Raw genomic sequence first — 144,179 nt, 5'->3', positions numbered from 1 at the left:
ACATCTTCATTTGCATACAACACATTACACTACAAACCACTATAGTAATATGTAACACTGAATACATCCTCTTCTACATTGGGTTGGCGTCAGGAAAGACATCCGGACGTAAAGTTAGGCTAATTCCATACAAATTGCTGACCCCTCCTAATTAATAGCAGGCCAGGAAGAATAAGTTATTTGATTACTTCCAAAGAGAACTCGCCAAGCAACAGCTGCCTCGGGAGAGAATACTGACCCGCAAAACAAGGACCACGAAGGGCGATAATTATTCTCTCGATTCCTTGGCGTTTGAGGGAATCGAAAGTGCTAGAACTGTAGGTCGTTGGCTTCTAGCACCTACCGTAGTGCGCATCAATGTTTTGAGAAGGACATGTACCCGGCACGATCCTCGCACTGCTCATCATCCCTCTCCTACTCCTACCAATGCTTTGCCTCAGCCAGATACACACCAGCTGCCTCAGATCTGTAAAATAAATCAAATTATTTTTTCTGGACTAGTTCAAGGAAAATGGGCCTAGAAAGAAAGTTGCTATTTTCATTTGATGTTCAACCCAGTACACATTATTTTCACCGGCTTTCCTCGTGGTCCAGAGTGGCGTGTTTTTAAACATATTTTCCCTAAGTATGCTTAATATGTCCAAAGAAATATTCCTTCCAACTCATTTAAAAATTCACAGTACTGTACTTGGTGAGACGCTCGCTACCTATGTTCAAGATTCTCTCACCGGGCGAGTTGGCCGTGCGCGTAGAGGCGCGCGGCTGTGAGCTTGCATCCGGGAGATAGTAGGTTCGAATCCCACTATCGGCAGCCCTGAAGATGGTTTTCCGTGGTTTCCCATTTTCACACCAGGCAAATGCTGGGGCTGTACCTTAATTAAGGCCACGGCCGCTTCCTTCCAACTCCTAGGCCTTTCCCATCCCATCGTCGCCATAAGACCTACCTGTGTCGGTGCGACGTAAAGCCCCTAGCAAAAAAAAAAAAAAAAAAAAAGATCCTCTCATCGAATCCGGAAATTCTCAGAGATTTAAAAGGCGATGTGAGAACAATTGAGTAGAGGTGGGCTGCAAACCTCGAGCATCCTCTCAGTGATTTTGCATCATTTTAAACTTTAAATGCAGTTAAATGCTAACTTAAGACTCGGCCCCACCCTTTCCATATTGAAACGATATAATAATAATGTTATTTGTTTTACGTCCCACTAACTACTTTTTAAGGTCTTCGGAGACGCCGAGGTACCGGAATTTAGTCCCGCAGGAGTTCTTTTACGTGCCAGTAAATCTACCGACACGGGGCTGTCGTATTTGAGCACCTTCAAATACCACCGGACTGAGCCAGGATCGAACCTGCCAAGTTGGGGTTAGAAGGCCAGCGCCTTAACCGTCTGAGCCACTCAGCCCGGCCATATTGAAACGGCAGACAAAGTTTTCTATAGTGGAAAGGTGATACTGTTGTCGTGGTGATGTCCGGACCTGAGCCTACGTGCGACATTAAGGAAGACGCTTGGTAATTTAAGAGTCATTAAATACATCAAAGTGCCCTGTGTGGGTGGAACAACAAGACTGACATTAACATGATGTCTTCCCCACCATACGATAACATAGGTTTCGTGAATCAAGTCGTAGTTTTATGGAGCGTTAACGTAGCATACCGAAAACATGATAAAGAGATTATGTTTAAACATTTATATTATGATATATTATCTTCACCATAGTGACATTCACGTTTATTTCGCACATTATTATTTGCGTAACTGGCAACAGACCATGATAATGCCCGCTCCTTTTGAAAGCTAACACATAGTAGAAGTATAATAGTCTAGTATGCTTGACCAAACGACCCAATCCATGGAGGCTCAAGAGGTTAGAAACAAGGAATTGGAGAAATACAGAGAAGAGTATTCCTTGGAGGAGTCCAGTATTCGGGAGAAAGTGGGTTCGAACACCACTGTCGACAGCCCTGAAGATGGTTTTCCGTGGTTTCCCATTTTCACACCAGGCAAATGCTGGGGCTGTACCTTAATTAAGGCCACGCCCGCTTCCTTCCCACCCCTAACCTCTTCCTGTTCCACCATCGCCATAAGATCTATCTGTGTCGGTGCGACGTAAAGCAACTTGTAAAAAAAAAAAAAAAATGAGTCCCGAACAAATACGAATGAAAATGTCCTCGGCGATATCCTGTGATCCGCTTACATATTTACGCTTTTCCTTTCATTGCAAGCGTCCAAAGATGTGGCGGAGGAAGAACTGCTTGTTGCTACACGATAACGCTCGTGCACTTCACTCTATGCCTGTCCAAAACGAACTAATACGGGAATAAGTCAGGATTTTGCCACATCTTCCATACTCGCCTGATCTTACACCATGCGATTTCCTTTTCATTCCGCACTTCAAAGCAAGGCTTAGTGAGTGTGAATTTCATTCCGCGAAGATCATCACTGCACAAGAGCTGCCTTACAGGATCTTCCTGCTAATATTTGTCAGTAGTACTTCCAACTGCTATACCAACGCTGCAAGACGTGAATAGCAGCCAAGGACAACTATTTTAAGGGATCATGTGGAGTTGTGAAAGTGTACTCCGAGTTGCATGGCTGCCTATACTGTAGGAGCCATTGACGAACTTCTGACTGTGGTAGTATTCCACATGTATGCAACACTATCAGTTTTAAGAGACTCTGGAGAATCAAATAGAATATCTGAAGAGTTATTCCTTAATGTGCTAGTAAATTTACTCACGGTAGTCTTGTAAGCCAACTGACTGTGTCTGGAGATGGTTTCCTGCTTGTAATCCCTCCTAATTGGTTTCATACACTAATATATCTTCACGTGTTTTTTTAAATTTCATCCGATAGATCACATCCTTCTTAATTACTTTACCAATTTTCGTTTAAAAATTCCCAGAATTATCTTGTTGAAATTTTCATTTTTAGAGAAGAGGAGTATGTTCTATCTAGAATAAAGAAACTGGAATATGAGTGTACCTCATGTGACATTTTCAGTTTCATTTTCTAATATCTTTTTTAATAATTCTGATCTCACATTTCATAATGTAACTGGTTCATAAATGTTTCGGAATTACTCGGATGTAGGTATTCTGTAGGATGAACCAAAATCTTCATATCTGATTACTGACTGAAGAGAATACAGTCAAAAATCCACCAGAATTTTTAAAATTAAATTCTGAATTCTTTAAAATGTGTACAAAGAAGTACCTGTTAATCTCATAGTGGTCCACTCTTCAAGAAGAGTGAACAAATAGCCCATTTTGGGGATATTACGTTCTTCAAAATATCGAAACAACATTTTGAAAAGCCGTTATTAAGTACTGTATCAGACAGTACGAACTCAGTAATAATGTACGTACGAGTCAAATTTCCAGGGAAACCCTCCTGCAGTTGCAGAGATTTTGACATTTTTCGGATAAGTACGTTTGCTAGTGTATGAAATCTCCTAAAGTTAAACATACCGGGCGAGTTGACCGTGCGGTTAGGGGTACGCAGCAGTGAGCTTGAATCCGGGAGACAGTGGGTTCGAACCCCACTGTCGGCAGCCCTGAAGATGGTTTCCGTGGTTTCCAATTTTCACACCAGGCAAATGCTGGAGCTGTGCCTCCGAAGAGGCCTGGTGCAGGTCTGTCGAGCTGACACCGTATAGATGACCTGCGCGTCTATGACAATGGGGTCCTACCTGTGATGAATTCTAATGCCGAAGACGTCACACACAACCAGCCCCCAAGCCATTGGAATTGACCAATGAAGGTTAAAATCCCCGACCCAGCTGGGAATCGAACCCGGGACCCTCTGCACCAAAGGCCAGCACGCTAACCATTTAGCCATGGAGCCGGACAAAATTTCGTCTCCTCATAGCGACATGGTGCAGCTCTTTTCAGGCATATCCCCAATGGAGGTGAGCTGCATGTAGGCTACGACTTCAACCACATTCCAGCCCTCCTGCCATTCTTAAATTTCTGGCAGTACCGGGAATCGAACCCGGTCCCCCGAGGACGGTAGCTAACAACACTAACCGTTACGCTACGGAGGCGTCTTTAGTAATAATCAGATGTAAGTACGAAGTCTGGCTGCTGTCATTCCTTGATGGATACAGTACTTTTGCATCCATCTCTTGGCACAGGCCAGAGCAGTGTACCTTCCACTGAAGTCAAAGTCTCATCCATGGCTGTGACAATATGGAAGTTGCTGGGGTATGGGTGGTGCTGAGTAATGCTATTCACTGTACTGAGTGTAATGAAATGTTGCACATAGGGTTAGTCGTGCTACAGTAGCACTGTGTGGCCCAGTGACAAACCACCTTACTCCTCATTTTGGTACTGCCGTTGGTTTCTGTGATTTTCCTATAACTTCATAGTCTTTGGTGGTGCTATTTGAGAATCCAACCAGCCGCTGGGCTTATGACCTAACAGACAGAGAAGTACGAAGTACACCACTTTCCACTGATTGTGTAACAATATGAAATAAGGAAATTAAATACGAAATAAACACGGGAAACGGGTATAACCTTGTCCACATTATTAGTAACGTTTTGGTCGGGTTGTCAACAGATTATAAAGTTTACTCCTTACAATGCAGTTTGGTTTTGAAGAGGTGATTGGGACTGAGTATATCAGTTCCATCTAGGGCATTTGCTGTTGTTGGAAGTTAGTAGGATATGGAACGTTGTTGAAGCGTACACGAAGAACATGGGTTAGTGGTCTATTTTGAGGATGAGATAACAAGGATGTGCTGTTAGCAATTCTGTGAAGAAAGCAGAGATCTCTGTATTACAGACGTTTGGCCATCACTGACTGTGCCAGGATTTGATCCCATAGCCTTGAGGTACAAATGACTACGGTACACAGTCCGTCATTTGTTGATGAATCATGGACCCTGGGGGCAGTAGTTACCGTACTTGCAGTGGGACCAGGAGCAGTAACACGCGACACAGTGGTCTCATTCTCCGCGGAACTTTCTCCTATCTCATCCGCGGCTCGATAATAGGATGCACATAATATCTGTCAGACAGTTGCAGAGCATGTAATCGACTCTGCTCCATCGTGACTAGATCAGTATTTGTCACTGACTCTCGATGACTCATACTGCCCAGGTGGTCTGACAATGTAGAGGCTTATTTGAAATTAGTATAAGACAATGATGCAAACACGTGCAATGGATGATTTTTATGCAGTTTCTCAGTGAGTCAATAGGTCGAGGTGGTTAATGTGGAAAGTGGCATGAAATGTAGACAGAGTGAAAGTACATCGCTGTGAGCAAACCTTGTCTTTCTTCTACAATTTGTTCTACGTAGCACCGGCACAGATAGATCTTATGGCGACGATGTGTTGTGTGTGGAGAAGAAGTGACCGAGGCCCTACTTATAGTACAGCGTAAAGTTTTCCTGGTGTGAAAATAAGAAATCAGAGAAAACAATCTTCAGGGCTACCAACAATCTCCCGAATGCAAGCCGTGGCCCACACCACATAGTCACTCGCTCGGTAGACTTATAGTTTATACCAGGGCCTCTCAAACGCCCAAAATCTCACGCGTGCAGATAGAGGCGCAAGAGCTCCGTGCACTGTGCATCGCTGCCGCTCGGCATGGCTCGGATCAACGCTTCGTCTCTGGGCTACTCGGCTAAGCTCGGCTCAACTCGCCTATGCTCGGCTCAAGTCAGCTTGGATTTGGAGCGCTACGGCGCAAGTGGGGCAGAGGGAGACAGGCGGAGCGAGCGAGACAGGCGTGAGGAAAGAGAGAGTAAGCGCTATTGCTCCAAATCGAGGAGTGGGGGGTCTGCACTCTGGTCAACCAAGCCAAGTCGTCTCTTGCACCGTGCACAGTGCATGCACCACGCGCATGCACCCTGAGAGGCCCTGGTTTATACGGTACTCTAAAGTTAAACTTAACAATAGTTTCTATACGCATGTGCCGTACGGCTGTCCGTGTGTCGCTTTTGATCAAGTATATCCTCCCAGAAACGTATTCGAAGATAAAATTTTACCAATCCACTGGTCAGATTCTAATTGATTTATAGATACAAAACAATACATACGTTTGTTTGGGCCGGCAGTTGCCTTCGAGGATCAGTGACAGTGTGTCCGACTCGTTATAGCAGATTCGCGAGTTTAATGTGGAATGAGGTAGTCGAATCTGAACAGCGGTCAAAAGTCTTGTGCTCCATTTTAATGCTGGTGGCACACTCAGTGTCACCTGATAAAATTAAATTAACTCATCCGTAGAATCCGACCAGCAGAATTCCGCTTTCGTTGCTAGACATCAGCTCAATTGGAATGTCGAAATTGGTAGGCAGGCCGTCTTGATGGTAGCATCTCAGAACTTGGTAGCTCAAGCACATTATTATTCCTTCCTTCTTTCTTTCTTTCTTTCTTTCTTTCTTAATTTCCAGAGTTGGCTCTTTCCCTCAGACTCAGCGGGGGATCCCACTTCTAGAGCCTTAAGGGCAGTGTCCAGGGAGTTGAGAGATACGATGACCAGGCGGCCTCATCAGCTGTGCTGAGCAGGGGCCTCGTGGGGGTATGGGAAGACCGGGAGGTATAGGCAAGTGGCAGGAAGCGGCCGGCATTTACCAGGAGGAGAAGTGGGAAACCACGGAAAACCACTTTGAGGATGGCTGAGTTGGGAATCGAAACCCCCTCTACTCAGATTGACTTTCCGAGGCTGAGTAGACCCCGTTCCAGCCCTCATACCACTTTTCAAATTCCATGGCAGAGCTGGAATACGCCCGGGCCTACGGCGGTGGCAGCTAATCACACTAACCACTACACCACAGAGGCGGACCATATTATATAATAATAATAATAATAATAATAATAATAATAATAATAATAATAATAATAATAATAATAATAATAATAATAATAATAGTAGTAATAGACGAGCTCAGTTATTCGTTGGACTCGTGTTTCCGAAACACCATGTTCTATCCCAGCTGAGATCGGGGGCATTTAAGTGTGCTTAACAACTCTGTGTTCTTGACATCCAACACGTTCAGGAATTCTTGTGGGACAAAATTCCCCCAACCAGGTATCAGTTAACATTTAGTCTAAGTACGGAACAATAATAACAAGAAGGAAAGGAAGAAGAAGAACAAATTATTGTTTGAATTTTTTTGTTTTTTGTTCGGGGCGTCGACACATGCCACTTTGTTTGAAAGTTGCTATCACTTTAACTGCCCTCATTTTAAATAATTAACGCCGATCTGAGATGGTAGAGCGCTGGCTTTTTGGGTCCAAGTACAGCTGCCAACATTTCATTTTTAACCCCGACTGAGATAGGATGTCCCTGAGATCACTGGGCGACGAATTCCATAATTGAAATTGTACAACAAAAGAGTTATGTAAATGATCAATTTTTCATATTACCCAACATTTTTGTTTCCGTTATAAAAAATACAGAATTAATAAAACTCGACTATTTTGATATATTTACATACTGTGCGTAGTTTGTTATTCTACGTCATCATCAGCTAACTGGTCCAAGTCACCCTGCTGTTTTCAGTAATTAATTATAACACTACAGTTGATTTTACGACAAAATGGTTATCTCCATTAAATTTAGGATAGGCTAATTAATCATAGACACAGGTTCATTCAAATGTCTATGGTCCAATCTAAACAGTTCTCCCTTGAGCTGGGATCGAATTCGGCAACTTAAGCAGCGTTCTGCCGTCCGAACGCTACGACCGAGCTACAGCAAAGTGTCATTGTTTATGGTACAAGAGGCCTCAGTCTCCACCACCCGTGAGTTGCAGAACTCAGCTACAGCATTGCGGTCAAGCACAGTGTGGTAAGCATAATCAGCCGACACATTCCGGTTATTACTTGATCTGATCTGAACGCCGGCTCAGAGCACTGCAGTCTATGTCGATAAAACTAGTTCCAAGGCAGATCAGCGGAGGAGAAAGTAGGTTATTATCAACTACATTCTCGCTGTCTCTGTAGATCAGTGATAAAGTGGCGGCCTCCGGATCACAAGATCACAGGTTCAAGCCTAGCAGATATTGTGGAGGGCACTATGTCAGGATGTGGTGACACATTCGGTATTCACCCGACAAAAGTAATGAAAACATTTCTCGAACGAAACGTCAGAATTGTCATACAGCCTTATTCTTCTTCTTCTTTCTTTCTTCGTTTCGGCCTGCTGTGGACCACGTTATTTCAACCGTTTTCATCCTTGAGCTTTAATTCTTCCCCAGTACTCACGCATTCTCGTTCTGTGAGCCTCCTTTCTTTCATCAGTCCACTTCTTGCCTGTTTTCAACTTTGGCCTTTCTTGGAACCTCTTGTATCCCTGGAGCTTTTTCTGGAGAGGAGCACGTTTCTGGATGTATTCGAGTGTGATTCCTATTTCCTGAAGGTCTTTTTCAACTTCGATAAACCAGGGTCCCTTGGATTTCTTGTTAAGAAAGTAGGAAAAGATCCTATTGGTCTGTCTCGGTGTGCTCATGCGTGCTATATGGCCATAAAAATGAATCCTCCTTTTCCGAATCGTGTCCGTTATCCTCTCCATATGCTGGTACAGATCGCTGTTGTGTCGTCTCCTGTACTCACCATTTTCTTTGATTGGTCCAAGAATCTTTCTCAGGATTTTTCTTTCTTTAGCTTCTAGCTTCTCCATCAGACCTTTTCTGTTCATTGCAAGGCATTCTGCTGCGTACAGTGCTTCCGGGCGTACAACCGAACAATAATGCCTAAGCTTGGCGTTGATGGGCATTGATCTTTTGTTGTAGACATTCCTAGTCAGCTGATATGCCATCTCCATCTTGTTGATTCTGCACATGATTGCTTCTTTCTCAGAGTTGTTAGGTACTATCCACTCACCTAAATACTTAAACTTTTCCACCTGCTTGATTTTTCCATGTTCCACAGTGAGCTCTCTGGGAGCTGGCTTGATGTTGGTTATAAAATCTGTTTTTTGGAAAGAGATCTGGAGGCCAGCTTTTGCTGCTTGGATTCTCAGTTGGTTAATTTGTTTTTCAGCAGTATCTAGGGAATCAGAAAAGATCGCTAGGTCATCTGCAAAAGCTAGGCAGTCTATGATAAGATCATTTTTCTTATATCCTATTCTAAGGCCATTCTCAACCTCTTCCTTGCACATCTCCTTATTATTATTATTATTATTATTATTATTATTATTATTATTATTATTATTATCAGAGTTCGGAAGTTTATGACCTAAAGAAGTGCAAAATATGCCCTAAATCTAGATAAATATACTTGAAAAGGTAAAATATGACTTAAACATTTTAGGGATATGCAGCAAGTATTAGAGTATTGCTAACATTAAACGTGCCCAAAAGTGATTAGCGATAATACAGCAGACACATTTAAATCATGCAAACTGACATTAGGTGAATTAAAACTGTATACATTCGTTCAGTATTATAACCCCAAAGCGAGTTCTCATTCTTTTTTTCTAAAAAATATAACCAAATTGAAGTATTAGTATTATTTTTGGTATCTGTCGGCGTACGTTTATAGAGCATCCCTTTCCCGGAATCATGTCTACTATTTGGAAATCCTGTGTTTCAAAATCTACGCAGGTAACATATACCTTGTACAAAACAATACTTGAAATTGAAAAAAATTTCAAAATATAACCAAATATTAACTTGTATCAATAAAACGAGCAACATATTATCAAAGCAATAAAAATGACCGAAATATGAAATTATATGCAAAATAAATTTACTTCTTTAAACGTGGTCAGGACCCATCATTCACAGTTATTTCTCAGATTTCATGTAAATTGACATCAAGAATGAAATATAACTATTCTGTAACATCGGAAACAGAATTTTTTTTAGAGTTCGATATCAAATTCCATTAAAAGCCGTCAAAGGGGCTTTGTCAGGCCCATTTAACCACTTTCTGCTAACCCTTGTTACGGACTTTCCGTGGAGCAAAGAGGCGTAAGAAAGTGCGGGCATAAATGGGTGGACAAGAAAATATCAAATTATGATTTTAAACTCTAAAATTTGAAATGTTATTTCTTTCCCTTTTTTTGAATTGATTTAGAGGTTCGATTCCCGACTCTGCCAAGAAAATTGAAAAGTGATACGAAGGCTGGAACGGCGTCTCATCAGCTTCGGTAGGTCAAATTAGTATAGGGGGGTTCGATTCCAACCTCAGCCATCCTCGAAGTGGTTTTCCGTGGTTTCCAACTTCTCCAGGAAAATGCCGGGATGGCACCTAACTTACGGCCATGTCTGCTTCCTTCCCTCTTCCTTGTGTATCCCCTCCAAACTCCCCACCCCCACAGGCCCCCTGTTCAGCATAGCAGTTGAGGCCGCCTAGACGAGGATCATGATTTAGAGTTCTCACTCTCACATTCTCAAATTCTACAAATCATTTACCCATTTTCTGTTGGTGTCCTTTCTGACAATATTGTAAAGGCAATAGCTGATAGAAGCTCTATAGAAATTTTCCATGCACATCTTGTAGCTAATTTCATTCCTGCAAGAACAATGTACAGTAATTTCTCATACAAGAGTTCTACTTCCGAGTTCAAAAGCTAGACGAGAACCGAGTAGATTTTATTCAAGATATCAGTTTCTATACAAGGGTGTTCAACCTTCATTACTCAGAAGGTCAGATTGTACAGAATATTGACGAAGGGATTTCTCTATCCTACAGGTCTTATTTGTGCTTCGCTTCTCGACCTCGAACATTTTCTGAACTCGAGGCTATGGCAGTGTCCGGGGAAGGAGTTAAGTACGCAGACACTTTAAGAATCGCTAGGGAGCCTCCCCCTTCAGCTAATAGTTCTCGGCCACCACTTCGCCGAACCATCTCTCCCCGCAAGTGTTATGCGTGCGGATCGGTAGCACATCTTCGAAATAAGTGCCTTTTGTGAAATCTACTGGAACTAGGAGTGGGGCAGGGTCATCCCAAGAATGTTTTAAGTGTGTATCATTTTCACATCTTTCAAAAAACTGTATTTCACCTAACAGTACACCTTCCTGTTCTACTTTTGGTGCTGCCCCCACCGACTCAGGCGATAGGAAGTGAATAGTGCGCCCGGCTGAGTCACCCAGTTCAGCTTCTCGAGGCTCAGCCCAGGTTAAGTCGAGCACCAAACACTCTCCGCACGGGCAAGGCTGTTCTTACTAGTCTGTCAGATATGGTCTTCTCCGACATCAAATTCGAATAACTGTACCATTACCTAGATGATGTCATGATTTTTCTAATATATCTTTCGAAGGTCCAAAGGAATGTCTTAAAATCACCTCTGAAACCCCAGGATTTGTGCCCTTCTTCAAAATTGAGATTAATAATGAACCAGTCACGGCTCTGTTAGGAAGTGTTAGCTATATCATATCTGAGGATTGGTATGCTAAATTTAAAGTATGTTGTAAGTTTCCTGATTATAGATTTTCCTCTGTAAAATATGTTTCGACGAATTCTTCACCTTTAGAAATGTTAGTATTTATCCATGCCATTTCTAAATTTACATGGAAATTTAAGTTGTTTGTTGCCAAACAGTTGTCATGCCCTGTGATATTAGGGACAGATTTCATGTCTCGTGCTGGTCTTGTGCTCGATTTTCAAAGCAAGTCTTGCACATTCAGATTTGAAAGTCATTTCAAAATTCCCCTTTTAAAATGTAACTCTACTTCATCGTCGTCAATTTCACCTACCCAGAGTGAGACGTCGTTAAACCTTAGGCGTCTTCCTGAGGACCAGGCTGATAGTATTCGTAAGTTATGTCAGTCTTTTCCCGATGTATTTTCGGAAATCGTCGATGTTACTGACCTAAATGAATATAAGATTCAATCCCTGTAGGTTTCCCCCATATAGGCTATCTCCACCTAAAATGAAGTCTCTTAAGGAGATCATAGATCAAACGTTGAAGGATGGCATTATTCGACCTTCAAAGTCGGCGTATTCATCGCCCATCTTCCTGGTACCGAAACACCCAAGGCGGCTTCAGGCCTGTCATTGATTACAGGGCGTTAAACTGGAAGGTCGTATTGCAATCAGTGCCCCTTCCTGACTTGCATTCATGTTTCTCTTGGTTTCGTAAGACTAAATTCTTCACCAAGCGTATAACCTCTAGCGGAAGAATCGAAATATTTGACGGCTTTCGCTACCGATTGGAATTTGTACGAATACAACCACGTGCCTTTCGTGCTCCGGACGGGCACGGCTGATTTTACTAGACTGTCATATATGGTCTTCTCCGACTTAAAATTCGAATAACTGTAACATTACCTAGACGATGTCATGATTTTTTCGGATACTTTTGAAGAAAGATCATCTTAAGGAAGTCTTGAGTCGCCTTCGTAAGGCCGGATTGACAGTAAAGTTATCTAGGGCAGCTTTTGGTAAGTCTTCTATGTTCTTCTTAGGGCATATTAAGTAATCGACCATTCCCGAACGCAGGCAATTCGTGACTTTAAGCCTCCGAAAGACGTTAAAGGAATTGCTACATCCATCGGCATGGTGCATTTATTCAGGAAATGTATTCCCAACTTTGCTAGTAGGGCGGCGCCCCTAAACCTACTTCGTAGGAAAAGTGTCAACTTCGAATGGGGGCCTTCTCAACAAGCTGCTTTCGAAGACCTGAAGTTAGCCCTTTGTAACGCTCCAGTCTTAGCTATGCCAGATTTCTCTTGGAAATTCATCATTCAGGCAGACGCCTCATCAACTGCGGTCGCTACGGTTCTTCTCCAAGGAACTGAACTCGGAAGGCGGCCAATTACCTATGTGTCTAGACCTTATCGGCTCAAGAAGGTAAGTACTCCATTTAAGAGTTAGACTGACTGGATTTTCTGTTCGCCTTGGAAACATTTCGCCTGTATCCTGAACATGTTAAGTTAGAATTAGAAACCGACAATCAGGCTTTGAGCTGGGTTCTGGCTACACCCCGTCGTACAGGACGTTTCGCCTGTTGAGCTACTCGCATTTCGGCGTTTCAGTTTGACGTACGACACATACGGGGATCAGAGAATGTGGTCGCAGATGGTTTAAGCCGCATGCTTTCTGGTGAGGTTGATTCCATCGAGTCGGAGGAAGCTTCTTCTCCTTCCATTTCTATACCTTTGTGTTAATGCCATTTTGACTGATACCCCAATTAATCCGTGACATTGAAAAATATCAACGGGAAGATCTAGTACTGGCTCCAATTATGGAAACCCTCTCTTCAGGGAAACCTGTTGTACCTTATGTTCTGAGAAATGGGGTTCTGTGTTGCCCTTCGAGGCATGATGAAAGTAGTAGTTCCAGCATTTCTTGTGCCTATGATCTTCAAGTACTACGATGAGACCCCAATTAGGTGGACATTTAGGTTCATCTGGAAGGTAATGTACGGCGTAATTAGGGAAATGATTAAAACTTGTAATTCTTGCTTGTTTAGAAAGCCCACATTGTCTACTAAGCTAGGGCTATTGTCATCTCATCAAGCATTTCGCCCTATGGAGGTCTTATATATAGATTACGTTGGACCCTTCCCTGAATCTAAGGGGAACGGGAACAAATTCATCCTTGTGTGTATAGATGGTTTCACAAGGTCTTCATGGCTATTTCCGACTAAGCTGGCCACCGCTCAGTCTACCATTTCTTGCCTTAACACTATTTTTGCTTCTTTTGGTCCGTGTCAATATATAGTCTCTGATAATGCCAAGGCATTCACTTATAATTTATTCCGCAAATTCTGTTTTGACCTATCCATCTCACATGAAACAACATCTGCCTATTACCCACAACCATCTCTTGCTGAGCGTGTTAACCGTAATCTTCGATTTGCTTTGATCGCCTTCCATTATGAAGACCATTCTAGATGGGATACTTCACTGCACTGGCTATCTTTTGCATTCAAATCAGCAGTTCACGAGTCACAAAAGATTTCACCCAGTTGTCCAATTTATGTTCAATCAATGAGATTTTGCCAGAGACGATAGACCCCTATAATATCAAGGATTTGAGGAGAAAGGCCAAAAGTAACCTTAAAGCTTCTCATGAGAAAGTGAAAGACAGACATGATCGTGGACGGAGATCCACCAATTTAAAGGTTGGAGACCAAGTGTTGGTAAAAAGTTTCGTTCCTGCAGGCACGTTTGCTCCCAGATTTCATGGACAGTGCATTATTCTGGAGTTCCTAACACCGGTGAGCAATCCAGACACCGAAAGAATTTTTAGGGTTCACCTGTACCAAATAAAGCCAGTTTAAATCTAGGTTCAGCATTGGCCACCAAGTGATGGCATTGCGAAGTTAATTCAGTTTCTTTCCTTATCAGCTTAGAATCTTAAGTTTGACAGAGGAAGCCTTCTGCCCCCGTTAACAGTGAAAATTATCTAATGTAATTTTTAATTTTACTTTTCCAACCTTTGTACAAACCTTCCATTCAGTAAGATTTTTTCTTCCCTTTCTTTTCCCGTCTGCCATTACCTTGTCCCTGCCTCCAAGCTTGAGCCTGGATTCCACGCACTCGTCCTCTATACCGCCCGCCTTAACTACGCCACCAACCAAAAACAAACTCTCTCCATAAAAACAGTCACACCGGGCGAGTTGCCCATGCAGTTAGAGGCGCCCAGCTATGACTTTGCATCCACGAGATAGTGGGTTCGAACCCCACTGTCGACAGCCCCTGAAAATGGTTTTCCGTGGTTTGCAAATGACTAATCTCATGTTTTAATCAGTATTGAAATATGTTGATATAAAATAACAAAATTTTATTATGAATCCACCTGTTCAATACATTGTAATAATACATACAATACATATAATACATTACATATAATACATTATAATGTATTGAACAGGTGGATTCATAACAAAACTTTGTTATTGTATATTTCCGTGGTTTCCCATTTTCCCACCAGACAAATGCTGGGGATGTACCTTAATTAAGGACACGGCCGCTTCCTTCCCACTCCTAGACCTTTCATATCCCATCGTCGCCATAAAGCAACTAGAAAATAAAAAACACAGTCACTGTTGCCCAGGAATTTATTGTTGCGTTGCCCTTATTTCATCTGAAGTTGTGTCGTAACAACGGGCGAGAGGTGCCGGCGAGGGGAACGGGCACGCCTCGCTCTGCCCAGTTTCCTTCTCAACGGCAAACTTGGGCACCATCATTAGTGGCAGTGGCTGGGATACGGTTCCACAACCTCTCACTTCATCAGTGGGCAGAACTTCAATATTTGGTCCGTAGCGACCATCACAATGGGTACCCCTCTCAAGATAGCGGGAGAGACGTATCTGAGGGAGTTTGCGGGTGTCCGGAGGACCCCACCCTGGCATCGGCAATGGAGGCTGCTCTTGCTGTCAACCTTGGGCATAACTAGCCGGACTTCTATGACTTCATAAATTACTTCAAGAATTATTTTCTTCAAAATACCTTGTAAATGAACCTTCCACCAAGAAATTTTCTGACTTCAACCTCTATAATTAAAAATGTTCTAAAATGATATATTTCAAAACTGTGTCAACCATGGACAATTTTTAGGGGGTGGATGTCTGCACCGGAGGGGCACCTAGTCCGTTAATTTAAATTGAACGCCTTTCAGAAGGCCATCTGTAATGTGAACATTGAACTGTCTAACTGAAAAGTTACAAACTTTATCTTAAGGTGTCTCTACTGTCGACTTATGTGCATCCTCTGGTGAGAGGATGGACAAGTAATTTTCAAGAGAATTTTGGTATTTATCAGTTGGCTAAACTGTAATGTTTGTATATTCTTCCTTGTGTTGTTATGTTACTAGCACTGCTATCCCTTCCTTCTTCATGTAAATTTTCCTCAAATCAGGAATTTTGGATATTTATTCAATTAACCAATTAGAATCGAGGGTGTGTAACAGGGCTTCGACCCAGAGAGTTCTGGAACCTTCCTCTCCGCTATAAAAGCTGGGACCTTTTGGGCCATGTTGTCTTTCCATCGCTCAACTCAAGAAGTTTAGAGTGTGTTCGTAGAGGTGGCAGGGGGCTAGCCTTGCCCATCTCTGGAAGGCCCACCAGCTCAATGTAATGACAGACATATTTTAATCATATAATAGTTCCATAAAGCTGGTTTGAGGGGAGGGTTTCAGAATGCTTTCTTAATGTAAAACTCAATCTTTCAATTTAAAGTTTCAAACAAGTCTATCGGCTTTTCCTAACATAGGGAATAAAGAGTGCGAACCCTCTTTTAATTCCTATTCAACTTGATATTGGGGTGACTATGATTGCGTAAACTTTAAAATATATCTCTTCTTTTTGGAATTTAAATTTTTCTCTCCATCCAGTCACCTCTCTAGTATAGACTTAGCCTCTGTAACTTCAGGCCATAAGCCCACATAGGGTTTTTAAGAATTTTCAAGTGGATTTCACAGGATTGTAAGTGTTTGTCTCCTAGCATTTTGGTTAATGGCCGATAACTTTAACCTTTTTTGTCGATCACTAATGCCATGTAGAATGGGCACTTATTGCCTCTGTTAAACTTTAACTTCCTATTTAAATGTAACTTAGGCTGTCAAGTAAGACAATGAAAACTGTTTACATTTTATCTAATGTATAAATTTAGATCGCGCCTTGGAGAGGCTTGATTGTAATAAGTTTTGGAGAGTACTCTCCTAGAGAGTTAATTGTGTGGAGCGAAGAAGCTCTTTTGAAATTTGTAGCTTGGGAGCTTCAAGCTCATTCTGTGCCTGATTGTTCTATAGTTTTCTAATACTGTTACTAGAGATGACAAGGTAATGTTTATCTACCCAATTGTTATTTGGTGTTGTTCATCTAAGTGTATTTAAAAAAAAAGGAAAGAAATAACATTTCAAATTTTATAGTTTTGAATTATACTGTGATCTTTTCTCTGTCCATCCATTCATGCTCGCACCGTCTTACGCCTCTATGCTCCACGGAAAGTCCGTAATAATAATAATAATAATAATAATAATAATAATAATAATAATAATAATAATAATAATAATAATAATAATTTATGACCTTTTCCCAACTATTTGGGGGTCAGCACTATGCATGGACTAAGGCCAGTTTTACTACTGGAAGCTCTTCCCGGCGCCAACCCAATGTGAAAGGATGTATTCACCATTGCATATTTCTGTGATAGTTTGTGTGGTGATGTAATGTATATAAATGGAGGTGTGTGTTCATTGAACACAAAAATTCAATCCCCGAGCTAAAGAAATCAACTCGACGCATTGAAACCGCTGGCCCGTCCGGGAATCGAATACAGGGCCTTCTCAAACGAAGGCCACTACGCTAACCATTCAGCCAAGGAGCTGGATAATAATAATAATAATAATAATAATAATAATAATAATAATAATAATAATAATAAAGAGTATGATGAATAACAAGAACGAGAAGAAGACAACCACCCCTTGTTCGTTGGCAATGGGAATATATTCGAGAGATGAAATAGTTCCGGCGGTTGAGGCGCGGGTTTTCTGAGCCCAACTTGGCAGGTTCGATTATGGCTCAGACCGGTGGTATTGGAAGGTGCTCAAATACGTCAGCCTCGTTTCGGTAATTTTACTGGCACGTAAATGAACTCCTGCGAGATTAAATTCCGGCACCTCAGCGTCTTCGAAAACCGCCAATAACTAGTTAGTGGGTCGTATAAATAATAACATTATTATTATTAGATGGAACTGTCTTTATTCTGACCATTCGTACGAGATACATGTCCCTGAGAAAATAGTTAAGATGGATTTCGGGGAGAGCCAACTATAGTGACACAATCTGTTGGTCGTATTCACTCTCTTCCCAAAACTGCAGGTTTGTTCTCGGATCCGGTCGGCGGCAAATGAGATTGATTAAATGCGTCAACTCTGTGTCGCGGGCTTGCAGGACGTTAAATAACTCCTACGGAGCAATATCCTGACACCTGAATGTCTCTCAATGTGTAAAGGATAAGACATTTTCTTTCCCCTTTCATCCTTGTCGATCACAGCCATAAGTCTTCTCGTACCGAATGCGAGCACCACGGTACACTTTCAGTTCCGCACCTGTCAGAAGCTTCACTCTCCCTTCAGAGAAAACTGGCGGAATTATCAGCAGTTTCTCTTCTGGAACAATGAGGTTGCGTAATTGGTAACAAGTGAAACGCGAACTGTGTTGGCAATCAAGTTACCAGAGCGATTTTTATTGCACTCAGGAAATTAAACCGCGCGAGGCTCAACAGGTGAATTTAACAAGATTTGTTTTATTGATTAGGTTAATGAGAACCATCTGAATCTATCTGCCACGTCTCTAAAACAGAGGGGGCCTTAGTTGCAGTTGAAATGTTACTCTTAGCTAAATTAATTAATGAGGAATGACAGGGACACTGCACCACGGACGCCGATGTATAAATGAACGAAATAAGAAGGAAAGAAAGACAGAAATAACACGTTTAACTAAGTACTTGTAATGGTATGTAGCGAACGAATGCCACAGAAAATTCTCTCTCTATGTGACACAACAGGTGAGCGACAAACTTGCTCAAGCACGAGAAATGCGATTTTGTTAGACAAAGGGCATAGTGAAAAACAAGCGATAAAGCAGTGTGCTGTGGACTTCACACACGTGTTATCTGGCCACAGTGGACCGAGAACCTTGGGGCGGTGAATGCTAAGGTCATTAGCTCAGGGGGCCATGATTACAAAGAGCGCGGAGGATGATGTCATCTGCCATGCTCTTGTCTTGACCGAGGAGTGCCCATAACTCTTAATTACAATATTTTGTTCATAGCGGAAGAGAGGGTCGTGTAGTAAACCTCGATTGACTAGGTTCAAGATATTGCACTGGATCAGGGGTCCTTAACCTGAAGTCCATGGACCGCTTGAGACCTTGGACGCGTTTAACCACCTTTATGTAACTACCCAGAGGAATCGGTGTTTGAAGAAAATTGATTTCTGCACTCACTTATGCATCTAATATTCATACGTCCCAAAAATGTTTGTGGTTTGTTACAATGCAATAATAATAATAATAATAATAATAATAATAATAATAATAATAATAATAATAATAATAATAATAATAATAATAATAATAATATGTGATGTATTCAGTACCGAGCGAGTTGGTGTCTGCTACAGATCGTGTTGCTGTAAACTTCGATTCGAGAGACAGCGTGTTCGAACCTTACCGCCGAACCCGAAGATGGTTTTCCATTGTTTCACATTTTTGTATTAGCAAAAGTCGATGGTGACCTTATTTAGGACTATGATCGCTACATTCTCAGTCCCATAATTTCCCCATACCAGTGTCGCCGGAAATCGTACATCAGTGCACAACTGTTCAGTCCTTGTGTTTGGTGTTAAAAAGGGTGTATTCTGCCCGAAGGCAGGTCCGAACCTCCGCAGAGGTGTTCCCGAGCCGGAGTTTACGTGCGGTAGGGTGGCCAATTCCTTTCCGCTCCTCCACTCCCTTACCCACCACCAACACCGCGTGGCAACCCATCCAACTCCTGACCATGCCCAATGTTGCTTAACTTCGGAGATCTCTCGGGATCCGGTGTTTCAACACGACTACGGCCGTTGGCTGTTTGGTGTTAGGCTATGGAATTCTCTTCTACTGAGGACATTTTTTATATTAGCCTCTTTTAAAAGATCTTGCCCTGATTTCTTCCCAAGTCAACCTGTATGTACTCTTGGGTGAATGTGAGAATGAATGACGTAGTACAGTCGTACTTCGATATCTCGAGCCTCCATTAGTCGAATTTTCAGTATGTCGAAGTAACTTTAATTTCCCGGCCGTTCGTCCTATTATTCTTCACTTGTATTTATGTCTCTATTACTCGAAATTGGTTACACGAATATCTCGATTCTCGAAGTAAACGTTTCCTCTCTTGAAGCAAGAAATGCTCTGGAACTCTATAATAATTTTGCACAACATTAACTGTGCAATACAGAATTTGTAGTTTGTGAGGAACAGTTAACAAGTAAAGAAAGGGTTACGGTGAAGATGGGAGCTAATGTGACGGGAACCGAAAAATTAAAACTTCCAGTGATCAGAAAATCGGTGAAGCCTTGTTGTTTCTCGGGTGCGAGTCTCCTTTGCATTCAGTCAGTGCTGCTGGCGAGCAAGAAAAAGACGAAGAAGAAGAAGATTCCCAACGAGAAGATTTGGAGCTACGTTAAGTGCAGTGGCTATTCCTCGAACCTACATACATAGTCAGTCGAATGTAAACGACAGTGTTTTTTACAGCAATACATGTTTTTGAAAAGTATGTGGAAGAAAAGAAAGTTAACAGTAAAAACAGGGAGGATACTAACGGATTTTTTCCAAAGGTGTTAACAGACGTATATTTCTTGTTTCACTGAAGTATGCACTCTATTCTGTCTTCTAAAAGTTACTATAATAAGGGTTATAATTCAAGTGTTGCCATAAAACACTAGTTGTTAGTATATTTTTAAATACTGTTAAAATACTGTATTCAATATAACCCCGTATATACATATGATTCAATTATGCCCTATACATGCTCAAAAAGCGGTATTCTCTATATCTCGAAATTTCGATAACTCGAAATAAAATTTAGCTCTCGAAGTGATTCGATATATCGAGGTTCCACTGTATTTAAGTATTTCCATTAAATATATAATTTATTTTAATACGACGCAACAAGACAAGGAATGATTCATGTTATGTAATAGGTACTGGTTTTTATTGTAGTTAGTATCACCATTAGTACTAATCTAGTCACACGCAGAATTGTGGTTAGTTTATAAGTTACCATATTCCTGTTTCCCGATTTTCACTGGAAACTGAATGTTAAAATCGCCAGCCCATAATCACCATCATCGCCTTATTTATTTAATCCAACCAGTAATCAAGGACGTCTTTAAGTGTAAGGAAAGGCCCAGAACGCTAACTTCGCCACATATAAATAAATAAATTAATTAATTAAATAAATAAATAAATAAATAAATAAATAAATAAATAAATAAATAAATAAATAAATAAATAAATAAATAAATAAATAAATAGATTAAATAAATAAATACATTTAAGTTCTTTAGGCTTTCTCAATCGTGAAATTACCAGCGTTTCGCCCCAGTGTAGCAGTGGGCTCATCGGTTAGAATACTGCACCTTTCCAAGAGGCTGGCGGCTAATGCGCCGTTGACACACCACTGCAAGGACAAGGCAGTGACGCTGCACTAGGGGAAGAATGTGCCTATGGTCTTTATATCAAAAAGAAGGTTCCTGGAAGGAAACCATAATTTAATTCCATCGACTGCAAATTTTAAAAACATTTAAGTTCTTGTAGGCTTTTTCAATCGTGAAAAGTCTTGCAGTGGTGTCTTGACGGCTACTAGTCGCCAGCGTCTTGGAAACGCGTAGCAATCCAACTGATGAGCCCACTGCCACACTGGGGCGAAACGCTGGTAATTTCACGATTGAGAAGGTCTAACGACCTAAATGTTTTTAACATTTGCAATCGATAAAATTAAATTGTGGTTTCCTTCCAGAAACGTTATTTTTTGAAATAAATAAATAAATAAATAAATAAATAAATAAATAAATAAATAAATAAATAAATAACGTGTATGACTTAGGATACGAAGAAAACATCGAGTTTATCGTACAGATGCTGTCTTTCGGAGATGTCAAAACGCCTGTACTTTGCTACTTAGAGAGCATTGAAATGGTGTCACATTAAAGTAAGAGACATCATATATCCACTGAGACTTTCTTCTTCTTCTTCTTCTTCTTCTTCTTCTTCTTCTTCTTCTTCTTCTTCTTCTTCATATTCTCTTCCACCTCTTCTTCTCAAGATTTTCCCTGCTGGTGCTTAGTCTGCCTAGTCACTTACGATCAACTGTATCAGCTGATCGTAGACATTGTTTTCAGATCTTGATTTCTGTATCCTATCATCTTCGTTTGTGTCGTCCACAATGGTGTTAGGTGTTATGTGAAGCGTTCTGGTTATGCCCATACAGGCGAAGTCTGCTTTTGTAGGACCTCCTCAACAATTGATGCTACACCAATAGGCTACCTGATGGTGTCGTTTTTAATGTAGTAAAATAGTGAAATGCCCGTCATCCACAGAGTAATCCTAATTTTAATGATGTGGAGAGAGTGTTCTGCGCTCCCAGTGGTAGCCCAGTACTGGATACTGTGTAGGACAACTAATATTAAAACAGATACAAACTCTTAAATTTCTTGTTATATGTTATAAAATGTATTTACTTTCACAATCTCATGTTATTTACAATGTGTATTTAAAAGAATGTTTCATAATCAATTAAAATGTCTCAATAATTAGCCAGGTACTTATATTATTTAAACCTGTCATTTTTTCGTAGGGTAAATTGAATCTTCAGCCATGAGTGAGGGGTACAATCTCATAATAGGTTGAGAACCTCTGGTGTAAGCCATGGAAACTGGTATCTCTATTGGTCTAAGAGAGCTTGGAGGGCACATATCTGGGTGAACACGTGAGCAGTGCTTACTGTATTTTCTGTGGGCTAAGACAAGTGCAGGCTACCTTATATGCGAAGCACCGTTAAGCTTCCGTCTTCCCCGCCCACAGTGCAAGGAACGGGCCGTTCACCCGGGTACCGTCAGCTTCATTTGATAAGAAACTTGCACAAACACTCCGTGAGATCGTATCTGGAAATATTAAACCGTCCATTAGTATGATGGATATTCTTCGTAAGGTCCATATCAGCTGAAAGAACTATCCTCCGCGCATCAAGGTCTAACTCTAGTCTACCTTTTCGAAACACTGTGATAATTATGTAACGCACACTCTACAATGACACTGAGAAGGTACGCCATTCGAATGTCCCCGGATCTAATTTCCAGTCTCACTTCAGACAGATATTTGGTTAGTGCTGTATTATTTTGGATTTATGAATTTGTATATTCTTTAGTAAGGGTAACCGGTTTTTTTTGTTAGTTGTTTAACGTCGCACTAACAGATCAACAGTTTTCGATGACGTAAGCACGATAAAGGGCTAGGATATGAAAGGTATTGACCGTGGCCTTAATTGAGGTACAGCCCCAGCATTTACCTGGTGCGAAACTGGGAAACCACTGAAAACCATCTTCAGAGGTGGTATTCCAATCCACCTTCTTCCGAATGCAAGCTCACAGCTACTCCATCCTAGCCGCATGGCCAACTTGCTCGGGAAGGGGAATTAGTGACCTGAATAATTTACGAAGGGAAATGTTTAATACATTTCAAAATTCTCTGAAATAATTTAATTCATAGAGAATCTGCCTCCTGGGCGACAGCTCTAAATGCAGATCATTGATTGATTGATTGATTGATTGATTGATTGATTGATTGATTGATTGATTGATTGATTGATTGATTGATTGATTGATTGATTGATTGATTGATTGATTGATTGATTGATTGATTGATTGATTGATTGATTGATTGATTGATTGATTGATTGATTGGGCCCTCGTAAAGTTCAGTGTAATCAATATAATAATAATAATAATAATAATAATAATAATAATAATAATAATAATAATAATAATAATAATAATAATAATTGTTACGGAGTTATCCGTGGTAGTTAGAGGTGAAAGAAGGTGCTGGGATGAACAGGTCTCAACTTACGAAATTAAAGTTAATTTAAAATTTTACAAAGGTTATATTTTCTTCTCAAGTTCAAGAAATAACAAGTATTACAGGAAATCATTTGAATATCAGCAAGTTAAGAAAGTACAATTACAGTTTATTAATGGATTTTGGGCTTCGAGCCCCAGATTCACAATTCTTGAGCAATTAGCCCAACTTTACTTATACACCAGGTTCAACAAAGGGGCAGAAAACCCCAATCATACCAAGGAGCCTTTGCTCCCAATTACCCAGTTAAGCCTGCTTGAGGCACACAGAAAATACCATTTCAGAAAGAGCAACCCGCTCTCAAAGTTCAAGCCAATTCAAAGGCCACTCCAAACTCCACTTTCAAGCTGCCCTACGGGCACACAAGAACAGGGGTAAAAATATCCAACCTACTGAGGCCTATTCCATAAAGAAACAGGACAATTACATGGCCCCAAAATACCAACTTGAGTGGAGGAGTAACTTGCACTCCTAATACACCTTATTAAAACCTAATTTGGCCCTAGGCCGCTTATGCAAGGGCTAATCCCATACTACGGAGGTGACACGAAATAAAACTTAATTACATTACGAAGAGATGGGAAACTGTTGTAAAAATGTAGTCACCTCAAAACAATATGAGTGGGAGCTCTAGAGGGTTAGGCACTCTCTATCCCAATTTTGTAGTTAAAGTTACAGAATTTATACCAAGTGTCGTTTACATTATAAAGGAAAGTTACATGATAAAAGTTTCGAACCTGCCCCGAGGGTTAAACTGCTGAGCTAGCAAGCAAAGAAGTTATTAAAAGGCCATTACCTGATGGATGAACTGCTGCCCGAAGAAAGAGACGCTTCCCGCCCCCTGCTACATAATCACACTAGGAAAGATGTTACTGAAGTGGCCAGGAGACAAGAAAATCAGCAGTTTATATATCCTCGCGGAAAATTCGAGACGTTTCAAGAATGAGAACCCACACCCCCCTCAACTTTATTGGCTAGGGTCAAGCAACATATCCATATCGGAGAAGACACACATTATTGGTTAAAAATTAATTAAAGAAATTCGGGATTGGCTAAATTCAAAACAAGCGGAAAGAGAAGGGTTATACTGCCAACCCAAAAAAAAAAAATGACTGAAAGAAATTTAACAAAGAACAAACTTATGAACACAAAATTTCTCAAAAAGCAGTTCCTTCACTTCGCACCAGAGTGCACAATTGTAGTTCTTCAGTAGTGCCATCCAGAAGAGAATGTTCACACTTCTCACTACAGAGAAAACAAATATAAATCGAAAAAGACACAGTTCAGAACTCTTCAAAATTTACAATAGCGACATCTTCTGAGAAACTTTAGAATTAACATGGTTGTTAAATTTCAGGCCTCCTCCAGTAGAGGAGTTCCAACTGGCGCAATGTTTGAATTGGAGGTGTACCGCCCGGTGCAATAATAATAATAATAATAATAATAATAATAATAATAATAATAATAATAATAATAATAACAATAATAATAATAGCAAGGCAGGGACATAAATTTGATTAATGATGATTATGCTGGTGTTTCGAAATGTGTGTATTATATAAGAATCTAAACTTTGGACTTTTCATTTTATACTTACTTACTTACTCTGTTTACTCTCCAGGATTGGTTTTTCCCTCGGACTCAGCGAGGGATCCCACCTCTACCGCCTCAAAGGCAGTGTCCTGGAGCGTGAGACTTTGAGTCGGGGGATACAACTGGGGAGAATGACGAGTACCTCGCACAGGCCGCCTCACCTGCAATGCTGAACAGGGGCTGTGTTGGGGGATGGGACGATGGGAAGGGATAGACAAGGAAGAGGGAAGGAAGTGGCCGTGGCCTTGAGTTAGGTACCATCCCGGCATTTGCCTGGAGGAAAAGTGGGAAACCACGGAAAACCACTTCCATCATGGCTGAGGAGGGAATCGAACGCCCCTCTACTCAGTTGACCTCCCGAGGCTGAGTGGACCCCGTTCGAGCTCTCGTACCACTTTTCAAATTTCGTGGCAGAGCCGGGAATCGAACCCGGGCCTCTGGGGGTGGCAGCTAATCACACTAACCACTACACCACAGAGGCGGACTTTTTCATTTTATATAAAGGAATATCAGAATTATGAAAAGATTTGCATGGATCTGTATAATCTTCAGCAATTCTTGAAAATGGGGAATATCAAGTGGAAGTTGCTTTACTTAATAGAACTTGTCTAGAGCTTGCTCGCGAAGTCGGAAGTTTCAGCTAAACCATGTTTACTATCTGCTAAATGTTGCAAAACTTCGAGATCGCAGATCCGCATTTACAGATTTTCCAAATTTTTTGGCAGAATATAATTTTTCTGTCACTTGTAAAAATTCCACTAAATTCAGCAACCTATCGCTGCGGATGGGAATCAACACTTGCCTTCACTTTCGACATAATAATTACCAATGACTTTATTTATGTACCGGTACTGTATAAGTAGTCCGAGCTGGCGAACATTCGAGTCAGATGCATTGCTTCATATTTTAGATAAGTGTTTCCCTTTCGAAAGGAGAGAGAGAGACCAAGGTCACGTTGCAATATATTTGAGAAATAAATTGATTTAAATTGTATTTTCATTAATATGTAGCCTACAGCATTTGAAGCGAGTGTTACCTCTCGAGCTACTCGCGTTATCTCTAACCATCGTACTACTGAGCGTCAGGAAGTGCTGCCAATTTCAATTGCATACTTATTTTTTACAGACAACGTGAAAAATAGGATACATTATGTGCGCACAAATTCAATTCATTAAAATATAATTTTTCTTTCTATTAAAAGTTGCAGAGGACTTTTATTTAACTATCATAAACTTAAAAGTACTTTTTCAAACTTTATATAACATGTCAACTTCAGCAAATTCCCATTGAAGTTATAAGTTCAGATAAAAACCACATGCCCTTGATAATCAATCAAATTCATATTCAGGCCCACCTTTGTTTATTATTGCTTTTTTCAGATTTAATTTGCTTTACGTTGCACTGACACATACAAGTCTTATGGCGACAATGGGAGAGGAAGGAGTTAGGAGTGGGAAGGAGGTGGCCGTGGCCTTAATTAAGATACTGCCCCAGCATTTGCCTGGTGTGAAAATGGGAAACCACGGAAAATCATCTTCAGATTTCAATTGTAGCGCTGCTTATTAACATCCAAATATCGTGCTGTGCTTTCCTCAGTTTGGCAGCTGTTTCAGGTAAGCCGCTTGTATAAACAGGGGCTGTAGGCATATTTTTGAAATTAATATTTGATTTTAACATCGTCATAAGAGATCAGTGTATGCAACGTCGCATGTAACTTATCAGAAACTGAACACACCCACAATGGAGATATTCTATCTGTGACAGTATTTAAGTGCTTCATGAAATTTCTTATTATTTCCCTTTACACTCCTCCAACAGAATATATCTCTTCTATTAATGCCTTCCACTCCAATCGATTTCTGAGAATAGTAAATTATGTGATCGAGCGAGTTGACTGCACAGTTTGGGTCAGTATCCGTGAGATACATTCGGCAGAGAGTGGGTTCAAACCCCCACTCTCGACAGCCCTGACGATGGTTGTCCGTGGTTTCCCATTTTCACACCAGGCAATTGCTGGGGCTGTACCCTAAGGCTGCGGTCGCTTCCTTCCCAGTCCTACCCCTTTCATATTTCAAAGTCGCCATATACCGAGTTCGATAGCTGCAGTCACTTAAGTGCGGCCAGTATCCAGTATTCGGGAGATAGTAGGTTCGAATCCCACTGTCGGCAGCCCTGAAAATGGTTTTTCGTGGTTTCCCATTTCCAAACCAGGCAAATGCTGGGGCTGTACCTTAATTAAGGCCACGGCCGCTTCCTTCCCAGTCCTAGCCCTTTCCTGCCCCATCGTCGCCATAAGACCTATCTGTGTCGGTGCGACGTAAAGCAACTAGCATATATACACTGACTGACAGAGCAAATGCAACACCAAGAAGGAGTGGTTCGAAAGGGATGAAAGTTGGGGAAAAAACAGAGACGGCACGGACGAATAATTGATGTTTATTTCAAACCGATATGCAGGTTACACAATGCGCACGGCATCGACTCAGTAGGATGTAGGACCACCGCGAGCGGCGATGCACGCAGAAACACGTCGAGGTACAGAGTCAATAAGAGTGCGGATGGTGTCCTGAGGGATGGTTCTCCATACTCTGTCAACCATTTGCCACAGTTGGTCGTCCGTACGAGGCTGGGGCAGAGTTTGCAAACGGCGTCCAATGAGATCCCACAAGTGTTCGATTGGTGAGAGATCCGGAGAGTACGCTGGCCACGGAAGCATCTGTACACCTCGTAGAGCCTGTTGGGAGATGCGAACAGTGTGTGGGCGGGCATTATCCTGCTGAAACAGAGCATTGGGCAGCCCCTGAAGGTACGGGAGTGCCACCGGCCGCAGCACATGCTGCACGTAGCGGTGGGCATTTAATGTGCCTTGAATACGCACTAGAGGTGACGTGGAATCATACGCAATAGCGCCCCAAACCATGATGCCGCGTTGTCTAGCGGTAGGGCGCTCCACAGTTACTGCCGGATTTGACCTTTCTCCACGCCGACGCCACACTCGTCTGCGGTGACTATCACTGACAGAACAGAAGCGTGACTCATCGGAGAACACGACGTTCCGCCATTCCCTCATCCAAGTCGCTCTAGCCCGGCACCATGCCAGGCGTGCACGTCTATGCTGTGGAGTCAATGGTAGTCTTCTGAGCGGACGCCGGGAGTGCAGGCCTCCTTCAACCAATCGACGGGAAATTGTTCTGGTCGATATTGGAACAGCCAGGGTGTCTTGCACATGCTGAAGAATGGCGGTTGACGTGGCGTGCGGGGCTGCCACCGCTTGGCGGCGGATGCGCCGATCCTCGCGTGCTGACGTCACTCGGGCTGCGCCTGGACCCCTCGCACGTGCCACATGTCCCTGCGCCAACAATCTTCGCCACAGGCGCTGCACCGTGGACACATCCCTATGGGTATCGGCTGCGATTTGACGAAGCGACCAACCTGCCCTTCTCAGCCCGATCACCATACCCCTCGTAAAGTCGTCTGTCTGCTGGAAATGCCTCCGTTGACGGCGGCCTGGCATTCTTAGCTATACACGTGTCCTGTGGCACACGACAACACGTTCTACAATGACTGTCGGCTGAGAAATCACGGTACGAATGGGCCATTCGCCAACGCCATGTCCCATTTATCGTTCGCTACGTGCGCAGCACAGCGGCGCATTTCACATCATGAGCATACCTCAGTGACGTCAGTCTACCCTGCAATTGGCATAAAGTTCTGACCACTCCTTCTTGGTGTTGCATTTGCTCTGTCAGTCAGTGTATATAAAGTCGCCATAAGGTCTTTCTGTGTCGGCTTGAGTAAAGGAAATAGCAGAAAAGTAAAACGAAAAAGTGGACTGACGGTTCAGATATATCAGTCCAGTGAAACTGTAGCACTCGTTGTTGGGTTTACGAACAAAGTTATGTAGTTCAGTAGTGGCCCTCTTACGGTAATGGAACCCTTCATGAAAAATCTGGAATTTTTAGACTCAATTTGTGTTATGTTCCACGCGAAATATTCGGTTATTCTTCCTATACACAGGTGCCTTTCCAACAGGACGTGAAAATCGAAAGTTATATCAGTTTCCCCTATTCAATTGCTTAATATGAAAGTCTTCTTCTTAATCCGCTTATTCTCCAGAGTTGGTTTTTCCCTCGGACTCAGCGAGGGATCCCACCTCTACCGCCGCAAGGGCAGTGTCCTGGAACTTCAGACTTTGGGTCGGGAGATACAACTGGGGAGGATGACCAGTAACTCGTCCAGGCGGCCTCACCTGCTATGCAGAACAGAGGCCTTGGTGGGGGATGGGAAGACTGGAAGGGATAGACAAGGAAGAGGGAAGGAAGTGGCCGTGGCCTTAAGTTAGGTACCATCCCGCCATTTATCTGGAGGAGAAGTAGGAAACGACGGAAAACCACTTCCAGGATGGCTGAGGTGGGAATCGAACCCACCTCTACTCAGTTGACGTCCCGAGGCTGAGTGGACCCCGTTCCAGCCCTCGTACTAATTTTTAAATTTCGTGCCAGAGCCGGGAATCGAACCCGGGCCTCCGGGGTGGCAGCTAATCACACTAACCACTGCACCACAGAGGCGGACAATATGAAAGTCACATTCTTATTTCGACCGGTTGCTCACTATTGGAGACATAAACTGCCGGTCAGGTCATGATATTGGAAATAATGAAACACTTTCACACAAGCAATATAGCCTATAGATATATTCTGCTGCCCTGGAAGACCAGAACATTTAATAACAGAAACCAGATCTGAATATAAAACAGACAGTAACTGCCTTGAAAAAATTAATCATCGTGCTACCTATTAGTCAATTAATCATGTGGAACATGCATAGCCTTTAAAACGCAGAACAAAATAATAATTGTAATTCACTGAATATCCTTACAATTGCTGTAGATTGTAAAAGACGTCGGACAGGCGACATTTCTTCTTTAACATATTGGAAGCCAAGTACAGGAAACTGTCAGAATCTAACGCCGTTAAATACTACCAATCCCAGCTGGAATCGAACCCGTGACAACGAATTATCTACTCTGCCCCTGAGATTAGCATGGAGACACTGAATAGAAACTTTCTAGGGTTTAATATGTTACCGCTTGTCCTACAAGCTGTACTATTGTTTGTCAAGAAAGGATTTAGCACATTCTTTGGCACCGGCTACGTCAGCCACCGGGTGAGTTGGCCGTGCGGTTAGGGGCGCGCAGCTGTGGGCTTGCATCCGGGAGATAGTGGGGTTCGAACCCCACTGTCGGCAGGCCTAAAGTGATTTCCCATGTTCACACCAGGAAAATGCTGGGGTTGTACCTTAGTTATGGCCATGGCCGCTTCCTTCCCACTCCTAAGTCTTTCCTATCCCATCGTCGCCATAAGACCTACCTGCGTCGATGCGACGTGAAGCAATATGTTAAACAAGCTACGTCAGTCCAGTTTGCTACATTAAAATCTGTCCACAACAGAATCACAAATAAGTATTTAATTTCCGTTGTGCCTAACATTCTGTTAAGTATAGTTAATGGGAAAATAAGACACAACATGCCTATTCTGTTCTGTAGTTTCCTTGATTACTGGAAGATCTCCAGGTTTGGTGAATCTTGTACCTGTATTGGGACTACCAAGCATCGTAACATTAATTACACTTTGTAGCCTCATTGCGAAATACGCTGTACAAACAATTAACTTAAAAATGAAGTTCCCAACAAGGTCACGTAATTTAGTTTCATCGAGTGAAAATATTTAAGTGTAGAATCTCTTTAGGCATTTTCAGTCGTGAAATTACGAACGTGCGCTGGCCGCTAAAGTCTTGGAAAGGTGTGGTAATTCAACTGGCAAGCATGCTGTCACACTTGGGCGAAAAGCTTTTTTCATACCCTAGCCCTAGCCATCGCAGTCTTCGCACCTTCATACCTATCAGTACAGTAGAACAGTCACACAAATCTTCCAAGCTGATGTTTGCTCTTACTCCAGATATCGTGCTCCATATGTTGTATTTTATGCGAGATTTCTCTCCCAAACGTTCACACGATATTAATCTTTTTTAAATTGCTCATGTGTCAGCACCTTATAGTATTGCATACCAATAGTTTCACCTATAAGCCAAAATAGTTATAGCTTTAAGCTAACGGTATTGAGATGGGACCTGAGACGCGGAAATTTCTCGCTAATTTCCCTTTCCTAAGATTTCAAAATTGGGAAGCAGTATTGGACAGTAAGAATTTCTAAAAGGAGAAACAGCATCAAGTTATTCAGTATATTCTTTACACAGTAAAGCACTATTTCCATTTCCTTATTTGACAGATCCAGGTAATTTCAGGTAATTTTATACATATTATTTTAACGTAATCTTCACGGAGCTATGGAATGTTTTCGTACGAAGGTCGCTAACGAATGATATGACAATTCAAAGTTGAAGGTGGTTGTGGTGGTGGTGGTGATTTCTATTTAAGGGGAAGTACAAATAAGCAACCATACGCTCAATTTAATGTTCAGTTGTCCGGTTCCATGGCTAAATGGTTAGCGTGCTGGCCTTTGGTCACAGGGGTCCGGGCTCGATTCCCGGCAGGATCGGGAATTTCAACCATAATTGGTTAATTTCGCTGGCACGGGGGCTGAGTGTATGTGTTCTCTTCATCATTTCATCCTCATCACGACGCGCAGGTCGCCTAGGGGGGTCAAGTCGAAAGACCCGCACCTGGTGAGCCGAACACTCCCGGCACTAAAAGCCATACGCCATTTCATTTCATTTCAATGTTCAGTTCAAAATAGCTGGACCAAGTTAAGCGCACAATAACCCAAAATTCCTAATTGTGTACTGAACTTAGAGATATTTTTACAATTCTTTCTTTAATAATTAATTATTGTAGGTACTTATCATATTTTATAACAGATGAATCCAAACCAACCCCATGGCGCTACAGCCTCGAAGGGACATGGCCTACCAAGCGACCGCTGCTCAGCCCGAAAGCCTGCCGATTACAAGGTGTCGGTGGTCAGCACGACGAATACTCTCGGCAGTTTTTCTTGGCTTTCTAGACCATCTCACCGTCAGACAGCTCCTCATTTTTAATCACGTAGGTTGATTGGACTTCGAACCAGCCTTCATTTCCAGGTAAAGGTCCTTTACCTGGCCGGGAATCGAACCCTGAGCCTCCGCGTAAGGGACAGGCGTAACCCTACACCACGGAACCGGCTTATACCATATGAAGTCACGTGATAATATAATCTTTATTTAAAACTGGAATGCAAAGGAAGGAAGGTGAAATCGATCTCGATACCAGAAATGAAGGAAAACCTGGAAAAACTTGCTCATACCTTAAATAGAATACCTTCAAATATTTAATAAATTTCCTTTCCAAGGCAACCTTGTTAATCAGTTTTAAGTTTATTACTCTTGCAATTTTACCCACCAAAAATTGATTAAATGACCTGATACCCTCCGTGTAGCCGACCTGTATGGAGAAATGTACGGTATTGACAACCACGCGTTTGTGTGTGTGCTAACTTCAGTCACCAAACCGGAGGAATTAACCATACACAGTTAAAATCCCCAACATAATCGGAAATCGAACTGAGGCCCTATAAACGACCAAACATATGAATTTACTTTATCTCCGGGGATTTTCTATATACTTACGAGATGGAATTGCTTATTTAGGTGAGTTATGCCAATATTGCACTACACATTTCAAAATTTGAGTAAAATATATTAATTTAAATTGTAATTAATCTTAGGGAAACTAGGGGCTGCCTGGCCGAGGCGGTAAAGGCGTGCTCGGTTCGCCCGGAGGGACGTGGGTTCGAATCCCCGTCAGGAAGTCGTAAAATTTAAGAAACGAGATTTCCACTTCCGGAGGTGCATATGGCCCTGAGGTTCACTCAGCCTACACCAAAAATGAGTACCAGGTTAATTCCTGGGGGCAAAGGTGGCCGGGCGTAAAGCTAACCACTCTACCCCATCACGTGCCGAGGTTAACAATGGTAGAAGCCTTTACCTTCCACTCCTCCAGGGGCCTTCATGGCCGTGACTTTGCTTTGCTTTGCTTAGGGAAACTAAGTAGACTTACATGAAAAGGAAATTCTCTGGAAGATCGGAATGCCCTTCATGCCATGACTTATAATATTCTCTTTGTAGGTTCCATTACATGGTCAGAAAGAACAGAAACTAATCAAATAAGGGATGACAGAGCGAGTGAAGCCTTGCCACGAATATGACTTGTGTCAGAGATCGATAATGACCTATATTCCCCTGAATGGGATGGTATATAGTGCACTCACAAAAACGGGCGACGTCAAGCCAGAATAGGTTAACTCCAACCGCGCATCAATAAAATAAGGAGGTATAGCACTCTGGGACCCTGTGACAAGAGTCTTCATTATTTTAGAAAGAACTTCAGTGTTTTGCAAGTATGACGTTCTTCCGTGGAATACTAAGTGAGATATTATTATTATTATTATTATTATTATTATTATTATTATTATTATTATTATTATTATTATTGTTGTTGTTGTTGTTGTTGTTGTTACGGTTTTTGGGTGGATTTGCAGAGGTGAAAGAAGGTGCGGGTTGGAATAGGTATCAACTACAGAAGCACGAAAGATGAATTACAATTTTAACAAGGTTATATTTTCAAAACTTAACAATGGTAGCATGGAATTTTGAGCATACAACAAATAACAACAAGTTAAATCAGGTACACAATTTAGAGAATATTTAACCGGTTCCCACTAGGGGGAATAACAAAGACAATCTGGTATACAGCCGCTGTACCAAAAACCAGTTAAGTGATTTTTACATATATTGGGCTACGGCCCGAATTCATTAACTCTTGAGCTCTCAGCTCACAATCACAAAAGCTACAGGGCAGAAAACCCCTAAGTACAAGGAGCACTTCCTCCTAATTACAATGTTAAAGAAAAGAGCAGAACCGCTCTCAATATTACCAGCCTATCAAAGGCTACAACCTTCATTTCAGACTGCCCTCAAGGCACACTAAGAAACAGGGGTATTTGATACCCAACCTACAGGGCCTTTACATTGAGGAAAACAAAACATCAGGTTAAATTACTGGCTCATAATACAAGATTGAATGGAGGCGATAACTTGCACTCCTACACAAAGTTTTTGTCTCAAACCTATGTGGCGCTAGGCCGATGATACAGGGGCTAATCCCAATCTAATGAGGTGACTAGTTGGCAAATAAGTTTAAGACTTTAAGAAGAGAGAGGAAAATGGTTACGAAAACATAGTCACCTCAAATTCAAAATGAAGGGGAGTTCGAGAGGGTGAAGCACTCTCTATCCCCGCTTTACAGATTTGTAATTTGTAGATAGACAGAAAAGAATTTACATTTTAAAAGGGTAGGTTACACACTAAAGGTTTCGAGCCCTCCCCGAGAGTTAAACTGCTGAGCTAGCAAGAAATGAAGATGTTAACAGGCCATTACATTGTAGATGAACTGCTGCTTGGAGAAAGAGGCGCTTCCCGCCCCCTGCTACATATCCATACACTAAGAAAGAAGTTACAGAAGTGGCCCCGAGACCGGAAAATCAGCAGTTTATATACCCTCGTGGAACATTCGAGACCTTTCATGAATGACAACACCCCGCCCACAAACTTTTATTGGTCGGCTAAAGATTACAAGTCAAAACTGAAGAAGAAATCTAGGATTGGAGGAAAATTAATTTAGAAAATTTAGCATTAGCTAAATTTAAACCTGGCGGAAACAGAGATCAATATTGCCAACCTAAATAATGAAAGAAAGAAATTTAACAAAGAACAAACTTATAGATACAAAATTTCTTCAAAAACAGTTCGTCCACTTCGCACCAGGGTGCACGGTTATAGTTTTTAAGTAGTGACATCTAGAAGAGAATGTCCACTCTTCTTGCTACAGAGCAAACAAACACAAATCCAAATAGACATAGTTCAGAACACTTCCAAGAAACCTTTGATTTAATACAGATTTTAAAGTTCAGAATTTCTCCTGCAGAGAGGTTTCAACTGGCGCAATATTTGAATTCGCGGCGTGGAGGTGTACCGCCCGGTACAATTATTATTATTATTATTATTATTATTATTATTATTATTATTATTATTATTATTATTATTATTGTTACCGTGTTTTGGTGGTAGGTAGAGGTGAAAGAAGGTGCGGGCGTGAACGGGTCTCAAGCTACGGAAGAGAAACTAAGTAAAATTTAACCAGGTTATATTTTCTTTTCAAAATTAAGTAACAACACATAGAACCGGTACTTAGTAGCCGAAACACAATTTGAAATGTACAATTACAGGGATTACAGAATTTGGGCTCCGAGAGCCGCCCATACGATTCTTGAGCTAGAAGTCCAACCTTACAATATACAGAACTCAACAAAGGGGCAGAAAACCCCATTCATGCTCAGGAGCACTTGCTCCACATTACACAGGAAAAGCCTCCTCGAGGCATACAACACTCAAAGAGCCACACGCTCTTAAACATTCACCAAACTCCACCTTCAAGTTGTCCTCTCAGGACATAGACACAGGGGTAACATACCCAACCTACTGAGGTCTATTAAATGAAAAGGTTAATTACATGACCTTTAAAGTAACAAATTGAGAGGAGGCGAACTGCACTCCTAATACATTTGCTTAAGACCTACTTGGCACTAGGCCGTTAATACAAGGGCTACTCCCATACTACAGAGGTGACTTAAAAAGAACCAATTTACATTACGTTAACGAAGAATAGGTAGGGAAAAATAAGTTCACCTCAAAACAAATGTGAGTGGGAGCTCGAGAGGGTTAGCACTCTCTATCCCAATATGTAGTTTTACAAGAAAAAGATGAAAAGAGTAATTACATTTTAGGAAAAGGTTACATGATGGAAATGCTTCGAACCCGCCGCGAGTGTTAAACTGCCGACCTAGCCAGAAAAGAAGTTATTAATAGGCCATTACCTGGTGTTGAACGGCTGAAGAAGAAAGAGGCGCTTCCCGCCTCCTGCTATGTACTTAATACACTGAAAGATGGAACAGAAGTGGCCCGGAGAGCCTAAAATCAGCAGTTTAAATACTCTCGCAGAAAGTTCTAGGCGTTAGGGGAAAGAAAACACCCTCCCACAAAGATTTTATTGGCTAGGGTACAGAAATATATTCAAGTTGGGAGAAGATACCCATGATAGGTCAGAAATTAATAGAAGAAATTCGTGATTGGATACATTCAAAACAAGGGGAAGAAAGGGGTAATTATTGCCAACTTAAACAATGACAGAAAGAAATTTAACAAAGAACAAACTCTTGAAATTAAATTTTCTCCAACAAAATAGTTCTTTGACTCCGCACTAGGTTGCACTATTGTAGATCTTCAGTAGTGTCCTCTAGAAGAGAAAGTTCACACTTCTTACTTCAAGCGAAACAAAAACACATCAAAAGTGACACAGTTCAAAAACTCAAAATTTTCCATGTGGTGACATCTTCTGAGAAAGTAGAGAATTAATAGAGTAGATAAGTTCAGACTTCCTCCAGCAGAGGAGTTTCAACTGGCGCACATTTTAAATTAGCGGCGTGGAGGTGTACCGCCCGGTACAGACCTCCCCCCCCCCCAAAAATTCCTCCAGGGATGACGCATGAAGTGAGTTTGAAACAAAGTCCAAGTAATGATGTTGATATGAAGATAGATAGCCGAAGCGTTTACAAGATTTCTTAATTCAGTTTCAAAATGTTGTTGTTGCAGGTGAATGAAAGTCTTTATGTTTGTAGAATTTGAATTTCTGAAGATAAACTTTTAATACTTAAAGGTGAAGAAAAATTTTGCAATGTCCACCAAAAATTGTTGTTGAATTCCCAAGTGTAGTTATTGCTTATGGTGACGGTCCATGTAGTTGATGTAGATTGAGTCGGATGGCCAGACCGGCCGTTGCAGCTTGCGTCCAACGGAGGCCGCTCGGACCCCTCAAGTACCCTGAGATACCGCTCGCCCGCACTATGAGGGGAGCAGAGTGTTGAAACACGCCGCGCCCGCGGTGAACATATACAGGCTGCGGGCCAGTAGCAGGTCGTGCGCCGCACATCAGCCTTGGCCGGGAGGAGAGCTCCGGCTCGCCGTGCACATGTCGTCCTCGCTGGAGAGGAGGGGGCCCATCCCCCTCCCCAGTCGCTGCACGGCGCTGCGCGGCTGCGGGGGCGCTGAAACATTAAAGCTAGGCGGCAGAATTGTGTTGGACTATCATCTTCTTTGAGGGTACAGGCTTGTGGAGAGGTTGAGGGGCCAGCGGCGTGTAGATATCCATGGCATTTACTATTATGAAGCCACAGTGTAAGGTGGAGCAGGAGACGGGAGCGTGGTAATGGCCGTGTCAAGAACAGGATGGCAGTTTAACGGGTCGGGGCAGATTTTACACAAGGCTTACATCTAAAACCAAAATATTACAGAAGGGGCAGAATGCCTTAAAAGTGAAACTCAAAAAAAAATATAATATGAAGCAAGTTAACACAGAAATTACACCGGTTTCACCTGGGACAGGTGAACTCTAAATATCCTCTCGGTGGCTGGATTACTTAGCAATAAGGTAACCGGCGTAAGGAAATCGAGAATGATACAGGGCCCATGAAATCTGGGGGCAAGCTTGCCCGCGGGAACAAAATTTTTGACCATAACCTGGTCACCTACCTTCAAAGTGGTGGGTCTCCGTCCACGATCATACCTTTCCCTAACCTTTTCATGAGATACTTTAAGATTAGCTTTAGCCTTCTTCCAAAGATCTTTAATGTTGTCCGGATCTATTGTCTCGGGCAGAATGTCATTCAGAGACCAGAGGTTAGAGAGCGGCGTGTTGGGAACGAACTTAAACATCAAAGAAGCTGGAGTAAATTTGTGTGATTCATGAACCGCCGAATTCAAAGCAAAAGCTAACCAATGCAGGGACGTGTCCCACCTAGAATGATCTTCATGATGATAGGCAATAAGTGCGGACCTGAGATTACGGTTAACCCGTTCAGCCAGAGATGGTTGAGGGTAATAAGCGGAAGTAGTTACATGAGAGATGGACAAGTCAAAACAGAATTTACGAAATAAATTAGATGTAAAAGCCTTAGCATTATCAGATACAATGTATTGGCACGGACCAAAAGAAGCAAAAATAGAATTTAGGCAAGTAATAGTTGACTGAGCGGTAGCCAGCTTAGTCGGAAATAACCAGGAAAATCTTGTAAAACCATCTACACACACAAAGATGAACTTGTTGGCATTACCCTTTGACTGGGGGAAGGGTCCTACATAATAAATATACAGGCGTTCCATGGGGCGCGACGCTTGATGCGAAGACAAAAGGCCTACCTTGGTGGACATGGTGGGTTTACTGAGCAAACAAGATTTACAAACTTTTACAAGTTCCCGAATGTCACCGTCCATACCTTTCCAGATGAACCTTTCACGAATCTTTTCACGGGTTTTAAAGATTCCAAGATGCCCTCCCAATGGGGTCTCATGATAGTATTTGAAGATCATAGGCACAAGAACAGCTGGAACGACAACTTTCATCATCTTGTCATGCCTCGAAGGGCAACATAAAACACCATTCCTCAGAACATAAGGGACGACATGTTCCCCAGAAGAAAGGGTTTCCATTATCGGAGCCAGCGTAGGATCTTCACGTTGGTATTTCTCGATATCCCTAAAGAGCATGGGAGCATCGGTTAGGATGGCATTAACCTCGGATAGTATGGACTCGGAAGGTGATGAACTGTCGACCGGTTCATGGGTCTCGACCTCGTTTGAAAACATACGGCTGAGTCCATCAGCCACAACATTTTCGGTACCTCTGATATGCCTGATATCGAATTGGAAGGCGGAAATACGGATGGCCCAACGGGCTATACGACCAGTACGACGCGGTCTACCTAAGACCCAGCTTAAGGCTTGGTTATCTGTCTCCAGGTCGAATTTGACATGTTCCAGATAGAGACGGAACTTTTCTAAGGCGAATAAGACTGCCAACCCTTCGAGCTCATAGATGGAATACTTGGCTTCTTGAGCCGATAGAGTCCTAGATGCATAGGCGATGGGACGCCTCCCTAGTTCAGTCTCTTGAAGAAGGACTGCAGCTACAGCTGACGACGACGCGTCCGTTTGGACGATGAATTTCTTCGAGAAATCAGGCATAGCAAGTACAGGGGCATTACAGAGAGCTAATTTCAGATCTTCGAAAGCGGCTTGTTGAGAAGGTCCCCACTCGAATTTGATGCCTTTCCTACGAAGAAGGTTTAAGGGCGCCGTTCTATTAGCAAAGTTAGGAATGAACTTTCTGAAGAAATTCACCATACCAATAAACCTGGCGATGCCTTTAATGTCCTTGGGAGGTTTAAAATCACGGATGGCCTGTGTTCTAGAATGATCGACTGCTACACCATCGGGTGACACAATATGCCCTAGGAATGACATTGAGGGCTTAGCAAAGGCAACCTTGGACAACTTAACAGTTAACCCAGCCTTACGAAGGCGATCGAGAACTTCTCGCAGATGATCTAGATGTTCTTCAAAAGTCTCTGAAAATACGACGACATCATCCAAATAGTGATATAAGTACTCAAATTTGATGTCGGAGAAGACCCTATCTAGTAGCCTAGTGAGTACAGCTGCTCCCGTGGGGAGCCCGAAAGGCACGCGGTTGTATTCGTATAAATTCCAGTCCGTGGCAAACGCTGTAAGGTGTTTAGACTCTTCGGCAAGGGGAATTTGATTATAGGCCTGATTCAAGTCCAAGATGGTAAAGAACTTGGCCTTACGAAACCATGAAAAGCAAGAATGAAGGTCGGGAAGTGGCACAGATTGCAACACCACCTTCCGATTGAGAGCCCTGTAATCAATGACAGGCCTGAAGCCTCCTTGGGGTTTCGGGACTAGAAAAATAGGCGAAGAATACGCTGACTTAGAGGGCCTAATAATACCATCCTTCAACATCTGATCGATGATTTCTTTCAGAGCCTTCATTTTAGGTGGAGATAGCCTATACGGTGGAAAACGGACAGGAATCGAATCCGTGACCTCAATTTTGTATTCAATAAGGTCAGTTACACCAAGAGTATCAGAGAACACCTCGGGAAACGACTGACATAATTTACGAATACTATCAGCCTGCTCCTCAGGTAGATGTCTAAGGTCTAACAACATCTCATCCTGGGTAGGCGAAATAGATGAACATGACACAGAATTACGCTTTAATAGTGGGATTTTATAACTAGAAGCAAATTTGAATGTGCACGACCTAGACTGGAGATCGAGCACAAGACCAGTGTGAGAAATAAAGTCCGCTCCCAGTATGATGGGGCAAGACAAGTGCTTAGCCACAAACAGTTTAATTTTCCATGTAAATTTGAAAATCCGAATTTTGACCAGTACGGAACCTAGAATTTCTAATGGAGATGAATTAGCCGAGACATATTGAATAGGAGATGAGACATAGTCAGGTAGTTTACAAACAGATTTCAATTTCGAGTACCATTCAGCCGAAATAATGGAACAAACACTGCCTGAATCTAATAGAGCCGTTATAGGCTCGTTATTTACCTCAATCTTAAGAAAAGGAACAGGTGCGGGGGTATCCGCCGCAATCCTAAGACACTCTTTGGGGCATTCAAAGGACAGATTGGCAGATTGAACGTTCCCTGAATTTTCGATCTGCTTACCAGGGGCTGAGTCTCGGGAAGAGGGATTAGTCGACTCAGCCGAAGCCACTAGTCACTTTTTATTATTGGCATAGGTGGAATTTGCACCAGAAGTTGAGCAGGAGGGGGTGCTATTTGAGTTTGGGCAATTTTTGGCGATATGTGAGAAGGCCCCACACTTAAAACAGCCTTGTGATGAACCAGCTCCATTATTTGCCCTACTAGACTTGATCAGAGGACACTTATTGCGCAGATGGTCAGGCGACCCGCAAGCATAACATTTACGAGGGGTGACTGATCGGCGAGGTGGAGGCCGAGTGTTACTAAAAGAAGGCGGGGCTTCTTTTGCCACGCGCAAGGAATCCGCATACCTAACTCCTTCCGCAGAGACGGCTAATGCTTCCAGTTCAGAGAAGGTTTGCGGGCACGCCGCGAAACACAAATATGACCTGTAGGGTGGTGAAATCCCTTCGACAATAGCTTGCACGATCTGATCCTCAGGGAAGTGGAGAGCAAACACCCTAGTATAAAACTTAATATCTTGGATAAAGTCTGCCAGGTTTTCATCCAAGCGCTGTACCCGATAATAGTATTTCTGAATAAGAGATGACCTCGCGCGGGCAGGAATAAAATTTGCAAGCAGATGTGCATGGAAATCTTCGATAGATGACTGTTCAGCTATGGCTCTTACTATTTTATCTGAGAGAACACCAATAGCATAAGGATAGATTATTTGTAAAATTTGACAAGGGGAAAGCGAAAATACGAGGGCATGATCCTGAAATTCAACTAAAAACCTTAAGAAAGAAATAACTTCACTGGTGGTGTTGACCGAAAACTTAGAGATACCTCTTAGCAACATTGCCAATGGATGAGGCAAGCTGCTAAACCCGGGTGACATAGTAGGTAAAGGTTTCAATGGCAAGGAAGATAATTCAGCACGTACATTGTTCAACGATGTGCGGCTTTCAGACTCGTTGTCCAATGGGGCAGAGATAGTTTGAGCAGCAACGGTTATTCTATTAACTTCTCCCTTGGGAGGCGCTTCGTCACTACCTGTATTTACTATGGTGGGTTGATCAGATTTGGGAGGAACTTCCCCAGTTAACAATTGAGTGACCTTATTAGATAATTCGGAAATATTTTCCAGGAGCGTACTAGCTTCCTTCCTCTGAACATCATTCAGTTTTAGAGACAACAGATCGTTAACCCTATTCGAAAAATGATATAGCCTGCCTTGCACACGCTTAATTTGATTAGGAGACGGATCATTTTCATCAAAAAAACTAACTACGGAAGCTAGCCCAGTAATATTCTCCGTGATCGTGGAAAGAGATTCGTCAATTTCTTTCTCTCCCAAATTGGGGATGGAAATGGGCAAATCAAGGGACTCTCTAAGCTTGTTAGTGTCTATTGCAACCGTGCCTCCAGATTGAACGTTTCTGATAGTTAACTCATATATCAACTCCTCTTTGCGCAAATAGTTAAGGAGGAGAACATCGCGAGGGCCGGGCATGATGACAGAACAATTTTGGAAAACTCAAAAATGCCAGCAACTGAGAAAATGGTTAGAGTTCGGATCAAAACAATGTCTCGCCGTCAAAAGGGGCTAAATTGAGACCCATTCAACCACGCTCTGCTACCACTTGTTACCGTGTTTTGGTGGTAGGTAGAGGTGAAAGAAGGTGCGGGCGTGAACGGGTCTCAAGCTACGGAAGAGAAACTAAGTAAAATTTAACCAGGTTATATTTTCTTTTCAAAATTAAGTAACAACACATAGAACCGGTACTTAGTAGCCGAAACACAATTTGAAATGTACAATTACAGGGATTACAGAATTTGGGCTCCGAGAGCCGCCCATACGATTCTTGAGCTAGAAGTCCAACCTTACAATATACAGAACTCAACAAAGGGGCAGAAAACCCCATTCATGCTCAGGAGCACTTGCTCCACATTACACAGGAAAAGCCTCCTCGAGGCTTACAACACTCAAAGAGCCACACGCTCTTAAACATTCACCAAACTCCACCTTCAAGTTGTCCTCTCAGGACATAGACACAGGGGTAACATACCCAACCTACTGAGGTCTATTAAATGAAAAGGTTAATTACATGACCTTTAAAGTAACAAATTGAGAGGAGGCGAACTGCACTCCTAATACATTTGCTTAAGACCTACTTGGCACTAGGCCGTTAATACAAGGGCTACTCCCATACTACAGAGGTGACTTAAAAAGAACCAATTTACATTACGTTAACGAAGAATAGGTAGGGAAAAATAAGTTCACCTCAAAACAAATGTGAGTGGGAGCTCGAGAGGGTTAGCACTCTCTATCCCAATATGTAGTTTTACAAGAAAAAGATGAAAAGAGTAATTACATTTTAGGAAAAGGTTACATGATGGAAATGCTTCGAACCCGCCGCGAGTATTAAACTGCCGACCTAGCCAGAAAAGAAGTTATTAATAGGCCATTACCTGGTGTTGAACGGCTGAAGAAGAAAGAGGCGCTTCCCGCCTCCTGCTATGTACTTAATACACTGAAAGATGGAACAGAAGTGGCCCGGAGAGCCTAAAATCAGCAGTTTAAATACTCTCGCAGAAAGTTCTAGGCGTTAGGGGAAAGAAAACACCCTCCCACAAAGATTTTATTGGCTAGGGTACAGAAATATATTCAAGTTGGGAGAAGATACCCATGATAGGTCAGAAATTAATAGAAGAAATTCGTGATTGGATACATTCAAAACAAGGGGAAGAAAGGGGTAATTATTGCCAACTTAAACAATGACAGAAAGAAATTTAACAAAGAACAAACTCTTGAAATTAAATTTTCTCCAACAAAATAGTTCTTTGACTCCGCACTAGGTTGCACTATTGTAGATCTTCAGTAGTGTCCTCTAGAAGAGAAAGTTCACACTTCTTACTTCAAGCGAAACAAAAACACATCAAAAGTGACACAGTTCAAAAACTCAAAATTTTCCATGTGGTGACATCTTCTGAGAAAGTAGAGAATTAATAGAGTAGATAAGTTCAGACTTCCTCCAGCAGAGGAGTTTCAACTGGCGCACATTTTAAATTAGCGGCGTGGAGGTGTACCGCCCGGTACAATTATTATTATTATTATTATTATTATTATTGTACCTATACGCCGCACATTTGAATTTTCCGCCTTAAAGTACTCCTCTACAGCTGAAACTCTGAACTTTAAAACTGAATTAATTCAACCGTTTATCTGAAGATGTCACTGTGTTAATTTCGAATCGTTTTTGTTTACTAATTATCAAGAAGTGTGGACATTCTCTCACAGATGTCTCTACCAAAAACTATGATCATGCACCCTGGTGCGAAGTGAAGGAACTTTTCTTGAAGATATTTTGTATTCATAAGTTGTTGTTTTTACTCAATTTCGTTCTTTCTTTGGTGGGTTGGCAATATTAATCCTTTCTTTCCGCCTGTATTGAATTTACCCAATCAGTAATTTCTGTAATTAATTTCCCTCCAATCACAGGTTTCTTCTTCATTTTGACTTGTAAATTTTAGCCGACCAATAAACGCATGTGGGCGTGTCTTAATTATTCATGAAAGGTCTCGCATCTTCCGCGAGGGTATAAAAGCTGCTGATTTTCGTACAACATTAGGCTTAGTGTATGGAAGTATAGCAGGAGGAGGGAAGCGTCTCTTTCATCCGCCAGCAGCTCTTCTACAAGGTAATGGCCTTTTAACGTCTTGCTAGCTCAGCAGTTTTGCCCTCGGGGAAGGTCCGAATCCTTTTCATGTAAACCTACCTTTCTAAAAATGTAACTTAGTGCCGGCTTATGTATCTTATCACTATTAACTGTAAACCGGGGATAGAGAGTGCTTTACCCTCTCGAGCTCCCCTTCATCTTGAGTTGAGGTGACTACGTTTTCATAACCGATTTTCTACTCTTAATGTCTTAATATTTTCTTACAAAGGTTCAGAGGCAGAAAATCCCAAGTTCACGGAGCACTTGCTCCCACCAACAACATACCTAGCCTCCAAGAAGCACACCTTGTAAGTACAAAATTTTAAGGAAAGAGCTATCAGGCTCTCAAATTCTCAACATCAAAAATTTACAACACTCTGGCCTTCTGTGACCCAATTTTACAATTTGAAACAGGGGTATCTCGTACCCAACCTACAAGGGCATTTATGAAAAGGAACAGGTTAATAAAATGGCCCAAAATAATAAGATGTCTGGAGGCGAGTACTTGCACTCCTACATGAACACTTGTTAAAACCTAAGGGGCACTAGGCCGATTAAACAGGGGAGGTGACTCGTATAAGAAAATTTTAATAGAAAATTGGTTATGAAAACGTAGTCACCTCCAATCAAAAATGAAGGGGAACTCGAGAGGGTAAAGCACTCTCTGTCCCCGATTTACAATTAAAGACTTTTGAAGTTTTAACATTAGACAGAAGAAGGTTACATTTAGAAACTAAAATTATTAAATGTTTAAAGATTCGGATCTTCCCCTCGGGCTAAACTGGCGAAGAAAGCAATAAAGAAAGATGTTATGTGGCCATTACCTTGACGGAGAACTGCTGCCTGATGAAAGAGGCGCCTACCCGCCTCCTACTTTACTCCCGCACTCTCAGAAATACGACGTTGAAGTGGCCAAGAGGCGTGAAAAGCTACGGTATTTAAACCCTCAGGGAAGATTCGAGATCTTTCATGAATCCTCAGAACACGCCCACATACATTTTATTGGTTGATACAAAAATGGAGAAGTAACACAGGATAGGTTAGAAATTAATTACAAAAATTCGGGATTGGCTAAATTCAAAACTGGCGAAAAGGAGGGAAATATTGCCAACCCAGAAATAAATGAACATAACTTAGTTACCAGAAACCTAGAGATACAAAACTTCTTCAGAAAAGTTCTTTCACTTCGCACCAGGGTGCAGGATCCTTGGTTTTAGTAGTGACACCTTGAAACAAAAGTTCAAATTTATTACATTATCAGTTGCACATTTTTATCAGTAGGAGAGTACTATTAGGCGCAGAATTAGAATGCGTGGGATAGGGGTGTACCTCCCGGTACAGACCTCCCCCCCAAAAGTTCGTCCTTGGGGTGACACATAAGATTTAGAGAACTCATTTCCATAGTAAAAAAATTTCAAAGTCTTTACTTTGGTTATTGATTTAAATTCCAGTTTCGAGATAGATGAATACACTACACGCTGTTAATGCTTGACGGCCAGACCTGCCGCCGCAGCCGATGTACATACGAGTCGTCCGGACTCCTCCCGTACCCTGAGATACCGCTCTCCCGCACTATGGGCGGGGTAGAGGTGAAGGACGCCGCAGATTAGAAGATTATGTACAGGCCCCAGATGAGGTGGCGGTAGGGACACCGCACTTCAGCCTTTCCCGGGAGCTGAACTCCGGCTCGCCGTTCTTAGAGAGTCTTCACGGGAACGAAGGGGGCCCAGTTTCCGTTCAAGTTGCTGCGCGGCGGTTGAGGGCTGAGGGGGCACTGAAACAGTAAGATCTTCGCGACAGATTTTGTGTGCTTGAGAATATAGGGTACGATCTTTATTGGAGATGCAGGGGGACTGGCGGCATGGAGAGTGCTTAAGTACTTCGGGTGTGTGGATGCAGGAGACGGGGGCTTGGTAATGGCCACGGGGAATAGACAGCAGGAAAACCAGAGGGGAAGATCGTACATTCAATTTCTAAAAATAACAAAATACACTAATTTAGGGCTGAAGGCCTACCAGAATATATAACCTTCGCACTGCAGCAAAACGTTATAGACTAAGTTAGTAAAGACATTACACAGGCTTTATCTGCGATATGTGAACCCTAAAGATCCTCTCCGTGGCTGGATTTCTCACTAAGAATGTAACAAGTGTCCAAAAAACTAAAATGACACACGGCCCATGAAATCTGGGGGCAAGCTTGCCCGCGGGAACAAACCTTTTAAACATGAATTGATCTCCGACATTTAAATGGGTGGACATCCGTCCATGCTCATATCTAGTTCATTACCAGGGTACAAAAAAGAAGAAAGAGCAACTCACTTTACGATATGAAAACACTGAATCCAAAAATAGGGGGACACGGAAATTCAGTAACATTCTATGAGGGAAGACTGTTATGATACACTCCCGAAAGAATTTAACGGAAGATAATGGCACCTACTTCCCAGGAGGAATTCTTGAGAAGGTAGAATAAAAAAATATAAAAAAGGATCGAGAACTTTGTAGGGATGAACCTCAAATTAAAGATCCAGATGGTTTACTACCGTATAAGAGCCTGCCCCAACGAAAAAGCTCAACTCCCAGGAGTAATTAATGTGTAGAACCTCATCGATAAATCCAAAGGCTGAAACACGCCTCATACCGATATAAACGTCCTACCGGGGATAATCACTCTGGGGTGACTTCGTTACACCCATGCTAAAAGACAAATTACCCTGTACAAATTACACATGAAAAGAGCTAATACCATGACCTCACAATACAGACAAGAAATACCACGAGAAGATGCATCAATACCCAAAAGGAGCAACATACTCCCAATACATCCTCCCATTCTCTTACATAATAAATACCCTAATTCACAAAAGAGAAAATGTATATCCAAAAGGAGCCTATAACTTCCATACAAGATCCCCTACTACACAAAAATATGACCCTACAAAGCATCAAAATACAAAAGACATCATGGATGAACTTGAGCAGGAGGACCGGATAGCGGGTCGAAAGAGTAGAAACACATCTCAAATGAAAGCAAAATTCCTCAACTGAGTAGGCACTGTCAAAAATAGAGAAGTGAGACCGAGAAATGTGTATGTCGTGAGGACAAAAACTGGGAAGATCAAAAATCATGACGGGGAACACTTTAAGTATGTAGGAAGCTTTACCCCATCTGACCCATCACCGATGGGAGGGACATCTAAAGTTAAGAAACAACAGAATGTTGGCCGAAAGGAACACATACTTCATTAGCACCTCTTGCAATCCAGCAAATTTTACCAACCAATACGTGCCGCAAAACTAGAGTACCCTACGATCAAGCCTAGGGAATAGACGATATACAGATCCTGCCTAGAGAAGGCTACAGGTCCCGAGGAACTTAGATTCCACACAACATAGAGGGCTTCCATTACAGAGAACTAGGACGTAAGCGACACCTGAACGCCACAAAGCTCATTAGATACACGGGAAGAATTGGGCAGAGAAATGCCCGACCCAGGAAGAAAAATAAGACGTGCAAATAAAATATACACATTTTATCATAGCAGACAACCATCCGAAGTGACATCCAGCAAGGCTTAACAGGAGAGATAAGGAGAGGTTGGCCTGAAGGCACAATGCCTATACAATGAGAGTAGGTCTATCGCAAAGAATTTAGCCCATGAACATACCCAACGACCTCGCCCAAAAACTAAATCTAAAACGGGCAACCGATAGGAAAAGTGCAGTTAAGAAGCACTCGAAACGAATGACAAGGTTGTTCTCACACAACCAAAACAATGATCATCACTCAAAAGAAACCACTTGAAAGGGGCAACCAGACGGAACCTTAAGTTTCACAATCCCTTGAACAAGCATGCCACCAGATTCGACCTTCGTAATAGGGAGTTTATAGAAAAATTCCTCCTTGCGGAAGTGGCCAGGAAAGGGACTTCGCTAGGGCCAGACATGATAGAAAAGATTTTACAAATTTAGAAAAAAAAATTCCAGCAACTGAGAAAAAACTTAGAGTTCGATACACTATTTAGCCGTCAAAAGGGGCATAATTGAGACCCATTCAACAACGCTCTGCTACCACTTGTTAAGGGGTTACCCGTGGACAAGCAGAGGTGAAAGAAGGTGCGGGCTGAAATGGGTCCAACTACAAGTCCGAAACATAAATTAAAATTTCAATAAAGGTTATATTTTCGAACATAGCAAGATTTAACAATTAACAACCCCAAAACATTAACAATCTTTCACTAGGTGCGATCGTCATAACATATCAGGTACCATGACAAAGTTTTTACAAGGTCAGTACATCCAAAATTTAGTAATCCGGGCTTCCAGCCCCTCGCTTAGCATTTCTTGAGCTCACGGCTCCCAGTTACAAGAAGGTACAAAGGTTCAGGGGCAGAAAAACCCAACTTCACGGAGCACTTGCTCCCACCAACAACATACCTAGCCTCCAAGAGGCACACCTTGTAAGTACAAAATTTTAAGGAAAGAGCTATCAGGCTCTCAAATTCTCAACATCAAAAATTTACAACACTCTGGCCTTCTGTGACCCAATTTTACAATCTGAAACAGGGGTATCTCGTACCCAACCTACAAGGGCATTTATGAAAAGGAACAGGTTAATAAAATGGCCCAAAATAATAAGATGTCTGGAGGCGAGTACTTGCACTCCTACATGAACACTTGTTAAAACCTAAGGGGCACTAGGCCGATTAAACAGGGGAGGTGACTCGTATAAGAAAATTTTAATAGAAAATCGGTTATGAAAACGTAGTCACCTCCAATCAAAAATGAAGGGGAACTCGAGAGGGTAAAGCACTCTCTATCGCCGATTTACAGTTAAAGACTTTTGAAGTTTTAACATTAGACAGAAGAAGGTTACATTTAGAAACTAAAATTATTAAATGTTTAAAGATTCGGATCTTCCCCTCGGGCTAAACTGGCGAAGAAAGCAATAAAGAAAGATGTTATGTGGCCATTACCTTCACGGAGAACAGCTGCCTGATGAAAGAGGCGCCTACCCGCCTCCTGCTTTACTCCCGCACTCTCAGAAATACGACGATGAAGTGGCCAAGAGGCGTGAAAAGCCACGGTATTTAAACCCTCAGGGAAGATTCGAGATCTTTCATGAATCCTCAGAACACGCCCACATACATTTTATTGGCTGATACAAAAATGGAGAAGAAACAGAGGATAGGTTAGAAATTAATAACAAAAATTCGGGATTGGCTAAATTCAAAACTGGCGAAAAGGAGGGAAATATTGCCAACCCAGAAATAAATGAACATCACTTAGTTACCAGAAACCTAGAGATACAAAACTTCTTCAGAAAAGTTCTTTCACTTCGCACCAGGGTGCAGGATCCTTGGTTTTAGTAGTGACACCTTGAAACAAAAGTTCAAATTTATTACATTATCAGTTGCACATTTTTATCAGTAGGAGAGTACTATTAGGCGCAGAATTAGAATGCGTGGGATAGGGGTGTACCTCCAGGTGTTATTATTATTATTATTATTATTATTATTATTATTATTATTATTATTATTATTATTATTATTATTATTATTATTATTATTATTATTATAGCTGCCTCTGTGGATCCGTGGTAGAGTGTCGGCCTCCGGATCCCAAGATAGCGGGTTCAAACCCGGCAGAGGTAGTCCGATTTTTGAAGGGCGGAAAAAAGTCCATTCGACACTCCATGTCGTACGATGTCGGCATGTAAAAGAACTCTGGTGATACATTTGGTATTTACCCGACAAAATTAATTAAATCTCAGCCATAGACGCCCAAGAGAGATCCGGTTTACTCTAGGTCCGCTAGATGGCAGACAGAGTAAACCGGAACGTCGAAATTGACGAGCAGACAGCCAGATGGCGTCAAATCGAAATGTCTGCAAACGGTAGCTGAGGCCATACGATTATTATTATTATTATTATTATTATTATTATTATTATTATTATTATTATTATTATTATTATTATTATTATTATTATTATTATTATATAATTCGCTGGGGCCATCAAGGACCACCTTAAGTCTTGTTGCATTTGACACTGAACTTGGCCTTCTTTAGAGCCCAGATTTCCCTCATTCTTTGTGAGTGGGCCTGCTTACGCTCCTCTGTCCAATGGGCACCGTGTCTTCTCTTCGGTTGCTCGTCTCGGTTTAGCCCGTTCGTCAATATTTTCTTGCGGAAGAGATCTCTGTTAAGGGCGTCTTCAGCTGAGATATGTAGCATTTGCAGGTCTTCTTTGGTTTTTCTAAACCAGGGAATTGTGGTTTTGGGGTTTGAATCAAAAAAGGGAAAGATTTCTTTAGTTAACTTTCTTCCGTCCATTCTTTTCAGATGACCGTAAAATCTTGCCCGTCTTTTTCTGATTGTGTCGGTAATTTTCTCTATTTTGCTGTAGACTTCCTTGTTGGATCTCTTTTGATGGATTCCATTTCTGTACTTTGATCCCAAGATTCCTCTCACAATTTTGCGTTCTCTTTTCTCCAGTTCTTCAAGGAGTCCTTTGTTGGCATTTAGAGACAGGGTTTCGGCTGCATGTAGAACTACTGGCTTCAGAACTGTTTCATAGTGACGAATCTTGGTGTTTTGGGAAAGGAATTTTTTGTTGTGGATTGTGCGGGATGTTTGGTAGGCTATTTCCAGTTTGCGTACTCGCTCCTGAAGTGCTTCTTTGTCCAGTCCATTTTTCATGATGATCTCACCCAGGTATTTGAATTTGTCTACTCGGGTGATGTCCCCGTATTTTGTATGGAGTTTTAGTGGAGCCTCTTTGATGTTAGTCATTACTTCTGCTTTCTCAAACGATATCTACAAACCAGTTTGTTCGGCAATGTCCTTTAAAATTTCAACTTGAGCTCTAGCGGTTTCTATGTCGTTTGAGAGAATAGCAATATCATCGGCAAATGCTAAGCAGTCTGTTGCGATCCCCTTGGATTTGGTTCCTATTCTTAATGGACAGTAGTTGGTTTCCTGTAATCTCACCCGCCAGGTTCTGATGATCTTTTCAAGAACACAGTTGAAGAGTATCGGGGATAGCCCATCACCTTGTCGGACTCCTGTTTTGATGTCAAAGGAATGCGAGAGACATCCGTGGAACTTCACCTTGGATTTTGTATCGGTCAGGGTGGCTCTAATTAATGCCAGCAGTTTCAAATCAACTCCAAATTCATTTAAGATGTTTAACAGGACTTCCCGGTCAATGGAGTCGTACGCTTTCTTAAAGTCCACAAAGACAGACACATACTGCTTGGACCTTAGAGTATAATATCTGATGATCGTTTTGAGATTTTGGATCTGTTCAGCTGTTGAGCGACCTTTTCTGAACCCTCCTTGGTATTCACCTATTTGATGTTCGATTTGTGCTTCCAAACGCTCCAGGATGGCAAGTGATAGAATTTTGTAAGTCAGGGTAGCAAAGATATTCCTCTGTAGTTGTTGATGATCTTCATGCTGCCTTTTTTGTGTATGGATGGATCAAAGCTATTTTCCAATATTCGGGTAGGGTCTTCTTGTTCCAGATTTCTTCTATTTGCTTTTGCAAGATATCAAGTGATTCTTCTGGGGCATATTTCCATAGTTCTGCTACTACTGAGTCTTCCCCCGGCGCTTTGTTATTTTTGAGACGGGCAATGTGGCGCTTGATTTCTTCTCTATCGGGTGGTCTGGAATCTGGGTACCTGAGTAAGGGTTCCTTGGTCTCAATGGCGCTTTGCGGTTTAGAGCAATTAAGTAAATTCTTGAAGTAATCTGCAAGAATGCTGCAATTTTCTTCATTTGACGTCGCCAATGTGCCGTCATTTCACTCAAAGCATAGAGATGGTGGTTTATAGCCAGTGAGTTTGCGTTTGAAGGCTCTGTAGTACTCTCTGCTTTCATTCTTCCTAAAGTTTTGTTCTATCTTTTCAATGAGAGATTTTTCGTATTTACGTTTCTCAGTTCTGAACACCCTAGCTGCTTGGGCACGTTGGGTTTTGTAGGTTTCCCAATCATTTTCTGATTTCGTAGAGTAGTACTGTTTCCACGCATTGAGCCTTTCTTGGAGGACTGATTCGCAGGTACTATTCCACCAGGCATGCTTTTTGCTTCTCTTTATTTCTGCAACGTCTTTGACGGCCTCAACAAGGAGACTTTTGGCGTTGTTATAGTCACAGTCATTTGGTCTAGCCTTCTCCTGGAACTCCTCGACCCTTTGTCGAAGTTTATCATTGTCGAAGCGTGTGATCTGTTTGGTTGTCTTCCTTGTGTTTGCGGGAATTGGTTTGAATTTGATAAGAGGCATATAATGATCTGAGGCCACATTGATGCCTTTCTTTACCTTGTCATTCATAATCTCAGGGCTGTTTCTCCTGGAGATTGCAACATGATCAATTTGGAACTCTCCGAGAGCTTGGACGGGAGAACGCCAAGTCATTTGCTTTCTGGGTAGATGGCGAAAGTGGGTCAACATTACCTGCAGGTTGTGATTTTCGCAAATGGACACCAGTCTTTTGCCGTTGGGATTGGTTCTTTTGTGAGCAGGGTAATTTCCTATAACTTTCTTGTACTTCTGTTCACGACCTAGTTGAGCATTAAAGTCACCCAAAAGAAGCTTGACATGGTGTTTGGGGATTTTGTTTAATTTTTCATCCAGTAGGTCCCAGAAATTATCAACTTCGTCTGGATCAGACTTGTTCTTATCGTTTGTCAGAGCATGTGTGTTAACTAGGGCGTAGGTTTTGTTCGCGCATTTAATTGTGAGTATAGACAATCTGTCATTCACAGGTTCGAAATTTGCAACAGATTTAAGGATCTTGGTTCTAACAGCAAACGCGGTTCCAAGCATCACAGCTCCATTGAGGATTCCTCTTTGCGCTTTGCTCTTGAAAAATCGGTAGCCTTCGGATTCAAAAATCTCTTCATCTGGGTACCTTGTTTCCTGTAGGGCCATTATGGATATCTGATTTTCGTGAAGAGCTTTGGTGAGGGTTTTCAGCTTGCCAGATTGTGTAAGTGAATTTATGTTGAAAGTTGCTAGAAAGGTTTTAGATTTTGGCCTGAGTTTTTGACTCTTCGGGGTACACCGAGACGCTCCGACTCGTCTCTTGCATGATGTCGAGTCTCCCCCAGAATCCGAACGAGACTCGTGCGCCGTGGCGTTCACGACGAGGGATTTATCGGAAGATTTACCCCCTGGGGTATGTTTCTTGAAATGTTGTGCCATCATGCTTTTTGACTTGACTTTGCTTTGGACGGGTACCCATCCTTTTACAACAAGGGTTGTTAGCCCTAGAGGTTGCCTCAAGATGTTTTCTGGCTTCTGGTCATTTACCAGTCTTCGCCGTAACCCTGGCAAGGGACCAGTTTTTTTTCACGGTGGTATTTTATTTCCCTACTACCCTATGACTCTGCTGGTGGTAGAGCCAGCGAGCTTCCCCAATTCCAATGGGACGCTCCCGATGGAGGTAACCCGTAAATCCCCACTATTATTATTATTATTATTAATGCCATTTGGATCATCAATTCATAGACTGGTTTGATGCAGATTTCCAAGTCACCCTATCCTTGCTAACCTTTTCATTTCTACATAACTACTACATCTATTCTCTAATATTTGTCATATTCATACCTTGGTCTACACCTTCCATTCTCCACACCTATACTTCCATCAAAACCGGGCGTGTTGGCTGTGCGGTTAGGGGCGCGCCGCTGTGAGCTTGCATCCGGGACATAGTGGGTTCGAATCCCACTGTCGGCAGCCCTGAAGATGGTTTTCTGTGGTTTCCCACTTTCTCAGCAGGCAAATGCTGGGGCTGTACCTTAATTAAGGCCACGGCCGCTTCCTTCCAACTCCTAGGCCTTTCCTATTCCATCGTCGCCATATGACCTATCTGTGTCAGTGCGACGTAAACCAACTAGCAAAGAAAAGCTTCCATAAAAAACTATCTGAGCAAGTTCTGAGTGTCTTAACATGTGTCCTATCTCTCTGCCTCTACTTCTGGTCAAATTTAACCAAATCGATCTCCTCTCACCAATTCGATTCAGTCTCTCTTCATTCATGATTCTGTCCATCCATATCACCTTCAGCATTCTTCTGTAACACCACATTTCAAAAGCTCTTATTCTCTTTCTTTCTGAGCTAGTTATCGTCCATGTTTCACTTCCGTACAATGCCACTTTCCAGACTATACTCTTCAAAAATATATTTCTAATTCTTATATCGATATTCTTTTCTTGCTTATGCTAGTCGTTTGCTATTCTGCTATCCGAGTAACAATATTCATCTACTTCCTTTAAGACTGCATTTCCTAATCTTTTATTTCCTGCATAACCTGACTTCGTTCGACTGCACTCCATTACTTTTATTTTAGAAAAATATATTTATTTTCGTCTTGTACTTCGCCTGAAGACTGTTTCCATACCATTTCAGCAATTTCTCCAGATCTTTTGCAGACTAAATCAATATCATCGGCAAATCTCAAGGTTTTGATTTCATCTCCTTGGATTGTGATTCCTTTTGGGAATTCATCTTTGATTTCCTTTACCGCTTGCTCTATACACAAACATTAAAACGGAGAGTGGATATGCTGCAGCCTTGCCTCTCTCCTTTATGGATTGGATTCTTTATCATAGCCCTAATATTTCCTTTTTTTTCTGCCATCTTTCTCTCTAGTGTTATTTTCCTAGTTGTTTTCCATCTGAGCTCTTATTATTCACGCACCTAACTTTCATTTCCCTAAATATTTCCTTGATTTTCCCATATGCAGCATCTACAATTCCCACAGCCATGCAAACTGCGACATCTTTGCACTTTTCTTTCAGCCATTCTTCCTTGCCCGTCCCACATTTTCAGTCTACTTCGTACTTTGACCGCTTGTATTTTATCTGCCCTTCTAATTTTTTGCTCTCTTGTACTTTCACCGTTTGTCGATCAGGTCTAATATCTCCTGACTTCTCCACTGAGTCTTATTTTATTTTGCCTTTCTTCCTAACATTTCTTCAGCAGACCTACTAATCTAATTCTTCACAACTGTCCACTCTTCACCTATTGTTCTTCCGTCAGCATTTTCATTAAGTTCTTGTGCATGAAACTCTACCGGAAGTATACCAACTCTGTGGTCCGGCTTCATGGCTATATGGTTAGCGTGCTGGCGTTTGGTCACAGGGGTGCCGGGTTCGATTCCCGGCAGGATCGGGAATTTTAACTATCATTGGTTAATTTCGGTGGCACGGGGGCTGTGTGATGTATCGTCTCCATCATCATTTCATCCTCATCACGACGCGCAAGTCGCATACGGGCGTCAAATAAAAAGACCTGCACCTTGGCGAGCCGAACCTGTCCTCGGACACTCCCGGCACTAATAGCCATACGCCATTGCATTGCATTACCAACTCCTTGCATTTAAACTAAGCGCCTTTTAAAAGACCATCTGTAATACGAACGGTGAAAGTCATTTCGGAAGAAGTTTGAACGTTTATCGTCACATGTTTCTACTGTCGATTTAGGCGCTCCCTCTGCTGGGAAGATGAACAAGTAATTTTCTAAGAAATTTGTAATTTCCAGGTTTTTAGCACTGAAGTGTTGTCAATTATTTTTGTATTCTTAGGTTATTAGCACTGCTATCCCTTCCTTCTTCTTCTAAATGTTCGACCAATGAAGCATTTTTGGAATTTACTTAATCAACCAATCAAATTTGGAGGTGTATTTAGGGCTTTGGCCCAGGGAATTCTGGAACCTTCCACTCCACTATAAAAGCTGGGACCTTTCGGGCCATGTTGTCTTTTCAATCGCTCCAGTCCAGCAGTAGTGTGTGCTCATAGAGGAGGCAGGGGACGCGCCTCGCCCTTCTCCGGAAGGCCCTCCAGTTCAAGGTAATGGCAGACATCTTGTAATCATGTAATAATCTCAGTGAGGGAAAGGTTTCAAAATTCTTTCGTAAGGTAATCTTGCAATGTAAATTTTCAATCTGGTTTATGACCCTAACCTAACTTAGGGAATAAAGAGTGGGAACATTCTTTTGTCCCCCATCAGCTTGGTATTGAGGTGACTTTGATTTTGTAAACCTTAAAATTTTCGTCTTGTATTTTAATATTTTTCTCCATCTAACCACCTCCGTAGTTTAGGCTTAGCCTCTGTAACTTCGGGCCATAAGCCCACATAGGGTCTTAAGTATTTTCAAGTGTATTTCAAGGAGTGCAAGTGTTCGACACCTAACATTTTAATTTGCGGCCAATAATTTTAACTTTTCTTACTAAGGCCAGGTAGAATGGGCACTTATTGCCTCTGTTAACTATTCTTATTCTATTTCCTATTTAATGCAATGTAGACTGTCGAGCGAGTAAGACAGTGTAAACTGGTGGTTGCTTACCTAATGTAAAAGTTGAATTGTACCTTAGAAGGCTGGAAGCTTGTAAATTTTGGAGCCCAGTCTCCTGACTTGTAATTGAGTAGAGCAATTGGTAATTTTGTCACGTTTGAGCTACCTAATTCATCTACGTATTGTACCTGATTTCAAATAATTACTGTTTCTAGATCTGTAGAGCTCGTCTTATATGTTTCCAACTATTATGTGTTATTGTTTAACAAAGTTTGAGGTCTGGAAAGAAACCAAAAAAAAACAAGAAAGTAATAAAATTTCGAATTTCAGAGTTTTAAATTAAAATTTGATCTTTTATCTATTCACCCATTCATACCGCACCTTCTTACACCTCTGTAAACTACGGTATACCCGTAAGAGAAACAATCCCTCACTCTCTTTTCCTTCAACTTGTCTAGATCCCATCTCCTTGCATCCATTTCTTCAATTTCTTCTTCTTCAGATGGCATTTCATGACCACCAAGTTATGGTCTGAGTGCTCATAGGAAGATATTGTAATCCAGCACCTGGTTTCTGAATCTCTGCCTTATCATAATTAAGTCCATTTTATACCTTCCAGTTTCTCCAGGTCTTGTTTACTTATAGCCTATAGCCAGTGGCGTTGAGCAGTAGACGAGAATACTGACAGCCCCTAGTTCCGGATCACCTGAAACGGGGAACAGAGTAATCATCCAAATTGTATTTTGATACATGCATGATTGTCCTTATTGTAATTCGTTCATCTATCACTACATTAAACATTATCATTAAGCCTAGCTACTCAGCGACGTAAAACAAATAGCAAAAAATCTATTCATACCCAATCTCTAACTTGTCGTGTTTTAAATGTATTCATTTTCGTGCCGAGTGAAGTGGCCGCGCTTGTTGAAGTGCTACGGCTACGGAGCAAAGCTGTGCATTCGGAGAAGCGTTGGTTCGAACCCCAACGTCGGCTGTCCTGAGCATGGTTTTCTGTGATTTCCCATTTTCACTTCTAGGCGAATGTCACGATTGTCCCTAGTCATAGGCCACAGCCGATTCTTTTCACCTCATTACCCAATTTTAGTCAGAGCTCCTCAACTGAGGTCGGCGTCAGAACTGGCATTCGGTCGTAACAACGTGCCGTGTAAATTAATCTCACCTCTTCCCCGACCCTGCATCAAGAAACGGGACTAAGTTACAGTTATACATAGATTTATCTATTTTTGTCCTAGATATTAACAAAAAGTAATACAGGGTGGTCGGAAACAACGTGAACTCGATACATGAGCGTGTGAATTCAAACGGGCTTTGCGAGGCGGTGTTGCTAAATCTGCACGTGGCTTAAGAGCGGCTTGAGGGCACCAATCGAGGAAAGAAACGTCGCCAGGCGAGTTATTTGCATATGGACCTTCGAACTGACTGGGTCGCGCCATAGCATTGGGAAGAAGTGGCCATGGCATTCATTAAGGTACAGCCCCAGCATTTGCCTAGTGTGAAGATGCCGACTGCCGACAGTGGGGTTCGAACACACTGTAGCAAGTTCGCTACCGTGACACCGGCTGAAAGTCATGGTGTCTTTGTGCTTGAGGCTGATTTGTCGGCATAGCTCTCAAGCTGCTCACGTACAGATTTAGGGGATGTACCGTCTTATAGTGCACGTGTCTGGACTGAACAAGTTATAGCCAGCATTAGGGGAACTCATAATTAACCAAATGAGGATATTCTCAGACAATAGTGACCAAGTCAGTTGAACGGAGTATCAATTTAGGTAGACAAGACTACCCCCAGTCAAGCTGTAAAAGGCATCATACCAATATACGACACAGTTCTCGTCATATAGGTTCAAACTTCAAAGAACAAAGTCAATATACTGTAGGTGAGGCAACTGCTGACAAGAGAGGATTCATTAAAAGAGTTTTACGACGAACTTCAACAAGCAATTAAGATTGCTAAATTTCGATACATTGCGATATTTACAGGTGACTTCAACTCAAAAATGGGCAAGGGAAGTGATCCAACTTCACTCTAGAATTCGGATTAAGAACTCGATACGATAGAGGGGAAAAGTTAGCACAGTTCTGTCAGTCATTACAACACCTATTTTAAGTTACCTGTGAGAAAGATGTATGGTTGGAACTGACAGAATTGTGAGCAATCAAATATCTTATATTCTATCGTAAACTCGTTGTAGCAATAAGAACGTTTTATTGGTGCAGACGTAAGGTCAGATCACAATCCGTTCGTCACTAAGTTTCGGGCAAATTTATGAAAATAATTCGAAGAAAACAAACGGATATAATGGAAGTTTGTAAATTAAACGATCCAACAGCGAAATAAACAATTAGCAGAATAAATTAATGAGCAATTTATAACAATACATAATTAACCTAATTATGATGTTAATGAGAAACGGAAGACAGTGAAGAACGTGCTATTGTCCACAAGATATGATGGATATAGAGAGACAGGTAAATGGGTTGGATGAATGGTGACATATGAAAAGTAATTGATATGAGTAGGCTGTATAAAAACAGACTAAAAATACATATAAGAACTTAACACGCTGAAAGAAGAAGGAAAGTAAGGGGCAAAAGATCTTTATAGGTTGACGCCCCGAACAAATGGCATTTTAAAGTAAGAGCTAAGGAGGAATGGTACAGTGAGAAATTTGAAGACACGGAAAGATTAACCTTGAAACATTGCATTTTCAGTCTAGACAAACAGTGGAAAAAAGGCTGGTACAAATAAAACTAGAAAGATGAAGACAATGCTGGACAAAAATGGCCACTTTATTCATGACGTCTAAGAAAAGGAAACCTATGTAAGGAGTACATCCAGAAATTGTTTGCGTATGAAGAACAACGAAATGACTGTGGCCCAGAAGTTACAAAAGAGGAAGTATTCATCCTTTCGAAACTGCAAGAAAATATCAAAGAGCGCGTTCCAGATACACTAACATAGGAAATAGTAAAACGCATTGATTAGGAAAATGTAGATATATATACACTTTATAACATTGGCATTATACTTAGAGAATGATTTCATTCTACATTCATGGCTTTACAGAGAAAGGCCAACACTGTTCATCGGAAAATTAGTCCTGAATATCATCCATAAAATAGTAGACAGAAAACTAGAGGTAGTTAATTGAAGGGACCCAGTTTGGCTTAAAAGATATCTTTGGAAAAAGTGAAGCTTTATTTCTCTTCATTGTATTTGTTCAAAGATGCCTGTTGATGGATCAGCCTATCTACATTTGTTTTCTTGACTATAACGAGGCCTTGATAAAATTCGTCTGATTCAGCTACTCAGAAGGAAGGAAGGAAGGAAGAATCTAGTCCAAAGGGACCCGAAAATTATAGTCCAACGCTAGTACAATCAAACTGCTGTAATAATAGATGACAATATGGTTCCAGAATAAATAGGCATTAAAAGAACTGTGAGACAAGGTTGTGCATTATATTCACTACTGATCAATATTTATTCTGAGGAAGTCGTTAAAACTGTCCTGTCCGGGGAAGCAACATGGATTAAGGTGAATTTCAGGTTTGTGAACACCTTCAGATTTGCTGACGGCACTCGTTTATTCGCTGGATGCCTTAAAAGATCTACAACAGCTAACTGATAGGGTGGTTACTTATTTAGCGTATAGTGCAAGTTAAGCCGTGCACAAATTGACTAACATTATACAGTAAAAGCACCAAATAATTTACATAAAGTGGAAATCGAGAGATATGTACAATACAGAAAAATAGAAAGAAGAAATGTAAGAATACAAAAACACAGACATGATTTAAAATATAAGTAGGTAGGTAAGGGTTATTCTGCCCGAAGCCAGGTCCGAACCTCCGCAGAGGTGTTCCTGAGCCGGAGTTTACGTGCGGTAGGGTGGCCAGTTCCTTTCCGCTCCTCCATTTCCTTACCCCCCACCAACAGCGCGTGGCAACCCATCCAACTCCTGACCACGCCCAATGTTGCTTAACTTCGGAGATCTTACGGGATCCGGTGTTTCAACACGGTTACAAAATATAAGTAAATGCAGAAATTAACAAATGAAAAATGAAAACTAAACTAAGATGTCCAGTTGTTACAGCCAGTGAATAACCATTGTTGAAGCTGTCGGAAGGTCGTCGATAGTTCCGTGGAAGGCTCTGTATGGGCATCTGAAGGTGATGTGTCGCATTGTCTGGAATTCTTCACCACAGCCACAGCTTGGAGAAGGTCGAAGGTCCCAGGAATGCATCGCAGAGCCACTTCTTCCACATCCAGTGCACACTCTGTTCAGTGGGCCCCATACACTCCGCAGGAGATGAAATCAGGGTGGGAGCGCGTAGGGTCAAATATTGAATTCCAGTCGTCGAAGGCCTTAGCAATAATTCTTCATTCCAAGTTCACAGTCCACAGTAGTTTTATCAGTTGTTGAGCCAGCAGCATGGGAGGGTGTGTGGATTTCAGTCGGGTTGAAGCGATTCTTTGGATGTCTTGGTGAATTGGAAGTTATTTATTGGCCTCTCGAACGAGATTTTTTATGGGCGTAGATCTGAAGGAAGGATGTGGCTAAGGATTAGAAGCCAGTGAAGTGGGGTTGTTTTGATGACACCGCTGATAATCCGCATTGTCTGGACCTGGACGGTGTCAATTTTCTCTGTGTGGGTGCTCTTCAGCCAGATGAAGAACAGTATTCAGCTGTTGTATACACCAGATTTAAGGAAGAAGTAGGTAAAGTTGCCGCCGTAGATCCCCAATGCTGCCAGGTAGATTAGATAAGATGTTGTTTCTTGTACTTAGTTTGAGTACAACGTTGGAGATATGTTTACTCTATGACAGTGTCCCGTCCAGTATTACACCAAGATATTTTGGGTTTCGGTTGTACGGTAAAATGCTGTCATGGAGAGTCACTTTCAAAGTGGTATGAGCCCGTTCGTTACTCAGATGTTTGCGTTTTGGTTGTGGCTGGTGTCAGGCACCACTTTTGAAAGAAATTTGTCAGTAAGCAGAGATCTTTCGTCAGCGTATCCTCAAGGCTGTGGAATATTACGTGTTGCGTGGATGTGTAAATATTATCGGCATAAGCAAATTGTCTTGAAACCGTTTCTGGGATGTCTGCGAGATAAACATTGAGTAATAAAGGGGCTAATATGGAACGTGAGAACTTCACCTCCCCCGCCCGGAACTGAACCCCAGTATTGCTGATCTAGGTTCGCACCTTGATATGGCAAAACTGCTCCGGAACTGTCTGACGGAGCACTACAGATACCGGCTCCTACGCAAGCCTGACCAAGGCAAGGTCTTCCTCGCCTCCTTCCGGAATGTACCGTCAAATCACTCTCTTCAGTCTGGGAGATACACCAGGTTTGCTGATTGGCGGTTAATACACCGAGCACGTCTGGAAGTGACATGAGCGACGCGAGTATGTATCTGGTGTTCAGATTGAAGAAGAGAAGGCATCTGGGGGTGATCCAACGTTCACCCGACTCTCCCCGCTTCCCCCGTGATACCCTTACAGGCCTAAGTGGGAAAGAGGTAGGAGGAGGATCCTGCCTACTTGAAATACCTAAGAAACAGGTTGGTTGAACCCTTCCAGAGCACTGGACAGTCGGCCGGAACTGATTAGTCTAATCCACGACACTGGTGGCTTCATTCACTAGCACATTCATGCATACAGTCCGCACTATGGAACCTTGCGGGAGTCCATTACAAGGTGATAATAGCCAGCGAGGAAAGTGGTCAATCAATCTCTACTAATCTGCATTTAGGGCAGTTGCTCAGGTGGCAGATTCCCTATCTGTTATTTGCCTACCCCTTTCTTAAATGATTGCAAAGAAACTGGAAATTTATTGAACATCTACCTTGGTAAGATATACCAATCTCTAACTCATCTTCCTATAAACGAATATTTCCCCCAATTCGCCCTCCTGAATTCCAACTTTATCTTCATATTGTGATCTTTCCTACTTTTAAAGACACCACTCAAACTTACTCGTCTACTGATGTCCTCCCATGCCAACTCTCCATTGACAGCTCAGAACATACCACTTAGTCGAGCAGTTCGTCTCCTTTCTCCCAAGTCTTCCCAGCCCAAACTTTGCAACATTTTTGTTACGCTACTCTTTTGTCGGAAATCGCCCAGAACAAATCGAACTGCTTTTCTTTGGATTTTTTCCAGTTCTTGAATCAAGTAATCCTGGTGAAGTTCCCTTACACTGGAACCATACTCTAGTTGGGGTCTTACCAGAGACAAATATGCTCTTTCCTTTACATCCTTACTACAACCCCTAAATACCCTCATAACCATGTGCAGAGATCTATACCCTTTATTTACAATCATATTTATGTGATAACCCAATGAAGCTCTTTTCCTATATTAAGACCTAGGTACTTACAATGATTCCCAAAAGGAACTTTCACCCCATCAACGCAGTAATTAAAACTGAGAGGACTTTTCCTATTTGTGAAACTCACAACCTGACTTTTATCCCCGTTTATCATCATACCATTGCCTACTGTCCATCTCGCAACGTTATCGAGGTCATTTTGCAGTTGTTCACAATGTTGTAACTTGTTTATTACTATGTACAGAATAACATCATCTCCAAAAAGCCTTTTCTCTGATTCCATTTATTTACACATATCATTGATATATATATAAAAGAAAACATAAATGTCCAATAATACTGCCTTGAGGAACACCCTCTTAATTATTATAGGGTCAGATAAAGCTTCACCTACTCTAATTCTGTGAGTTCTATTTTCTAGAAGCAGAGCCACCCATTCAGTCACTCTTTTGTCAAGTCCTAAACAGCTAAATAATAAAACAACCTGCTTCACAGTAATTTCAAAAGCAAATTATCAAAGAAACTTGATAGTAAATTGAGAAATAGTACAAAGATCCAGAAATTTAGATGTTTAAGGACCATAGCCAATGACAGCAGTGACTGCTCTGAAGAAATTAAAGTAAGATTGGGGAAAGTCAGAAGTACATTCAATCGAATGAGAAATGTCTTATGCATCACAGTCCTAAGTCTGGCTTTAAAAATTGGTCTCTTATGATGCTATGTGTTCTCAGTATTCAAGCTTGGACGCTCAAGCAAGCTAGGATCATCCGAATGGAGGAGTTCGAAACGTGAACGCGGCGAGGGATTCTAGGAGTGAGCTGCGTGCACAGAGTCAATGCAGAGATATAGTCAAGGAGAGAAATATCGTCTTCTGCAAGGAATCATTCAAGAGTAGTAAACGACCTTCTTGGTTGGACAACTTTAAAATGTAGTTTAATTGTAGTTCCAGTGAAGTATTCAGCGTTGCTAGATATAAGTACCGGATTGCTGTGATGATTCGGGAAGCCTTCGCTGTTTATCACATTTTATGATTTAGCTGTTTGGGATCCAACCAGTATTTGTGCTGAGGACTCAACATACATGTATATGTGAGTTACGAGCAAACTATAACGAGAGCAACATTTGCTAAACCCCGTAATCACTTCACTTGTGTTGCGGGATACATCTGGTAATTGTGTCCAGTACGGATTAGATTATATATAATTATGCCCCCTGAAACCGACAATAATCTAAGTATCTTGTGTGAATAATCAATGCAGACATAAATTACTTGTTTTTAAACATATCCAGAAAATAAACGCTTTATGTCTGGTCGTAATTTTAATTTTTTTTGAGAGCCTGGACGATTGAAAACCCTACGAATGAAAGAAACCTCGTTTCTTTAGGTACAAGGTAAGTTCCTTCACTAGTGCAATATGTACGCAGAGTGAGTTGCTAGCTTTGTCATAGTCAAGGAGAGAGACTCGCCACGCGTTCTCCAGCCGTCGCACTGCGCCAAAAATAGACGTTGCAGTTTATGACCGACTGTAAGAGGGATCGTAGTCCTTCCTAGAGACAGCACCAATCTATTAATTACTGGGCCCCTATTTCATCGAGCAATCCGTGAACTTACAGAACTGACAAAATAATTCGATAAGGCAACGGAAATGTTTATATAAACCATAAAGGGAATGTGAAAAATTAAACAGTCCAGGTTTTCGAATACATTTTGTACTCATTTCCACGTACATGGAGGTTTCCTAGATTGCCAAAACATACAATAAAATTAAGATATAAAATTATAACACATCCGAGTTGTCCAAATTCCTCTTGTCGACTATGGTCGATTAATGTATTAGATTTGTGGCTAAAGAAACTATAAGAAACGTCTATGAACGCACTCTCATTACGTTTTCATGAACGAGTCTGACAGACATCACTTGAATCTTGAATTACTGCATCGGGTTTCTTAATTAACAGGAATACGGCGAAAAAATTCTCCTCTGTCCATTCCTAGAAATCTTGTGCATTTCGGTGCATATGTTAAGAGTCGACGTGCAGCCGAAGCAAAAATCTCAGACTTTTTCGAGAAAGAAGCTTAAATAAAGAATTAAGTGATCTGTTGGTTTAACCGGATTCAGAATGTGGGCTAATTCCATCGGATATGAAAAGTTAAAGGGGCAATGAAGATACAATAAATACACACGACACAAGCCGTACCCAATTTACTACCCCGCGTCTCTGCCTTTCTCTCGAAATCCAGGAGTAAATTCTGAAGTTCATTTTCATGAAGGTATCATGGCATTTGTGGCCTTATTTATTGCTCCTGAGTTTTTATCAGCATGTTGTTGATCAAACTAACCTATACGCAAATCAGGCGATAAACACAGCGCCACACCCCTTCACAAAGCATTGCAGACTATCAGTGGGATTAATCGGAAACCTAATCTGAAAATGTTATGGGCTAAGGACACCTTTTTTCGAATCACCGGTGTTTCCTGCAGTAATGTTCCGACATTGCTGGGCCAGCAGTGTAACGAGACAGTCTGTCGCTGGGAGTCAACGTGTGAAAAAGTCAAAATAACCTCAAACATTAACCACACCACGTTCAACAAGCCAATGGACTCAAGAAAGGACATGTGGCTGGACGAAACAAGACTGGGCTCCTAGAAAAGCACAAGAGAATTAAAGCCACGTGATCCGCAGGTGGCTTAAACGATGCGAAAAAATAGAACATTTAGAACTTAAGATAACATTGATTAAGATTTTTTTAGATAATATTGAGATTATATTAAATGCCAATACAATATATTTCTTTTGGTATTGGTTTTACGTCGCACCGACACACATAGGTCTTATGGGATATGAAAGGCCTAGGAGTTGGAAGGAAGCAGCCGTGGCCTTAATAAGTTACAGCCTCTAACCGCACGGCCAACTCGCCCGGTTTCTTTTAATTTAGTTTCTAGACTATGATGTTAATGAATTCTACATCTATATATATATATATATATATAAAATAGCTTGTCCTGACTGACTGACTGATTCATCATCGCCAAGCCAAAACTACTGGACATAACGAAATAAAATTCTGGGGATACATTCATATAAAGATGTAGGTGCTCGCTAAGAGAGGATTTTTGGATATTCCGTTACTAAGGGGGTGAAAAGGGGGGGCGAAGTTTTAAAATGAGTGCACCTATATCTCAAAACTTTAAAAGTTTACAAATGTAAAAATTGGTATTTAGAATCTTCTTTGAAAATAAGGAAACACGTATTTTTTTGTTTTCAGAAAATCCCAATAGGAGGGGTGAAAAAGGGTGAAAATGGGGGAAAATGTGTTGAATGCCTTTAATCAGGATACCGATACTTATATCTCAGAAACTGAAGGTATTACAGATCTGAAAATTGGTACTTTTGATCTCTTTTAAAAATAAAGAAACACGTATTTTTTTGTTTTTGGAAAATCTAATTAATGGGAGGGTGAAAAGGGGGTGAATTTTTAAAATTAGTGAATCTATATCTCCAAACTTTTAAAGTTTGCAGATGTAAAAATTGGTATTTAGAATCTTCATTAAAAATAAAGAAACACGTATTTTTTTTGTTTTCGGAAAATCGCAATAGGAGGTGTGAAAAGGGGTGAAAAAGGGGTTGAATGCCTTTAATGAGGCTACTTATATCTCAGAAACTGAAGATATTATAGACCTGAAAATTGGTGTTTGGGATCTCCTTTAAAAATGAAGAAACACGTATTTTTTTTTGTTTCTGGAAAACCCAATTAAGGGGGGGTAAAAAAGGGGTAATATTTTAAAATGAGTGTATCTATATCTCAAAACTTTTAAAGGTTATAGGTGTAAAAACAGGTATTTAGAATCTCCATTAAAGATAAAGAAACACGTATATTTTGTTTTCGGAAAATCCTAATAGGAAGGGTGGAAAAGGTTGAAAAAGGGGTCGAATGCATTTCATGAGTCTACTTATATTTCAGAACCTGAAGATATTACAGACCTGAAAATTGGTGTTTGGGATCTCCTTTAAAAATAAATAAACACGTATTTTTTGTTTGTGGAAAATACAATTAATGGGGGGTGGTGAAAAGGGGGTGATTTTTAAAATGAGTGTATCTATATCTCAAAACTTTTAAAGTTTATAGATGTAAAAATTGGTATTTAGAATCTCCTTTAAAAATAAAGAAACACGTATTCTTTTGTTTTCGGAAAATCCCAATAGGAAGGGTGTAAAAGGGTGAATAATGGGTTGAATGCCTTTCATGAGGATACTTATATTTCAGAACCTGAAGATATTACAGACCTGAAAATTGGTATTTTGGATCTACTTTAAAAGTTAAGAAACAGGTATTTTTTCGTTTTTGGAAAATCCAAATATTGGGGGGTGAAAACGGGGGTGAATTTTTTAAAATGAGTGTGTCTACATCTTAAAACTTTAAAATTTACAGATGTAAAAATTGGTGGTTAGAATCTCCTCTAAAAATAAAGGAACACGTATTTTTTTGTTTCCAGTAAGTCCTAATAGGAGGGGTGTAAAAGGGTGAAAAATGGGTTGAATGCCTTTAATGAGGATACACATATCTCAGAAACGAAAGATATTACAGAACGGATAATTCGCATATGGGATCTCCTTTAAAAATAAAGAAACACGTATTTTTTAGTTTTTGGAAAAGCCAATTAATGGCGGTTAAACAGGAGTGACAAATTGGGGTGAATTTTTTGAAAGACTATATCTACAGAATATCTTGGAATCGTAAAATGTTACAGACGTAAACAGTGGGTGTAAATCTCCTGTAAATGTAAAGAAATATAGGTTATTTGTTTTTGGAAACTCTACTTAAGGGGAACCCAAAAGGGGTGAAATTTTAAAATGAGAATTTTTACGGATATCTAAAAAACTTAACATGTTACAGAAGTGAAAAATGGTATTTTTTATCTCTATTAAACATAAAGAAAAGTGTATTTTTAGTTTTCGTAAATACCACTTGGGTGGAGGGCGGGGGTAAAAGTGACTGAAAATGGTGATGAATTCTTTTAATTAGGCTACTGATATCTCAAAAATGAAGATGTTACAGACGTGAAATTTGATATTTGCAATCTGCTTTAAAAGTAAAGAAACACGTATTCTCGGAAAATCCAATGAAGGGGGGGGGGGGGTGAAAGAATTGAAACATTAGTTGACTTAATTGTATGAGAATACATGCATCTAATACTAAAGTTGTTACAGACGTGAAAATTCGTATTTGGATCTCCTTTAAAAACAAAGAAAAAGGCGTTTTGGTGGGGAAACCATCTTGGAGGGCGGGAGTGTAAAGGAGTTGAATTCCTTTCATGAGGACACATAAATCAAAAACTGAAGAAGTTAGAGTCGTGATAATTGGTATTTAGAAGATCCTTTACTATTAAAGTAACAAGTATTTTTTTGCGGGAAAATTCATTTAGGGGGAGGAGAGATTATTGTGAGATGAAGTGAAAAAAAGTAAATTATTTTTATGTGGATACTTATATCTCAAAACTGAAGGTAATAGACGTGAACATTGGTGTTTGGAATCTCCCTTAAACATAAAGAAACAAGCATCCTTTTAATTTTTTTTCGGGGGGGGGGGTGGCTGTAAATAAACTTAACGGCGGTGGGGTGTAGAAGGAGGTGAGACCAATTGATTTTACTGTTATTAATGTACTTATAAGGATCCTTCGTTGCTCAGGCGGCAGCGCGCCGGCCTCTCACAGCTGGGTTCCGTGGTTCAAATCCCGGTCACTCCATGTGGCATTCGTGCTGGACAAAACGGAGGCGGGACAGGTTTTTCTCCGGATACTCCGGTTTTCCCTGTCATCAGCCATTCCAGCAACACATAATAATAATAATAATAATAATAATAATAATAATAATATTCCGGACCATCGTCAAATTGCGGACCGCGATGGAAACGGCTCCTGGACGGGTAATGACTAAGAATGCAGTCCGGTCGCGGGTTCAGTGCCGCCAAGGCACCCAGTATGACAGCACGCTGGATCTCCTGAAGGATTATATCCGTATTAAAAATATTATAGGAAAAGATGGCAAAGATTTACGGACTCAACTGACCTGGAGGAATACCTGAGCCTAACCCGGGAAGTACGAAATCGATTGCTGGAAAGGAAGATTTAAAAAGGGAGGAAACGTGCCGTAAAATAATAGATCGGGAATTTTGGCGGATTCTCGCAGAGAACGAGTCAGATCGCGAATTTCGGCGGATTATATATCTAAAACAATAAGCATTCAATTATAAATTTCAGTGTAATACCGTAGCGAAGCACGGGTATCTTGCTAGTTAACTATATAAATGGTTGCTGATGGTACTTAGTGCCGACCCCGTGGTGTAGGGGTACCGTGCCTGCCTCTTAACCGGAGACCCCGGGTTCGATTCTCGGACAGGCCAGGGATTTTTATCTGGACCTGAGGGCGGGTTCCGGGTCCACTCAGCCTACGTGATTAGAATTGAGGAACTATCTGACGGTGAGATAGCGGCCCCGGTCTAGAAAGCCAAGAATAACGGCCGACAGGATTCGTCGTGCTAACCACACGACACCTCGTAATCTGCAGGCCTTCGGGCTGAGCAGCGGTGGCTTGGTAGGCCAAGGCCCTTCAAGGGCTGTAGTGCCATTGGGTTTTGGAAACCCACAACAGGCAAATGCTGGGGCTGTACCTTAATTAAGGCCATGATCGCTTCCTTCCAACTCCTAGGCCTTTCCTATCCCATCGTAGCCATAAGACCTATCTGTGTCGGTGCGACGTAAAGCCCCTAGCAAAAAAAAAAGGTACTTGGAAAACTTTCTATGACTTCTTAGAAACTTCTTAGGCCAAACAGTTTGCGAAAATTGACAAATCTCATGGATATTGTCCCACAATCACTAAGCATGCGATTTTAATACATGTCAGTTTATACTTTTCTGGGCTGGTGGAGTTGTACGTTTCACACTTCTCGTCACGTATTTCTGCGGGCTGCTGCTCACTCCTTTCACTTTCTTCAAAGGGGTGATTTTTTTTTTTTTTTTTTTTTTTTTTTTTTTTTTTTTTTTGCAAATGTCACAGATTATACGCGTATTTATTTCGAATCTATTACTTCTGTTTCCCACCGCGGTCTAGGTACAAAATCCTAAGGTTGTTTTTCTTAGAAAGATTCAAGTGTATTGTGAAATGTTATCAAGAATTAATTCAGTATAATTTCAATTTTCAGTTAATTTATATAGGCTACACTTCCTGAAAAAATCCATGCAACATCCTCAAGGACAGGTTATTTTATTAATAAGTGACGTGACAGGTATTTCATTATTGCAAGAGTATATGATTACAAATTCAGACCATATGAAACACACATGCCAGAGTAAAGGGTGCCCGAACGGTCACATAAGTTCACATAAGCCCTTCTGGCAGCAATGCGTGTATTCGCGCATGCAAATGATCATAAAGGTGCAGGATGGCATCCTGAGATAGATTGTCGCAAGTATCTTACACTTTTTGATGCAATTCGGCAATGGTTCTTGCAGGCTCTGGAGAACGCGTAAGTTCCCCCTTGTTTACTTCTGAGAATTTTAAAATCTAATGCTCCCTCATATTTGACCAAGTCCTTTGTCCAGATGAGTCAAGTGCACGACCGGGACAATAGGTTTACAGCTAACACCCTTCAGGTTCCACAGCATCGTACGGTAAAGTGCAGTAAGTCGTTCATTGTCACTGCCTCTCAATTATACAACGATCTTAAACTATATGAAATTCAGCAAAGTAGTGTTGGAACTCAGAAAAAATATCTTAAATACCGCTACCTTTCCACTTATTAAGCCATGTAAATGAATTTTCACCAAATTAATTAAATAGTACGAAATATCATAATCCCCTAGATACATTTTAGATGCTCAGTTTTACTCTTAAAATTCTTAGGTTTCTGTTTCGTCTTCTGTTCCTTGTTAGTATAGTGTATGTTTATGAAATGTTAAAGTATTATTGTAACCTCCTAGATGTTTAGTTTTTAATCTTATTCTTATATCCTCAGTAGGAAAATGTATCTTACGCTTTTTATGTATTCTTTCATTAGATTTTGTATGTTAGGTGATACATTTAAGTTAAAGTGGCAGTTAGTTACAGCCAAAGGGACCTCTGGTCCTACTTGTAATTAACTTTAAATAAATATATTTCTATTTCTATTTCTATCATGCCCCATACGTATTCTACTGGCAAGAGATCTGGTGGTCTTGCTGGCCAGGGCAGTTGCTGCACACCACGCAGAGCACGTTGCATCGCGGCAGCTGTATGTGGATGTGGATGTGCATTGTACTGCTGAAAACGCATATCACCTTCCTGTGGAAGAAATGGCAGTTGCACGGGGACAAGAACCCGTGCAATGTTGCGGGCACTGGTTACGTGACTCTGCAGAAATACCAACTGTGACCGCGTGTTGTAACTGATGGTCCCCACACCATGAAGGCTGGGGTCGAATGCACTCTGGAATAGACCGCTCACCAGGTCTACGTCCATCGCTTGCATACTGACAGGACCTACTCTCGTCACTGAAGACAACAGAATGCCCTTCCCCTCTCCAGTCGACTATCTCACAACACCAGAGTAGCCCTGCTTGGCAGTGTCGTGCTGTCAGTGCAGGCCTCGCCAGAGACACACCTGATCGTAATCCTGCTGCAAGCTGACTGTTCCCAATGGTCCTTGGTGACACAGTAGGTGCAACATGTGATCGGACTGCGTTGATGTCAGCCACCGCTGCTCGCACAATGCGTTGATCTTGACGTGCGTCTGCACTACGTGGACGTCCGGAGCCTGGTCTATGTGTGTGGGAATGTTCCACAGACGACTGCTAAAAGCAGCGACACACCACCGAAACATTGTGGCCAACATGTGCAGCAATCCGTCCATCCGGCTTCCCGCATGCCCACAATGCGACCCCGTTCAAATAGCTGCAGTTGTTCAACAGCAGCACGCACTCGTCGGCGGGGCATGGTTGAACCCTATAATGAATGTTGCAGACACCGTTCACCTCTAACCTCAGCCTGCAGAGTCAAAATGGAGTGCGCACGGACAGGCCTCCTGAGCGCCATCTGATCGCCGATGTTCGTGACATCCATGAGGATGTTGCATGTTCTTTTTCGGCAGTCTAGTAGATAAAATAGACCTTTCTCCGAATAACAAAGATATCACAGTTGCAACAGTGGTTGTACCCTTAATTGTAGTGATCTCAGCTGTATGAGGTATGAAATGGCGTATGGCTTTTAGTGCCGGGAGTGTCCGAGGGCATATTCGGCTCGTCAGGTGCAGGTCTTTTGATTTGACACCCGTAGGCGACCTGCGTGTCGTGATGAGGATGAAATTATGATGGAGACGGCACATACACCCAGTCCCCGTGTCAGAGAAATGAACCAATGATCGTTAAAATTCTCGACCCTGCCGGGAATTGAACCCGGGTCCCCTGTCACCAAAGGCCAGTACGCTAACAATTTACCCATAGAGCTGGACGGAGCTGTAGGAGGTATGCAGGATCATCAGGCAAATACTCGTGGTTGCGTGGAAATAACTTTTCGCCATTATTATTATTATTATTATTATTATTATTATTATTATTATTGTTATTATTATTATTCATTTAAGCCTGCGATGGACCACGTGGTTCTTAACTCTGGTGAGCTTTTTTCTTCCTCTTAGCCCAGTATTCCTCCATTCTAGCGCTATGGATGTCTTTTCTTTCTTGAGTCCATTTCACTCCTATTCCTGGACGCAGTGATTTTGCTGTTAGTGACTGCAGAGAGTCAGATGTCTTGACTGACTTTCTGAACCTATCTCGCTTGTAAATGCCAGTGGTAGCTGGAAGATAAAGGTACTAACTGAGATAAAGCGATTAATGCTATGTCCCTCCCGGACTGATGACTTCGATATGTCTCCTTAAAACAATATTCATCATTAATGCAGGACCTAGAGATTTGGGTTCGATTTCTGGCATGTCGACGGAGTTCAATGCTGCATTGAGGGCTGGAAGGGGGATGATACAGTCTCGAGGGAGCAACTGAGAACCTGGATCTGTTGGTGTGAGGGACAGTGGACCCAAATGAGAAAAGCCCAGCAATGCCATCACACTGACCACAAGTCATTGGAATATGTGCTGGTCAACCGGTAGCAGCCGTCTTGGCAGGCCAATATCCTTAATGACCTATGTATACTGCACCCTTGCTTGCCGATTGTCAACGACTACCTCTAGCTCTTCTACATGTAGACTTTTCTGTCCTCAGGTGTTTCAGGTTCTTCTATCACTTGTCAACATAGATCGGTGGGTGGCACAAGGAAATCTAATGGTTATTTGAAATAAAATTCAAAAAGTGGGCTAGGTTGGATTTATTGTCTCAAAAAAGGAACTTATGAATCGATATAAGTGATATGTAATATATTCGTTTCTTACCACAGTGATGATAATTGTTACGGAGATTATCCGTGCAGCAGAATGATGCGAAAGAAGGTGCGGGTGTTGAAAGGGTCTGACTATGGTAGCAGAAATTGAATTAAAATTTTAGAAGGTTATGTTTCTTTCAGAATTTCAAACTTAACAAATTTTTCACTCAGTGAAATAATGAGGTTACAGGTATTATGACATTTTCAAAAATTGGAAAATCCAAGATTCAGAACTTTAACAATTCTGAGCTTCAAAACCCTAGTTTACAAATTTAAAATTTCAAGGTGGTATAATTTAGGCAAGGGCAGAAATCCCCCAATTCAAGAGCACTTTGCTCCAACAAATTTACAGCCTTCCAGAGACACTCCTCAATGTTATAGTAAACTTAGAAAAGAGCTTACAGGCCCTCCAATATTCATCCAATTTTAAACCGTCCGCTTATGGCAACATTACCCAAAACTCTTAAACTTCTGGCTTCTCTAGGAACAATTTACAATTGAAATTACTTTTACAGGGGCATCTATTACTCAACCTACTGGGCCTTCATGGAAAAGAACAGGTTAGATTACTGGCCCAAACACAAAATGAATGGAGGCGTACATTTGCACTCCTAGATAATGAAGAATAAAATCCTAACGGGGCTCTTGGCCCAGTGATACAGGGGCTAATCCCAAGCTACGGAGGTGACTCGAATGAAAATTACTTTAAGGCATTACAGAAAAGAAGAAAAACAGTTACAAAATCGTAGTCACCTCGAACCAAGTTGAAGGGGAACTCGAGAGGGTAACGCATTCTCTATCCCCAATTTACAGTTAAAGATTTTATGAAGTTTTACATTAACTGAACAGAAATTTACATTTTAGAAAAGGTTGGTTACATAGTTAGAAATTCGGACCTTGCCCTCGGATAAGTCTGCGGATATAGCTACAGAAAAATAAGTCTGGTGGACATTACCTTTGGCTGCTGGTCTGCCAGGCGACGAATGAGGCGCCCCACTCCTGTCTTAACACACACACTCAGAAAGACGACGATCAAGAGACAAGGTAGCCAGAGCAGCCGCAGATTATATACCCGAAAGGGGAGGTTCGAGACGATTCTGGACTAGTCCGGACACACCCTCTCAATTTTATTGGACAATTCAAAAAGCGACAAGAAGCCTGTGGTAGGCTGAAAAATAATTACAAAAATTTCTGATTGGCCAGATTTAAAACTGGCGGAATGAAAAGGAAGTGTTGCCAACCCAAAAATAAATGAACATTGATTCAGTTATGAAAACCTAGGACCACAAAACTTCTTTAAATTATAAGTTCTTCCACCTTGCACCAGAGTGCATGACCAGAGTTTTGAAATGGCATCTATGGAGGAAATTTTAAACTTCATGTAAACAAACACAAAGCAAATAAATTCAGTTAGTTTAGGCAACTTCACAATAACACAATTACTTAATACTGCCGTAGTGACATCTTCCGATTAAAGTTCTAACTTAATGTAGTAGCAGTTTCACATTTGTTTAGATAGATAGAGTTCTTTAATGCGCATCTTTCGAATGTGCGGAGTTGAGGTGTACCTCCCGGTACAATAATGATTATTGAAATCAAATGTCAATAATTAACTCCCAAATTAATGTATACACCGAAGTGGTCTCTATAATATAATCAAGATTATATCCCAATAAGCTCATAGAGAAGGCAAACACTGCAGGAAAACCTGGGGACCTTTTTGAGACAGCTATTGGAAGAACCTCATTTCTTCTCACGAGGGCTATTTAAATATAGTAAGTACCCGTTCTTATGCAAATTCCAGTTGTGGCTTGTTGGGGGTTTCCTCGTTTTCCTTGTACGTAATAAAATTGTTGCAACCGCTTCCAGATTTCCTTTCACTGTATGAACTTCTAACTGAAACGATCTTTCCTGGAGAAGAGAAGTTACGATTGATGGGGCATTCCAGTCTTCTTCAGATATTCAGCGGTCGGAGTCTACTTAATTACAGACCTCGTTGAATGCGTGACGTCACAGTGGGTATAAGCATCAGAGATCCAAAATGGTCATGCAGATATTTCTGCTTGCTAGGTGTTCCACCGCTGGACGAACACGTCGGATGGATATAAGCACTGACTCGCTCTTGATCTCTAGTGGCTATTGTGAGGCTATATCTCTGAGTGACCGTCGGTTTCTATTTCTCGACCGATGCAGTACTTTTGTATCTGTCTCTTGATATGGACCAGAGCAAAATGCACCTTCCACTGAAGTCTCAACCTCATTAATGGTTGTCATAGTATGCAAGTTACTGAGGTATGGTTGTGCTGCTAACATTTAGAACAAATCTGTGCATCTGGGTATTATGAAATTAATGGTTATCCGCAGATATTGTAAATATTTCAGTGCAGTATATTACAGCCAAAGTATTGAAACGGATAGATCTGGTAACATAATACAATAGCTCTGATACCTGGCCCCTACAATCACAGGTTTATGAAGGATTACCTTATACAACTTCCGACGTATTGACCTTTGTTCCTTCTTTTCATTAATTGCGGACAGGAGCCAGTTAGGCTTAGGTCACATTTACGGCGTTATGGTCTCAAGGGTCTTTATATATCACTATTCCCCATACCAATGTCAAGGGTCACCTAACCACAATCACAAACAAAAGTATACCTAAGTGAAAAGAAGTAAACGTCATTATTTAGAAATTATCCGCATCGCCATACAGTTGGTATCCGCCAAGACACTAACTTCGCGGATATCCTGGGATTTCCACATCCGTGTAGGGCTCTAGTGATAGGGCCGACTGTGCTGCAATACCACTTTCTGGATCAGTGCGGAAAGCAGTTGCAAACTACCTCACGCCTCACTATGTTTTGCACGCCTCATTGTTGTGCCTCTATTGGTTTTCTTATAACGGCATTATCTTTCATGGTGCTATTTCAGGATGCAACCAGTATCCAAGCTGAAGACTTAGCAGACCCCTCTATATATATATAATAATTTCGTATGGCTATTTCTAGCCGAGTGCAGGCCTTGTAAGGCAGACCCTCCGATGAGGGTGGGCGGCATCTGCAATGTGTAGGTAACTGCGTGTTATTGTGGTGGAGGATAGTGTTATGTGTGGTGTGTGAGATGCAGGGATGTTGGGGACAGCACAAACACCCAGCTCTCGGGCCATTGGAATTAACCAATGAAGGTTAAAATCCCCGACCCGGCCAGGAATCGAACCCGGGACCCTCTGAACCGAAGGCCAATACGCTGACCATTGAGCCAACGAGTCGGACAGACACCTCTGTGAGAAAGCGATAATACTTCGACGATTTTCAAGCACAAATCTCTTTAAAGGGTAAGTTTACCATCACTTTGCTGCTGATGAAATGGCGTATGGCTTTTGGTGTCGGGAGTGTCCGAGGACAAGTTGGGCTCGCCAGATGCAGCTCTTTTCATTTGTCTCCCGTAGGTGACCTGCGCGTCGTGATGAGGATGAAATGATGATAAAGACGACACATAAACCCAGCCCCCGTGCCAGCGAAATTAACCAATAATGGTTAAAATTCCCGCCCTGCCGGGAATCGAACCCGGGACCCCTGTGAACAAAGGCCAGCACGCTAACCATTTAGCCATGAAGCCGGACACCATCACTTTGCTGCTGACGATGCGTCTAAACGTCGTGGCACAGTGGAAACGTCAGTCCTGGCATAACAAAGTTAGTCCCCTTCCTTTGTCAACAGAGAGCTCATTATGTGTTCGCATGGTCACTGCTTCTTTCGGCCTAAATTAAGAGGTGTTTCTTGTTTTTGAACTTAAAACAAACGTCCATCTTATTAAGTCGTGGTCAGTACATGCCGATGAGTTGTTGAGTACAGAACAAAAATGGCCAACTGTGTCCCAGTGGGAATGGAACACACAACCTTCTAATTCTTTTCAACAGGACAAATGCAACCTAGGACAGCATAGCTCAATCGGTACAGCGTCCAACGCAAAATCAGAATACTGTAGGTTTGGTTCGCACTAGTGTTTCGTTGGTCTTTTAATATATATAATTATATTAGGCCATAAAGTATAATTTGCTTTACGTCGCACCGACAGAGATAGGTCTTATGGCGATGATGGGATAGGGAAGGGTTAGCAGTGGGAAGGAAGTGGCCGTGGCCTTAATTAAGGTACAGCCCCAGCATTTGCCTGATATGAAAATGGGAAATCATCTTCAGAGCTCCTGACAGTGGGATTCGAACTCACCATTTCCCGAATGCAAGCTCACAGCTGTTCGAACCTAACCACACAGCCAACTCGCTCGTTTTCGCCATTTATTCTTCCATACCTTATTTACCTTCAGTATGTACTCAACACGACCTATTAAGCTGAAAGTTAATTTCAAGAACAATACGGTCGTGAAAGAGATCTTTTCACTTGATTTTTCTTGTTTGCCATTTTCGCCACGCTTTAACACATGCTTCATGATCGCCTTACGTAAACGAACAAATCTTAACTCTAGTATGAATATTGGAGCGAAGAGCCAACGATTCCGCGTCGTCAATTGAATAATAATATGGGCTGCCTGGCCAAGGCAGTAATGGCGTGCTTGGTACACCCGGCAGGACGTGGGTTCGATTCCGCGCCATGAAATGGTAATTAATAATCACTTTCCAGGTAACATTACTCTCAGAAACCGTAGTTACTGAGTACCTTGTTTCCTGATTTGTTACCAGCAGTCACCGTATTCTAGGAACTATTGTCTACGTGTACAAAGTCATATAATTTGATTCTTCCTTCCGAGTTCTCAGTAATTTCATCTCATTTTGAGACTAAAGCCCGGACTGAGGAATCCTGTGCCACAAGCTCTGTTAAGGTCGTATGATTTTTCTACGGAGGTAATTACTGAGGTCAGTATAAACTACATGCATCATGATTACGTCATCAACTTAGGACGAGATAGTCGAGGCGCTGCAGTACTTTATAGGAAAGCCATATCTATATCCGACGTAGTTATGCATCCTTCAGGCAGAGCATTATCTCCTACCGTTAATGACATCATTATAACAAATGTGTTCAATCAGTCGGGTTCCAAAAATAAAAATGAAAGAAGTCACCTCTTCACTTACCACGACATCTCTTCCAATACTCCTCGCTGCAGACTTAGACTGCACTCTAAATGAGCAGTATCAAGTTGGGAATTTTAATTTCTCTCCTGGAGTCGATGGACTTGGATTTATGGAGCACGCTACATCCTCTTCAAGTATAATACACTTTCTGCAGAGGAACGCTGAAGTCCAGAATTGGCAGGGCATACATTTCACATACAATTAAACACAGAATAAGTAATTTCAATGTCATAACAGTCGTAGAGATAAAATGAGTTAATCGGTTTTTGTTCAGTACACTTATTCTTACCCATATTATTCGGTTCACAGTCGACCTCCTATTCGACGTTGTCACGAAAGCCTAGCAAGACACACTCCCTGGATTGTACCCAACGGTACTCTTTCATTCATCAATCCTTTATAGTATATGACTTCCATAAAATTATTCTTTAATTAACGCCTTCTATGGTGTCTCAACGCAGAAATGGCAATTGAACATTCCAGACTCATTTCACGCAGAAAAAAATCGTATGTTTTATTATGTTTAATTTTTTCCTTCCTCAAGTGAAACAGCTAGAGATTCAAAATATTCATTGCAAAATTTGCACTAAACCACCATCTTCAAGATTACTTCCGTGATTTTGAACATTTTGAAATGATTTTTCTTTTTTAATTTCAAATTCAGGAGTCAGTTTAACGGTCTGAACCCCAATGATCAAGATGTTGGCAGAGTGAGAGGAAGAAGGTAGGAATATTTTATAACTTTTTTTTTTTTGCTAGGGGCTTTACGTCGCACCGACACAGATAGGTCTTATGGCGACGATGGGATAGGAAAGGCCTAGGAGTTGGAAGGAAGCGGCCGTGGCCTTAATTAAGGCACAGCCCCAGCATTTGCCTGGTGTGAAAATGGGAAACCACGGAAAACCATCTTCAGGGCTGCCGATAGTGGGATTCGAACCTACTATCTCCCGGATGAAAGCTCACAGCCGCGCGCCTCTACGCGCACGGCCAACTCGCCCGGTTTTTATAACTTTGAAAGTATACATTATTATTAGAAAATAATGTTTAACAAACTTTACGTTTAAGGCTATTGATAGTGGTTCAGATTATTGACAGTACTAGGAAGGACAGTCGTACCAAATTCCAGCCAATTATCTTGAAGACTGTAGTAGTCATTATGCAAATGGTTTTAAGAGAATATGGCTTGTTTTTTTGTAGGAAAAAAGCGATACACTTGAAAGCACTTGCAGGCTGTCCACCAAATCTAATCACAAGGGGTTCCTTTTAATTCGGTCAGTTTTAGACATATCTGAAGTGTTCACAAATATGAAAGTAAAATTTCATTTCTATTGAATACGGTAAACAAAACTAAAGACTTGATTTACCCCAGAATGTGCCCGGCTCCATGGCTAAATGGTTAGCGTGCTGACCTTTGGTTACAGGGGTCCAGGGTTCGATTCCGGCAGGGTCGGGAATTTTAACCATAATTGGTGAATTCCGCTAACGCGGGGGATGGATGTGTGTATCGTCTTCATTTCATCGTCATCAAGACGCGCAGGTTGCCTACGGGAGTCAAATCGAAAGACATGCACCTGGCGAGCCGAACGTGTCTTCGGACACTACCGGCACTAAAAAAGCCATATGCCATTTCATTTACCCCAGAATGTTTGCCCCCTTAGAAGAAGGTTATAGACGTGTTTTCCACCAAGAGAGAACGGCGTATGCATTTTAATTGGCTTGTCGATACCTATTAAGCACGGGCATGTTGGTAAATAATGTAAATTCAAAGACAGTATATCGTTCCTTTTAGTTCAATATACAGAATATGCGTGTGTACAGTAAGTATACAGTGTGTCCGGTAAGCTGTTCACCTCAAATAACTTGTAAACCACTGAAGATAGTAATGTCACCAAGAGGCTCGTGGAACAACATTCCGAAAACCGTAAAAGTAGTTAGGGAGACGTTAATCCAATGATATCATTGTTGTTGTTGTTGTTGTAAAACTTATAAAACTGTGTTGCGAGCACTAGTCCTCCACACCATGGAGATACAAATGCTGCGAAGGTCCTTCGGATTGACCTGCCATTACCATGCGACGAATGACAGCGTATGTCAGAGAATTCGTGTAACCCCAATTGCGGAGAAAGAGAGTGGGAGCCGATTGCAGTGAAATGGCAACGTCACGACATGGGAATAGAAGACGATACCACTGGCAGAACAGCACGCCAACTCGAACTGGAGGACGTCGACCCAGTGGTAGAGCACTGAAGCAGTGAATGGCGTGAACTGCGGGCTGTAGATATGTTTTTTCCTAGTGGTTTAACGTGACCTTAATTAAGGTACAACCCCAACTTGGTGGGATTCGAAACCACCACCTCCCGAATGCAAGCTCACATGACCTTAACCGCGCGGCTAACTCACTCCATGCTGCAGATATGAAGCCAAAAATCGTCTATGACAGAACCTGTGTAGAAGACACAGATATGTGAACCTTGCAGCCTGAACTTAACGAAGAAAGCTAATTTGCATTTTCTACGCTGGTGCGAGTTTTCTTCGGAACAGGGCTATTACGTCGTGTTTTCTCTCCTTCTCTGGTAACCTATATTACAAAATCTGCCAAGAGGTATTTATTTTTGGTCGTACTGACGATAGCGACGAGGCCTGGGTGGACAGGCAACAAGCTGGTGGGCAGATAATGTTCAAACAATACGCGACTGAGATCTTGGCCTCACCAGTCAGGAGATATTGTTTTACCCGTTTCATCACGTAACTTATGGGTTGTAATCTACTACTTCAAAATCTTTAACTTCTTGAAGTATCGTTTAAATTCTGAATGGGGCCAGTGAGTTAGGATTCTTCTTTCCTATTCATGTTTTGTGGAGATACTTCGAGATTATTTCCTTCGAAACACCCTTCTTGAATCACTGTGACTTATTTTCTCTATATTTCGGCCCTGTATTGTGTATTTCCCTGCCGGAAGGAAATCTCTTTTATTACCGGACATTCATGTCCCCTCTGGATTTTGTTTTGTAATGTATTTAATTCGTATTTCTTTTTGTTCTGCCGTTGATATGCCCTTCCCTTTGGTTGATTACGACATTTGATTTAATTCTTCTGTCATGTTATATTTCTAATTGCTTTGCTTTGTTGGTCACACTAGTGGAATGGGATTGATTCTTGTATTATTGGGTAGCTATGATCCTTTAGGTTTTATTGAGCTGTGTATCGAGGTTGGGATTTCGGTGTGTTTACTCTGTAAATATTCTTCGTCTTGATTTTAGTGACAGTCACTTCCACATGTCCTTTGTCTGCAACATTGTAATAGAGGACTAGCCCCAGTCTAAGAGGGCATCTTCCATGTCTAAAATAGGACTTGTTTTCTTTTGAGACTGATACCATAAATTAGGTTATCTAATTAATATATAAGTAATAATAATAATAACGTAAATGTTTCCACCTTTTCAATACAATATATTCACAAAATTACAAAATTATACGGTACTAGTTTCGACCCATCTAGGGGTCATCATCAGCCGTATTGGAGCAAAGATCATTTGTGGCGAAATCCTAAGACAATATTATTTTAAAGAATAACAAGTGAAATAATATTGTCTTAGGATTTCGCCACAAATGATCTTTGCTCCAATACGGCTGATGATGACCCCTAGATGGGTCGAAACTAGTACCGTATAATTTTGTAATTTTGTGAATATATTGTATTGAAAAGGTGGAAACATTTACGTTATTATTATTACTTATATATTATTCTCAGTTCAATACGGACCAAAAACATGAAATTCATAACCATCAATATCTAATTAATGTCTGGTTTATACATGACATATAATTAATTTCCTCTGCTCTTGTATCTAGAGGCTGCCTGGCCGACGCGGTAAGGGCGTGCTCGGTTCGCCCGGAAGGACGTGGGTTCGAATCCCCGTCAGGCAGTCGTAAAATTTAAGAAACGAGATTTCCATTTCCGGAGGTGCATATGGCCTTGAGGTTCAGTCAGCCTACACCAAAAATGAGTACCAGGTTAATTCCTTGGGGCAAAGGCGGCTGAGCGTAACGCTAACCTCTCTACCACATCACGTACCGAGGTTAACAATGGTGGAAGCCTTTACCTTCCACTCCTCCAAGGGCCCTCATGGCCTGTACGGAGGTAACTTTGCTTTCCTCTGCTCTTGTATCTGTCGTTGTACTGAAACATTCAAGTTCTTCATTATCTGAATTTGTATTCAAGTACCGCGTGGTGGCCATGATCGTTGAACGTCAAGTCTGACATCGTGGTTGGCAGGTTCGAGTCCTTCTAGTCGAAAATAATGTCACCATCAGAAAGTTGGGCGGCGCGGTAGGCGAGGTGCTGGTTTACAATTTCTAATCAATAGATTGCGTGCGCAAAGCCTGTATTCAATTCCAAACATCTCCGCAGAGCTCATATGGAGTGAGGGCATGTTGATAGTGATTCGTCCTAGGTGCTACTCGATAGAAGTAAGCTAGGTACCAGCACCAGGTTTCACCCTCTCCCTACATTATCATCATCATCCCCCACATCCAAAAGCGCAGGTCGCCCATGGGTGTCAAATAAAAACTCTCATCAGGTGAACTGAACATGTCCTCGGACACTCCCAGCACTAAAAGCCATACGATAAATAAATAAATAAATAAATAAATAAATAAATAAATACATAAATAGGTTTAAATATAATCAAGTGCTGATCTCTCTTTGATTTTAGGTTTTGCAAAATATAATTTATTTTGTTTTTCTACAATCTATTTTCTATATCCCTTATCCAGACCTATGGCCCACGCCTTCATTTACTTCGTGCTACAGAAATTATATACAATTGCCTTCACGTCACACCGACACAGATACCGTAGGTCTTGCGGTGACGATGGGATAGAAAAGGGCTAAGAGTGGGAAGGAAGTGGCCATGACCTTAATTAAGGTACATCCCCAGAATGTACCTGGTGTGAAAATGAGAAACCACGGTAAACCATCCTCAGGGATGCCGACATTGGGATTCGAACCCACTATCTCCCGAATGCAAGCTCATAGTTGCGCGCCCCTAACCGCATGGCCAACTCGCTCGGTGAAATAATAATAATAATAATAATAATAATAATAATAATAATAGTAATAATAATAATAATAATTGTACTGGAGGTACTACTCCGCGCATTTGAACTGAGCGCCTTTTAGAAGTCCATCTGTGTTATCAATCTGAAACCATGTATTAGAAAAAGTTTGAACCTTTAACCTTCAGATGTCTCTACTATCGACTTATGTGCCCCCTCTAGCGGGAGGACGGACAAGTCATTTTTTTCACGGAATTTAAAATTGTCTAAGTTTATGAACCTGAAGTGTTTGTGGATTGTTTTTTGTGTGTGCTAACGATACTAGCACTTCTATCACTTTCTTCTTCCTTAAGTTATTAGCCAATCAGAAATGCTTGTAGCCAGTTAAATGGTGGGGGGGGGGGGGGGGATGTACTGGCATTCTGCCTATAGAGTTCTGGAACTTTCCCCTGTGCTATAAAAGTTGGGAGCTTTTGGTTCATGTTGTCTTCTTCATCGCTCCAGTCTAGAGTGCATACGGTGTTATTGGAGGCAGGGGAAGTCTTGCCCGTCGTCGGAAGGCCCACCAGCTCAACGTAATGGCAGACATCTTTTAAATATGTGATAGCTCCAGAAAGTTAACTTGAAAGGAAGGTTTCAAACTTACTTCTTAATGTAAATTTATAAAGTTTAACATCACCTTTCAAATGTAAATTTTCAGACAAGTCTAAGGACTCTATTTAAAACCCTATATGTAACTTAGGGAATAAAGAGTGTTCACCCTCTATTAATTCCCATTCAACTTGGTTTGGGGGTGACTATGATTCTCTAAAACTTTAAATTTCTTCAAAACATTTTTGGAACTTAATATTTTGCCATCTAGTCACTCTCTGTAGTATGGGTTTAGCCTCTGTATCTTCGGGCCATAGTCCCATAAAGGACTTTATGTGTAATTAAAAAGGAATGCAAATGGTTTTTGTTCACGGCCGATTTTCTTTCTGTACATTTAGGCCATTTAGTATGGGCACTTATTGCCCCTGTTTAAATTCTAGTTATTCATAGTCAATTGAGGATCAGACTCCCGAACACTGTTTTCGAAGTGATCTAATGTACAATTTGGATAAGAAACTTGTGCCTTTGAGAGGCCGGACTGTAGTAAATTCGGTGGAGCAAAAATGCTCTTTGAAATAATGTTGCTTTAGAGCTGCAATGCTCAGTCATTTGTAAACTATTGTATCGAAAATCTTCTTCATTGTAACTGTACGGCTCCATGGCTAAATGGTTAGCATGCTGGCCTTTGGTCACAGGAGTCCCGGGTTCGATTTCCGGCAGGGTCGGGAATTTTAACCGCCATTGATTAATTTCGCTAGCACGGGGGCTGGGTGTGTGTGTCGTCTTCATCGTCATTTCATACTCATCACGACGCACAGGTCGCCTACGGGTGTCAATTCAGAAGACCTGCACCTGGCGAGCCAAACTTGTCCTCGGACACTCCCGGCACTAAAGTCCATACGCCATTTCTCTTTTTCTTTTTTTTTTCTTTTTCCTAGTTGCTTTACGTCGCACCGACACAGATAGATCTTATGGCGACGATGGGACGGGAAAGGGCTAGGAGTTGGAAGGAAGCGGCCGTGGCCTTAATTAAGGTACAGCCCCAGCAATTACAAAGTTTAGTGTTTTAAATTATTGTTTGGTCTTTTCTCTTTCTCCCATTCACCTCAGCACCTTCTGACTCCTCTGAAAACCGCCAAAACACGGCAATAAAATAATAATAATAATAATAATAATAATAATAATAATAATAATAATACCAGGGATACTCCTTCCCCGGCTATTTAAACTGCGTGCCTTCTCTGAAACCATCTACGCCAACGGACTTGAAATTGTGAACTTCCAAAGATTATGTCGTGCACTGTTAGATGGCTAGACCATCGATTTGTAATTACTTGACAGAATAATGTTAATTTGAAGTTTGTAAACCTGGTTCTGAGTATTGTTTTTTTTTTCATTACCGAAGTTGACAACACTGCAGCCGGTTCCTCCTCGATTGTAATCAACCTATCAGATACTTAGAAATATGTTCTCTAGCCGATTAAAATGAGGGGTGTGTACAGGAATCCAGCCTATCAATAAAGTGTTCTGGAAGCTTCCCCTTAGGATACTATAAAAGCAGGGCACCTTAGGGCCGTATTGTCTGAATTGCTCCAGTGCTTGGGAGTGCGACGTGACTGAGGGAGGCAGGGGCGAGGCCTGTGTGTGGGAGATCCACCGGTACAAGGTAATGGCAGAATTTACCTAGACATGTGGATACGTTGATGGAAATGTTTCAACATCCTTTCTTTTAATATAATTTTGTAAACTAGTGGATTTAAATGCAGAATTTTTGGCAAGTCTGGGGAGTCTGGTTCTATTTTCTACTGGGAAATATGTAATACGGAGAAACAAAGAGTGATGACACTCTGTCCTTTCCCATTCAACCTTCGTATGTCTTCTCCTAGCATTAATGTTTCTACTTTAGTCACCCCGTTGTAGTGTAGGATTAGCCCCTGTATCTTCGTGCCGTAAGGTCACTTAGGGTTTTAACATTTCTATAAGGAGTGCTGGTGTTTCGCCCCCTTGCCTCTTGTTTATGGCCGGTTATGTACAACTATTACTATTACTATTACTATTACTATTACTATTACTATTACTATTACTATTACTATTACTATTACTATTACTATTAAGGCCACGTAGTATGGGCAACTATGCCCCTCTTTACTTATTTCAGAGTGTAGATATTCCCTTGTTTTAGTTCCGTTTGGGAACAGTGACTAATGTCAAGAAATAAACCCACATCGGGAAAACCGTGCATGAATACTTTAATGTGAGGCCAACCTATAGGTTGTCTGGTGTAATTAGTACGCCATAAGAAAGTGATGCCTCTACGGGGCTAGAATATGGTGTATTAGCAGCTCCGACTCCTGAGTATTGTAACTTCTTGGAGCAAATCCTGCTCTTATAAAATATTTGTGCCTGATGCCTGTCAAGAGCAATCATTTTCTTTTCTATGTAAATCTATAAATAGATTGTACCGGGAGGTACACCTCAACGCCGAACATTCAAAACTAGCGCCTAAACGAATCCTCTATTGGTGAAACAGTGAAACTGAAACTACACCAACTTGGAACTTTAATCAGAAGATGTCAGCACCTAAATATTGAGTAATTTTGTTATTGTGCAGTTTCCTAACCTGAGTGAATTTCTACTTGTTTTGTGTGACATTCATTGAGAAGTTTGGACATTCTTCCACAGATGACACCACTAAAAACTATGATCATGCACCTTGGTGCGAGGTGTAAGAACTTATGATTCAAAGAAATTTTGTATTCATAAGTTTTTTTACTGATTGATGTTCATTTGTTTTTGGTTTAGCAATATTTCTTTTTCCTTTCCACCAGTTTTGAATCTAGCCAACCCCTAATTTCTGTAATTAATTTTCCACCTATTACATGCTTCTTGTTCGATCCTGAAGTTTAACTTAGAATTTGACCAATTAAATTGAGAGGGTGTGGCTGGTTTATTCCTGAATGATCTCGAACCTTCCCTGAGGGTATATAAACTGCGGCTTCCAGGTTCCTGGGCAATTGATCGTCATCTTACTGAGTGTGTGTGTCAAATCAGGAGACGGGCGGCAGCTTTCATCGGTCAACAGTACATCTACAAGGTAATGGCCACATAACATCCTTCTTTCTTGCTAACTCCGCAGTTTAACCCGAGGGAAAGGTCCGAATCGTTAACTATGTAACCTACTGTTCTAAAAATGTAACTTTCTGTCGGGGATAGAGCTCCCCTTCATCTTGGTTTGAGGTGCCACGTTTTGGTAACCTTTCGTTTTTGCAATGCATTAAATTGATTTCCATGCGTGCTACCTCTGTAGCTTGGGAATAGCCCCTGTTTTATCGGCCAAGCGCCCTATAGGTTTTTATGTTTTTGGAGCTCAGTCTTCGCCTCCGTTCAAATTGTACTCGGGCCGTTTATTTAACCTGTTCTCTTTCACTCAGGCCCTGTAGGATGGGTACTAGAGACGTCCGTGTAATAAGATTTATATTTGTATATAGTGCATTGTAAGGCCAAAGATTATCAGATTTTCATGCAATCTTGCCTTGAGTAGGCTTGAGAAACTGAGAGCCTGTTAGATCTTTTCAGCTTTTGATAATTGTAAAGAGTGCCTCTTGTTGTGATTTAGGGAGCAGGTGCTCGTGAATTAGGGGATTTCTGCCCCTCGTTAAATAATACCTCTTCCTTTTATAAAATTGTGAAATTAGAGGTTAAAGCCCAAAGTGTTAAGGTTCTGAATCTTGGGTTTTCCCAATCTTGTTTAATGATTGCTACTTGTACCTGTAATATTGCCCAAAAAAATGTTAAGTTTGAAATTCTGAAAATATAACCTTCAGTTTAAGTTTTAAATTAATTTTCATTTTGTAGTTAGACCCATTCCAGCCCGCACCTTCTTTAACCTATTTCTGCTCCACGGGTAACCCCGTATCAAGTCATTATCTCAAGTTTTGTACCTGATTTTCGGACTTCTGAGTTCCTGTTATTGTTAGAGTTGACGAGCTCATTAATCTGTTCAATTTTCTTGTTATTCATTCAGATTTTCTATCTATCAATTTTAAACTAGAATAAAGAAAAGGAAAGAAATAACATTTCCAAATTTGTTGTGTTAAGTTCTGCTCTAGTTAATTCCTTGTCCATCCATTCAACCCAGACCTTTCCCATACCTCTGAGAACCACGGACATCCTGTAAGAATAATAATAATAATAATAATAATAATAATAATAATAATAATAATAATAATAATAATAATAATAAAATCTAATTGTCACCGGCCGTGGCAGATATTAACTGTACGGATAGTTGTTCTTTCCCCTCGTCTCCGTCTACTAGGAGCGTCGTCAGCCAATCACGGAAGTCTTCCTCACGTACAAATGCACAGAGAACAAACCCATAAAGAAAACGAATAGAAAATGCTGAGACACTTCTGTATTTTCAGTATGTTGGCGCATACGAGAAGCTTTCGTGTATTGCGAGGTGATTGCTTGCTCTCGTGACTTGAACGCGGTAGTAAATCGTTACTACTTCGATCCGGACGGCTATTGGACGTTCCTAATACAAAGAATCTGTGTTTTTACTCGTTCTACTTGTAAGAGACGAATATCAGCTCTCTTTTGACTTGCAAGTGGACAAATTAGTGGTGTTCGTGAGAGGTTTCCAAAGGTACCTGGGATACAAAATTGAGTGGTGCGATCCCTTGCAAGATATATTCTTCCCATACTGTTTTCATGACAGTAGAAGGATCGTCTGTTGTTATTGAAAGGAAAGACATCTGTAAACGTAAATGACATGTTTTAGAAATATTGTTTCTATAAGCATACAAGCTTGCACCAGGTTTCGCCCTCTCCCTACTTCATTGCATCATCATCATCATCCGACAGCCAAAAGCGCAGGTTGCCCATGGATGTCATATTAAACCTTCACCAGTCGAATCCAAACATGACCTCGGATACTCCCAGCAGGAAAAGTCATACGATCAATAAATAAATAAATAAATAAATAAATAAATAAATAAATAAATAAATAAATAAATAAATAAATGTATTCAAGTGATGATCTCTCTCTGATTTTATGTTTTTCAGAATAAAGGCAGCATTTATACAGGTGGAGGCGCATGCTCACTGTCCTACATAGGAGGCTTGCAGTGGTGTCTCAACGGCGCACTAGCGCCAGCGTTTCAGAAAGGTGTAGCATTCGAACTGATGAGCGCACTGCTACACTGGGGCGAAACGCTGGTAATTTCAAGGTTGAAAATGCCTAAAGACTTTACATTTTTTTAACATTTAAAATATTTACATTATGGTTTCCTTCTAGGAAGCTTATTTTTATATTGGCCAAAAATAAGTGGAGGCGCATGCTTCCCCTAGCGCACCGTCACTGCATTGCACTACATAGAAGGCTTGCAGTGGTGTGCGTTCGACAAGGTATGGCATGCAGTTATCATATTTAAACTCAATAGTTTAGGTATCCCTCCCTACTTGATTCAGATATCCAATAGCTACCTTTCAGAAAGGAAATTCCAGGTACAAGTTAACAAAACTCTGTCGGACCCCCGCCCCATCTTGGCTGATGTTCCCCAGGGTGGAGTTCTCACCCGATTTTTTTTCAAATTATACATGACTGGCATACCTAAGCCGACACACGCGAATGTCTATATTTATGCTGATGGCAAGGAAATTTCCTCTGTCTCTTGGCAACTTCCTAGAGTACAAAATTATATCCAAGATGCCCTCTCCACTTTCGAACCACGGCTTCGAAAGTGGATAATCAAAATTAATGTATACGAAGGCTATGCAACTCTATTTTCAAAACGTACCAGGACTGACCCTCTCATATTGATTTCTTTGGCGAAGTGATCCGGTGGAAAAATGCAACTAAATACCTAGGAGTTACTCTAGACGGAAGACTCACCTTCAAAGACCACATAAATTCGATTTCGGCCCAAGCAAACAGACGCTTATCGGAAATTATACCTCACATGAAAGCCGATTAAGGTCTTAGTCTAGAAAACAGGCTCAGGCTGTACAAGACCTCCATTCGACCAATTCAAGAGTATGCCAGTCCGGTCTGGGTAATGGCAGCCAAACCCCACACAGATGAGGTACAGCGCATTCAGACCTGTACGCTGCGTCTTATCTCCGGTGCACACTGGTTTGAACGGAATCGGGACATCCATCAATGAGATTAGAACCAGAATAAAGAAGACGTCCCGGAAATCCTATTCTGGAATAATCCATAAGCCCAATGCCCTCATCACCAGGTTGGACAATTAGGACACCCTGGGTCTCCGCCAGAAGCGACCCAAGGTTATCCTAAATTAGTCACCCATAAACAGGGGCAGGTCAAATTGTGACCAGTTCCGATTCCGTTTCAACAAGTCCCTCACCCTCACTATGAATGCAGCTCTAGCTACAACAAATTAAGAAATAGCACCCAAGATCCTATTCCGGCCAGATGGATAAAATCCTTAACAAAAACGGTGCGCCCGTACTCTGTTGAGGCATGGTGGTCAACGACGCACTAGCACCACCGTCTTGGAAAGGTATAGCACTCCAACTGATGATTCCACTACTACACTGGGGCGAAACGCTGGTAATTTCACGATTGAAAAAGCCTAAAAACTTTAAGAGCTTAAATTCTTTTGTAAGTTATTTTGTTTTTCTGATGCCTATTTTCTATATCCATTATCCAGACCTAAGATCCACGCCAGTGCAATTAATATCAGTGGCGGCCGGTTAAAATTAGACTTTATTATTATTATTATTATTGTACCGGGCGGTACACCTCCACGCCGCTAGTTCAAATATTGCGCCAATTGAAACTCCTCTACAGGAGAAAGCCTTTACTTTAAAAAAAACTGTATTAACTCTGTACCGGGCGGTACACCTCCACGCCGCTAATTCAAACCTTGCGCCAGTTGAAACTCCCCTACTGGAAGAAGTCTGAACTTTGTCTTATGTGTTAATTTTCAAGTTATCCTGAAGATGTCACTACTTGGAGATTTTGAAGTTTCTGAACTGTGTTGTTTTCGACGTATTTTTGTTTTGCTTGTAGTAAGAAGTGTGAACATTCTCTTCTAGAGGACACTACTGAAGAACTACAACGGCGCACCCTAGTGCGAAGTGAAAGAACTGTTATTTTTTTTTTTTGGAGAAAATTTAATTTCAAAAGTTTGTTCTTTGCTAAATTTCTTTCAGTCATTGTTTAAGTTGGCAATCTTAACCCTTTCTTTCCCCTTGTTTTGAATTTAGCCAATCCCGAATTTCTTTAATTAATTTTCCACCAATAATGTGTTTCTTCTTCATCTTGTGTAGGGGTTTTCTTTATCCACCAATAAAATGTTTGTGGGCGGGTGTTTTCCTTCCTGAAACGCCTCGAACTTTCTGCGAGAGTATATAAACTGCTGATTTTAGGATCTCCGGGCCACTTCAGTACCATCTTTCAGTGTGTAAAGTACATAGCAGGGGGCGGGTAGCGCCTCTTTCTTCGGGCAGCAGTTCAACAACCAGGTAATGGCCGATTAATAACTTTTTTTCTTGCTAGCTCAGCAGTTTAACTCTCGGGGCGGGTCCGAAGCTTTTCCACCATGTAACTTTCCCTAAAATGTAACGAATCTTTGTATTTATTCTATCTTTTAAGCTTCATATTGGGATAGAGAGTGCTTAACCCTCTCGAGCTCCCTCTCATATTGCATTGAGGTGAACTTATTTTCACAACCGTTTCTTCCTTAACGTAATGTAAATTGTTTCCTTCTAAAAGTCACCTCTTTAGTATGGGATTAGCCCTTGCATTAACGGCCTAGTGCCAAGTAGGTTTTAAACAAAGTGTATTAGGAGTGCAAGTTCGCCTCCTCTCAAATTGGTATTTTAGAGGCCAGGTAATTAAATTTTCTCACTTAATAGGCCTCAGTAGGTTGGGTATCTTTACCCCTGTGTTTATGTCATTAGAGGAAAACTTGAAGGTGGAGTTTGGTGTGGCCTTTGATAGGCTTAACCTTTGAGAGCAGATCGCTCTTTTGAAGTTTGTTTCTGCGCGCCTCGAGGAGGCTTTATGATGTAATTGGGAGCAAGTGCTCCTGGGCTTGATTGGGGTCTTCTGTCCCTTTGTTGAATTCTGTATATCGTAAAGTTGGGCTAATTGCTCAAGAATTGTGTGTCTGGCTCTCGGAGCCCCAAATCCTGTAATTGTACATTCTCGATTAGTGGTTTTGCTACTCTGTACCTGCCATTATTGTTATTTCTTGTTTTTGCTAAGAAAATATAACCTTGTTAAATTTTAAATTCACTTTAATTTCGTAGCCTGAGACCTGTTCACCCCCCGCACCTTCTTTCACCTCTAACTACCACGGAAAACTCCGTAACAAACTCAACAGTTTCTCCGAAGATGGCTCTGTGTGAATTTTGATGTGTTGATCAATAAGTGTGGACGTTCTATACCAGATGTCTCTACAAAAAAACTATGATCATGCACTCTGGTGCAAAGGAATGAACCTTCTTGAAGAAATTTTGTATTCAAAAGTTGTTGTCTTTACTAAATTTTTGTTCTTTTATTTTTGGGTTGGCAATATGAATCCTTCCTTCCGCCAGGTTTGAACTTAGCCAATCCCGAGTTTATTTAATTCTCAGCCAATCGTGTATGTCTTCTTCGATATGGATATGTAGCTCTAAGCTATCCAATTAAATTGAGGGGGGTGTCTACTCATTCTTGAAAGGTCTCGAATATTCCACGAGGGTATAAAAACTGCTGATTTTCTGGTCTCCTGGCCACTTCAGTAACATCTAGCTTAGTGTGTGGATATGTAGCAGGGGGCGGGAAGCGCCTCTTTCTTCAAGCAGCAGCTCTTCAAAAAGGTAATGGCCTTTTAACATCTTTATTTCTTGCTAGCTCAGCAGTTTAACTCTCGGGGAGGGTTCGAAGCCTTTCATATGTAACCTACCACTTTAAAATGTAAATTCCTCTTCTGTCTATGTGAAAACTACAAGTCGCTTTCACTGTAAAGCGGGGATAGAGAGTGCTTTACCCTCTCGAACTCCCCTTCATTTTGAAATTGAGGTGACTACGTTTTCCTAACCGTTTCTTCTCTTCCTTAATGTATTAAAGTTTTCTCGTACGGGTCACCTCCCTAGCTTGGGATTATCCCCTGTGTATCGGCCTAGAGCCACTTAGTATTTAAAAAGTGTATTTAGGAGTGCAAGTTCACGCCTCCAGTTCTTTCTGTACTTTGGGCCAGTAACTCATCCTCATGTTTTGTTTTCTTCATGCAAAGGCCCTGTAGGTTGGGTATTAGATACCCCTGTTTCACGGTATGTGTGCCTTGAGGGCAGTTAGGAGTGAAGTTTGTTGTGGCCTTTGATAGGCTTGTAAAATTGAGAGCGGGTCAGCTCTTTATGGTGTTGTGATGAAAGGGCCTTAGAGAGGCTTGAGATGTAAAGTGGGAGCAAGAGCTCCATGTAATTAAGGGTTTTCTGCCCGTTGGATACGTGTGGTTGTGAGCTGAGGGCTCAGGAATTGTAACTTGGGGCACGATTCCCAGAACTGGTAAGAACCCGAGAATCGGGCTTTCCTTGTAAAGCTACTCTGGTACCTGATTTTGTTATTTTGTTATTTGTTATTACGCTCAAAATTCTATGTTACCATTGTTAAGTTTTGAAAATATAACCTTGTTGAAATTTTAATTCATCTTTCGAACTTTTGTAGTTGAGACCTATTCCAGCCCGCACCTTCTTTCACCTCTACCACGGATATCTCCGTAACAATTATTATTATTATTATTATTATTATTATTATTATTATTATTATTATTATTATTATTATTATTATTATTATTATTATTATTATTATTGTACCGGTGGTACACCTCCTCCGTCCAGTTAAACTACGCGCATTCATAAGGCAGGATTAAGAACAATTAATTCTTAAAGGAAAATTATTTTTTCAAGTTTGGATAACCTTAGTTTGTGAAGATTGTTTTGTTCATGTATGAAAGTTGTCAAACACTACTACTGCTTCCTTCTTCCTTAGTTAGCAACTAATCAGAAATGTTGTGAATATTTTCTCAAGCCGATTAAAATTAGGGGTGTGTACCGGCATCCAGACTGTCTGTAAAGAGTTCTGGAAACTTCCCCTCGAAATGCTATAAAAGATGGGCGCTTTAAGGCGGCATTTTCATCTTCATCGCTCCAGTACTGTGAGGGCAGCGTGTTATTCTGAGGCAGGGGTAGCAGGTCGGCATTCGGAACGCCCAGCTAAACAAAGTAATGGCAGAATTTTTTTTAACATGTGATAGTTCCATCAGATAACTTTAGGGGAAGGTTTCAAATCCCTTTAATTTTATGTAAAATTCTAATTTAATGGTATAAATGTAGGTTTTCGGCAAGTCTGAGGACTCTGTTAAAATTCCTGCTCTGAAACACGTAAACTAAGGAAACGAAGTGTGACTACCCACTGTTGATTCCCGTTCAACTTGGTATGGTGTGAGTAAAATTTTCTATACCACTAAATTCTTAACACACCTTTGGCGTTTAGTATTTCTCGTTTAGTCACCCCTCTGTAGAGTAGGCTTAGCCTCTGCAACTTCGGGGCATAAGTCCACTTAGGGTTTTAGAGTGTTTCTAAAAGGAGTGCAAGTGTTTCACCTCCTAGTTTTTTATTCATGGCCGATCAGGTTAAACCCTTTCTTTTTACATTAAGGCTGCTTAGAATGGGCATTCATTGCCCCTGTTTCAATTGTAATTATTAATAGACCAATGTGTAACAAAATATTGAGCAGAAGTGTCTAAAGTGTGTCAGGCATTACTTTGTAAGGAACTTGTTCCTCTGAGAGGCTAGGATATATTAACCTGGAGCTCAAACTCTTAGACGATGTAAGTGCGTGGAGCAAACATGCTCTTATAAAATAGTGCACCTGTTCAGAGCTATAATGTTCATCCCTTGTGTATTATCGTGATGATAATTCTCTCCAGTTCTTGTACCTGATTTTTAAACTTACAGTCCGCTGTTGTTATCAGAGCTGACGAGCTCATTGTTATTATATTTAACTGTTATTTGTTCCAGATCTTCTATCTATCAAATTTTAAAATAAAAAAAGGAAGGAAAGAAATAAAATTTCTAAATTTAATGTTTTAACGTATGCTCTGGTCATTTCCTTGTGCCCCATTCACCCCGGCACCTTCCTGCACCTCTGCGTTCCGCGGTATACCCAGAACAATTATTATTATTATTATTATTATTATTATTATTATTATTATTATTATTATTATTATTATTATTATTATTATTATTATTATTGATGTAAAAGGAATGAAATTACACTACCCTGTTAATACTCTGATTAAAATCACGAGACCTCCAAGTTTTTCGTGGAGTCTGATTCACGTTTTCTTCCTAAAAATCCTCATGCACTGAATGGAGAGAAATTAGTGAGAAACAACTGTAATGAAGTTTACGGACAGAAACAAAAAATCATGTTTATAGATACTGTCCCTTTACATAAAAAGAATATTGCACTATATTATCAATTGGAAAATACCAAAATAATCCATTATACTTTGACGTAACAACACCTCACTCTGTAGACTTTCGTACACGGAAATTCGGCTTTACAAAAATCAACCTGTTTATAACAACCCGTTTCTGGCAAACTGTATATGGTACGTTCGATATCCCGATATTGCTAGGTAACTCAAGGCATCAGATAAATGACACCGTGGTAAATTTAACGGGATGATGTAACTGTGTGGGGCCACGTGTTTTGAGTGCTCGATACAATTCGGAGAGCCGTGCCGTAGCGAGTGAACTCATCGACTGATGTAAAAGATCCTGGTCTCACTTTTTTGCGCAGATAGACAGACGTGACATTAAAACCAGTAGAGGTACAGTTTGTGAGTGATCATCGCTAATTTCCAGCCTCTTCTTTTCTCTGAAACAAGATTTTATTTCGTGGTTTCTACGGCAGTAACCACACATCATGCACCAATGTAATTACGCACTCAGTATGTGACGTCACCGCTATTAAGCCCAGTTTTACGGCAACACTTTGTGAAGGGATGCATTCTTGCTTTTTGTTTTAAGGGGCCTAACATCGAAGGTCATCGGCCCAAGGGATGCATTCACTACTGCGTGGTTGGTGTAGTGTTCTGTATGAAGACAAACACCTTCCCATCCCGGAATCAACCGGACGCGGTTAAAATCTCCAGCCTGGCCGGAAATATGATCCGGGATCCTCTGAAATGGAAGTCACTACGGTGAACGGTCAGCCAAATAACTGGACTTTATAAAGTCAAAAAAGATAATTTTAAATTTTCTAACACATTAGATCGTCGTTGCAAACAAAGGTAAGTGACGAAAATCAGTGTTGTCGAAGGAAGAACATATGAACTACGTCTAAAAGTAGACCAATAATTGAATATAACTCCTTATATGTAATAGAAAGGAATAAGTGAGTGACAAATTATGCCATATAGAGAAAGATGTGGACATAAATAGGAACACATTTCCATACCTTAGTTCACTAAGGGCAGGTTTTCAGTTTTGTCTCCATTTTATTACTACACATTTTGGTCAGATAATTATGTCTTATTAGTTTTATTAGTGTTATAAAACACTGGCTGTCCACATCCCAGTTGAAATTATCCTGTAATTCTTGAAGAATATTCTTGTCCACTTTGCCACTGGAAGTATATATCTTCTGTTCATTGCTTGTAAGAAAATTTGTGTTGTATCGTTCATCCAGTGTGCTTAATGTTGTGCTTATATGCTTACAAGATTTCAGACTCATTAGCAATTATAATTACCACAATGCGAGCAAAATTTAGTACAATAACACTGTGGTTATAGCTGAATTTTTGCTCTTATTTGATATAATACCAACATCTGACTGGCAGTTGACGAACGCTCCTTGTACTAGAGTGTGCCTGCGTTTCTCAGTCACTTCCCCCCCCCCCCCCCCTCGACGATGACAGGCCGGAATTCTTCGACTCAGTGAACCAGTGACCTTGTGCTGTCAGTTATCTGTTTAGCTGTGTTGTTTACGCATCGTATGTGATGTGAAAGTCTTAGGCTCAGTGTATAAGATTCGTTCGCTGGATTGCCATGATCTTAACCGTGAAATAAAGTAAGAGATACCTAAGAGTATGATCCGCAGTGAAAAAATGCGTACGGTAAAAAAAAACAGATGCACAAAAGGAAACTAACCTCAGCATTAAACAGAAATAATTATGCGATAAGTAAACTTACTGGAGTAATCAGCCGCTGTGGATCAGTGGCAGAATATCGGGCTTTGGATGTCGAGGTCACGGGTTCAATACGAATAAGATATTCGGAATTTTGGAGCTAGAAGGAAAAGTCCATTCGGCATTCCATGTCGTACGATATTGGCAAGTGAATTACTTCTGGTGCTACATTCGAAGTTTGCCCGACAAAATTAAAAATTGGTGAACACCGATTTTGTCGAGCTTTAGCAAGGTTGTTGTTCATGATTACAAAATCAATATACATTTGAAAACGTTCTGGATTGGCTTTAATTTTCGATATTTCAGCGATTTAAATTTCAAATATTAGTTATAAGCTGTCATACATGTCGTGTGCGTCTGAGAGGATGGGACCCTACCTTCAATGATATAAAATGTTGAAGACAGCACAAACACCCAGTACCCACGCCAAATAAATTAACCAATGAAGGTTAAAATTCCTACCCCGATCAGAAATCGAACCCGAGACTCATTGTACCAAGACCAGCAAGATAACCAGTAAGCAACAGAGCATTAAAATAACTGAATTCTAAAACTGAGAGACGGAGAGAGCAGCTACGCGGTTTGGGTCATATTCCTGAAGATATTTTTACCGTGGTTTCCCACTTTCACGGAAGGCAAATGCTAGGGATGTTCCTTCCCACTCCTTCAACTTCCCTGTCCCGTGGTCGCCATAACATGTGTGTCAGTGCGACTTAAAGAAAATTGTAAAAGAAACTATTTAAAATGCGAGATACGTGTTAAATGTGTAATTTGCTGTGATTTTAAAATAACCAAGAACTTACTTTGCAGTACCTTCCTTCCTTCTTTCCTTCCTTCCTTCCTTCCTTCCTTCCTTCCTTCCTTCCTTCCTTCCTTCCCTCCTCTGAAATGTCGTTTTATTTAATAAACAGAGACAGAGAGACTTTTTAACACGTTTCAGCCTGATGGCTAATTTTATCTCAAAGCTCACCGGAATGTCAAAACCTAGGAACCCTACAGGGATGCTAATGAGTAGGATTCGGAAGTTTATGACCTAAAGAAGTACAAAATATGCAAGCAAATATGCCCCAAAAACTAGCTAAATATGACATAAAACTAGCTAAATATGACCTTAAAAGTACAAAATATGCCCCCAAGACTAGCTAAATATGACATAAAACTAGCTAAATATGACCTAAAAAAGTACGAAATATGCAAGAAAATATGACCTAAAACTAGTTAAACATGACATAAAACTAGCTAAATATGACCTAAAGTAGTACAAAAAATGAAAGAAAATATGACATAAAACTAGCTATATATGACCTAAAGTAGTGCAAAATATGAAAGAAAATATGACCTAAAACTAGCTATATATGACATAAAATTAGCTAAATGTGACCTAAAGAAGTAGAAAATACGCAAGAAAATATGACCTAAAACTAGCTCAATATGGCCTAAAGAAGTACAAAATACGCAAGCAAATATGACCTAAAACTAGCTCGATATGACCTAAAGAAGTACAAAATACGCAAGCAAATATGACCTAAAACTAGCTCGATATGACCTAAAGAAGTACAAAATACGCAAGCAAATATGACCTAAAACTAGCTAAATATGACCTAAAGAAGTACAAAATATGAAAGCAAATATACTCTAAAACTAGCTAAATATGACCTAAGAAGCACAAAATATGCAAGCAAATATGACCTAAAACTAGCTAAATATGACATAAAACTAAAATATGACCTAAAGGAGTACAAAATATGCAAGCAAATATGACCTAAAACTAGCTAAATATGACATAAAATTAGTCAAATATGACCTAAAGAAGTACACAATATGCAAGCAAATATGACCTAAAACTAGCTAAATATGACATAAAACTAGCTAAACATGTCCTAAAGAAGTAGAAAATATGCAAGCAAATATGACCCCAAACTAGCTAAATATGACCTAAGAAGCACAAAATATGCAAGCAAATATGAATTAAAACTAGCCAAATATGACCTAAAGGAGTACCAAATATGCAAGCAAATATGACCTAAAACTAGCTAAATATGACATAAAACTAGTTAAATATGACCTAAAGAAGTACAAAGTATGCAAGCAAATATGACCTAAAACTAGCTAAACATGACCTAAGAAGCACAAAATATGCAAGCAAATATGACATAAAACTAGCTTAATATGACCTAAAACTAGCTAAATAGACCTAAAAGAGGTAAAATGTTACTTAAACATTTTAGGGATAGGCAGCAAGTATTGCTAACATTAAACGGGTCAAAAAGTGATCAGCGATAATACAGTAGACACATTTAATCATGCAAACTGACAGAGCTACAGCAGGTGAATTAAAACTTTATACATCAATTCGATATCAGTTCTCGTTATTAGTATTAGCATTATTTTTGGTATCTATCGGCGTACATTCACGGAATCATGTCATCTAAAGCTCCTACCCATCTCTTTAGGGAAAAGAAAGAAAAATACACCTACTACAGTATTTTGAAATCCTGTTTGTGAAAAACGACGCGTCAATTTCAGCAAAAATTCTCAAAATATAACCCAATATCAGCTTATATTACTAAAATGATCAAAATATGAACAAAGCAATAAAAACGGACGAAATATGCAACATAAATTTGCTTTAAACGGGGTCAGGGACCCATCATTCACAGTTATTTCTCAGATTCCGGGTAAAATGACCTTAGCAATGAAATATGACTTTTTCTTAACGTCCGAACCTTGCTAATGAGTCACATTGATTCAAGAGAAAGTAGAGTGATCATTTTCTATGACACTTAACTATATTCAACTCTGAAAGCATTCTTTTCAATCGTGAAATTATCAGCGTAGCAGTGGGCTCATCGGCTGGATTGGTACTGGCAACTAGTGCACCGTTGAGATACCACTACAAGCCTCCTATGTAGGACAATGCAGTGACAGTGCACTAGAGGAAACATGTGTCTCCACTTGATGTATACAACTGTGTAAAGTGAGAAATTTCAATAACCAGCCTGAGATGCACTGGTATGTAATAATAATAGAATCTCTCAAATTTGACGTAATAGTCCGGGTGTCAGCCGTTCGGCTCTGTCGTTGAATGCTCAGCGTACTCGTGTTGGGTTCAGAGGGCACTAAGTTCGATTCCTGTCCAGTTCGGGAATTTTACCCCCATTCAGTTGATTCCTCCGCTCAGAGCCCAAGTGTGTGTGTTCGTCTCAGTACACATCATCATTACATACAGCACATTGCACTTAAAACCTCCACAGAAATACGCAATAGGATTGGCGTCAGGAAAGCCATCCAGCCGTACAACTGGGCAAAATCCATCATAAAGTTCTAACCCCAGTTAAGTTAAGACTTCAGCCAGAGAGTATTCTAGATCGTCTTTCTTTTTAGTATAGCATAGATAGGAACATCTTTCTTTTTTAATTTCCTTCTACTCCGTTTACACTCCAGGGTTGGTCTTTCCCTCGGACTAAGCGAGGGTCCCCACCTCTACCACCTCAAGGGCAGTGTCCACGAGCATGAGACTTTGGGTCGGGGATGAAACTGGGGAGGAGGACCAGGACCTCGCCAGACGGCTTCACCTGCTATGTTTCACAGAGACCTTGCTGGGGGAAGGAGAAGATTGGAACGGATAGACGAGGAAGAAGGAAGGAAGCATTTGTCTGGAGGAGAAGTGGGAAACCACGGAAAAACCACTTCGAGGATGGCTGAGGTGGGAATCGAACTCCCTCTACTCAGTTGACCTCCCGAGGCTGAGTGAACTCCCTTCCAGACCTCGTACCACGCTTCGAATTTCGTGGTAGAACCAGGAATCGAACCCGGGCATCCAGGGATGGCAACTAATCACACTAACCATTACACCACAGAGACGGACAGGAACAGTATCTACCTTCAAAAATGTATCTTCCTTGCTTTACTTGGTTCAAAGAACTGCATTTTTCGGGAAAATATTTAACGTTGTAGCTGCGTTTCCACAGCAGGATTGTATTAATATTGGTTGAAGAGATGAATCACTAACTAGACAGTTTATCCAATGTTACAATCTACCAATGTGGACAGTACTTAAAATTATGGTCTTGTCCTCATTATCAGTTTGGTCTGAAGTCCGCGACATCACCACATACCCCCGCCGCGGGTCATATGTTATGTCCTCAAATATTTAGTAAACTAGGGCATGATTCTATAAGATGCCAAGAAAATCGACCTAATAATAGTTCAAAGAAGTCACGTAGAGCTAGCAGATAGTCTGAAAGTGCCGTCCACCAAGACGCGATATTTATCAATCTCTCCAATTATATTTTTGCTGTTTTGGTCGTATTTTCAAGAGAAGTATGGGAAGATAAATTAAGATTAGATAAGATTAAGATAAGATTAACTGCTCTAGTAATTAAGAGGGAAAAGAGAGAAGGAAACAGAAATAAATCCCTTACCTCTATGCACACAGATAGGCTAAATAAATAGAGTCAGGCTGAGTAGGTCAGGTGGTAGAGCTCTGGCTTTCTGAGCTCAGCTCGGCAGGTTCGATCCTGGCTCAGTCTGGAGGTATTTGAAGGTGCTCAAATTCGTCAGCCTCGTGTCGTTAGATTTACTGGCACGTGAAATAACTTCTGAGGGATAAAATTCTGGCGACTTGGCGTTTCCGAAAGCCACAAAAAGTATTATTGTTACGGAAATATCGTGGAACAGAGAGGAGAAAGAAGGTGCCGGGGTGACTGGATGGACGGGGAAATGACCAAAGCATAAGCTAAAGCACTAAATTTTGAACTTTTATATCTTTCCTTCTTTTTTTGTTTTAAAAATTGATAGATAATCTGAATGAACAACAATATAATAATGAGCTCGACAGCTTCCACAACAGTGACTTAAAGTAAAAAATCAGGTACAAAATTGGAGAGAATTATCTATGCGATAATTTAGAAGGGATGACCAATATAGCTCTAAATAGGTACCCTTTTACAAGAGCATGTTTGCTCCACTCATTTACATTCCAGGAGACTAAGTTCCAAAGGTCACTGTAGTCCAGCCTCTAAGAGGCACAAGCTTCTTGCAAAATTATGCCTTACAAATTTCAAAATACTGTGTTAACAGTCACTTCTGCTCAACAGTCTGTTACACACTCGTCTATAAACAATTACCAAATAAACAGCGGAAATGAGTGCCCATCATAAATTGCCTTAAAGTAAAAATAAAATGTTTAACACGAACAGCCAAGAGGTGAAACACTTTCACTCCTTGCATAAAACTCTTAAAACCCCAAATGGACTTATGGCTCGAAGCTGCAGAGAGGTGACTAAACGAGAAATATTAAATACCAAAAATATTTTAAGAATTTACAAGTTTAGAAAATGTTAATTAACTGAAACACATTATGTTCAATAGAAATAAGGAAATATCGCGGATCTATCAATTTTTTTGTAATTTCAATATTGAAGGTTTGCAATCTGTTTTCAAAAGCTTTCTGAACTAAATAAGTGTTGTTGGTATTTCTTGTTCTAGGATTTTCAATTGTATTTGTTGAGAAGGGAAATATTGCCTTCAGTTCTTTCCCTGTTGACTTTTGAATCACATCTGTTGAAAATGGAAATATATTCTTATGATCTTTTGATTCACGTTCATAAATTTCTTTTATATCTGTATCGGGAAATGGAAGAGCGCCAATTTTTTCTTTCCTCACTTGATTAATATTATAATAATGACTATCAATAGTTCTGATTAAAGTATCTTTATTCATTCTATAGTATCCTCTTATACCCAGAGTCCTAGCTAGAGGTCCAAGTTCCACAATTCTCACTGCGTTGAGATTTTGGTCCCTAGTTCGATCCCTGGTCTGGTCGGAGTCTCTTGGCCAAGTCTGGTCAATTTGTCTGATTCCTGGACTGCAAGGATGCAGTGGTGCCGGAATGCAGCGGAACGGAGTCTGAAACCTATCTGGAAAGTCGCAACGCAGTCCGAAACCTATTCCTCTTTAAATTGACAGAAGTTCCTTTGTTTTATAACATTTTAATGGTTATTTCTACTACAGTATAACAAAGGCCAATAGTGAAGAACTTCTGTATCAAATCACTACTGCCAACTGTACTTCTACTTACACTGCTTCATCAAATCTCTGGTCTGGCTCCATGGGTAAATGGTTAGCGTGCTGGCCTTTAGTCCGAAGGTCCCAGCTTCGATTCCCGGCCGGTTCGGAGATTTTAACCTTAAATGGTTAATTCCCTAGGCTCGGGGACTGGATGTTTGTGCTGTCCCCAACACCCGTGCAACTCACACACCACACATAACACTATCCTCCACCACAATAACACGCAGTTACCTACTTGCAGATGCCGCCCACCCTCATCAGAGGGCCTGCCTTACAAGGGCTGCACCCGGCTAGAAATAGCCACATGAGATTATTATTATTATTATTATTATTATTATTATTATTATTATTATTATTGTTACCGAGTTTTTGTGGTAGTTAAGCATGAAAGAAGGTGCTGGGTGGTGAATAGGTCTCAAGCTACTAAAGAGAAATTAAATTTTAAAATTTAACAAGGTTATATTTTCTTTTCAAAATTAGGTAACAACAAATAGAACAGGTACTTAGTAGCCGAAATACAACTTGAAATGTACAATTACAGGGATTAAAGAATTTGGGCTTCGAGCCCTGAAAACACAATTCTTGAGCAACTAGCTCAACTTTACGATATACCAATTTCAACAAAAGGGGCAGAAGACCCCACTCAAACCCTGGAGCCCTTGCTCCAAATTATACAGCAAAGCCTCCTCGAGGCATACAACTCTCAGTTTTAGAAAAGAGCCACTCGCTCTTAAAGTTAAGCCTCTCCCAGGCCACACCAAACTCAACTTTCAAGTTGTCCTCAAAGGACATATACACAGGGGTAAAATACCCAACCTACTGAGGTCTATTAGGTGAGAAACGATTAATACATGACCTCTAAAATACAACTTGAGAGGAGGCGAACTTGCACTCCTAATACACTTTGCATTTAAAACCTAATCTGGCTCTGGGCCACTAACGCAAGGGCTAATCCCATACTACAGAGGTGACTTAGAGAAGAACACTTTACATTACATAAACGAAGAAAAGTTTGAGAAAATAAGTTCACCTCAAAACAAATGTGAGTGGGAGCTCGAGAGGGTTAGCACTCTCTATCCCAATATGTAGCTTTACAAGAAAAAGAAGAAAAGAGTAGTTACATTTTAGGAAAAGGTTACATGATGGAAAACGCTTCGAACCCGCCGCGAGAGTTAAACTGCCGACCTAGCAAGAAAAGAAGTTATTAAAAGGCCATTACCTGGTAGTAGATCGCTGCCGGGGAAAGAGGCGCTTCCCGCCTCCTGCTATGTACTTAATACACTGAAAGATGGAACAGAAGTGGCCCGGAGACCCCAAAATCAGCAGTTTATATCCTCTCGCGGAAGATTCTAGGCGTTAGGGGAAATAAAACACCCTCCCTCAAAGTTTTTATTGGTTCGGGAAAAGAAACCCCTACATAGAGGAAAAAGAAACACATTATTGGTGGAAAATTAATTAAAGAAATTCGGGATTGGCTAGATCCAAACTAAGGGGAAAAAGAGGGGTATACAGCCAACTTAAACGATAACAGAAAGAAATTTAACAAGAAACAAACTTTTGAAATAAAAATTTCTCCAACAAAATAGTTCTTTAACTCCGCACTAGGTCGCACTATTGTTGATCTTCAGTAGTGTCCTCTAGAAGAGAAAGTTCACACTTCTTACTTCAAGCGAAACAAAAACACATCAAAAGTGACACAGTTCACAAACTCAAAATTTTCCACGTGGTGACATCTTCTGAGAAAGTAGAGAATTAATAGAATAGATAAAGTTCAACCTTCCTCCAGAAGAGGAGTTTCAACAGGCGCAACTTTTAAATAAACAGAGTAGAGGTGTACCGCCCGGTACAGACCTCCCCCCCCAAAAGTTCCTCCAAGGGGTAACACAGAAGAACATAAGCTTTGTTTCCAAAATAAGGTCCAAGTTTTGATGTTGATATTAAGATTAATTGCGGAAGCATTTATAAGATTTTAGTAATTTGGTTGGTTGCAATTTCAAAATTTTGTTGTTGCCGGTGCAGTAAAGTTTTTATGTTTGTAGAAGTTGAATTTCTGAAGATAAACCTTTAATGCTTAAAAGGTGAAGAAAAGTTTTGCAATGTCCACCAAATATTGTTGTTAACTTCCCAAATGTAATTATTGCTTATGGTGACTGTCCATGTAGTTGATGTAGATTGAGTCGGATGGCCAGACCGGCCGTAGCAGCTTGCGTCCAACGGAGGCCGCTCGGACCCCTCAAGTACCCTGAGATACCGCTCGCCCGCACTATGAGGGGAGCAGAGGTGTTGAAGTACGCCGCGCCCGCGGTGAACAGATACAGGCTGCGGGCATGTAGCAGGTCGTGCGCCGCACATCAGCCTTGGCCGGGAGGTGAGCTCCGGCTCGCCGTGCACATGTCGTCCTCGCTGGAGAGGAGGGGGCCCATCCCCCTCCCCAGTCGCTGCACGGCGCTGCGTGGCTGCGGGGGCGCTGAAACATTAAAGCTAGGCGGCAGAATTGTGTTGGACTATCATCTTCTTTGAGGGTACAGGCTTGTAGAGAGAGTGAGGGGCCAGCGGCGTGCAGATATTCATGGCATTACTATTATGAAGCCACAGTGTAAGGTGGAGCAGGAGACGGGAGCGTGGTAATGGCCGTGGCAAGAACAGGATGGCAGTTTAACGGATCGGGGTGGGTTTTACAAAAGGCTTACATCTAAAACCAAAATATTACAGAAGGGGCAGAATGCCTTAAAAGTGAAACTCAAAAAAAATATAACCTTCATATCCTTTCAAAATAATATGGAGCAAGTTAACACAGAAATTACACCGGTTTCACCTGGGACAGGTGAACTCTAAATATCCTCTCGGTGGCTGGATTACTTAGCAATAAGGTAACCGGCGTAAGAAAATCGAGAATGATACAAGGCCCATGAAATCTGGGGGCAAGCTTGCCCGCGGGAACAAAATTTTTGACCATAACCTGGTCACCTACCTTCAAAGTGGTGGGTCTCCGTCCACGATCATACCTTTCCCTAACCTTTTCATGAGACACTTTAAGATTAGCTTTAGCCTTCTTCCAAAGATCTTTAATGTTGTCCGGATCTATTGTCTCGGGCAGAATGTCATTCAGAGACCAGAGGTTAGAGAGCGGCGTGTTGGGAACGAACTTAAACATCAAAGAAGCTGGAGTAAATTTGTGAGATTCATGAACCGCCGAATTCAAAGCAAAAGCTAACCAATGCAGGGACGTGTCCCACCTAGAATGATCTTCATGATGATAGGCAATAAGTGCGGACCTGAGATTGCGGTTAACCCGTTCAGCCAGAGATGGTTGAGGGTAATAAGCAGATGTAGTTACATGAGAGATGGACAAGTCAAAACAGAATTTACGAAACAGATTTGATGTAAAAGCTTTAGCATTATCAGATACAATGTATTGGCACGGACCAAAAGAAGCAAAAATAGAATTTAGGCAAGTAATGGTGGACTGAGCGGTAGCCAGCTTAGTCGGAAATAACCAGGAAAATCTAGTAAAACCATCTACACACACAAAGATGAACTTGTTGGCATTTCCCTTCGACTGGGGGAAGGGTCCTACATAATCAATATACAGGCGTTCCATGGGGCGCGCCGCTTGATGAGAAGACAAAAGGCCTACCTTAGTGGACGTGGTAGGTTTACTAAGCAAACAAGATTTACAAGCTTTTACAAGTTCACGGATTTCACCGTCCATACCTTTCCAGATGAACATTTCACGAATTTTTTCACGAGTTTTAAAGATACCAAGATGCCCTCCTAATGGGGACTCATGATAGTATTTGAAGATCATAGGTACAAGAACCGCTGGAACAACAACTTTCATCAACTTATCATGCCTCGAAGGGCAACATAGAACACCATTCCTTAGAACATAAGGGACAGCATGTTCCCCAGAAGAAAGGGTTTCCATTATCGGAGCCAGCGTCGGATCTTCACGTTGGTATTTCTCAATATCCCTAAAAAGCATGGGAGCATCTGTTAAGATGGCATTAACACCAGATAGTATGGACTCGGAAGGTGATGAACTGTCGACCGGTTCGTGGGTCTCTACGTCGTTATGAAACATACGGCTGAGTCCATCGGCAACAACATTTTCAGTACCTCTGATATGTCGTACATCAAATTGGAAGGCAGAAATACGGATGGCCCAACGGGCTATACGACCAGTACGACGCGGCCTACCTAAGACCCAGCTTAAGGCTTGATTATCTGTCTCGAGGTCGAATTTGACATGTTCCAGATAGAGACGGAACTTTTCTAAGGCGAATAAGACTGCCAACCCTTCGAGCTCATAGATGGAATACTTGGCTTCTTGAACCGATAGAGTCCTAGATGCATAGGCGATGGGACGCCTCCCTAGTTCAGTCTCTTGAAGAAGGACTGCAGCTACAGCTGACGACGACGCGTCCGTTTGGACGATGAATTTCTTCGAGAAATCAGGCATAGCAAGTACAGGGGCATTACAGAGAGCTAATTTAAGATCTTCAAAAGCAGCTTGTTGAGAAGGTCCCCACTCGAATTTGATGCCTTTCCTACGAAGAAGGTTTAAGGGCGCCGCTCTATTAGCAAAGTTAGGAATGAACTTCCTGAAGAAATTCACCATACCAATGAACCTGGCGATACCTTTAATGTCCTTGGGAGGTTTAAAATCACGGATGGCCTGTGTTCTAGAATGATCGACTGCTACACCATCAGGTGACACAATATGCCCTAGGAATGACATAGAGGGCTTAGCAAAGGCAACCTTGGACAACTTAACAGTTAACCCAGCCTTACGAAGGCGATTGAGAACTTCTCGCAAATGATCTAGATGTTCTTCAAAGGTTTCGGAAAATACGACGACATCATCCAAGTAGTGATATAAGTACTCAAATTTGATGTCGGAAAAGACCCTATCTAGTAGCCTAGTGAGCACAGCTGCCCCCGTGGGGAGCCCGAAAGGCACGCGGTTGTATTCATATAAATTCCAGTCCGTGGCAAACGCTGTAAGATGTTTAGACTCTTCGGCAAGGGGAATTTGATTATAGGCCTGATTCAAGTCCAAGATGGTGAAGAACTTGGCCTTACGAAACCATGAAAAGCAAGAATGAAGGTCGGGAAGGGGCACAGATTGCAACACCACCTTCCGATTGAGAGCCCTGTAATCAATGACAGGCCTGAAGCCTCCTTGGGGTTTCGGGACTAGAAAAATAGGCGATGAATACGCTGACTTAGAGGGCCTAATAATACCATCCTTCAACATCTGATCGATGATTTCTTTCAGAGCCTTCATTTTAGGTGGAGATAGCCTATACGGTGGAAAACGGACAGGAATTGAATCCGTGACCTCAATTTTGTATTCAATAAGGTCAGTAACACCAAGAGTATCAGAGAACACCTCGGGAAACGACTGACACAGTTTCCGAATACTATCAGCCTGCTCCTCAGGTAGATGTCTAAGGTCTAACAACATCTCATCCTGGGTAGGCGAAATAGATGAACATGATACAGAATTACACTTTAACAAGGGAATTCTACAATTGGACGCAAATTTGAATATGCACGACCTACACTGGAGATCGAGCACAAGACCAGTGTGAGAAATGAAGTCCGCTCCCAATATGATGGGGCAAGACAAACGCTTGGCCACAAACAATTTAACTTTCCATGTAAACTTAAAAACACGAATTTTAACCAGTAAGGAACCTAGAATTTCTAATGGAGATGAATTAGCCGAAACGTATTGAACAGGAGAAGAGACATAGTCAGGGAGTTTACAAACAGATTTCAATTTAGAATACCAATCAGCCGAAATAATGGAACAAACACTGCCTGAATCTAAGAGAGCTGTTATAGGCTCGTTATTTAACTCAATCTTAAGAAAAGGAACAGGTGCGGGGGTATCCGCCGCAATCCTAAGACACTCTTTAGGGCATTCAAAAGATGAATTTGAAGGCTGGTCGTTCTCTGCATTTACAACCTGTTTACTAGGGGCTGAGTCTCGGGAATATGGATTAGTCGGCTCAGCCGACGCCACTAGTCACTTTTTATTATTGGCATAGCTGGAATTTGCACCAGAAGTTGAGCAGGAGGGGGTGCTATTTGAGTTTGGGCAATTCTTGGCGATATGTGAGAAGGCCCCACACTTAAAACAGCCTTGTGATGACCCTGCTCCATTCCTTGTCCCACTTGACTTGATCAGAGGACACTTATTCCGCAGATGGTCAGGCGACCCACAAGCATAACATTTACGGGGATTGACTGGTCGGCGAGGTGGAGGCCGAGTGTTACTGAAGGAAGGCGGGGGTTCTTTCGCCACACGCAAGGAATCGGCATACCTAACTCCTTCCGCAGAGACGGCTAATGCTTCCAGTTCAGAGAAGGTTTGCGGGCACGCCGCGAAACACAAATATGACCTGTAGGGTGGTGAAATCCCTTCGATAATAGCTTGCACGATCTGATCCTCAGGGAAGTGGAGAGCAAACACCCTAGTATAAAACTTAATATCTTGGATGAAGTCTGCCAGGTTTTCATCCAAGCGCTGTACCCGATAATAGTATTTCTGAATAAGGGAGGACCTGGCCCTAGCCGGGATGAAGTTAGCTAGCAAATGGGCATGGAAATCCTCAATAGAAGATTGCTCGGCAATGGCTCTAACTATCTTGTCAGATAGAACACCAATAGCATAAGGATAGATAATTTGCAAAATTTGACATGGGGAAAGAGAAAACACAAGGGCATGATCCTGAAATTCCACTAGAAATCTTAAAAATGAAATTACGTCACTGGTGGTGTTGACGGAAAACTTAGAGATACCTCTAAGCAACATTGCCAATGGATGAGGCAAGCTGCTGAACCCAGGTGTCATGGTCGTTAAAGGTTTCAATGGCAAAGAAGTTAATTCAGAGCGGATGTTACTCAATGACGCACGGTGTTCAGATTCGTTGTTCGATGGGGCAGAGATAGTTTGAGCAGCAGCGGTTATCCTATTGACTTCTCCCTGAGGAGGCTCTTCCTCGTTACCTACATTCACCGTGGCGGGTTGATCAGTTTTGGGAGGAGCTTCGCCGGTTAGCAATTGAGTGACCTTATTAGACAATTCAGAAATAGTTTCAAGGAGCGTATTAGCGTCCTTCCTCTGAACGTCATTCACCTTTAGAGACAACAGATCATTAACTCTATTTGCAAAGTGATACAGCCTGCCTTGCACACGCTTAATTTGATTAGGAGACGGATCGTTTTCATCAAAAAAGCTGACTACAGATGCTAGCCCAGTAATATTCTCGACGATCGTGGAAAGAGAGTCATCAATTTCTTTCTCTCCCAAATTGGGGATGGAAATGGGCAAATCAAGGGACTCTCTAAGCTTGTTGGTATCGATTGCAACCGTGCCTCCAGATTGCACATTTCTGATAGTTAACTCATATATCAACTCCTCTTTGCGCAAGTAGTTAAGGAGGAGAACATCGCGAGGGCCGGGCATGATGACAGAACAATTTAGAAAAACTCAAAAAATTCCAGCAACTGAGAAAATTGTTAGAGTTCGAATCAAAGCAATATTTAGCCGTCAAAAGGGGCTAAATTGAGACCCATTCAACCACGCTCTGCTACCACTTGTTACCTAGTTTTTGTGGTAGTTAAGCATGAAAGAAGGTGCTGGGTGGTGAATAGGTCTCAAGCTACTAAAGAGAAATTAAATTTTAAAATTTAACAAGGTTATATTTTCTTTTCAAAATTAGGTAACAACAAATAGAACAGGTACTTAGTAGCCGAAATACAACTTGAAATGTACAATTACAGGGATTAAAGAATTTGGGCTTCGAGCCCTGAAAACACAATTCTTGAGCAACTAGCTCAACTTTACGATATACCAATTTCAACAAAAGGGGCAGAAGACCCCACTCAAACCCTGGAGCCCTTGCTCCAAATTATACAGCAAAGCCTCCTCGAGGCATACAACTCTCAGTTTTAGAAAAGAGCCACTCGCTCTTAAAGTTAAGCCTCTCCCAGGCCACACCAAACTCAACTTTCAAGTTGTCCTCAAAGGACATATACACAGGGGTAAAATACCCAACCTACTGAGGTCTATTAGGTGAGAAACGATTAATACATGACCTCTAAAATACAACTTGAGAGGAGGCGAACTTGCACTCCTAATACACTTTGCATTTAAAACCTAATCTGGCTCTGGGCCACTAACGCAAGGGCTAATCCCATACTACAGAGGTGACTTAGAGAAGAACACTTTACATTACATAAACGAAGAAAAGTTTGAGAAAATAAGTTCACCTCAAAACAAATGTGAGTGGGAGCTCGAGAGGGTTAGCACTCTCTATCCCAATATGTAGCTTTACAAGAAAAAGAAGAAAAGAGTAGTTACATTTTAGGAAAAGGTTACATGATGGAAAACGCTTCGAACCCGCCGCGAGAGTTAAACTGCCGACCTAGCAAGAAAAGAAGTTATTAAAAGGCCATTACCTGGTAGTAGATCGCTGCCGGGGAAAGAGGCGCTTCCCGCCTCCTGCTATGTACTTAATACACTGAAAGATGGAACAGAAGTGGCCCGGAGACCCCAAAATCAGCAGTTTATATCCTCTCGCGGAAGATTCTAGGCGTTAGGGGAAATAAAACACCCTCCCTCAAAGTTTTTATTGGTTCGGGAAAAGAAACCCCTACATAGAGGAAAAAGAAACACATTATTGGTGGAAAATTAATTAAAGAAATTCGGGATTGGCTAGATCCAAACTAAGGGGAAAAAGAGGGGTATACAGCCAACTTAAACGATAACAGAAAGAAATTTAACAAGAAACAAACTTTTGAAATAAAAATTTCTCCAACAAAATAGTTCTTTAACTCCGCACTAGGTCGCACTATTGTTGATCTTCAGTAGTGTCCTCTAGAAGAGAAAGTTCACACTTCTTACTTCAAGCGAAACAAAAACACATCAAAAGTGACACAGTTCACAAACTCAAAATTTTCCACGTGGTGACATCTTCTGAGAAAGTAGAGAATTAATAGAATAGATAAAGTTCAACCTTCCTCCAGAAGAGGAGTTTCAACAGGCGCAACTTTTAAATAAACAGAGTAGAGGTGTACCGCCCGGTACAATTATTATTATTAAATCTTTGGAATGTGTGATATTGAATATTACCTACTTCAAATTTCTAAACGTGGCAGGACTTTTAATTTTTAAATTAACAGAAAAAATACTAGCCGTTTTCAGTAGTAACGTTTCTTTATTTCTTTTTGTTTTATTCGTAGATCCCGCTTGTGTCGATTTTTTTCTATCTATTCAATTTTGAACTAAAAAAGGAAAGAAAATGTCAAAATTTATTGTGTTAACTTATGCTCTAGTTAATTCCTTGTCCACCCATACACCCCGGCAGCTTCTTACACCTCTGTGGTCCACGAAATTTCCTTAAAATGATGATGATGATGATTATTATTATTATTATTATTATTATTATTAGTAGTAGTAGTAGTAGTAGTATTTACGAGATAAACTGGAAAATTAGTAAGGTATGTAATAACTAATTGACAGTGCTTGTGGCAAATATGCCATTATAGCAAATGTACCCGTGCTCAGCTACGGTATTCTACGTTGTATACGGATGTCTACGTAAATTACTGTACACACAGAGAGCGAGATTTTATTAAATTCTATAGCTCTTAGCGGTATCCAAGAAAGACCACGGGGAAGTCCCCATACCTTCTCACCGTTGTAAGATGCGCGTTGGTGAGTATTAATGATCATTTCCTTTTTTAGTGGTCTACATGGTAGGTCCTATGATATTTTCTCGTATCTCCTCTATACGTTTGATTGAGTTATAAATTACGAATGGGGTAAAGTTTAGGTGCAGATTTTACACATTGCTTTATTTTTCGAATAATTTTGCGGCTAGAATCATAAATTTTGGCTCGCATATGACCACTGTTTTTGCCAATAGGCTACAATCTGTGGTACTGTTAAAACATTAACAGCCGCCCTTAGTGCTATTAGAAGACGATTGTAACCTCCAACGGTATTCCGCAAATATACCGCAGAATGGCAGCTTGACGGCTCTACCCAACGAAGAACCACAATATGACGAAAAGGGAATTACGTAACTTCCCTGCTGGTAAGCAGCCAGAGACGTTGCCGTGGTAACCAATAGGTTCGTTGTCGGTCTGCGACAGAGCACGAAACCCACAGAAAATAGTAATTTTCTCCGTCATTTGAAGATTAAGCGAAATTATGGAGATAATAAAAAATATTTAAAATGAAGGGACGTTCCACATGTAGTCTACAGGTTTTACAGAAAAACAATAGTGTAAGAGAAAATATCAAATAACTCGTTGATCTCCTATAAACCCCCAGTCTGTTCCGTGGTTTTAAAATCATATGCATATCAAAGGCAGCTCCTGGATGAATATACTCTAAATATGAAGTTTGGTCGAGATCTATCCAGTGGTTTTACCGTGATGGTGGAACAGACAAACACGAAAGCTAAAAACCATTGATATGATCTTGAGTTGACCTAACACGGATACATACCTGAAATTTGGCAAAATTTTTATTACCGACATTGGACCCATCAAACTGTATTTATATAGATAAATGATCTTTTTCAACCGAAAAGTTTCTAGTCAGGGGTTTACCCAAGTCATGAGAATCAGGATATTTCAGGTCTCATTTTTGCGCATGACATCCGTCTGCTCACGTTGACTTCTGATAGCATGCAGGGAAGTGGTAAATGAGTGTAAAGAGTTGAATTAAAAATGAATGTACATAAAACCTAAATAGTAGGCTATATAAATGGTCAAAGAATGAAACATGGTGGATGGTTGAGGCGAGATGAGTTGTCAAGAAAGTAGAGTATTTGGGTATAATATTAAGTGGAAATGGAAAATGGTCAGAACAAATGAAAAGAGCTAAACTAAATGATGTGAGGTTCACTGACAGCTATTAACATTTCGGATAAAAAGATGCCAACACTGACTACACAGTGTATAACAATGTTTTTCATGCATTGGGTAAATGTAAGGTGTTGTACGGAGCAGAGATCTGGTGAGTAGAAGGGAAAGTTTATACACTTGATGCAATTACGGGTAGATTTGCTAAAATAATTATGGGACTACCCAGTTGTACAGCTAACTGTGGAGTGAGAATGATGTGCAATGATGTAAGACTGCAGGCATATATTGTTAAAAAGATAATGAAACATTGGCTGAGACTGAAGTGTTACAGATAGCCTACCAACACCAAATGACATGTCAGGACCAAGCATACTGTGTGGATGTGGTACGGAACATTTTGGAAACGATAGGAATGGGATACTACTGGGGAAGGGATTGCATATAGCAGCTAAGAATATGTAAAACCTAAGAGTTAATGATATTGAAAAGGAACAAATTGATTCACAGTGTAAAAATAAGAGGTTACTAGAAGAATTTTGTAATGTTATTGGGAGAATGAGGATAAATATAGATAGTATAACAAATAAGGAAGTGAGAGGCATAATATGGTGGTTAATGGGGGTACACAAACATAAAGCACACAGAAAAAATAAGATGAAAATAAATGTTAACTATGTTCTGAAGAAATGGGATGGCCACACCTATAAAATATTGTTTAGAGTCAAGGGAACTAAGAGAGAAATATATAGATAAGGAGTATATTAGAAAAACTGATAACGAAAATCAGCTGTATACTATTGTTAAGTTATTGAACAGAGAGTGGATGCACCCAGGAAGAATTACAAAATTATTCATCATTATTTGGAGAATGTGTAGGAGTAAATTGGTGGAAGGGAAAGAAGTGATACATGCTAGTTAGGAATAGAATTGTGGCTAAGGCATCCTAGATAAAACTCATCTGAAGCCCAGAGCAGGTAGGTTTGTAGATTGGAGTTATAGCATATAATTAATTTATCGTCGTCCGGGACCATGGCTAAATGGTTAGCGTGATGGATTTTGGTCACAGGGGTCCCGGGTTCGATTCCAGGCAGGGTCGGGAATTTTAACCATCATTGGTTAATTCCTCTGGCACGGGGGCTGGATTTCTGTGTTATCTTGATCATCATTTCATCCTCATCACGACGCGCAGGTTGCCTACGGGAGTCAAATCAAAGAACTGAACCTGGCGAGCCGAACATGTCCTCGGACACTCCCGGCACTAGAAAAGCCATACGCCATTTCATTTACCCCAGAGTGTGTATGTCCCCTTAAAAGAAGGTTATAGACGTGTTTTCCAGCAAGAGAGAACGGCGTATGCATTTTAATTGGCGTGTCGATACCTATTAACCACGGACATGTTCACCTGATAAGAGCCATACGCCATTTCATTTCAATTTATCGTCGTAGTTCTATTAGTATCAATGTTTTTCTTTCGATAGTCTATATTAATATTAATTATTTCAGGTGTCGGACATGATATGGAGGGAATTAGGATGACTTCTGTGGTGACCTCTTTGGGGGGAGGGTCATGTTTCCGTCGTATCTGATGATCCTCGATAGCATGTCCGAGAAGTTTCATTTCTTACAATGTTTCTAACACACTTCGCAGGCCATTCTTTCTCTCTGTTCAATTTCTAAATCACTTACAAATGTTAAATTTTGATTCATGATATTTTTCAGACTCCTTATACTTTATTTGCGTGTTCACTGCAACTTTTTCAGTTATGCTATGTCAGCTACGGATAGTACATACTGTATAGTGTAAATATATTTAGCCTTCTATATTTGAATATTAAAGAATACTCCGGTTAAGAACTGTGATGCTGAATTTTATTTAGCGAATATCATAGGGACAGGCAAAATTATCCATACATAGATTTTATCACCATCCATTGATACCACAATTGAAGCTCTTCACAGCAACTGAACATGCGTCATTTTGTCGATTCTCATGTTTCTTCTCTCTTGTCGGATAGTGGGTAGAACTACTTCTAGGTCCATCTGTCACATCTGTAGTATGTGATAAATCCACGGAGAGCAGCAGCAGCAACAACTAGAGCATTGAAATGAAATGTCGTATAGCTTTTAGTGCCGGGATATCCCAGGACGGGTTCGGCTCGCCAGGTGCAGGTCTTTCTATTTGACTTCCATAGGCGACCTGCGCGTCGTGATGAGGATGAAATGATGATGAAGACAACACATACACCCAGCCCCCGTGCCATTGAAATTAACCAATTAAGGTTAAAATCATATCAGTAATTACTAATTCACAGATTCATAATTATGAAACAAGAATTATTTATAATATTCACTACAATCAGATTCATTCCACTAGTCATGGTCAAAATTCTCTTTGGCATTTTTCTATAACTATGTATAACTCGCTTCCAAAAAATATAAAAAATGTTACCAAATTTATCTATCTTCAAGAGTAATGTAACTAAATACTTGAAGTAGTATGGTAATTATGGTTAGGAAGCTTTGTCCTATCTTATCTATTACATCATGTTAAATTACATACGAACTGTATTTTATTTTGTAATTACATTGTGAGTCCGCCTCTGTGGTGTAGTGGTTAGCGTGATTAGCTGCCACCCCCGGAGGCCCGGGTTCGATTCCCGGCTCTGCCACGAAATTTGAAAAGTGGTACGAGGGCTGGAACGGGGTCCACTCAGCCTCGGGAGGTCAACTGAGTAGAGGTGGGTTCGATTCCCACCTCAGCCATCCTGGAAGTGGTTTTCCGTGGTTTCCCACTTCTCCTCCAGGCGAATGCCGGGATGGTACCTGACTTAAGGCCACGGCCGCTTCCTTCCCTCTTCCTTGCCTATCCCTTCCACTCTTCCCATCCCTCTCCAAGGCCCCTGTCAGCATAGCAGGTGAGGTCGCCTGGGCGAGGTACTGGTCATACTCCCCAGTTGTATCCCCCGTCCAAGAGTCTGAAGCTCCAGGACACTGCCCTTGAGGCGGTAGAGGTGGGATCCCTCGCTAAGTCCGAGGGAAAAACCGAACCTGGAGGGTAAACAGATGATGATGATGAATTACATTGTGAATATAGCTGCCATTGTAATTTATTTGTATTGCACCAAGAAGAGCCTTGGCTCAGGTGCCTATATTGAAATGCAATAAAATAAAATAAAAAATCCCAGATCCGGCCGCGAATCGAACCCGGGATCCTCTGAACCGAAAGCCAGTACGCTGACCGTTCAGCCAACGAGTGGGACAACTAGAGCATTGAAGAAACATTTTACACAACACCTTTCAGCAGATCCACTTGGAAGCTATCAAAGAAAGGTACTCTGATATCTGTCTTCATTGTGAAGGTGTAGGGATGGTCTAGAAATTTAGAGGTTTGTTTTGTTTGTTTTTGACCCCAGAATATTTTCGAACGCCGATTTGCAAATTAGGGGGAAGCTGGAAGACACCAGCGGTCTCCCAGCCAAAGGAAGTAGGTTATGGGGAGATAACCAATCGACCAAGGAGAATTCGTTCAGTCTTGACCTAACTGACTAAGGCAGCAAGTTGCAATGGTGGCTACCATTACCATTCAGAGTGTGGAGAGGGAAAGGGGTACGGAGGGTGCGCTGTGTCTCCTTCAGGACACGCACCGTACCGAACACTTATTTGTTGATGCCTCCGAGACTTGAGTCATTCCCACGACTAGGTCGCAGACCGATCCTCAAAACGGATCAGCAGTCCTTGACCTCGTCTGGAGTTTGGTTGTCATCCCAAGGACACCACCAAATACGATGAGGGTGTCTTGCTTCCTTGACCTAAAGCAGGAAGCTTATGTAGTGGTGATGGCCCCTCCCCGCCATCACCCGTGGCGACCATCCAGTAAGTCGATGCGCTTTGTCGCCCCCGGAATCCTTTCGGACGCGCACCTCATCCCGCGTATTTGCTAATATCCCCGAAGTTCCAGTCGTTCCCGACACCTGGGACTGAATCCCCAAACAGAGAAAAACCCTGTTCTGAGGAGCAGTAACCCGTGTCGAGTTCGGCTGTCACCCCGGCGATATTAACAAGTACAGCGGGGGAGTACCAGCTACGATCGCAGCAGGCTTCCCCGTAGTGATGGCCCCTCCCCGCCATCACCCGTGGCAACCATCCAGAAAGTCAGCACGCTTGATTGCCCCCGGAATCCTTGCGGACGCGTGCTGGGTAAACGGGGAATAGCGAATCTCTTTCCTACCCTTCTTATATTAACTGAACGCGGACTGCACAGTAAGCGACCTCTTCAACAATAGTATGTTTCTGTCGTGTCTTGGTGTTGACTGTGCACCGACAGTGTTGTGGCTATAGAGCAGAATGAAGGCCTCTCTCAATCCCATTATTTCCTACCAGATCTAAGGAATAAGGTCGTAAGAAAAAAGAACTGAGTTTGTTTCGTATATGACATTGTTTCCTATCGGAGGAATGTTGAATTGGGCATTAAAACTCTTGCTCTCACATTCTATTCTGAACACATGTTCCTTTAAGGATATCAAATACTGTAGTAGTGTTACAACCTGTACCCTGTAGATGGTGCCCCACGCTCAATGAACAGTGATTGCTATGTATCGCATGTATTGCAAGCTGCCATTTCCTCATACATTAATACGTTTCTGTGGCAATAATGAGTACGTTTCCTTAGAAACAAGTCCGACATATCAAGCTTCCAAAAATTGAACCTTAATATTATTTCCAGTTATTCAGAGCACTTCCTTCGTGATATAGCCTATAGGCCAGACTCAAGCCAGTCCACATGCATGTGCCATAAAATCTAAATACTCCCTTAAATAGCTACACAAAATATTCCCCTCTCACCTGTTCATTTTAACGTGATTTTAACATAATACGCACAGGCTTGAGTTCTCGCTTATTACGTTCAATTTCAATAATCATTCAGTAGCCGAAAATGAATCCAGTCTTTTCGGCAAGAACCTGTCAATCTTATTGTTATACAAGAACTTGAAACCCCCAGGGGCTCTTAACTTTGGAGCGTGGGTTGGCGACCACGGGGCCCGTAGCTGATTCCTGGCATTGTTTCCACTTACTCACTTTCATCTATCCTATCCGACCTCCATTGGTCAACTCTTGGTCACTTCCGACCCCGATGACCTATTAGGTTCCCAAGACCTACCTCCCGTGGGTGGGGACGGCAGAATAACACCCACGGTATCCTCTGCCTGTCGTAAGAGGCGACTAAAAGGGACCCCAGAGGCTCTGAACTTTGGAGCGTAGGTTGGCGAGCACGGGGCCCTTAGCTGAGTCCTGGGATTCATTCCACTTACTTGTGTCAGTCTCCTCACTTTCATCTATCCTATCCGACCTCTCTTGGTCAACTCTAGTTCTTTTCAGACCCCAACGCTATTAAGTTTCCGAGGGCTAGGGAGTCTTTCATTTTCACGCCCTTCGTGGCCCTTGTCTTCCTTTGGCCGATATCTTCATTTTTGAAGTGTCGGGTCCCTTCCAATTTTTTCCCTCTGATTAGTGTTTATAGAGGATGGTTGCCTAGTTGTACTTCCTCTTAAAACAATAACCACCACCACACCAACACCGTCCCAAGGCCTATGGAGTCTTTCATTTTTTACACCTTTCGTGGCCTTTGTCTTCCTTTGGCCGATATTTTAATTTTTCGACGTGTCGGTCCCCTTCCATTTTTTCCCTCTCTGATTAGTGTTATATTGAGGACTAGCTGATGTGCCTGTGCTTCGCTACGGAATTCTACATTGTACTGTATACATAGTTCTAGGTTAGGTAGTGTACATGTTGTAAGTTTGTATTAAATTGCATAGATCATAACTTTACCCTAGAAGTGCGACGGGATGTCACCAAACATCTTTTACTATGTGAAGTCTGGGTCAGGGAATTTTCATTGTAACAGTAGGCCCTCTTGTCTACCATCAGTCACCGTCAAGTTGAAGAGTTTTCATTATAATGACAGACACTCACCCTCCATCTCCCTCTTAACACCCTCAGAAAGACTATCTTTGTATTTTCCCAACTGAAATCAACATACGTCTTTCCAATGACGCCAGTAAAAATGTCGCGATTAAAAGTAATGTTATAATATGAAATACTCGATCAAATCAATAACCATACATTTTCTCACTTTTAACGAACAGTACTACGCTGCCGATGTAACAGTCCAAAGTTCCAGAGATGGAATGACCAGGCCGCTGACAGCCGTGAGCCGTGAACACTCCTCTGCTATTATTCCGTTAAGTGTGGACGCTGCTCATTTCAATCAGAGCCTCAGAGTAGGAATCGAATAACTGGAAACTGAGTACCAGCAGTATCAGAAAATGTATGAACCAGAGGAATGGCATGCTAAAGAAGAAAGTTATCTAACTCCCCAGCTATTTCCCGTCAAAATTTAGACAAGCTGTTATACTCGGTACACAGCAGTAATACCATCTATCGGAGATGAGCGTGGGTTGGCGACCACGGGGCCCTCAGCTGAGTCCTGACATTGTTTCCACTTACTTGTGCCAGGCTCCTCACTTTCATCTATCCTATCCGACCCCCCTTGGTCAACTCTTGTTCTTTTCCGACCCCGACGCTATTAGGTTTGCGAGGGCTAGGGAGTCTTTCATTTTCACGCCCTTCGTGGCCCTTGTCTTTCTTTGGCCGATACCTTCATTTTTCGAAGTGTCGGGCCCCTTCCATTTTTCTCTCTGATTAGTGTTATATTGAGGATGGTTGCCTAGTTGTACTTCCTCTTAAAACAATAATCACCACCACCTATCGGAGATGAGTGGCAGCATAAGAGATAATGGTCAATGTAATGTTATTGTTGATCAATTTTATGAGCTGTCGATATTTTAGGACTCCGCTTTTAGTTTTCTTCCGACTCTGAAATACCACTCTTATCATAGTCGGTACGGTAAAACTGAATAAAACATAAATGATTAGATATTAATTGTATTCTCTATAACTTTTGTAATGTAGTACTTTTCGATGGGACCAATAGCATAGGAATTTTAAAATTAAATTTTAAGTGCCTTCCCTTAAACTACTGTTTATAGCTCAGACTGTAGTTTCTTATTCCCCGACTCTATTTACTGATTTTCATTCAATTCTACTTAGGCCCTACCCATTTTCTCGTGGCTCGGCGTTATCATAGCCAGTACAGCAAAAATTTATAAGACACTAGCTGATGTATCCGTGCTTCGCTACGGAATTCTACATTGTATACAGAATTCTCCGACGTTACCCTAGAAACGCGATAGGGAAAGTCACCAAACGTTTTTCTCATATGAAGACTGGGTTAGGGAATTTTCATTGTAATGATAGGCCCCTTGCCTACCATCAGTCACAATCAGGTTGGGGAGTTTTCATTATAATGGCAGACACTCAGTCTCCACCTGCCTCTTTACATCCTCAGAAAGACTGTTTTAGTAGTTTTCCCAACTGAAAAGAACACAGGTCATTACAATGACGTCAGTAGGGATGGTGCGATTAAAAGCAATACTTTCATATGAAATACTCGATCAAATGAAAAACCACACATTTTCTCAATTTTAACGAACAGTACTACGCTCCGATCTAACAGTCCAAATTTCCAGAGCTGGAATGACCAAGCCGCAGACAGCCGTGATCCGTGAACACACTTCGTCTTTTTCGGCCGGATGGGAGTGTCGAATAGTGGAGACTCCCAGGGCAAAAAACTATGCCCTTTTACTAATCTGTTTCCTAGGAGTACCCGATGAGTCGGAAAATCTCACTTCACTACACACGTAGCGGAAAAATCTAACTGACTTAGAGGTAAATTTTTCGTCCAAGCCAGAGGAGAAATCCCCTCTTCACTGCTAGTTTGGAATAAAATGAATGTAGAATTTAATAAAAGTTAAGAGGACAAGCTTTTCTTAGGAAACGGCTCTTTTCAGGGTTGAATTTTGAGTTATTTAGTGAATTGTGGTGCTATAATTTGGAATAGGCCTAAATTGTAGTTCTAGACCAGGTCATACTATTACTACTACTACTAAGTGAGACTCTGCCTTAAGTGTGCACGCAGCTCATTCAAACCAGCGCGTCAGAGTAGGGATCGAATAGCTGAAATACTATGATGAACCAGTGAGTTACGTACCAGCAGTATCAGAAAATGTACGAACCAAAGGAATGGCATGCTAAAGAAGAAATTTTTCCAACTCCTCGGCTATTTCCCGCTAATATTCAGTCAGGCTGTTATACTCGGTACGCAGTAGTAATCCCATCTATCGGAGTTGAGCGGCAGCATAAGAGACAAAGAATATCACAACAAACATTGGTCAATGTAATGTTATTGTTGATCAATATTATGCGCTTTTAATATTGTAGGCCTTCACATTTAGTTTTCTTCCGACTATGAAATACCACTCTTATCATAGTCGGTACGGTAGAACTCAATAAAACATAAATGGTTGGAAATTGTAGTCTATAACTTTTGTTATGCAGTACTTTTCGATAGGACCAATAACATAGGTATTTAAAAATTAAATTTTAGGCGCCTTTCCCTAAACTATAATTCCATCCAGAGTGAATAAAATTGTTTATAACTGAGACTGGATTTTCGTATTCTCCGACTCTGTATACCGACTTTCATTAAATTCGGTTAACCCATTTTCTCGTGGCTCGGCGTTGATATGGACTTGGCAACAAAAATACAAATTCATGAATATATGTTATCAAAGCCGGTACGGTAACAATGTATGGCATAAATGATCGGAAACTGAATGCTTTATAACTTTGGTTTATGCAGTATTTATCGATAGGACCACTAATAATATAAATGTTTGAGAATTCAATTTTAGGCCTTCCCCTAAACTACCATTTCACTCAGCGTGAGTAAAATTATTTATAGCCCAGATTGTAGTGGCTCATCCCCCGACTTCACATAAAGATTTTCATTAAATTATCTTTATCCGTCTTCTCGTGATGCGTGTACATACATACATACATACATACATACGTACATACATACATACATACAGACAGACAGACAGACAGACAGACAGACAGACAGACAGACAGACAGACAGACAGACAGACAGACAGACAGACATTACGGAAAAGTAAAAATTGCATTTCCTTGTTACTATGGACATGACCGATTCAGAAATACCATTCTTTTCAAATTCTGAGCAATGTACAGACAAAACTCTTATTATATATATATAGATATGTGATCGGAAATTGAATTCTATGTAACTTTAGTTATGCAGTATTTATCGATAGGAACACTAATAACATAAATATTTGAGAATTAAATTGTAGGCTTTGTCCTAAACTACCATTTCACTCAGTGTGAATAAAATGATTTATAGTGTAGATTGTAGTGGCTCATTCCCCTACTTTACATACCGATTTTCATTAAATTATTTTTAGCCTTTTTCTCGTGATGCGCATACATACATGCATACAGACAGACAGACAGACGGACAGACAGACAGACAGACAGACAGACAGACAGACAGACATTACGGAAAAGTAAAAAGTATATATCCTTGTTAATTTGGAAATGACCGATACAGAAACACCATCTTATTAAATTCTGAGCAATGTACAGACAAAAGTCTTATTTTATACCGGTGGGGGGGGGGGGTTCACCAGCCCCTTGCGATCCAGTTTTATGCATCCCTGAAAATATACTACAATTCTGAAAGACATCGGTCTCTCTCCCTAAATGGGAGTAATATAAGAGACGTGTGTTTACGGGCTAGAAGAGAGCAGGAATCGTGAGCTCCACTATTGATTCATTATAGGTACCTCGAATGAACCCGTAAAACGAGTACAGATACGCAGAACACGTATTTTAAAACAGGACGTGGACGCACAGACCGGGAGCACGGTACTGTATAGGCTGGGAAGTGGGCGCCGTAGGTGAAGTGTCGCAGTAGCTCACATGGCTAGCGCGCGGTAAGATGTGTGATAGTTGGGAGTGCTGGAGGGTTAGAAGGTTCACGTCCCATGCAGTATTTTTTCTACGCCAGTTGCCTGGGATGTGGCAAGGTTGTATACATAATACCGGTATTTTTCACAGACAGATTTGTTTATTTGGCCCTGAAAAGGGCCGTTGGTATGGAGCTGGGTTGATAGAGGATAGGAAACATATGAGAGGATTTCAGTTATTTACGTCGTTTGACGCAGTACCTGCTCGAACTGACTACCTCCGTGGTCGATACAGAGCTGTGCGCGATGTTGTAAGGACCGTCTCGCCCGTTGCAACATCCCTGGCGAAACGGATCGGCATGCCTCGGTGATGAGCTGTCTAAGGTGACAAGGACTGGCCGGCTCCTGTGCATACACCAGTTGTTTTACATGGCCCCACAGAAAAAAAATTCAGGGGCGTAAGATCTGGCGGGCCAGGGGACAGGTCCTCTCCTTCCTGTCCATTTATCAGCATACGTCGCATGGGGGTGGCTCCGGACGACTACCGCCACTTGTGGTGGAGCTCCGTCATATTGAAACCACATCCTGCAGCGGTCAAGGAGTGGCATATGTTCGAAAAACGGTGGTAGTTCATCTTGGAGAAACCGCAGATAGTTTTGGCTGGTCAGATGGCCCTCAAAGAAATGGGGACCGATGAGGTGATCATCCATGATTCCACACCATACATTCACAGCCCACTGTACCTGAAAAGCTGTCTGTCGTACCCAGTGGGGATTATCCACACAGTAATGCATATTATAGCAATTAACAGTTCTATTGTTGTGGAGTCGTGCTTGGTCCGTAAATAAGAGGGTAGGTAGATAAACAGGATCAGTGTCCACATGCTGTACGATCCTCTGAACGCCACCCGGGCATCGAAATCATGGCCATGGAGTTCCTGGTGTAAGTGCAGATGGTACGGATGAAACCGGTCGGTATGCAATATCCGCATAACAGACGCTCGGCTGATGTTCGTCTCTTGTGCAATGGCCCGTGTGCTAGTATGAGGGTTACGCCGGATAGCGTCAATCACGACCCACGACCTCTTCATTGTCAGCAGATGTCACGGGGTGATCTCGAACAGGCCGTGTCCTTCAAAGGGATGCAGTATCCCGCAGGCGTCTTTCCACATTCCGAAATGTCATGCCCGCCGGTTCTCGTCTATCCGGATAGCGTTCTTGGTACAGGTGATGTACCAGGTATGCATTCTGTCAAGCCTCTCCATAGATAAGTAACATATCCACATGCTCGTCGCTGGAATACATCTCGAGGCAGTGAATAAACTTTGCGTTGTGAATTGCTTCGAATGAGGGGAGTATGAATAAAGTGAAGTAGAATTGTACATTCATTTTAAATTGATATAGACTAAAGCATAACACAGAAAAAAGATGATAAATGGCTAACAAATGTACCCGTGCTTTCGCTACGGTATTCTATATTGTATATGGATTTCTACGTGCATTACTGTACACGCAGTGAGAGAGATTAAATTAAATTGCATGTACTTTGGCGTTATCCGACAAAAACCACGGGGACGACCGCATACGTTGCTTCCGATGTGCGGTGCGCGTTGGGAAGTTTTGATTATAATCGCAGGCCACGTTTCCTACTGCTGTTCACAATCGAAACCATGGAAAACCCCTTCGAGGATGGCTGAGGTAGGAATCGAACCCCTCTCTACTCAGTTGACCTCCCGAGGCTGAGTGGACCCCGTTCCAACCCTCGTACCACTTTTTCAAATTTAGTGGCAGAACCGGGAATCGAGTCCAGGCCACCGTGGATGGCACCTAATCATACTAAACACTATACCACAGAGGCGGATGTAATCATTTATTGTAATCCAAATTGTGTTGTGAAACATAGATGATTTTACTTATTACAATTAGTTTATCTGTTACAGCCGGCCCCGCCGTGTAGGGGTTGCGTGCCCGCTTCTTATCAGAGGTTCCCGGCCAGGTCAGCGATATTTACTTGTGTCTGAGGGCTGGAACGAGATCCTCTCAGCTTACGTGATTACAATTGAGGGGCTGTCTGACGGTGATATAGCGGCTTCGGTCTAGAAAGCCAAGAATAACGGTAGAGACACCCCGTAATCTGCAAGCCTTCGGGGTGTTGCACCATGGGGTTAGTTTGTTTTATTACCATATTAAATATTACAATTAAATGTAATAATTATTTACACCCAATCTCTGAATTTTAGTTTTTAAAATGTATTTATTTATTTATTTATTTATTTATTTATTTATTTATTTATTTATTTATTTATTTATTTATTTATTTATTTATTTATTTATTTATTTATTTAGATGTTAACAATGTCTAGGACTACATGCATCTTACCCTTCATACGTTGAATTAGTGCTCACGTTATTTCTTTTTATTCTCTTTTGTTATATATGGTTTACTATAACAAAAGATATTGCTGTCCTACACGGTGCGATCCATTCTTTGTTTAATCAGTTTATAATTGCATAAAATTATTTTTCACTTTCCATTTTTGAATTGCAATCACTACCCAGGTATTTGATCCTGAGTGAGTCTGCACCTCTACACACTCCCAACAGATGTGCTTTTTCCGTTATTTCTCCACACAACAATACAAAAAATACATTTTTCTTTCTTAAACCCTTTTTCTGTAGATTCCATTAGCCACCCGACAATACCACTTACTTCTTTATTCGTAAATCTTTCTTTCTTTCTTTCTTTCTTTCTTTCTTTCTTTCTTTCTTTCTTTCTTTTTGGTCCTGCATTCTGATATAATCATCTTTATCTCAATATCTTTCACTCTAATAGTTACTTTCTTAGTGAATTTCTTTTGGTTTTGAATCTTTATTCCAGGAATCTTCCATTCCTATTCTGATAGACAATTATTATTTGCCCTAATAGTGTTTCAGATGCACAGATAGACACACGTGTGTCGCAAGTGACAAGTAGGTCCTCCCAAAGGCCCTCAATATTGTAATCGACCGAGGAGTGTGAGGTTTCGTAGACTTATTAGAAATACATTTATTATTCTATACAACTGACCACGATATATTCACAACGACAGCTAACTTCCAACTGAGCGCGCGAGTCAACACAGCGCCATCTTATAACAGAGTATGCGTGTGACGTCACATATTTAGCACAAATCTTGCCTTACTTTGAAGCGCTCTTTCATGAAAACTACGTTTAAGTTTTTTAGTTTATTTATTTATTTATTTATTTATTTATTTATTTATTTATTTATGTATTTATTTATTTATTTATTTATTTATTTATTTATTTATTGCACCAGGTAGCCTCCTCTGAGACATTAAACATAATCGTATATTAAGTACTCTCGCCGATATACGCGTTCTAAAACGGTCTTCAAATGTTTCTTTCCATGTACCCGTTGTCGGGGAACGTAAGTCTACGTTAAAACGTATTCTACGTCAAGAAGAGTTGACCAAAGTACGTTGGAGAGAAGAGTTGACGGCGAGGAGGCTGAATTAAATACATGGAAACAATAAATTAATTTATTAAAGGCTGGTGTGATGGTGAAGGTTTCTCCTCCTCGCCGTTCACGAAATAGAAGAATCTCAATATAATTATGCTAATTTATTCATCAGAGCAGTCGTGAGAAGGTCAGCACGCATGAAACCTACGAGCTGACAACAAATTATCTACACTAGAAGCTCCGCACGTGGCAATGTTATTGCGCAGTTCTTCCACTTCACGTCCAGGCGTCGTAACAACACATGTGCAAGTCTGCAAGGAGATTGAAATAAGTTCCCTCAAGGGCAGAGCCTTGAAGCGTGAGAGTTTGGGTAGGGGGATAAAACTGAGGAGGAGGACCAGTACCTCGCCCAGGCGGCCTCGCCTGCTATGCTGAACAGGGGCCTTATGGGGGGATGGGAAGATTGGAAGTGATGGACAAAGAAGAGGGAAGAAAACGGCCGTGACCTTAAGTTAGGTACCATCCTGGCATTTGCCTGGAAAAGAAGTGGGAAACCACGGAAAACCACTACGAGGATGGCTGAGGTGGGAATCAAAACCCCCGCTACATCTTCCGGGGCTGAGTGGATCCCGTTTCAGCCCTCGTACCACTTTTAAAACGTCGTGGCAGAGCGGGGAATAGAACCGGAGCCTCCGGGAGTGGCAGTTAATCGCACTAACCACTACACCACAGAGGCGCACAATAAATAAATAAATAAATAAATAAATAAATAAATAAATAAATAAATAAATAAATAAATAAATTGGCCCATGGATAACATCACGACATTCGTCACATAAAACTGGATTTGCTGTCACCATGATCATGATATTAACAATCATGTAAACCTGGATACGATCACAACATCAATCGTCACGTAAAACTGGATGTTCCCTGGCTATGATTACGATATCTGCAGTCTCGTAAATCTAAAGTTTCCAGGGCCATGGCCATGATTTCTATAATTATATAAAAGAGTTCCTATCATTATTCGAGTAACAGTTACAAAAAAAACTTCAGAATATGATCACGATTTTCATTGTAAACATGAAACTGGAGGTTACATGGCTTTAATAATAATAATAATAATAATAATAATAATAATAATAATAATAATAATAATAATAATAATAATAATAATAATAGGTTGTGTTTGGGTCATCAGTTCATATCCCCCTGTGGGTGGGGGCGGTAGAATAACACCCACGGTATCCCCTGCCTGTCGTAAGAGGCGACTAAAAGGGGCACAAGGGCTCTGAACTTTGGAGCGTGGGTTGGCGACCACGGGGCCCTTAGCTGAGTCCTGGCATTGCTTCCACTTACTTGTGCCAGGCTCCTCTCTTTCATCTATCTTATTTGACCTCTCTTGGTCAACTCTTGTTCTTTTCCGACCCCGACGCTATTAGGTTTGAGAGGGCTAGGGAGTCTTTCATTTTCACGCCCTTCGTGGCCCTTTTCCTTTGGCCGATATCTTCATTTCTCGAAGTGTCGGATCCCTTCCTTTTTCCGTCTGATTAGCGTTATATAGAGGATGGTTGCCAAGTTGTACTTCCTCTTAAAACAATAATCACCAGCACCACCATCATCAGTTCATAGATTGGTTTGATGCAGCGCTCCATGCCACCCTATCCTGTACTAACCTTTTACGTAACTACTACATCCTACATTTGATCCATTCTGCTTGTCATAATCATACCTTAGTCTGCCCACACAGTTCTTATTCCCTAAACTTCAGTCAGAAACCAACTGAGTGTATTAACATGTGTCCTGTCATTCTGTCTTTTCTTTTAAACAAACTTAGCAAAATCGATCTCTTCTCACCAGTTCGATTAATTTTCGTGGTTCGATCTACGCATCTCACCGTCAGAATTCTTCTGTAACACCACACTATTTTCTCTTTCTTTCTGAGCTAGTTATCGTCCATGTTTCATTTCCCTACAATGCCACACTCCAGACGAATGTCTTGAGAAAACATTCTAATTCCCATGTCAATGTTCGAAGTGAGCTAAGGTATTTTCCTTGCTTGTGCTAGTGTGCATTTTGTGTACCCCTTACTTCTGTCATCATTTTACTACCCAAGTAAGAATATTCGCCTACTTCCTTTGCGACTTTGTTTCCTTTACCGCCTCGTCTAAACAAACATTGAAAAGAAGTAATAATAATAATAATAATAATAATAATAATAATAATAATAATAATAATAATAATAATAATAATAATAATAATAATAATATCTTAGGTCGGGTAAAGGAAGAAGAAGAATTCCGTAGACGGTACAATTCCGAGCTCTGCGAACACAGAGAGGCTCTCTGATTGCGCTAGGAAAAGGAGTAGCCTCCTGTGGCCATATAGTAAGCCTGCCTTCCACAAGACTGACCAATCACCTGTTCATCTTTTGGCAGAACAAGAAGATCCGTATCACTTGGCTGACAGAAACTGAGAAAAGCGTTAAATATCTGGGAATATCAGATCTTCAAGGTAAACGGTCTGTACGATCTGAAGGTCACGTGGATATTATCATGTTATGAACAGCCACGTTAATCTCGAGGTCACATTGATATGATCATGATATTATCAGCCACGTTAATCTGGATTCTGAGATATTATCATGATATTAACAGTGGCGTAACACTGGAGGTCTCTTTTGTACGCTCACAACAGCAAATATAACGTAAAATTGCCTGTGTTTCCGACGTTAACAGTCGCGTACATATGGAGTTCACGATATTAACAAATCTCGTAACTCTTGAAGCATCGAGATATTCACGGCCATGTAATCCTGATGGGCACATGGCTATGATCACACTATTAAATCACCTAAACTGGAGTTCCCGAGGCTATGTTCGTGATATTAATAGTCACATTAAAATGGAGTTCCTTTGGCTATGATCGCGATATTCAGTCTCGTAAAACTAGAATTCCCGTATATGATCATGATATCAGTTACGGTAAAATGCAGTCCATGCGACTATGATTACGATATTAACCCTGGAACAGTACCCTTATTCTCTAGATACAGTAACGGTATCCTGGGGCACTGAGTACCCCAGGACAGAAACACAACTCTGATCCATTAAAATTATGTATTACTAATAACTACAAGTACATATGAGTAAAATCAACCCTGTAGCACAGAAAAAATTAACTATTGAGGCTATAAAATGAAAATAACTGTGCGAATATAATAGAAAACAATAGCAATAGTTCAATGTCTTTGTAGACATTCTTTCTTTGATCATTATCAACGTTTTCACTTCTCACATTCACGATCGATTTGATTGATGTATCAGTGGAAGTACTAACCTGAGTAGTCCTTTGCTTAGAATTTTCAGTTCTTCCTTTTTTACTATGCACCACAGTATCTTCTTCGCTCGTTGACTCAGGCTCACATTCATCTTCTGATGGATCAGGAGTAAAAACATCTTCCTCAACGTGGTCTTCCTTGACACCACCTTCACTATCAGAACAGTCCTCACACTCTGACCTGTCTAATTCCGGTAAAAATTTGTTCGTCACTTTGAAGAGAATCCATTTTGTTAACATACAGTATATCACGAATGACACAATTATATTTCAGATAACTTTCAAGAAGAATACTAGCGACAGAAGAAGAAGAAGAAAAAAAGTTACATTAACGGTACAATGGGGTACTCAATGCCCCGGAGACACTGCTTTGGGTATAAATAACTATCACTGATAAGAAGTACACACAGTGACTGCAAGACAGTCAAGGTCAAGTGAAAGTCGCAGGATGTGACCACTTATCAGGTACAGTATACCAACATAACGTAATCGGAGAACGAAAATTCTCTGGGGCATTAAGTGCCCCACTGTACTGTTCCAGGGTTAAAATTTATGTAAAAGTGGAAGATATCAACAGTCACGTAAAAACTACAAGTTTATTTGAATGGCTCATTATTTCCTCTGTTGAGAGTTTGTGGCAACAGTGGCCGGAACACAGATACGGATGATGAATTCCATTACAGTATTACTTCCGTCCACACTGAACGCACGAGTCTCCCACCGTCCTTGACGTGGAGCAGAGGCTTTCACCTCGAAATCAGCTGATTTGCTTGACAACAAAAACGTAAGGACAAGCAAGCCCGGCCGCGTTATGTAAACAGTAAAGTGTCTTTCTCTCTCTCTCTTGATGTTGAGACCTTGAGGCGATCACGTGAACAACACTGACCACGGGTGGCGCACTTCATAATACGTTGCTGTTGGAACTATTCCAAATTGGCGAGACCGTATTCCCCTTTGCTCTTAATCACAAGACATGAGCTCTGTTGACCAACAGCGTGACTCGTACACATACTTCATTATATTTCAAAATATGCGACTTACACGATCTATCTAAGGCAATATACCATGGAAACTTCTGCAGCTATATCTTTCAAGTTTGAGCCGACGTATTGAAGTACAACAAAATTACAAGCTCACGGCGCTACATTGCCCTATCAAGCGACCACTGCTCAGCATGAAGTCCTGTAGAATGAGTCACCGCGACGAATCATCTTGGCCGTTATTCTTTGCTTTCTAGACGGTGTCCGTTATCTTACCGTCGTCCGACTCGTTGGCTGAACGGTCAGCGTACTGGCCTTCGGTTCAGAGGGTCCCGGGTTCGATTCCCGGCTGGGTCGGGGATTTTAACCTTAATTGGTTAATTCCAATGGCACGGGGGCTGGGTGTATGTGCTGTCTTCATCATCATTTAATCCTCATCACGACGCGCAGGTCACCTATGGGTGTCGAATAGAAAGACCTGCACCTGGCGAGCCGAACTTGTCTTCGGACATACGCCATTTCATTTCATCTTACCGTCAGAGAGCTCCTTAATTGTTCTCACGTTGGCTGAGTGGATCTCGAACTTGGCCCTCAGATCTACGTAAAAATCCATAATCTGGCTGCGAATCGAACCCGGGGTCTATGGGTAAGAGAGGCTTGCTGCCTCTTGAATTTGGGGTTGTCTCCTATAGAAAATTCACTGGAATAAAGTTACATGTTGTATGTGGTTTGAATAAGCAATTTGAGACACTTTTAAGGGGAAAATGTTTTTATTACGTTTATGTAATTCCAGCAGTGAGTGGGTTATGATTTACGCCGCACAGCGAAAATGGGAAACTACGGAAAACCATCTTCAGGACCCACTATCTCCCGAGTAAGAGCTGACAGCTACATGGTCCGAAACCACGCAGCCACTTTCTCTGCGGTTTTCACTAACATGTTAATACAGAGACTGCCTTTGGCTGCAGCCACCTAACAGAGGCGTTAAAGGAGTGCTCGAACCTACTTCATCTGAACAGGTGCCAACCAGCCACACCACGGGCTTTGCTTACTTAAAGGTTAATTTATGTGGATTATTAAGATATGTAGAGAGATATGTCTTAGGATTTCGTAAGATCGACAACGATAGTTTTCTTTATAATGTAGCACGTACAAAACATTAAAACACACCTTGAACGGAACCCTTAGGTTGAGTCTCTAAAATCTGATCTTATTAACTGACGTCGAACCACGCCTGCCTTGATGACGTTATTTCTCAATTAACTTTCCCACCACATGTTTAACTACCATGGTATAGACAGCGTGGCCCAAAAATCTCGCATCATAGGAATAACTACGTGTTCAAAATGATTGCCTACAATGTGAAAACACAACTGAAGATTTCCTTCATGCTCCGCAGAAATTTTAATTTTATTTTAATAGGCTGTTGATGCTGATGAAATGCAAGACCCAATTTTGAGGCCAGAATTCGACAGAGCTTTGAGAGACCTAACTAGGAACAAGACATCTGGAATTGATGACATTCCCTCTGAATTACTGACTGCCTTACGAGAAAACTCCATGGCTAAATGGTTAGCGTGCTGGCCTTTGGTCACAGGGGTCCCGGGTTCGATTCCCGACAGGCTCGGGAATTTTAACCTTAATTGGTTAATTTCGCTGGCACGGGAGCTGGGTGTATGTGTCGTCTTCATCATAATTTCATCCTCATCACGACGGCTGTCAAATCAAAAGACCTGCATGGCAAGCCGAACTTGTCCTCGGACACTCCCAGCCATACGCCATTTCACTTTATTTCGGCACGCCGAGATTATTCCGTTGAGTGTATAAGATGTGTGATACAGGAGAAGTGCCATCCGATTTTCGGCAGAATGTTGTTTTACCTATTCCGAAGGAAGTCGGTGTTGACAAGTGTGAAAACTACCGCACTTTACTTTAGTATTATCTAACGCTTGCAAAGTTTTAAAACGTATTATTTACAGAAGAATGGAAAGACAAGTTGAAACTGAGTTAATTGATTTGGGAAAAGATCAAGTTGGCTTCAGAAGAAATGTAGGAAGATGTGAAGTAATTCTGACTTTACGTCTGATCTTAGAGGACCGAATTAAAAAGGACACGTACATGGTGTTCGTAGATGTAGAAAAGTCATTCGATAATGTTGAGATTCTGTTGATGATCGGGATCAGATACCAAGAACGAAGAATTACCTACAGGCTGCAGTTTGTCGTCGTCGTCGTCGTCCCCCGCCCCCCTTGTCAGTGTTTAGAACAGGCGACAAAAGAAAATCCAAGAAGAATAAGGAAAGGGAATTACAATCCAACGAAAGGAAATCAATACCCTGAGATTTGCCAATGATATTGTTATTTCATCCGAGATTGCAGAAGATCTGGAGAAATTGCTGAATGGCATGGCCAGAGTTTTGGGGAAAGAGTACAAGATGAAAATTAGTCCAAAACAAAAGTAATGAATTGCAGTCGAACGAAGTCAGGTGATGCAGGAAATGTTAAATTAGGAAATGAAGTCTTAAAGGAAGTAGACGAATATTGTTACTTGAAGAGTAAAATAAGTAACGATGGCAGAAGAAATAAGGAGAACATAGAATGCAGACTAGCACAAGCAAGGAAGGCCTTTCTTAATACAAAGAAATTGGCTCACTTCGAACATTGATATAGGAATTTGAAAGATGTCCTTGAAGACTTTCGGCTGGAGAGTGGCAATGTATGGAAGCGAAACGTGGACGATATGTAGCTCAGAAAAGACGAGACTTTAAGCTTTCAAAATATGCTGAAGATGAGATGGATAGATCGAATCACGAATGAAGAAATACGGAATCGCATTGGTAAAATGAAATGGCGTATGGCTTTTAGTGCCGGGAGTGTCCGAAGACATGTTCGGCTCGCCAGGTGCAGGTCTTTCGATTTGACACCCATAGGTGACCTGCGCGTCGTGATGAGGATGAAATGATGATGAAGACGACACATACACCCAGGCCCAGTGCCAGTGAAATTAACCAATGATGGTTAAAATTCCCGACCCTGCCGGGAATCGAACCCATGACCTCTGTGACCAAAGGCCAGCACGCTAACCATTTAGCCATGGAGCCGGACATCGCATTGGTGAGAGATAGATTTGGCTACATTTGACGAGAAGAAGAGAAAGAATGATAGGACACGTCTTAAGACACCCAGAACTTGTTCAGTTGGTTTTTGAGGGAAGTGTAGACGGTAAGAACGGTAGGGGTAGACTAAGGTATGGAAATGACAAGAAGATTAGAGAAGATGTAGGAAGTAGTAGTTAAGTAGAAATGAAAAGGTTAGCACAGGATAGGTGTCACGGAGGGCTGGACTGATGACTCAAACAACAACATTCGTATGATGAGGGAATTTTGGACCAACCTGTACAATGGAAGCTCGATAAACTGAACCTCAATTACTCGTCATTTTTCGGTAACATGAATTAATTTTTATTTCCCGAATTAACTTAGTATTCTTTATATATGTAGGTCTATCGCTGTCTTATGTCTGTCGGATTTCTATAATATCTCATTTCGGTAGATATACTGGCACGTAAACGAACGCCATTCTTTACTAAATTCCGGCACCTCGGCATCTTCAAAAACCGTAAAAGTAGTTAGAGACAGGTAAAGATAAAACAGTGCGATATTATTATTATTATTATTATTATTATTATTATTATTATTATTATTATTATTATTATTATTATTATCCTGTTCCTTTGATGGGTAGTCAGCGCACTAACCTTCGGTTCAGAGGACTCTGGGTTCGAATCTAGGCCGGTCCGAGAATTTTAACTGCTTGTAGTTAATTTCTCTGGCTTGGGGACCGGGTGATTGTGCACACTTCTCTTCATAATTGACACAAAACACTACACTACAATCCACCACAGAAACCCCCAATAGTGAATACATCCCTCCACACACGATTGGCGACGAAGGGCCTCAAGTGTCTACCCAAATAAATTGAAAGTCCAAAGTTATGTCCATACAGGATTTAGGGTTCCTTGTTTTACCCAGCGGCGTAGCTGCTGGGGGGGGGGGGGGCTTACTGGTGACTAGAACCCCCATGTAATTTTTACATGAATAAAATAAGCATAAACTGACAATAACAATAAACTAAACATTCACGGTAAAAAAAATATGAAATGGCGTATGGCTTTTAGTGCCGGGAGTGTCCGAGGACATGTTCGGCTCGCCAGGTGCAGGTCTTTTGATTTGACTCCCGTAGGCGGCCTGCGCGTCGTGATGAGGATGAAATGATGATGAAGACGACACATACACCCAGGCCCCGTGCCGGCGAAATTGACCAATGTTGGTTAAAATTCCCGACCCTGCCGGGAATCGATCCCGGGACCCCTGTGACGAAATGCCAGCACGCTAACCATTTAGCTATGGAGCCGGACATTCACGGTGAAATAGTTGTAAAACCAACATATGTGGTGAATCTATTTTCTAAGAAGCCTTGAAAGTTGATTTTATAAAACTGAACATACAAAAACCCTGTAAAACTGTTGATCTTGATCGTATTGTTCTTGTTCTGTATTTTAACGTAAGATTGTGTAGTGTTCTGCAATCCGAATATCATTGTCCGTATAATGACAGTCAGGCATGCGCGCACCACCTTCGTTATGTTCTATCTTCATTTTGTAATATAACACCCCTCCCCATCGGCCAACCCATCGTAATGTACACCATACACTCCACTTCCAATTTCCTTATGGTGAATCCTGACAAAACTTCGCTTTTAAAAGGGATTGTAATGATGATACAAGTATTCAGCTAAATGGAACATACTTTCAAACATCAGATTGTATGGCATTCTGAGGCATTGTTCTAGATATATGTCTCGGAACAATCACGTTAATTATGTCTGTAAAAAGTTAACATCTGGAAAGGGAAACAATTAGAATTCAAGCCTATAAGAATCCAACTCGTAGAAATCACATTGTCATCCTGTTGACGTGAAGATAACAGGAAGGAACAGCTCACAGAATCCACATAATACGTCAACTATATGCTCCGTAGTTTTAGTGGTCTCCTTTAGTGTTCGGAAAATGGGGGTGTCAGTAAAAGAAAGGTAAGAACCACGATGGATGTGGAAATGACAGACTTTCTAAGCCTCACAGACTCGTCGCCGTCGGACTCGGGCTAGATGAAGCGATTGTTCACTTCCAATTTCCTTATGGTGAATCCTCACAAAACTTTGTTCTAAAAAGGATTGCAATGATGATATACGTATTTATCTAAAATGTACATACCTTTAAACAACATATTGTACGACATTCTTAGGCATTGTTCTAGATAGATAGATATTTCGGAACAATCACGTTAAATTACGTCTTTAAAAACTTAACATGTGGATTATTTTTATTACGTAGGCTATCAAAAATTGTAGATACATATGCGTTACTAAAAGTGTACTATGGAATAATACACCCTACAAAAGACAAAGGGAAGCTCTAAGGATGATCTTTCGCATTCCGAATCGAAATACTTGCAAACATAACTCATAATATTATGACACTTTTTTCCATATAATCTATAAATCTAGTCTGTTTTTAAACACAATAAAACATTGACTACGAGTAACAGCGAGGTCCACAACTAAAAAGTAACACAAGAAACATGAGTTTCCACCGTAAAAAGAAAAGATAGACCATAGTCGATATGTGAAGGATATGTTACTCTATAACAAACTGCGTACGGGTATTTAAAAAAAAACCTGAAAGGCAAGAAGTGTCAAGAATCATGACAAGATCACTTAATTAGCAAGTGCTTTTATTCCATAAATGAACTGTAAATCAGAATGGGCGGTATTTATATATACATTCGAATATATGTTATGTGTTATATATAGGGTATAGCCTGACGTTGTCTAACGACTGTATAGTTCTATAGACAATACATAAAAAGTGAATCGAACTGAATGGAATTTAAAGGAAAGCAAAAGAAAAAAGTTGAATGATGCCCGTTATTTCTGACCAACTCACGTCGCGCTCTGTGTCCAGTTCTCCGACAAGTGGCTATAGCAACAGCGTAGAGACTAGCTCTCTAGCGACTGAAGCCAAGAAGAAGCTTCCTATTGTTACCAATAAACCACTGCCTATTTTATTGATCTAATTAATGTGAGGTGACTCAATGAGTACACACACAATTATACTTGAAAATTAATGACAACCGTTCACTAATTAGGGGCCAGGTCTGCAGCTTGACAGTCTTTGCCCGGAAAGGGTGACCCTTCTGTAATCTTGATTGACAGGCCTCTCCTTATGCACCAGTCTGTTCCGTCTGCGGTTCGAACACAAGTCTATCCCGCAGCACGGCGACTGTACACTGGACTCAACTCCAGACAATGCCGATACTTCACGCAGTCAACTGCTCCACACGCTGAACTACTCAACACTCGACAATAAAACAGTACGACCAACACTAATAACAACGAAAACACTTCAACAATACTCTCCGAGACACTACTCCAACAATCCTCCACGGCGTCACTCACTCCAGCACAACAGCAGCTCCTCGTTCATGACCACCCTGTTTTTATCCCTGATAATGAAGTTCTGGTATCTTCGCGCAATGGCCGAATGAGAACGTTCGATTTTCGCCTTCCAGAAAATCCCCGCAGACACCAGACGAAAAGCCAATAGAAAGAGAGGCCGACACATGCCCTCGGGTCGGCTGGGAAGGCTTCGACCTGATTCACTCATTTATTCCAGGAAAACCCGACACTATCTTGTACCAAGGTAGCTGATACTAATGCAGAGAGACTAAATTCAACCAACATCACTCTCTTACGAGCTGACGTGGTCCTAAGATAAAATTACAGCTCTTATCAGCTTACCCTGACCATCGTGGAGAACTTTTAACATAATCTCTGTAGTCGGGTACCAAAGACCAAATGAAATCTGTAGAATTAAGACTATTTCCAGGATGACCACCGCGAATGTTGAGAAATTAAAGATCAAATCCTTTTCTTTGAGGATGTGTGGAAACGACCATAATCTTATAATGAGGTCTTCACGAAACGTCAAATTTTCCCGCACTTCGTGTCATTTTGTGTGGCATTAACCCAAAAAACTGTTGTCGAGACATGACGATAATGTGCAGGTGAGCATTTCTATGCTTGTGACACACTTATAAAGTATACCGAACGTCAGTGTAAATAATTATTAGCGTATCCATAGGGTGAGCGATGTAGTAGCCAGTGACGTCACTCTAACCAGGTTTGAATCCCGGACAATGCATATAGAATTTTTGAAATTAAAAGTCTTGTCCCTGTGGTTCGAATTCCACGTAATGATAGAGGTACTATGGATAATATCACTTACCAGTACAGTTTTCCTTGCCTTAGAGTTTGTTAGAGCAAGATAAATTTGTGAAGAGAAAATAACATAAATGCACATGAAAATAAGTGGATCAGTACTTTATAGAACTATTTCGTTTCCTTGTAGGTTTGTTTTGAAAGGTCACAAACCACGAATCAAAATTTTGCCTACAAGCATGTTCATACCAAGGTAACGACGAACCAATGGACAGGGGGGTGGGGGGGGGAGGGTCCTCTCTTTAGTTGGGGTCCATTCTCTCCTTTTTAAAGCAGAGAAGCGAAGGAAAGTTTCAGTGCTCTGCGTGCGCTAGTGAAAAATATTCATAACCGTGTTATAACTTGTTACCAAGTTTATTCCTATTCTGAAAGCTAAACCTTGTCGCTGGAACCACAGAGCTCTGTCTTTAGCAGTTCGCTTTAGGCTGAAATAAGAGCGGTGAAAATTTTTGGAAAAGAACACTTTTAATCTTCGCTTTCCCCTCTTGCCAATAAATGTTCCTTATCACATCTAAAAATATGACCCACAGTTTTGCCTTCCATCTTTCAATCTCTTTAACATGCATTCTTCTTTCATCTATTTATTTGAGAAACTGGGTGTTGCTTTCTTCTGCGTCCAACTTGTTCGGGTTGTGCTTCTCCACATCCCCATCTCCGTTGCTTCCAGTCTCCGTCTTTGGCATTTTCTCTGTGTCCAGTGTATACAAAGTATTTTATAAAAATATTACAAAGAGATAAGTTAGAACAACGCTGAAACGCTTAAACAAAAACTGCTGTTACACGTCATTTTATTTCAGTGCTAAGGTATGAGTTACTCAGTTTTGTGGAAATGACATTCACGTACATCGACGTCGATAGTCACGATTTTCTGATCAACGCATTGTTACTTATGTTCAAACGTTTATTGTTTCAAAGCCGACATAACACAAATCGATACTTAGAGCCACTTCTAAATTATATTGCCAGTACTGAAAAATATTAAACACAACTCTTAACAACCTTCAAAATATTGCTTTCTTAAAAATTAATTTTTGCTAATTGTTTAACGTCGCACTAATGGATGGAAGGTTTTTCGGCGACGGAAGGATGGTAAGGAGCTAGGATTGGGAAGGTAGCGGCCGTGACCTTAATTAACATACAGCCCCAGCATTTGCCTGGAATGGAAAACACGGAAAACCATCTTCAAGGTTTCCGACCGCGGGATTCGAACCCATTACCTACCGATTTAAAAGCCCCTAATTACTTTGATGCATGCAATGTTGAAAAAATGAATAATTTTCTTCTGTGATCTGTGGGAGATTGTTGAACACTGGCCATTAAACGAAATACGAAACTCTGATGATTCTGACCCAACAAAATGAAGAAAATTCACTTTATAATGTTAGTTTTGCCACGGGGAATTCTGTGGCTAAGAATGAGTGAAATGTGCTATTTTTGTTTGAAAATCACCTCCAACTTGTGACGAACCGCCTGCCTCATTAACCAGAGCTTGGAAACTCAACGTCACAAATTTTATCTTTGCACAAGTAACCTGTGTCTCAGTTTCCGAGCAAGATATGTAACGTGAGACTTTTGTGGCTTTGCTCACTTCTACCAGCCTCCCGTTGCTCAAGTAACCATCGTTATCTTGCTTAATGCCTCGGGGAGGCAATTTCGTGGTGTTGTTACGATCCAAGGTAAGACGTACCTCTTCATTTCTGTAAGGGGCAGTGTAATCATGGCGGCGATAGGACGTATGCCGTGTTTCACTGATGAGAGCGAGATGCGTGATGCCACTGCTTTATCTTGTTATGCTTGTGTGCCACATGAAAACATGAGTTGTGATAATTCATCTCACGTATTTCACTCGTTTCATTCTGGCTTCGTAATCGGGAGATAGTGGGTTCGAACTCCACTGTCGGCGGCCCTGAAGATAGTTTTCCGTGGTTCCCATTTTCACACAAGGCAAATACCTTAATTAAGGCCACGGCCGCTTCCTTCCCATTCCTAGGCCTTTCCTATCCCATCGTCGCCATAAGACCTATCTGTGTCGGTGCGACGTAAAGCAAATGGCAATATATATTCTGGCTTCTCTTTCTTCTCGAGTCATGAAATTTTAATGTTTGTACTAAAGGTGTTAAGTTTTCTGAATTATCTGTGAAAAGGCGATCCAATGGGCCACCAGTATGGTCAATGAACTCTGGACCTTAGCTTTTCTGTTTTATTTTGGAGTCATATTTTGGTTAATGAAAATTAATATTAATAGTTTATAGGTAGTTAAATGTGATGCCTACATGGGTGAGATGTGGTTATTTTGGCTGCCCATGGGAAGCAGCTCAAGAAAGTAGAAATTTCCTTTGTAAAATATATAGTTTCCCTTCTACTGCAATATATAATTGCGATTCTATCTAAATCATACTTCACATAATTTCGATGGACTTTGCTTTTGGTAAGTTTCTTACATTTTCTAGAACTATGAGAAACAGGTATCTCCAACTTTCTGTTTTATAATATCTTATTTTTACTATGTAACCCTGTGTGATTCTCTGTTAATATTCAATGCATGGTGCATTTATTCCTATTCGGAAATGTTTATGTTCCATAGCTTGCCTCCTTCCTTTGGCCTCTTTTATTACTCATTGGATCTTCATTCAGACTGGCTTCGTAATTGATTTTACTTATTGTACCGGGAGGTACACCTCAACGCCGCGCATTCAAAATAAGCGCCTTAATAAACTCCTCTGTCAGTCAAAAGGTGAAACTGAAACTACACGAACTTGGAACTTTAATCAGAAGGTGTCACCACTGAAATGTTAAGTAATTGTTTTGTTGTGAAGTTTTCTAAACTGACTGAATTTCTCCTTGTTTTGTTTTGCTATACATCAAGAAGTTTGGACATTTTTCTACAGATGACACTACCAAAAATTTATGATCATGCACCCTGGTGCAAGGTAAAGGAACTTAAAGAAGTTTCATATTTCTAGGTTGTTCATAACTGAATCTATGTTCATTTATTTTTGGGTTGGCAACACTTCCTTTTCTTTCCGCCAGTTCTGAATTTAGCCGATCAGGAATTTCTGTAATTAATTTTCAACGTATCACAGGCTTCTTGTTCGATTCTGAGTGTAACTTTGAGATTAACCAATTAAATTGAGAGGGTGTGGCTGGATTAGTCTTGAATGCTCTCGAACCTTCCCTGAGGGTATATAAACTGCGGCTTTTCACGTTTCCTTGTCAATTGATCACCGTCTTGATAAGTGTGTGTGTTAAGGCAGGAGGCGGGGCCACCTCTTTCTTCGGTCAGCAGAACATCTATAAGGTAATGACCACATAACTTCATTCTTTCTTGCTACCTCCGCAGTTTAATTCGGGGAAAGGTCCGAGTCTTTAATTCTGTAACAATACTTTTCTAAAATGTAGCTTTCCTTTGTCTTAGGTAAACACTTCATTAAATCTTTAACTGTAAAGCGGGGATAGGGAGTGAGTTACCCTCTCGAGCTCCCCTTCATCTTGGGTTGAGGTAGCTACCGGTACGTTTTCACAACCTTCCGTTTCTGTAATGTGTTAAAGTGATCTCTATTCGGGCCACCTCAGTAGTGTGGGAATTGCCCCAGTTTCATCGGCCGAGAGCCCTGTAGGTTTTTATATTTCATTATCTGGAGCGCAGTTTTCGCCTCCATTCAGTTTGTGTTCGGGCCGTTTATTTAACCTGTTCTTTTTCGCAAGGGCCCTGTAGGTTGGATACTAGATACCTCTGCATGAAACCATTGCTATTTGTAATTCAGAGAGTGTAACATTTTGAGGTAATGTTGCCTTGAGCGGGCTGTAAGAAACTGAGAGCCTGTTAGCTCTTTTCAAGGTTTTTGGAATAGCAAAGTGTGCCTCTGGGGGGCTTGATATTGTATTTAGGGAGCAAATGCTCTTGGACTAAGGGATTTCTGCCCTTGAATAAATGATTCCTTAACTTGAATTAGAGTTTTTGTAAACTGGATCCGGTATCTCTAACATCGTAAAACTAGGGGCTTGAAGCCCAGAATCTGTAAAAATCACTTATCTTGGATTTTCCTGGTCTGTTTCAAGTTTGCTTTTGTACCTGACGTTTCATTGTTATAAAAAATGTTAAGTTTGAAGTTCTAAAACAAACATAACCTCTGTTAAAATTTTAATTCAATTCTTGATGTTGTAGTTAGCCCCATTCAAGCCCGCACTTTCTTTTACCTCTCTGCGCTCTATAGATACCCCGGAACACTTATTATTGAGTCCTGCTGGTAAAATCTATTGTTCCCGCCTTGGCATTAATCAGAAATATTAATGAATGGCAATATCCTGGATTATAATTATTTACTCACCTAAATACACTGACTGACAGAGCAAATGCAACACCAAGAAGGAGTGGTTCGAAAGGGATGAAAGTTGGGGAAAAAACAGAGTCGGCACGGAAGAATAATTGATGTTTATTTCAAACCGATATGCAGGTTACACAATGCGCACGGCATCGACTCAGTAGGATGTAGGACCACCGCGAGCGGCGATGCACGCAGAAACACGTCGAGGTACAGAGTCAATAAGAGTGCGGATGGTGTCCTGAGGGATGGTTCTCCATTCTCTGTCAACCATTTGCCACAGTTGGTCGTCCGTACGAGGCTGGGGCAGAGTTTGCAAACGGCGTCCAATGAGATCCCACACGTGTTCGATTGGTGAGAGATCCGGAGAGTACGCTGGCCACGGAAGCA

This window comes from Anabrus simplex, chromosome 5, assembly GCF_040414725.1.
Source record: "Anabrus simplex isolate iqAnaSimp1 chromosome 5, ASM4041472v1, whole genome shotgun sequence".
NCBI classification, from domain to species: Eukaryota; Metazoa; Arthropoda; class Insecta; order Orthoptera; family Tettigoniidae; genus Anabrus; species Anabrus simplex.
The sequence above is the reverse complement of the archived record's forward strand: the minus strand, read 5'-3'. Positions refer to the sequence as shown.